We start from the raw sequence: 143,739 nt of genomic DNA on the forward strand, positions 1-143,739 counted from the left end.
CCTGAAGATATGCAAGAGGCAAAGAAATCTATGAAAGAAAAAGGTATTAAAGCTGAAGATGTTAAGAATTTACCTCCTATTGAAGAAATACATGGTCTTAATTTACTGTCTGTTGAAGAAACATATGATCTTAATCCATTACCTATTAAAGAAACTCATGGTCTTGATAACCCGACACAGGTAGTAAAGGTCAATTCTCTCTATAGATTTGATGAAGGTGATATACCTCACTATAAGTCTGCTAGACAATGCTTAGAAGAGTTTGATAGTTTTATTGTCAAACAAGAAAACTTCAATGCTTATTTTGGTTGACAATTGAAATACAATTCCGATACGCTTGAACACTTGAGTAATTACATGGCTAATGTTAAAGGTGAACTTAAACTCATTACTAAACATGCTTCTATGGTTACCACTCAAGTAGAACAAGTACTTCAAGCTCAAAATGATTTGCTCAATGAATTGAATAGTAAGAATAATGATTATGATGTTAGAGTGGCTACTAGAACTGGTAAAATGACTCAGGAACCTTTGTATCCTGAAGGCCATCCTAAGAGAATTGAGCAAGATTCTCAGAGAAATAATATAGATGCACCTAGTCCTTCTAAAAAGAAGAAAAAGAAAAATGATAGGAATTTGCATGCTTCTAGTGAACCTATTGCTGAACCACCTGAGAATCCAAATGATATTTCTATTTCTGATGCTGAAACACAATCTGGTAATGAACATGAACCTAGTGAAAATGTTAATGATATTGTTCATGATGATGCTCAACCTAGTAATGATAATGATGTAGAGATTGAACCTGCTGTTGATCTTGATAACCCACAATCAAAGAATCAATGTTATGATAAGAGAGACTTTGTTGCTAGGAAGCACGGTAAAGAAAGAGAACCTTGGGTTCAGAAACCCATGCCTTTTCCTCCTAAACCATCCAAGAAAAAGGATGATGAGGATTTTGAGCGCTTTGCTAAAATGATTAGACCTATCTTTTTGCGTATGCGATTAACTGATATGCTCAAAATGAATCCTTATGCTAAGTATATGAAAGAAATTGTTACTAATAAAAGAAAGATACCGGAAGCTGAAATTTCCACCATGCTTGCTAATTACACTTTTAAGGGTGGAATACCTAAGAAACTAGGAGATCCAGGAGTACCTACTATACCATGCTCCATTAAAAGAAACTATGTTAAAACTGCTTTATGTGATCTTGGAGCCGGTGTTAGTGTTATGCCTCTCTCTTTATATCGTAGACTTGATTTGAATAAGTTGACACCTACTGAAATATCTTTGCAAATGGCTGATAAATCAACTGCTATATCTGTCGGTATTTGTGAGGATGTGCCTGTTGTGGTTGCAAACGTTACTATTTTAACGGACTTTGTTATTCTTGATATTCCTGAGGACGATAGTATGTCTATTATTCTTGGAAGACCTTTTTTGAATACTGCAGGGGCTGTTATTGATTGCAACAAAGGCAATGTCACTTTTCATGTTCATGGTAATGAGAATACGGTACACTTTCCGAGGAAACAACCTCAAGTTCATAGTATCAATTCTATTGGAAAAATTCCATCGATTATTTTTGGAGGTTTTGAATTTCCTCTTCCTACTGTCAAGAAGAAAATGATATCCTTATTATTGGGGATGTGCATATCCCCGTTGAGGTAACATAGTGTCATTCGAAATTTCTCCGGTTCCATGTTATTCGGAATGAGTTTGTTAACAAGACTTGATCAACCTTGTTAGTGGATTCCTTTTGATGAGCATGAGATGGATGAAGTTAGAAAGCACAACCTTCTGTACCCTCTTTCTACTTTCTGTTATTTAGTTGAAATAAAGTGAAAATAGTATTTCTCTGTCTGTTTTCTGATTTATCCGTCAAATATAAAAATACCCCGAAAATAAAAGTTCTCCAAATGCCCTGAAAATGAAATATGATTTTTTCTGGAATATTTGAGAATATCTGGCACTGAGAAGACAGCAGGAGGGGCAAGCATCTGGCCATGAGGGTGGAGGGCACGCCCTACCCCCCTGGGCGCGCCCCTGCCTCGTGGGCCCATGATGCCCCCCCTCCACTTATTCCTGCACCCACACACTTCTTCTTCCTCCCAAAAAATCACCATCCAGCTCAAGCACGAGTTCTAGCTCATTTTGCTGCGATTTTCGATCTCCTTGCTCAAAGCACCTCTCACAAAACTGCTTGGGGAGATTGTTCGTTGGATGTGACTCCTCCATTGGTCCAATTAGTTTTTGTTCTAGTGTTTCATTCATTGCAAATTTGTGCTGCCTAGGTGACCATGTTCTTGAGCTTGCATGTCAAATTTATATGGTTCCAAGTAGTTCTAATGCTTGATATAGGCTCTAGGCACTTGTAGGAGTAGTTGCTATCAATTTTGGTGAGTTTGGTTCACTTTTATTTGAAGTTACTAAAAATTTCAGAAATTTTTCAGAGGAAGAAATATGCTTAGGAAAATGTTCCAAGGTGGTTCTTCAAGGAAGCAAGGACCCAGGCTTGCAATGCGTGATGCTGACGATGAGCCACCAAGGGACGCTCCAGTGCGGCCTTGTGAATGGCCTTCAGAGAACTTCATGGATCGAGCGGGAATCAAGGAAGAATTTAACGCATATTTGCGTAACGCTGATCTTGTGAGCTTCGAGGCAGAGAAGTGCCGTCAATACCACTATCTCACTAGTTCATTTGTGAGGAGGTTTGAATTTTTATCTTCACGTAACGCTGATCTTGTGAGGTTCGAGGCAGAGAAGTGCCGCCAATACCACTATCTCACTAGCTCCTAACCCCTGTTTTGACGCCGAAGGTCAGACAACCATTCTCATATGAAGGTCACTTCATATATAACCTAACTACAGACTAGTAGTTGCATGCCATAAAGGAGAGCACGTTCAGCCTTAGTAGAGCGCAATATTAAGTGAATGTGTCAGACAACCAAAACTAAGCAATAGCTCCCTTTAATGGTGTATCCTTCTGCATGCAGGCACACCCCATGGTGACGTCCAGGGAGAGGGGGATGATATGCCGGTGCCTGAACTACAAGAAGCTAACCCTGGAGGTGTGCAAGGACCTGTTGTTGCAGCGGCTGCCCGAGCTCCGACCCCCTCTTTCGTCGTCGAAGGTCAGACAACCATTTCTCATCTGAAGGTCACTTCATATATAACCTAGCTACAGACTAGTAGTTGCACAACATAAAAGAGAGTAAGCTTAGCCTTAGTTTAGTACTAGTTTGCAACATCAAGTGAAGCTGTCAGACAACCAAAAATTAGTAATAGCTCTATTTAATGATGTATCCTTGTGCAATGCAGCCACACCCCATGCTAATGTCCGGGCAGTGGGGGACGCTGTGCGGATGCCTGAACTACGAGAAGCTGGTCCTGGAGGTGTGACCTTGTGCAATGCAGGCAAGTACCAATGTGTATGCACATGACAGCTATTAGTTACCTGTACCATGATAGAATGCTGATACGTCTCCGTCGTATCTACTTTTCCAAACACTTTTGCCCTTGTTTTGGACTCTAACTTGCATGATTTGAATGGAACTAACCCGGACTGACGCTGTTTTCAGCAGACTTTCCATGGTGTTATTTATGTGCAGAAACAGAAGTTCTCGGAATGACCTGAAACTCCACGGAACATCTATTTGGAAAATAAGAAAAATACTGGAAGAAAAAACCACGTTAGGGGGCCCACACCCTGTCCACAAGAGTGGGGGCGCGCCCCCTACCTCGTGGGTCCCCTGACGCTCCACCGACCTCAACTCCAACTCCATATGTTCACTTTCGGGGAGAAAAAAATTAGAGAGAAGGATTCATCGTGTTTTACGATACGGAGCCGCCGCCAAGCCCTAAAACCTCTCGGGAGGGCTGATCTGGAGTCCGTTCGGGGCTCCGGAGAGGGGAATTCGTCGCCGTCGTCATCATCAACCATCCTCCATCACCAATTTAATGATGCTCACCGCCGTGCGTGAGTAATTCCATCGTAGGCTTGCTGGACGGTGATGGGTTGGATGAGATATATCATGTAATCGAGTTAGTTTTGTTAGGGTTTGATCCCTAGTATCCACTATGTTCTGAGATTGATGTTGCTATGACTTCGCTATGCTTAATGCTTGTCACTAGGGCCCGAGTGCCATGATTTCAGATCTGAACCTATTATGTTTTCATGAATATATGTGAGTTCTTTATCCTATCTTGCAAGTCTATAGTCACCTACTATGTGTTATCATCCGGCAACCCCGAAGTGACAATAATCGGGACCACTCCCGGTGATGACCGTAGTTTGAGGAGTTCATGTATTCACTATGTGCTAATGCTTTGCCCCGGTACTCTATTAAAAGGAGGCCTTAATATCCCTTAGTTTCCATTAGGACCCCGCTGCCACGGGAGGGTAGGACAAAAGATGTCATGCAAGTTCATTTCCATAAGCACGTATGACTATATTCGGAATACATGCCTACATTACATTGATGAATTGGAGCTAGTTGTGTGTCACCCTATGTTATGACTGTTACATGATGAACCGCATCCGGCATAATTCTCCATCACCGATCCAATGCCTACGAGCTTTTCACATATTGTTTTCCGCTTATTTACTTTTCCGTTGCTACTGTTACAATCACTACAAAACACCAAAAATATTACTTTTGCTACTGTTACCTTTGTTACCTTTACCACTACTATCATACTACTTTGCTACTAAATACTTTGTTGCAGATACTAAGTTATCCAGGTGTGGTTGAATTGACAACTCAACTGCTAATACTTGAGAATATTCTTTGGCTCCCGTTGTGTCGAATCAATAAATTTGGGTTGAATACTCTACCCTCGAAAACTGTTGCGATCCCCTATACTTGTGGGTTATCAAATGCCCACATATGTAGTCTATCCAAGTACTCCCCCCCCTGTCCCAAAATATAAGAGCATTTTGACACTACACTAGTGTAAAAAACGCTCTTATATTTTGGGATGGAGGGAGTAGGATTTATGCCTCCCATCTTGTTTCCCTTCCCAATCGGTGAGGAGCAATAATCATACGAAAGCAATGTACAGCACACCATTCCCATATCCCAATCATAAATCCTGATGCACCTTTTGGCAACAGCTTGTGTCTATTTCATGATGTATCCTTGTGCAATGCAGCCGCACCCCATGCTGATGTCCGGCAGCAAGCGGGGGACGCTGTGCGAGTGCCTGAATTACGAGAAGCTGGCCCTGAAGACGTGACCTTGTGCAATGCAGGCAAGTAGTAATGTTTATGCACATGGCAGCTGTTAGTTATCTGTACCATGATATGATGACCATATCGGTAGTCTTTCCAAGTAGGATTTATGCCTCCCATCTTGTTTCACTTCACAATCGATGAGGAGCAATAATCATACGCAAGCTATGTACAGCACACTTTTTCCGTAGTGAGATTTGGACCACAAGAAGAATCCTCAATGAAATGTCCCAGACACTCAGACTCTGGAGCAACCGTGCCAATAAGGAGATAGATAGAACCAAACTGATCACCTACGCAAACGTTTTCTCTCCTACCTCCTCTTCCTAAGTTGTTAGGCTTGGTGGCGGCCTACTGTACTTTAGTACAGCGTTAACACCACCTTCATGTAATTTGACTGTTGCCATTCGTTCCCTGCCCCGTTTTAAATGCCTAAGGTAGACAATGGTCTACCTTTTCTTTCAAAAAAAAGGATACAACACACCATTCCCATATCCCAATCACAAATACTAATGCACCTTTTGGGCCCCCCCAAAAAGGGAAGACCCCTATGTTAAGTGAAGATGTCAGAAAACTGAAATTAGTACTGTTGCAATGGAACCTAGGACTCTTCTTCCGGATTGTCATTGGTACTTTCTATGTGCATGTTTTTTTCCTCCTTTAATCATCTTCCTCTCCTTTATGTATGTGCTCCTCTTTTTAATTTCCCTCTCATCCACACCCTTCACTTGAAGCATGGAAACACACAAATTGATGATCACTACAAAATTGCCCTGGTTGCAGCATGATTGAGCTTGACTATGCTAATATCATTAACAAGAAATGTTCACAGAACTTTGTTGAATGTTGTGAGTACTTGATTGCTGGATTTGATATCGGGTTCTCTCTTCATAAGTTGCCTGCAACTTTCTTAATTCTCAATCACATTACTAAGCTTTTCAATCAACATCTAACCATTCTCATCTGAAGGCCACTTCATATCTAACCTAGCTACAGACTAATAGTTGTGCGCCATAAAAGAGAGTAAGTTCAGCTTTAGTAGTGTGCAGCATTGAAGTGAAAATTTCAGACAACCAAACAACAGCAATAGGTCCACTTAATGGTGTACCTTGTGCATGTAGGCACACGCCACGTCTGTGTTGATGCCCAGGGAGCAGGGGATGATGTGCTGGTGCCTAAACTGCAAGAAGCTGACCCTGGAGGTGTGCAAGGACCTGTTGTTGCAGCGGCTGCCCGAGCTCCGACCCCCTCTTTCGTCGTCGAAGGTCAGACAACCATTTCTCATCAGAAGGTCACTTCATATATAACCTAGCTACAGACTAGTAGTTGCACAATATAAAAGAGAGTAAGCTCAGCCTTAGTTTAGTACTAGTTTGCAACATCAAGTGAAGCCGTCAGACAACAAAAAATTAGCAATAGCTCTATTTAATGATGTATCCTCGTGTAATGCAGCCACACCCCATGCTAATGTCCGGGAAGTGGGGGACGCTGTGCGGATGCCTGAACTATGAGAAGCTGGTCCTGGAGGCATGCCCTTGTGCAATGCAGGCAAGTACCAATGTGTATGCACATGACAACTATTAGTTACCTGTACCATGATAGAATGCCCACATCTGTAGTCTATCCAAGTACTCCCCCTGTCCCAAAATATAAGAGCGTTTTGACACTACACTAGTGTAAAAAAACGCTCTTATATTTTGGAACGGAGGGAGTAGGATTTATGCCTCCGATCTTGTTTCCCTTCCCAATCGGTGAGGAGCAATAATCATACGAAAGCAATATACAGCACACCCTTCCCATATCCCCATCACAAATACTGATGCACCGTTTGGGCCCCCCCAAAAAGGAAGACCCCTATGTTAAGTGAAGATGTCAGAAAACAAAAAATTAGCAACAGCTTATGTTCATTCAATGGTGTGTCCTTTTGCAATGCAGGCACACCGCAAGGAGCGGGGGACACTGTGCCGGTACCTGAAGCACGAGAAGCTGGCCCTGGAGGCGTGCAAGGACCCGTCCCCGCATCCGCCGCCCAAGCCCCAAAACCCTTGTTCGACAACAGTGGTGCGGAGGCGGGTCGTGGTGGGGCGAGAAGGAGGCGCTGGGGCTGGGGCTGGGGCTGGACCTGCGGAGTCTGCAGGGGCCGGGTAGCCGAGGTGCAAGGAGACGAGGGACGGGAGTAGTAGTAATGCCAAGGCGTTCAGAATGTGGTAGGCTGCTAGCTAGATGGAGACATGGAGTGGCCTGACCCTTTTTGTAAAGCTTATTGCTTGATTTGTGCCATGATGGTGGCTGGGTACGAGCGAGGCACACGAGCAAGAGTGGCAGCTGGTCTGCTGGGATTGCAAAGCTTTCGCCGTTGCGGGATGACTGATCGCCAGTGCACTTTTTCTTCTGTCGGCAAACCCTGTATTACTTGGGAACAGGTACGACTACATTGTTGATTTTGTTGTGGTCTGTGGACAAGGCTGGACTTGGTGTTCGGAAGTAACTGACTGAAAAACGAACTTCATCTTCATAAACTGCAACAGCACTCCCAGGGCATGTTCTTCAGGCACTGGCGCGTGATCGTCGTAGCGCTCCGTGTTGCCCCTCCACGAGAAACGATCCTGCAGTAAGTTTCTTGGTCCAGTACTGAAAGTCTGAAACAACCATTACATAAAGATGTTTTTGCGCGACACCATGAGGTGATATCACCATGTACAAACGAAGCTATGATATGTAAACCTGATGATATCGCCATCACACCATGTGTAAACGAAGCTATGCTACGGTATGCAGACTGCTACTCACTCAAGAACCATGTTGTGCTACTAAAGAAAGAAAAAAGGAACTCCACTTCGGTTACAGTTTCCATCTTTGTTATGTGCAGCAACCAATCTGGAATCATTGTTTGGAAGATGATTTTGACAGCTTGGCATGGGAGTAGCACCTAGATAGAGGTCACAAGTTCTTTGTATCCTGGAGACATGCACATATGTAGAACTCTGATGTCCCGTTTAGAAGAGATTCATCTACCGAACCGGCCTGATAGAGTAATTATTCAGCTTAGTTGATGTATCGCTGCGACCTCCGAAATCACTAATTAAGAATTAAGGACTGCCCCTTTCAAAGGTCACTTACACCTCGTTTGGTTGCAACAAGTGTCACTCACACCTCCCCAAGAGTTTTCAAAATGTGTTATCTCTTGAACCTGGTCGACCATTGACTTTGAAAAAAAATCACTAGCTTCATTTATTTTGCTAACTTGAAAAAAGTTTACAGATTCGAAAAAAGCTTATGGATTTGGAAAAAGTCCACGAACTTGGAAAACAGTTCATGAATTTTAAAAAAGTTCAGGAATTTTGATAATATTCATGGATTTTGAAGTATTCATGAATTAAGAAATTTTTTGCGAATTTGAATCTTTTTTGTAATTTTTTTTAAATCCACGAAATTGAAAAATATAGATTCATGAAAATAAAAATGAAAAAAAACAAAATATTGAACAAAACCTATTTAAAAAACTAGAGAAAACAAAACCCCAATAACCAAAGAGAATCTTCTAGCATATTCCCAAAATCAATGAGGGAAAAATAAAAACATGGTCCGGCCAGTTAGGAGAAAGGAAGAGTTGTGCCGTTAGTGCTGCGTACGAAAACAGCTATAAATGGTGCTTAAGCGCCAAATAGTGTTTCATCGTATTCTTCGCCTTGTGCGTCATATTGACACTATAACGTGCACCGGGCCAGCCCAAATCAAGCTCCTCCCCCCTCCCCCTACCCCCGAACCGATGCTGAATTCCTTCCCTCCGCCGAGAAAATCATTTGTTGTAGTTCGCTCCCAAACAGAAAATTGGTTCGAAAAAACCCGGCAACACCATCCTTTCAAAAACCCGTTGTTTTGACAAATTTACATGTTTGTGAATCCAAAAATTGTCATGGGTATTAAAAATTGCTCATGGACTGATAAATGTTTGTGAATTAGAAAAGACCATGAATCTTAAGAAAATGTTCATGATTTTTTAACAGTTCATGAATTTGAAATGCTCGTGGATTTTAAGAAATGTTTACGTATTTAAGAAAAAATCTCATAAAATATTTTTTTAACTTCACGAACTCTAGAGTGGTCATGAATTTAGAAACCAGAAGAAAACCGTTGCAGGGAAAAACAGAAAAGAGAAAATGAAGAAAAAAGTATAAAAAACTTACAAAATTTGCTAAAAAAAACTAGATTCGGAAGTAGAAAATGAAATATAAATAAATAAGAAAGATAAAGAGACAACAAAAAGGAAGCGGGGAGAAGAAAGAAAATGGAAGAAACCATATGTGAATTGGAAGAAACCGGACGAACACGTACGTGATACACGAAGAAAAATGGACTGTGTATCTTGTACTGGCTAATATCCTTTGCTATAAGAAATAATTAGGACACTCCTTGTTGGTTAACTTACTTTTCAGGGGACAGCAGAACCTTTCTTACTGTATAGATTTTCCATGATCGCCTAGGGTTTCCTTTGCATCACCGTGTCGGTCCCCCTTTTGCCTCCAATTGAACGACGCCGAGGGAAGTGCGGATCCGTTCTTTCTTAGATTTTAGTTCTTATATGTCTTTGTTTTGAGGTAATATCACCGCTAGTCATAAAACTTGCATCGGATGTGCAGTCTAGTGCTAAAACTTTTTAAATACGATTTTCTGGTCATGTAACTTGTTTTTAGGTGCAAATACGATCACTCCGGCTGTCTACGCGTGTATCCGCCGCTGATGTGGCATGGCACGCATGCATGGGCCCACTACCAGTAACAGATGTCACTTCAAGGCGATACGCGAACACAATTTTTTTGCACAAAACCCCTCAAATTTATTTAATTACGAATAAAGGCCCTCAAATAAAATAAAATAAATGCTACGGCTGATGGTATCGAACCCACGACCACCTAATAATAATACACCAGCCCATGAGCTAAGCACTACATCAAGTACCTATTTGCGTTCATAAAGAGAAACACTGAGTTTTACATTTTTGCAATGACGACTACTCGTATCCAAATAATTTTTCTCGGACCGAATTTCCAGTAAGAGAAAAAATTGTTAGCGCCCAACTTTTTTTAATTTAAATGAGAGAAACTAGTCTAACAATACATGGACGTAACTTAAATCCTCATATAGACATAAAATATCAGACCTTCTTTTGGGAAATATTATTATTTTTGTTTATTCACGTTCATTTAAAAAATTATGTTATTTAAAATATTGTTCCTGGAGAAGCAACAATGAATTGGACTCCCGACTTTTATAAGAAAGAAGTCGGGCTGGCCACGGTACTTGAAGCACTTAATTAAGCTAATGTGTTAAACTAAATATATTTAGACACTAAAAAGTGAATTCAAAATTTCGGGCGAAAAAGACCCGGAATTGACGATATATTTCGAAAACCGGATTTTGCAGCCCCTTCCAAAAAAAAGCAGAATCGAAAAAATGCTTGCTCGTGAACAAGTTTATGTGTGTTTTGGGTTAAACATTATAGATTTTAACATGTTTTTTAATTCGAATTTCATTTGAAAATTTCCGGTGAAAAAGGATTTTTCGGAACCTATTTTTTTTGCCGAACCCGAGAAAGCGGAATCAAGGAAAAAATGCATTCAGTATAAATATAAATGCATCTCAACAAAGGCATGAAATTGTGCTTGGTGGAGTGATTCGTTAGTGCATGTGCGCATATGAAGTCGTCCGTTCAAACCCCGCTGGCGTTCTTTTTATTTCTCATTTCTTGCACCCACATCATGCTGACAAGTGGGACACATACGTGCTGCTGGGGGACTTCTGTGTGTTTAAATATAGAGCGAGGGGTGTTTTTGTGAAAAGACACACGAGCGTGTTGCACCAATTTGTTTCAGTCACTGACAGTGGATCATAGCCCCGCTGGCATGCCGCGTAAGCACGGGATATGGACGAAGTGATCATATTTACACGAGATGACAAGTTGTGTGACTACAATTCCGTATTTTACAAGTTTTGTAATCAAACTGGACATCGAACACAAGTTGTATGATTTCCGATGATATTACCTCTTTTTCCTCAGGGTTTGGTTCGCTAATGACATCATCAAGATGGTGCGCATGGTGTGTTGGAATAATGTCTTCTTGGCCTTTTCGTACCTCAACAACATCGATCCGACGCTGGTGAAGGCTCAGTGATGATAGATGCTACCAGATTTGTTAGCTCTTTTTTATTCGGGCAGTTAGTGTGTTTATCAGGGGATCAATTGTCTGCTTATCTGGATCTTAGTGCGGCGGTTTCTGTCCTTCTCTCGGTTTGTTCTGCAACAAGGTCTGGTTTTTCTAACTCTCTGCATTGGCGGTGAAGGGTTTGCAAGCATGTGTTGCTTGGGGTGTTTCCCGAGCTGATATTCCTTCAGCTGTTAGTAGATCTTGTTGTTCGCAACGAGTGGTTATGGCCGTCTTTAAAACCTTGTACAGTGATCGTGTTTGTATGTGCCAATTTCCCTTTATTACTTTTTGTTTTGTGCAAGTTTTATGCCATGACAAGTGGTGAACAATTGACTGAAGGAAACAATAATGTGATTTTGAATGTAATTTTGTTTATTTATTCTTTTTTACAGGCTGTTTTATGTCAACTAATGTGATTTTGAATGTAATTTACGCAGCCCCCGTGCCTATGTCCCCATCGCCGGCGCCCTGCTGCAGCTGTTGCTCGGGGTGGGCGCCGTCGTGGCGCTCGCCCTCGCCGAGCACGCGCGCGCTCGGTGCGGGTGTGCGTGATCTCGCGCGCGGCCTCCCTCGCCGCCTCCACCGCGCGCCACCTGCTCGCCGCCAGCCAGCTCGTGCTGCTTCTTCTCCGGCCTCGACGACATGGCTAGGTCGTGCATCTTCCATGTTGTGCGTCCTCGGGAGCAAGGCGGTGTATATAGATTGGCGCGAGATATGGAAGACGGACACGTCGGGTTCCTTTGCAGAGACACGTAGGAACTTTGATTGAGTCGCGGGACACTAGACACGTACATGTCTTTCTCGGCTCTACTTAGCCAGCGCAGCTCGTCACATTAGCTTATACAGTATGGAGCACGAAGAATGCTCAAGGCACACTAAGCTCTCACATCAAATACTTGAAATTAACACCAACAGTTTTCACATTTCTTTTCTTGAGCAATTAGAGGGAGGAGAGTGCCACGCGTCCGCTCGCTGATCTTCTCAAAAGATCGGCCGGGCCACGAGCCGCCCGATGGTATGACACGAGCCGTATGATTGCTCATCTTCATTTTCCCGCAACAAGAACCTTGTTGCAAACCTCCGTTGCAACACGATCTTTGTTGCAAAAGCATGCATTTTCAATAGAGGTGATGTCAAGCATCTGCGGCCTCCTTCTTTGTATTCCTGCAACAAAACCCTTGTCGCAAAACTTTTTTTTCAACAGAGGTGAGGTCATGAACAACGACACATCCCCACATCGCCTCTGTTGCGCTCGCAGTGAGGCATCTCCGTAGTACCGGTCGCAGCACAACACCGGCGACCCTCTGTTGCGCTCGCAGTGAGGCATCCCCGCAGCACCGATCGCAGCACAACACCGGCGACCCTCTGTTGCGCTCGCAGTGAGGCATCCCCGTAGCACCGGTTGCAGCACAACACCAACGACCTTCTGTTGTGCTCGCAGCGATGCATCCCCTCCATCGCCTCTGCCGTGGGGCTGCATTGCAACAGTCGGGTAGGAAGGGGATGGCGCTCAGGGAAAAAGAAAAAGAGGAATTCATGGGAGAAGTTGCCTCATCATCAAGCCTTTGTGGCGCCTCGACGACGCCCTTTAGCTGCATGGCGTGCTAGCCATCGGAGTAGGACGAGAAAAAAAGGGGAAGAGAGAGCTGATGGATAGAGACGAGTGGACATGAGAAAACGAGGTAAGAAGACAAAGTCTCGAGAAGCTATTATCTCTGTGCAATCTGCCCTTTACGTGGCCGTCCGATAAAAAACGATCCAACGACGCGTCGTGTGGCGGATGGAAGTACGCGATCCACCGGCTGAAATGAAGCGTTTTCGTAGCTCTGCTTAAAGCGAAATTGTAGAGTTTTAATTACAGATAGTCCGTTACAGGCTGTTCTATCTGCGCTTAAGATTGTTCTCTACTTCGACCTCAAAGATAAATAAATAATAAACTGTTGTGTACCAATGCGGTGGCTTTCTTTTGCGTGCTCTAGGGTAGAATGTACGTGTGTGCGTTTATAAAGATGAATGTATACGCGTATATGTGAGGCGCTTGCGTCTATACTATGTTAAAAAAAGATGTTTTTGTCGGCCCAAAAAATTTACTACCTATGGTGGTTAAGATCACACACATGCACAAATCAATATTGGACACACACACCCGAAATTCAAGTAGCAGAATCCATGAGTTCCTGTCCGGGCTCAACGTAGCCACACTCTGCACTAAAGAGAAAATCTAGAGTTCCAGTTGCATTGCACAAGATTGCCCGTGACAGACAGAATCGCGTCTCCCGTCCATTTAACCTGTTTATTAGTAGTACCTCTGTTTCTTACTGGGACAGAGGGAGTATCAGAAAAAAGAAGTTACAGGGATGAAAACAACTTCAGAGTGTTGGAAGTTTCCATCTGTCTCTGTTTTTGAGTTCTAAACAGAATGTTCAGTGGAGTTTCAGAGACAGATGTGGCGGCATGAAGTACGTAGCAGGACGCAGACCATGAAAGCCTACAGCAATTTGTATTATCTTTTTTTTTTTTACTCGAACGGCAGGTGCTCTGCCTTTTCATTGAAGATTAGGAATGTACATAAGAGTGAGCAGTCGTCCAGAGAACGTTGTCTGTACAAAAAAAAAGGAGAATTACAGCGCTACTCTCAGGAAATCTAAGTCAGCTTTTATCAGAGAAACCACGCCGTCCGCTGAGGTAGACTTGGCGTTGAAGACCCTCCTGTTCCTCTCATTCCACATGTGCCAAGCAAAATAAGCAACAGCAATGGCCTGCTTGTTGTTGCGCTGGGAGCAAACTCTCCACCAATGAGAGATGGACTGAATGCTAGCAGGCAGGGAAGGGTAGCGCAAGGGTCGTGCCAAGCATAGCTTGTTCCAAACATCCTTGGAAAAAAGGCATGTGTTGAAGAGGTGGAGTGCAGTTTCAGGGAGTTGGAGGCAGAGAGAACACGTCGCGTTATGATCGCTCCCATGGGCTCGCAGCCTGTCAGTGGTTGGGAGTCTGTTTTGAGCCAAAGTCCAGAGGAAAAACCTCACCTTTCTTTCAATCTTGAGCCTCCAGACCAGGTCAGACTCAGGCTTGGCAATCGAACCAATAAATTGACAGGAATATGCAGACTTGGCGGTGTATTTCTTGTCCTTCGTCCAGATCCAATCAATAGTATCTCTTGTTTCAGATAAGTTGACACTCTGAATCTTCTCCCATAGAAGCAGAAAGGAGTGCAGATCATCATGGGAGCTGATTCTTTCAAGCCCCTTCATCCACTTCCTGTCATGCATGGCTTGAGCCACAGTGTAGTTTTTCCTGCGCGCCAGCTTGAAGAGGGAGGGTGCAAGGTCACGTGGTGCGGCCCCATCCAACCACTTTGACTTCCAGAAACTCGCAGTTTGCCCATTTCCAAGGTGAATGTTGGTGGAGGCATGAAAGAGCTGCATATCCGCTTCAGAGCAGGGGAGTTTCATTCCAAACCAGGGCCTAGGTTGGCTTTGCCACGCGAACCAGGCCCACCGCAGCCGTAGAGCTCTGCTAAAAGAGGAGAGGTTTTTGATGCCCAGTCCACCGTACTTTTTTGGTGAGCAAACCAGCTGCCAGTTGACTGCACAAATCCCACCTTTGGCCTCCTCCTCACTGCCCTTCCAAAGAAAACTTCTCCTAAGCTTGTCGATCCTCTTGATCAGCCACTTGCTAGGAGCGAACAGGGTCAACAGGTAGGTGGTGATAGAGGTAAGGACTGAGTTGATCAACGTTAGCCTTCCCGCTTTGTTCAGGAGCTTGCCTTTCCATCCTGCGAGCTTCGCAGCTATCTTGTCAATCAGAATTTGGAGGTCGGCGCGCCTAAGGTTGTGGAGGCTAAGTGGTAGCCCGAGATATTTGCAAGGGAAAGAGTCAGTTGTTCCCGCGAACTCGGAGAGCACTTCATTAGTTGCCAGCTCATCACAACAGATAGGGAAAGCCGAGGACTTGTTGAAGTTGGTGTAGAGTCCAGAGATTCTCCCAAAGGCTTCCAGGATTGCTTGTGAGGCCATCATCTCAGACTTGCACGGGTTCAGAAAATAGGGCAGCATCGTCCGCATAAAGGCTGACTCTGATGGAGGCCAAATTGTGCGCAATAGGCTTCAGGATCCCGGCTTCGGTTGCAGACGCGAAGATACGCTGTAGTGGCTCTGTAGCAAGCAGGAACAAAAAAGGCGAGAGTGGGTCGCCTTGTCGCAAGCCACATCGATGGTAGAAAGGCAGCCCCGGATCACCATTGAGGATTACTCTGGAGGAGGTTGAGCAGAGCACGATTGCAATCAAATCACGGCATCTCTGTCCGAAGCCCATGTGGCAGAGCACCTCAAGCAGATAGTCCCATCTGATGGAATCAAATGCCTTCGCAATATCCAGCTTCAGGAAGATTGCCCCTTTCTTGGCTCTATGTAAACTCTGGACGAGATTTTGAACATACAGAAAATTGTCTTGGATCGATCTTCCTTTGAGGAAGGCACTTTGGCTCATAGATATTAGATGCTGCATAGTTGGCGCCAGTCTATTGGCAAGGAGTTTTCCCAGGATCTTAGCAACACTGTGGGAAAGACTTATTGGGCGATAATCAGCAGCGCGTAGAGCATTTTCTTTCTTCGGGATTAGGACAATGAATGCAGAGTTCAACAGGTTCCAGTTTCTAGCATCAAGGGCAGAGAGCTGGTTAAGGGCATTCAGCAAATCCACCTTAATCGTGTGCCAACATCTTTTGAAGAAAGCCCAATGAAACCGTCCGAGCCCGGTGCCTTCTCTGCTGCCATTTCTTTAATAGCTTTGCCCAGCTCATCCAAGTCAAATGGGTGATCCAGGTGTGTCAGGTCTGCAGATGGCAGATTAAGATTAGACCAGTTCATTCGCAGAGTGGCGCTTTCCGGTTGACCCAACAAGGAGATGAAGTGATTTTTGAGGACTGTTGCCTTGTCCTCATGGTCAGAAGCAACATGGCCACAATGATGAAGGAAGGGGATATGATTCTTCCTTCTTCTGCTGTTGGCGCGAAGGTGAAACAGCTTGGTGTTCGCGTCGCCAACTCTGATCCAAACTAATCTTGATCGTTGCCTCCATCTTATTTTTTGAATAGCAGCGAGGGCAAGTAGCCTCCCCTTTAGCAACGCACGCAAGTCAAGCTCCTGTTGTGTTAGTGACCGGTTCTCCATCGCAAGGTCAAGCTGCAATATGACCTCGGAGGCAACTGCAGAGCAGAATCTTCTCTCTTTGATCAGGTTTTTACTCCACTTTTTGAGGGCTTTGGCTGTTCTAGTAAGCTTGATGTGCAGCTTCCGAATGCAATCATTGGTATGCAGTTGCTTGGACCATGCCTGGGAGACAACCTCACTGAAGCCATCCTCGTTTGGCCACCAAGCCTCGAACCGGAATCCAGAGAAGTGACGCGCTTGAATCTTCTTCATGATCAGAGGGCAATGGTCAGAGATGTCAGTGGATCCCGGCAGTAGCTGGAAGTCAGGGTATGTTGATTCCCACTCCTCAGTGAACAACACTTTGTCTATCTTGGTTAGGGTAGAATTCAGCCTTTCATTTGACCAGGTGAAGCGGCGTCCGATCAGCGGCAACTCCTTTAAATGCAGATCATCAATGGCGGCACGAAAGGCACGGATCATACGAAGGTTGATATTGCTGTTGCTCTTCTCGGATGCACGGCTAATAAGGTTAAAGTCTCCAAGTACAACCCATTCAGACGGAGCCAAGGCTTTGATGTGTCTGATCTCATTCAAGAAGTTGAGTTTGTCCTCGTCAGATTGTGGGCCGTAGACCCCTGTCAATAGCCAAGGCGAGTTGCAGCAGAGGTCGGTGATCAACGCGGACACTGAGAAAGTCCCCTGTAGCAGCGGTTGCGGAGTAACTTTGATGTGATCAGAGGAGGCGGCAATGAGGATGCCCCCTCTGGTGCCAATAGCAGGAAGGAAAACAAAGTTGTCCATGAAGGAGGGATCCAAAGTTTCGGCGATGATGCTGTTAGAGATAGAATCCAGCTTTGTCTCTTGCAGACAGACAAGCTTACAGTGGTGATCTCGAACAACGCCAGCAACAACTCGGCGTCTCACGGGATTGTTTAGGCCTCTTACATTCCAGCTTAAGATCGCACTATCCATAAGCAAACCAAAACACAACTGGGCAGGACCGGACAGAAGCACATGCAGACTTGGAGCCATAGTAGGTAACAGCAGCAGGTACAGACTTAAAGAGACAAGCAGTAGGCGAAGTGAAGAGGTTGCAAGGCAGCAGGTTGGCCGAGACCGCTCGTCTCGACATGAAGCAGTGGCGTACAATCATTGGGAACCTGGGAGCAGCCACCGTGGCCGGCAGCAACCGAGCTACTGCACGACCGCCGTGGTCGGCAGACTTGTGGAGGCGGAGGCCGAGGTACATCTTCCCTTCTTCGTTGTGGCGGCGGTCAAATCGGTGACCGCGTCGATGAAGTGGGGTGGGAGGGGCCTCTGGTAGATGTCCTTGTAGCGCTGAATATCGTCAGGGGCCGGCGGCTCGGCCGTCGTCTGGCCGTGCTTCTTGAGAAGGACGAGCTGGACCTTGGCCATGGTGGAGAGGCCGTGGCTCGGCAGTGAAGCAAGGCGACCACTACGCCGCTGGTCGAAGGTGCGAGCAGAGTCTGGGCGAGGGGGCGGGGGGGGTGAGCATCGGCGGCGGTGGGGGGAGCAGGGGAGATGGCGCTGGGGAGCAGAAAGATGCAATGAAGCGGTCGATCTGTCTCTGTGGGCTAATAGGAGGAGTGGTGGCTTGGGCCGGCCCAAAAGAGATCAGGTCCGGAAGCGTGCCGTTTGCTACAGGGCCCACCTCGGTAAGGATTCCGAGCTGGCCCGGGCCAATACCGCTCAGCCCAGCATGCAACCTAGCTGGCACAACCACGGATTCACCGTCGCACTCTGGCAGTTGCATGTCCATGCATGCAATGGCCTCCACAGCCAAGCACGGGAGTGATCCGGGGAGGCCAGGTCGCGCCTGGTCCACCGGCAGCAACAGAGTGTTGGCAGCTGCGACAGCAATAGCAGGCACGCCTCCCAGCTCGGCAGAGGGTTCAGTAAACATGAACATGGGATCTGTCTCCTGCACCGGGTCGGAAAGGTGGTGGCCAGCTTCTTCTCTTGGGTGGTCGCATGCGACCAGCGCTGGGGTGGGGCGTCGTGCTTGTCTCCAGTGGCGTGGCCGTCAGGCGGCATGGCAGTGTCGGCGCCCGTCCCAGCCTGGTTAGCAGTGGCTATGCCAGGATAGTTGACGCCGTCACTGCCGAGAGCGCCGTCATTACGCACAGGAGTATCCACGGCCAGCGCGCCGTTAGGGCCAGCACCGTCCACCTGACGTTGATGCCGGCCGTGATGGCGGCCCTGCGCGCCATGCTTCGAGTGGCTGCCGGAGCCAGGGCCATGAGAGGACGGCCAAGGGTTGGAGCCGCCTCCTGCAGCTCCTAGGTCGGCACCGGAGGTCGCGCCACCGCCTGGGCCTTCCTGGTCGTCGCGGCCAGCGAAGTTGAGGCGCGAGTGCACGGGTCCCCGCTGCTACCGAGGAGGGAAGGTCCCGTCCTTGAAGTGCAGATTCCACCGGTAGTGCCACTTGGCTGAGTCGTCGCGAGGAGGCGAGTCGAGGTCGTCGGAGGTCGTCCACCAGCAATTTGTATTATCAATCACTCATCTCTGGTTCGAATCGCATAACTTGAAATTTCGCACCAGTGAATCATAACGAGACGTTTATTTATTCATATAGTATTTATGTTGGCGCAACAGTAATAATACTGGAAAACATCGGAAGTGAACATGGACAAAGAAAAACATCCACCCATGTCACCACACGGTCACCGTTCATGATGATGGCGCTGGAGCTGGAGCAGTACCACCGCCTGTGACGACGAAGACGATGGGGCTCCGCACCACATGCTTCTTCGATACCCAGCTCAAGCTTCCCTCCACGTGCACTCCTTCTTTGTCCAAGCCATGGCCGCTCACAGACACGCCCAAGGCCTTCTTCTCTTTGCCCACGCTGTGGCCGCTCACCGACACACTGAAGGTCTTCTTCTCTCCGGTTTTGGAGAACGACAACGTCTCCGGGACGACACGCACTGTCAGAGACCTCGGCACATCCACTTTGGCCTTGAACTTCGAATCCGCTGGCCCGACGTTCGTCACAGTCCGGTTCACAGTGAACTGCATCGATGTCAACGGCACGGTTATCGTCGGGTAGTTAAGCTGCACCTCCTGGACCTTGGCCAGCTTCGCGCAGGTCAAGCTCGAGTTGCGCACAATGGTTGCTAGGCCGCTTTCACCAAGGAGCCAGCAGATGTAGCCAGCGTAGTCAACGGAGTTGAGGTCATACACCAAGCCAGGGTCGGCGGCTCTCGCCGGGTTCACATGGCCGGCGCCTCTGTCGTACACGTCGGCCTTTCTATATTGCTCGTCCAAGATTGAGCCACCGGTACTGTTGACGATGTCCGACGTCGTCAGGATGGCAGACTTGATGGCGGTCGGCGACCAGTCGGGATGGATGGCTTTGATGAGCGCCGCGACACCACTTACGTGTGGCGTCGCCATGGATGTGCCTGATATGACGTTGAAAGGGCCCTGTCCAGAGCTCGTGCTTGGCGGCCAAGCAGCGAGGATGTTGAGGCCCGGTGCCAGTATGTCCGGTTTTAGGATGCCCGGGGCACGTTTGCTTGGACCCCGGGAAGAGAACCAGGCCACGACGGGGGCTGGGCGGACGCCATACTGTGTGCCGTTGTATGCGAGAGACGCCGGGGAGCTGCTCTGCGTCGACGCGGCGTAAGCTATGAGGGCGTTGCCGTCGGCCGCGTTCACCTGTACAATACTGGAGTTGGAAGCCTGAAGAAAGGCGGAGTAGCCGCAGATTCGGTTGTTGAACAACACCACGCCTACCACGCCAGAGCTCATTATGTTGCGGATTTTGGACTGTTGAACCTTGGAGAAATTGTCCTCGCAAAGCAGGATCTTCCCAGCGATGCTACTATCACCATCGTAATTGCAGTACCGACGTTCCTCGGAGTAGAGGAGAGCGTGCAACTTTGAGCTTGTACTTGCTTTCTTTTTGACGTGAATGGCAGGAGCTCTGCCTTTGCATTATAGTAGAAAAGAGTTGTTACATATTACACATTACATCCCTGACCAACTGGCCATATCATCTCCGCAAATAAGATCATCAGGCTAGTGTCACTCTAGCGTCTCTCTGAGTGCTGTCCCCTACTCATGGCTAACTTGACCATGTTTACCTCATCAGTAATCGACGCGGCCAACTCTAGCGGACCCATTTCTTTGTGCTCGAAAACCCTTCTGTTCCTCTCCTTCCATAAGTTCCACACTATGTAAGCTGCCAGCGTCATTTCCTCTTTGTTTCGGTCCTTCGAGCCTCTGCCACGTCCGGTGTGCTCCCACCATTCAGATATGGACGTCGCCGTGGCAGCCGCACTGCATAGATCATCTGTTGATCTCCGGAACAAGTCCCAGATCACCTTGGCAAAGGAGCAGTGCAAGGAGAGATGATTCGTTGTTTCCAACTCCTGATCACATAGGCTGCAAAGCGCGTCGTGCGGCCACCCCCGCGCCTGCAATCTGTCAGCCGTCCAATTCCGGTTTTGCAACAGCAGCCATAGGTAGAATCTTACTTTCCCCTCCACCATTCCTCTCCATACTCGTGATAGCTCTGGTTTATGAATCCGAGTGAAGAATTGTGCCTCATAGGCAGAGGTACACGAATATACTCCGTTTGCCGTCAGGTTCCATACAACTTTGTCCTTCCTCGGCTCCAGTGTGACCACCTGCACCTTGTCCCATATCTGAAAGAATTTTGTCAACTGCTCCTCACTGTTCATGCTATGCAGCCCTGTCATCCATTTGTTGTTATGCAACCCCTGTTTGACCGTCAGTTTTTTAAACCTTGCCAACTTGAAGAGCTCAGGGGTAGAGACAGAGAATGCCTCGCCATTAAGCCATCTGTCTGTCCAAAAGAATGCCGTGTTTCCATCCCCCAGCTGAATTCTGGTGTAGCTGGCAAAGAGTTGCTTATCCGTGGAATTGCAAGGCGTGTCCGAGCCCTTCCACGGCCTGTCCTCCTCTCCCCATCTAAACCACTCCCAGCGAAGCCTCAATGCCCGGCCAAAGCACTCGATGTTCTTCACCCCAAGGCCACCATATCGCTTTGGTGTGCAAACTTGTCTCCAGTTAACCAAGCTTTTTCCCCCAATGTTTCCATCGTCCGCATCCCAAAGGAAATTCTTCCTAAGTTTGTCCACTTTCTAGATCAGCCACTTGTCCGGAGCCGTTAGGTAATATGTAGCCGTGGCTGTGACCACCGAGTTAATGTACACCAGCCTTCCCATACGGTTCATCATCCTCCCCCTTCTGTTAGATAGTCTTCCAGCAATCTTATCAATCAATGGCTGCAGCTCAACCCTCCTTGGCTTCCGGGTCCCGAGTGGGAGTCCTAGGTACTGACATGGGAAGGCTCCTGGCTCCCCTCCAAAAATGACGAACAATGGCTGCATATCTATGTTTGCACAAGCTATTGGGTAGGCCACTGATTTGGTCACGTTTGTTCTTAATCCAGAGGCATCCCCAAATAGGGTGAGAATGGCATGTACAGCGTTAAAGTCATCTGCCACCGGGTTGATGAACAAAGCTGCGTCATCGGCGTAGAAACTAGATCGGAAGCGCGCTACCCTAGGTCGTAGCCGTGACAGAATGTTTCTCTCTGTTGCCAACTGAAGCAATCTCTGCAGCGGCTCCATTGCCAAAATGAACAACAATGGTGACAAAGAATCCCCTTGCCTTAAACCACACCAATGATGAAACGGCACTCCAGGCACTCCGTTGAGCAGCACACGTGAAGAGGACGATGAGAGCATCAGTGATATCATATCACGCCACCTCTGTCCAAAGCCCATTGCTTCCATCACCTCCAGAAGAAAAACCCACCACACCGAATCAAAGGCTTTCGCTATATCCAATTTCAGGAACACCATGGGAGATTTGGCAGTGTGTGCGGCCTTGATCACATTCCGAACGTAGAGGAAATTATCCTGGATGGATCGACCTCGGATGAAGGCGCTCTGGTTGTGCGTCACTAGTTTGTGGATCACTGGTGCTAATCTGGACGCAAGCATCTTGCTCACCAATTTTGGGATGCTATGTATCAAACAAATGGGTCTGAAGTCAGCCACCTCCTGTGCCCCATCTCTCTTCGGGAGCAGCACCACATTAGCCGTATTCAAAATATTCCAATTCTGCCCTCTCAGACTTTGCACACAATTAACCGCAGCTAGTATATCCCCCTTGATAGTGGACCAGCAGTGTTTGAAAAAAGCTCCCGTAAATCCATCCGGGCCGGGTGCCTTTTCCCCATGCAAATCATTGATCGCTACGTGCAGTTCTTGTTCAGTGAAAGCAACCTCCAACTGCTCCAGACTGTCTCTTGGCAACCCAGTTCCTCCCAATTCAGCCCCGCCGATCGCCCATGAGGGGATCCCATGAGCTCCCGAAATCTGTCGAACAGCAGCTTCGCCTTGCTTGCATGATCAGATACCAGCCCGTCACGCCCCTTTAAAGTTGGAATGTAATTCTTGCGCCTTCTTCCACTAGCTCTGAGATGGAAAAAGCGCGTGCTGGCATCCCCCTCCTTGATCTCTGTCAATTGCGATTTCTGCCTCCACCGCGCTCTGTCGACCGCCGCAAAACCCAACAATTTTGCCTTTAGCATAGCCCGTACATTCCTCTCCCCCTCTGAAAGCTCTCTTTCCTCCTGCGCCAAGTCCAGCATGAAAATGACCTCGTTTGCCACCCCCGAGAGGAAGACCATGTCCCTCTTTTTATGCTTGTTCCACCCTTTCAGCGCTCTAGCAGTCCTATATAGCTTCGTGTGCAGCACCCTGATCGGATCACCAGATTTGACTTCTTTAGACCAAGCTTGGGTTACAATACCGTCAAACTCCGGGCATTTCAGCCAGTGATTCTCAAAATGAAAGGCCTTGTAGTGTGCTGCCTCCATTTTCTTGAGGATCAAGGGGCAATGATCAGAAACATTTGTAGAGGCAGGGGACAACTGATAATGTGGGAAAGCGGCTTCCCAATCATTGGTAACCAACACCCTGTCTATTTTGGTAAGGGTGATGTTCTGTCGTTCATTGGACCATGTAAACCTTCTTCCCAACAGCGGAAAATCGATCAACTCGAGATCCTCAATCATGGCTCTGAACCTGCCCATCAGCCTCAAGTTAATGTTGTTATTGGTCTTCTCACTTGCTTTGTAAATCATGTTGAAATCCCCCAGGAGCATCCATCTTGACATCGTGTGTTGCTTAATCCTTCGTAACTCTTCCATGAACAACACCTTGTCTCCCTCAGCCTGCGGTCCGTAAACTCCTGTAATCGACCACGTGGCTCCATCAGCTCTGCTCGTAATGGTGCCCGAAACAGAGTAGTCCCCCGCCGCCAAATTATTTTCAGAAATCTCCAATCCTTCCAAGCACGCTAACAAAATGCCACCTCTGGAGCCTTGAGTCGGCATCTCCAGGAAATTATCAGCAAATCGTGGCCCCAAGGTCTCCATCACCAAAGGCCTGGTCATGGCCTCAATCTTGGTCTCTTGTAGACACACGATGTTGCACTTGGTCTCAGCCACAAACATCTGTACCGCCCGCCGTTTCGCAGGGTTGTTCAAACCTCTAACATTCCAGCTTAAGATTGAGCAATCCATAAACAAACATAGAACCCTTCGCACAGCAACGCACGCAGTGACGATGATGCCACAAACAGTCGTCCAATCTCACAACAGACTCTGACAACACAACACTACCCCGGCCAGCCGCCTCAAACATCCTCGCAACAGCAAGGCCAACCCAGCAGAAACAGAAGAACACTATCATAGAAACTACTGAAACACACATCTGAATCTAGAGGATAGCAACCTTATCTATCAGGCACAAGCAGCCCGACCCAGCCTGTCGGAGCACATGTGTTGTCCGTTGACCCCAATCAGCTCCTCCACCGCCGAGATGAAGCTGTCCGGCAGCGGCTTCTTGTAGATATCTCTGTACCTCTGCATGTCCTCAGCTGATGCGGCGACGGACGGCCCCGCACCGTCCCAAATCTCGCTTTTCTTCAGCAGCACCATCCCGACCTTATCCATCGTGGATAGGCCCGCCGTAGGCTTCGCGGCAAGGCGGCCACTGCTCCTTTTAGCCAGCGCACCGGCCGGCTCGGCCACCAGGTCGCCGCTGGCCGCCGGGGCTGGAAGCAGAGCAGCGGGTGTGGGGGAGGAGCAGGAGATGAGGAAGGCCTGGAGTGGATCTGGCGCATCCTGGCCCTCCTCGCTCCTAGCAGCCCCCGCTTCCCCGCACTGGGCCTCGAGAGTTGACACGCCCCAGGCCTGGCCCATGCCTCCTGGGCTGCTCCTTGGCGAATGCGGCCCAAAACTGAGCTCCTTCCCCTGAGATGCACATTGCTCGTCCCCCGTCAGGTCCACCGACGCGTCTGGCCCCATCACGCCACCATCCTCCAATCCCGCCTCCATGCACTTATCATCTGGCCCCTCAGACGGTCTGGGTAAGTGCTTCTCCATGGAGCCGGCCTAGATGCTCTTGCATTCCCCGTGGATGCTCTTGCCGTTGGCGAGATGGATGCTCTTGCCGTTGTACAATGTACTTGCTTTCTGGGTAAGTGCTTCTCCGTGGATGCTCTTGCCGTTGGCGAGATGGATGCTGACGCCGAAGCTTCGGTCCATGGAGCCGGCGGCGACCGTGAGCAACCACGGCGCATCGTTGCCGATGAAGCCCCGATAGCGATGCGGACCGCTGTTGCCGGCGGCGCACACCACGAGGATGCCCTTGGAAATGGCACTAAACGTGCCGATAGCGATGGGGTCGTGATCGAAGCTGGCAATGGTTTCCCTGCCAAGAGAGAGCGAAAGCACGTCCACCCCATCCTTGATGGCCTCTTCTAGGCCGGCCAGTACGGCAGATTGCTTGCAGCGACGAGCAACACATACCTTGTACATGGCGATGTGAGCACCCGGAGCAATTCCGGCCGCGGTGCCCGTGCCCACGCCATGGTATGACGCATCGGCTACGAAATTCCCGGCAGCTATGGAAGAGGTGTGCGTACCATGCCCATCTCCATCAGCAGAGTCATCACCCGCAATGAGCCGCCTCGCACGAGCCCTTCCACCTTGCTGGGGGTGGCGGAACTCCATGGTGATTGAAGGAAGGGTGTGCCGCATAGATGCCGCTGTCGAGCAGTCCAATGATGACTCCCTTACCATAGCCAGCCTGGCTCCAGAACCCGGTGCCGTTCCTTAGCCCAAGAAACTCCGGTGTGTGGGTGGTCATTAGCTGCAGCGTCCGATCGGGGAATGCACGCACGAACCCTGGCTTCTTGGCCATAGTGTCGAGCTCGGCGTTGGTGAGCCTCGCGGCGAAGCCACTGAACACCTCGGTGTAGGAATGGAGAAGGCGTGACTCGTTGGACTCACCCGTCAACGAACTCGGCAAGAAAGACTTGTGCCACTGGCGATGGGCGTCTTCGTCGGCATTCGAGTGCGGTGGCTCGACGAGCACGATGTAAGCACGATAAGCAGTGGGTTTTGTGGTATTTTGGTGTACGCTTGTGGCAACTGGATTGATATAGCATAGTGTGAGCGTAGGAAAGAGGATCGCGAGCAAGAGAAGTGGTACTGACAGCTTTGTGAACGACACCATTCCTCGAAGCTCAAGCCACACAACTACCGGCGATGAAGATGATGGCAATGCCGGAATAGGATCAATCACCGAGTAATATGTATATACTACACGAATGATTAGTGTGTTGTGTCTTAATTTTGACATATGTTAATTGGTCGATAAATCCAACGCATCTGGTAACACATAAATGACTTTAATTTCTGCTAAATCTGGAAGATATGATAAGGTTACGTGGGATGGTAGTAAAGTGGGTGATGTACCTACCCGGGTTTATGGTGCGGGATGTCGGCAAAGTTTCAGATCGCGGGCGAAAACAGCGCGATCGCGGCGCTATCGCCTGCTGGAAGCCTTCCCGCGAGGCAATCCCGTAAAAAACGCGATCTGCCGCTAACCGCGCGATCGCGCGCGAAACGACGCTATCTGATTTCACCGTCGCTGCAAAATCGCGGGCATGGGCCGAAAGACTGAAACACAAGGGCCCAAAGGCCCCAAACATACCAGAAACGGCCCAAATTTAGCGATGGTCCATAATACCTCCTCCAGAAAACCTAGCTCGTGTTCCCCCATTCCCTTCTCTCCCTCCCACCAAAAAGTTTGCGGCGGCTGCGCTGTTCTTCCCAGCAGCGCCGACTGCTGCTTTCGTTGGAAGCCAGATTCGGTTGCGGGGGAGATGGAAAGGCGTCCTGCGACGAGGGGCCTCTGCACGCCGCCGCCTTTGCGACCACCATGACATCTCAGTCTCACTCTCACACGGTTCCAGCAGCCGGGGCAAGCACATCGCCAGGAGGTAGAGGAGTCCTCTGATTCCATAGCTCATTGGTAGAATATTCAGACTTGTTTGTTGATTCAGATTGTAGGCTTTGGGATTCAGAATTATTTGTTGATTCCGATTCTATAGCTCATTGGTACTCCCTCCATTCCTAAATATAAGTCTTTGAAGAGATTTCATTATGGACCACATACGGAGTAAAATGAGTGAACCTATACTCTAAAATGCATCTACATACATCCGTATTTGGTCCATAGTGAAATCTCTACAAAGACTTATATTTAGGAACGGAGGGAGTAGAATATTCCATAGCTTATTTGTTTGTTGATTCAACAGAAGCTCGCATGCTGGACCAGGAACTTCTGCTATTAATCCACTTAAAAGGAAGAGGGGTGTCTATGGTAAGAAGAAGAAGATGATCCCTGTTACTCCTCAAGAAGATCTGCTCTTTGCTTCCTCTGCTTCAGAAAGTGACGACGACGAGGACACCGACATGAGTTCTGGTTCTGACATGTGAGCTTGTCGGTTTCTCTATGAAGTTCGTTTTGGCGCTCATGATTCTATCCTTTCCTGTGTGCTTTTGACAAATGAATTGTGAAGACTTTGTGATGCATGTAATGGACTATGGACATGTTGCTGTTGTTACTGAACTTAAGTGCCGAACTGCTGATGTTATGCTTGATGCAGTCTTGAATTTATATTTCTATTTATCTGTTGAACTGCTGCAGATTGTTATGTTCGAATTTATATTGAGAATCCTCTGTTTTCTACTGAAAATACCCTGTTTTCTGAGAAAAACATGCACATGTATTAGTATGGATGTGTGATATACATGCACAAGTACTGTAGCCGCGAAATGGGTTAGCGGCCGCTATAGCCGGCGATAGCGGCTGTAGCGTTGGCACAGAGCCAGCCGCTAAATGCCTTAGCCCGCGATCTGAAACTTTGGATGTCGGTGAAAACACATATAGGATCTCTTTCGATTTTCTGAATGATCTTGAATACATATACTGCATTTAAAAAGAGAATACCTATACTGCATTATAGGTAAAATTGGAGGATAATTAATGATTCCAAATTAACAGCTGGGGTACATATATGATGTGTTATCATCTCATGAAGGTGTAGTATCAAGTATCAACAGATTCTCGAACAAAAATATTGGAGTAAATGACAATATCGAAGTCATGAAATCAGGTGAGGTTGAACATGTTATTTTCCTTTGTGCTCAAATCCGAGTTCTATCAACAGACTTCTGAACGAAAGTTAGCAGGATCTGCATTAAGAAATGGCAGGGACATGGCTAATGTGTGTAGCAGGTTTTAGGGCCTCTGTGATTCAAAGGAAAAATGATATATATCACGATATATGAAAGACTTGAATTAAACATGATATAGATCAGTGCCCATGTCATAAATGTCAATGTAGTAGTAGTGATAGAAATGAGATCAGGTGAGATCGAACTGATCACCAAATTGAAACGGCTATTTCCAGTGCCTCTTCTTGGTGTGACAGTGCTAAAGATTTAATCTGTTTAACTAATGATCGAGTGGCATTTTACTGCCTATTGGAGTATTAGTTGTAAAGTGGTTGGATGTTCAATTTCTACTACTTGTTGTCTTCTTAACACAAATGCTATTTGTGCAGTCCTGTTGTGTGTGGTTCAGAAATGTAGATGTGTCATCTACGTTGAAGGCCCTTTAGTCAATCAGCTACCGTGAAATCTTTAAGATTCAATCAGCTCCTTTTTTTTGAGGGCTAATGGCAGGTGCTCTGCCTTTTCAATATAGATTAGGAATTTACAAGGGAGAGGTTTGAAGCCCAAAGGCAGCAAAAAGAAAGAGAAACAACAGATTTACAAAGCTAAGGCCTCACATTGGCCATGTCCAAGTATGCTAAGTCAGACCTGGTTAAGCAAGCCACCATATCAACAGTTTTTTTTTTGAACCGGGCTAATCCCCTTTCCATTATAGAAATAACACCATATCAGCAGTTGAAGATAGGTTTTGGAAGATTCTTCGGTTTCACTCATTCCAAATATTCCAGGCAAAGTATAGCGCAGCTGCTGCCCGTAGGCAAAACTTCTCCACCAGCTCCTCTTTCTTTGATGAGTGGTATCTAATAACCACTACGCAGGACTTGTCCTGAACCCTATTTGTGTTCAAAATACAAGAGCAGAAACTTGTCCTGGCCAATAGCTTTAGTCCATTCTATCCGCTCAAACATTCAAGCCGTCCGAATACCGGTTTTGCTGACATGGATCCAAATCAGCATGTCATTTTGCCATGTGACAAGCCACTGAGCAGATTTTGCCACATTAGCCCATCTCTCTCCCCATCAAATGTTTCGGCCAAAGCACAAGTTCAGAAAATCAGTCGAAAGTTGATTTAAAATTTTAAATCAAATCTGAAAGTCGGAAAGGTGTCAAATCGGAAGTTTTTGTTTCAGTTTGAAAATTCAAGAACCTACAGGGTGATGCTTGTGCCTCATTCCCCCTTCACATCTCTTTTCTTGAAGAATTACAAGGAGCTCCGCATTCAAGAGGAAGTTGGGAGTTTAACAACAGATTGCCTGTGCTCTGACACAACTGAGTCTATATTTCACTTGTTTCTACTGTTCCTTATCCGACAAGAGATTATCAGGATTAAACAACAACAGAATTTCACAAGTTTCTGCAGTTCTTAATAAAACTCTTATTAGAAAAACAAACACAGACGACACAATCACACAAATCTTACTCCATTGCCATGTTTGATCTGACAAAAAAAAACACTAAGCCTGAAATCTCAGGGCACGGATATTGTTCATGGTGATGGAGCGGGAGCAGGACCTCCTGCTCCACGGATAGCCACAATGGGACTGCGCACAACATTCTTCTTTGACACCCAGCTCAAGCTTCCCTCCACAAAGATTTCCGATGCACCCACGCCTTGGCAGCTCACCGTCACGCTGAACGTCTTCTTTCCTCCAGCTTTGGAGAACACCAGTGTCTCTGGGGAGACATGCACTTTCATAGAGCTTGGTGAGTCTACCTTGGCGGCGTAAGTAGAATCTGCCGGCCCAACGTTCGTCACCGTCCGGGTCACGGTGAACGGCGTTGATGCTAGCGGCACAGTTAGAGTAGGGTAGTTGAGCTGAACGTCCTTGACCTTGGGCAGCTTCGCGCAGGTCAAGCTCGAGTTGCGTACGATGGTCACCAAGCCTTCGTCGCCGAGGAGCCAGCAGATGTAGCCTGCATAGTCGGTTACACCGAGGTCGTACACCAGACCAGGATCGGCGGCTCTCGCCGGGTTCACATGGCCGGCGCCTCTATCATACGCACTGGCTTTATCATGCCTCTCGTTCAAGATGGAGCCGCTGATATTATCCGTGGTGTCCGAGGTTGTCAGGATGGCCGACTTGATGGCAGCCGGTGACCAGTCAGGATGCAAGCTTTTGATAAGCGCCGCAGCACCACTGACATGTGGCGTTGCCATGGACGTGCCCGATATGATTTTGAAAGGGGGACTTGGCCACGCCGCAAGGATGTTGAGCCCGGGCGCAAGAATGTCCGGCTTGAGCACACCGGGAGCGACGGAGCTTGGACCCCGGGAAGAGAATGATGCCACGACCGGGTTCGGACGAACACCCAACACTGTGTTGTTATATGTGAAAGTGGCAACGGCGTTGTTCAATGATGTCTTCGTGTAAGTTGCGAGGGCGATGCCGTCGGCGAAGGTCACCTGCACCACTCTCGCTTCGTCGAAATCCTGAAGAATAATGGTGTAGCCAGTGGCTTTGTCATTGAAAAGAACCACGCCAGCCGCACCATGACCCATTAGCTTCGAAATGTCAGAATAGCGAGCCATGGGTGTTGTGGACTGACAAACAATTATTTTCCCGGCAACTGAACCGTAAGACGCATTCTGGCAGAAACGATGCTCCTCGGAGTAGAGGAGAGGGTATGGCTTTGAGGTTGGCTTTATAGCCGGGGTAAATGCTTCTCCGTCCATGCGCTTGCCGTTGCCGAGATGCACGCCAGCGTCGAATCTCCGGTCCACTGAGCCAGCGGCAACCGTGAGCAACCACGGTGCACTGTTGGAGACCGACTGTGGAGCAAGGAAAAAAATAGCGCGCTACAGCAAAATAGCGGCGACCTCAAAATATGCTATTAGCGTGCTATATCGCGCTATAGCGTGCTATTAGCGAGACATTGTACACCGATATATTTAGCGAGGCAATTCTCAATACGCTATAGCGTGCTATTAGCGACGCTATAGCGCGCTATTTTTTCCAGTGCCGTGGAGTGGGACCTTTGTTGCCAGCCGCACACACCACAATGATGCCCTTGGATATAGCACTGAACGCGCCGATGGCGATGGGGTCCTTATTGAAGCTGACACCGGTGAGGCTACTGAGAGATAGCGAGAGCACGTCCACCCCATCCTTGATGGCCGCATCCAGGCCGGCCACTACGGCGGATTCTTCGCAGCCCTCGGCGGTGCACACCTTGTACATGGCGATGTGGGCACCTGGAGCAATTCCGGAAGCAGTGCCCGTGCCCACGCCATGGTCTGACGCATCGGTGACGAAGTTGCCGGCGGCAGTGGATGAGGTGTGTGTTCCGTGCCCCACGTAATCGTACGAGTCGTTATCTCCAGTAAATGAGTTGGCACCGATGAGCTTGTTGTTGCACCTGACCGCCTTGCACGAGCTCTTCCACCTTGTCGGGGGTGATTGGACACCATGATCGTCGAACGAAGGATGTGTTGCATAGATCCCGGTGTCGAGCAGCCCGATGACCACTCCCTTCCCGTAGCCTGCGTCGCTCCAAAATCCGGTGCCATTCCTCAGCCCGAGGAACTCCGGCGTGTGCGTGGTCATGAGCTGCAGCGTCCGATCTGGGAACGCGCGCACGAACCCCGGCTTCTTGGTGACCGCGTCGAGCTCAGCCTCTGTGAGCCTCGCCGCGAAGCCGCTGAACACCTCGATGTAGGAGTGGAGGAGACGTGGCTCCCCAGATTCGCCGATGTGTGAGCTCGGCAAGAAAGTCTCATACCACCGACGATGCCCCTCTTCGTTGGTACCTGAGGGAGGTGGCTTGACGAGCACAATGTAAGTGCGGTAGGCAGATGTTTGTGTAGCACCCTCATGTACCCCTGCAGCAGATGGACTGACATAGCACAGTGATGGTGTAGGAGAGAAGGTGGCGAGCAAGAGAAGTGGTAGTACTATAAGATTTGTCAAGGACGCCATTGCTGAAGCTAGGCACACATACACAACTGAGGAGGACGATGGCGATGGAGTGTCTGTCAGGCCAGCACCCAGTGTTCTTCATTTATACATCACGAATGATCAATGTGCTGCAACTTTCATGATGCAGATGTTAATCCCTTGAATATCTTGCGGTAGTAAAGCATACCGTAGCTTTAATATGTGCATGGTGATACACAAATATACGAAATCAATGCACTACTATCGTTTTTCTATCTCCTGCATGAATTATATATATTACAATATAAGCAGATATTTCAGAAAATCAATGACTCAAATTTAATATCGTATAATAGATTACCGCATGTTTATGATCAGTACTAGTAGTGTATCTACGGAGAGTTTATTCTGTGGGATATGTGGGGGGAAATACATGATCTTTTTTTTATTTTCGGCATGATCTTGAAGATTATTTCGCGTGGACGCATTTTGGACTATTGGTTTAAATTGGAAGATAATTCAGGATTCGAAACCAACAGCTGGTGGTTTGTCATGATGTGTTATATATTGTCTGATAAATGATAATATCGAAGTGAAGGTGATGTGTTATATATCATCTCATAAATGACAATATCAAAGTGATGAGAGATCAGGCGATATGTTGTATATCGCCTCATAAATGACAATATCGCTACAGATTTAATCTGCTTAACTAGTACTCCCTCGGTTTCTAAATACTCAAGAATTTTGGGACGGAGGGAGTATTTGTCTTTTTAGAGATTTCAAATGGACTACCACATACGGATGTATATAGAAATATTTTAGAGTATAGATTCACTCATTTTGCTCCGTATGCAGTCACTTGTTGAAATCTCTAGAAAGACAAATATTTAGGAACAGAGGGAGTATGATCAAGTGGCATTGTACACTCGGTATTAAGGACCCTTCACTCAATCCATCATAATAACGATCCATAATCTGTTTATGTTTCGGGATTCAAATTGTTTACCCTCTAATAGACTGTGTTACTACTGTGAATTATTTAAGATTCAATCAGCTCCTCTTCTTTCGAGGAGCATAGCTGATCCTGAACTCTTTATTCATGTCGAAAATGCAGAAACATAAACTTGTCCTTGCCAATGGCCTTGGCCATGAGGCCAGAAGATGAGCTTACCAATTACCATAACGTGGTTCCTGACATAAACAGACACTACCAGACATTCACCATCTCCGTCTGATCGAAGTAAGCCGTCACCGAAAGATGCTTGTGGAGATTCGTACACATTCAGAGTTGGAGCCGTCACCATAAGATACGCACAGGTTGGTTGGGCATGGAACTCTTGATGGGGTTAGCCCACTATATATAAGCTCTTCTTCTTTACAGATCACTTGACAAGGGCAAACAATGTGTCTCAGTTAGTTGCTAAACAGCAAATCTGGATATGCTCCACAATAACATCAGCCAGTTTTTCAGCCCCGAAATTATTCAAAGTTAGATTGATACTGCGAAAACAAGATACAAAAGAGCAGCAGGAGTATATAGCAAATTAACGTCCCAATCAGCCAGTTTTGTTTGCACTGTTCCTTATTCGACAAAAGGTCACAAGAATTGAACAACTCTAGAGAGGTTACAAATTTCTGCAGTTCTTAGTAAAACTTACATAAAAAAACATACTGAGACGACACATATCTTGTTCCATTACCACTGCTTTATCTGACAAAAACATCCATCAGTAATGGAGCAGGGCAGGACCTCCTGCTCCACGGATGGCGACAATGAGTGCGCACAACATGCTTCTTCGACACCCAGCTCAAGCTTCCCTCCACAAAGATTTCTGGTGCACCCACGCCTTGGAAGTTCACAGGCACCCTGAACGTCTTCTTTTCTCCAGCCTTGGCGAGGCGGACCGGCGGCGGCGCCAACAGGAGGCAGGGGAACCCTAATCGCCTGTGCGCGCGAGTCGTACAAGAGGCGCTTAAGATTGTCCTCTCTGCTAATACCCATGTGGGAGAGCAGACATGTGCATGCTGATACGCAATGATCTGGCCTGGAACGATAAGGAAATATCGATCCACTGAGATCGCTTTTCTATGAAAGACTCAAATTTAACATGATATAGATCAATGCCCGTGATATATAGTATAGGTATCATGTCATAAATGTCAATATAGTAGTAGTGATAGAAATGAGATCAGGTGAAGTCCAACTGATCACCAAATTGAAACGGCTATTTTCAGCACCTTTTCTTGGTGTGACTGTGCTAAAGACTTAATGATCTATTAGTGTATTAGTACTGATGATCGAGTGGCATTTTACTGGCCTTATTAGTGGATTAGTTGTAAAGTGGATGGATGTTCAGTTTCTACCACTTGCTGTCATCTTAACACATATATTTGTGCAGTCCTGTTGTGTGTGGTTCAGCAATGTAGAGGTGTGTGTCATCTACGTTGAATGCCCTTTAGTCAATTCAAACCAGTTACTGTGAAATCTTTAAGATTCAGTCAGCTCCTCTTTCTTTGATGAGTGGTATCTAACCACTATGCAGGAGTTGTCCTGAACCCTATTTGTGTCCAACATACAAGGACAGAATGGGCAATAGATTTAGTCCATTCTATCCGCTCAAACATTCAAGCGGTCCGAATACTGGTTTTGCTGACATGGATCCAAATCAGCATGTCATTTTGGGATGTGACAAGCCACTGGAGAAAATGTTGCCGCATTAGCCCATCTTTTTCCCTGTCAAATGTTTGGGTTGAAGCACAAGTTCAGTAAATCGGTAGAAACTTGACTTTAATCAAAGCTGAAAGTCGGGAAGGTGTCAAATAGGAAGTTTTTGGTTCAGTTTGAAAATTCAAGAGCCTACAGGGTGATTGTTGTGCCTCAGCAGTCTTGAGAGTCTATATTTCACTTGTTTGTACTGTTCCTTATCCGACAAGAGGTTATAAGGATTAAACAACAAAAAAATGTCACAAGATTCTGCAGTTCTTAGTAAAACGTTTATTAGAAAAACAAACTGAGACGACACAATCACACAAATCTTATTCCATTGCCATGTTTGATATGACACAAAAAAGAACAGTAAGCCTGAAATCTCAGGGCATGGACAACGTTCATGGTGATGGAGCGGGAGCATGACCTCCCACTCCGCGGATGGCGACAATGGGACTACGCACAACATGCTTCTTCGACACCCAGCTCAAGCTTCCCTCCACAAAGATTTCTGATGCACCCACGCGTTGGCAGCTCACTGTCACGTTGAATGTCTTCTTCTCTCCAACCTTGGAGAACACCAGTGTCTGTGGGGAGACACGCACTGTCATAGAGCTTGGCGAGTCTACCTTGGCGGCGTAAGTAGAATCTGCCGGCCCGACGTTCGTCACCGTCCGGGTCACGGTGAACGGCGTTGATGCTAGCGGCACAGTTAGAGTAGGGTAGTTGAGCTGAACGTCCTTGACCTTGGGCAGCTTCGCGCAGGTCAAGCTCGAGTTGCGTACGATGGTCACCAAGCCTTTGTCGCCGAAGAGCCAGCAGATGAAGCCCGCATAGTCAGTCGTGCTGAGGTCGTACACTAGACCAGGGTCGGCGGCTCTCGCGGGGTTCACATGGCCGGCGCCTCTATCGTAGGCACTGGCTTTACCATGCCTCTCATTCAAGATCGAGTCGCCCATGTTGTTCGTGGTGTCCGAGGTTGTCAAGATGGCCGACTTGATGGCAGCCGGTGACCAGTCGGGATGCAAGCTTTTGATAAGAGCTGCAACACCGCTGACATGTGGCGTTGCCATGGACGTACCTGATATGATTTTGAAAGAAGGTCCTGGCCATGCCGCAAGGATGTTGAGCCCGGGTGCAAGAATGTCTGGCTTGAGCACGCCGGGGGCGATATAGCCTGGACCCCTCGAAGAGAACGACGCCACGACCGGGCTCGGACGAACACCCAACACTGTGTTGTTGTATGTGAAAGTTGCCACGGCGCCGTTCGTTGCTGACTTCGCGTAAGCTGCAATGGTGATGCCATCGGTAGAGGTCAGCTGCACCACCCCCGCCTTGTAGTCATGAAGAGCAATGGTGTAGCCGGCGGCTTCATTATTGAAAAGCACCACGCCAGCCGCACCGGCAGCCATTAGCCTCGCAATGTCGGAATACTGATTCGCTGGTGTCGTGGCCTGGCAAACAATTACTTTCCCAGCAACGAAACCATGATCCTCATTCTGGCAGAAACGATGTTCCTCGGAGTAGAGGAGAGGGTACGGGTTTGAGGTTGGCTTTGTCACCTTGGTAAGTGCTTCCCCGTCGATGCGCTTGCCGTTGCCGAGATGCACGCCAGCATCGAATCTCCGGTCCACCGAGCCGGCAGCAACCGTGAGCAACCACGGTGCATCGTTTGTGATCGATCGTGGAGTGGGACCTCCGTTGCCAGCCGCACACACCACAATGATGCCCTTCGATATTGCGCTGAATGCACCGATGGCGATGGGGTCATTTCTGAAGCTGACACTGGTTCTGCTACCAAGAGACAGCGAGAGCACGTCCACCCCATCCTTGATGGCCGCATCCATGCCGGCCATTATGACGGATACTTTGCAGCCCCTATTGGTGCACACCTTGTACATCGCGATGTGGGCACCTGGAGCAATTCCAGAAGCAGTGCCTGTGCCCACTCCATGGTCCGACGCACCGGTGATGAAGTTCCCAGCGGCAGTGGATGAGGTGTGTGTTCCGTGCCCGTCATAATCGTACGAGCCAGCATCTCCAACAAGTGATTTGGCACCGATGAGCTTGTTGTTGCACCTGACCGCCTTGCATGAGCCCTTCCACTTCATCGGGGGTGGTGGGACACCATGATCGTCGAACGAAGGGTGTGATGCATAGATCCCGGTGTCGAGTAGCCCGATAATCACTCCCTTCCCGTAGCATGCATCGCTCCAAAACCCGGTGCCATTCTTCAGCCCGAGGAACTCCGGTGTGTGTGTGGTCATGAGTTGCAGCGTTCGGTCTGGGAACGCGCGCACAAACCTGGGATTCTTGGCGACCGCGTCGAGCTCAGCCTCTGTGAGCTTCGCCGTGAAGCCACTAAACACCTCGGTGTAGGAGTGGAGGAGACGTGGCTCCCCGGATTCACCGATGTGTGAGCTCGGCAAGAAAGTTTCGTACCACCGACGATGGCCCTCTTCATCGGCACCTGGGGGAGGTGGCTCAACGAGCACAATGTAAGTGTGGTAAGCAGATGTTTGTGTAGCACTCTGCTGTACCCTTGCAGCATATGGACTAACATAGCACAGTGAAGGTGTAGGAGAGAAGGTGGCGAGCAAGAGAAGTGGCAGTAGTATGAGATTTGTCAAGAATGCCATTGCTGAAGCTAGGCACACCTACACGACCGAGGAAGAAGATGGCGATGGAGGGTCTGTCCAGCCAGTACCTAGTGGTCTTCATTTATATAGCACGAATGATCAATGTGATGCAACTTTAATGCTGCAAAAGTTAATCCCATGGATATCTAGAGCATGCAAGAGCATACAACAGCTTTACTTTGTGTGATAAATGCAGTACTATTAAAGCATACAACATCCTTAATACGCGTGTGCTGAGACGCAAATATACGATAACAATGAGGAAAAATCAATGCAGCACGATCCTTTTTCTATCTCCAGCATGAATCATATACTACAATATGAGCGGACATGAAAGGAAATCAATGAATCAAATATAATATAATATATATATATAAATGTTATATATATATATATATATATACACACACACATACACTAGTACCCACATTTATTATGATCAGTATAGTGTATCTCCAGAGTTATGATGTGGGATATGTGGGGGAAATACACAATCTTTTCTAGTGTTTTTTTCGAAAAGGGGGGACTCCCCGGCCTCTGCATCAGAACGATGCATACGGCCACATTTATAAATAGAAAAGGTTAAACAAGGTCTTAAAGTCATGAAACAAAATAAAGGCTAGCTCACAGAGAGCCTCAACGCCAAAAAAGAAAAGAAAAAAAGGCCATAGAGCCACAACCGGCTGGCAAAATAAAGATAGGAAAACTAATCGCCTATCCTATTACATGACCGCCATCCAAACCGGTTGAAGATATCCCGCGCTACCATCTCCCACCGGACAGATCCAGTAACCAAACGCTCCCTGGCCTCCGTCGGAGTGAGTAAGGACCACATACGGATCAACGCCGTAGCTTGGAATAAAACCTGCAAAAAATGAATAGTTGTTGTTCTGTTAAAAACCAAATCATTTCTGCAATTCCAAATTGCCCATAACAACGCACATACTCCTACACGAATGTGTCTAGCTGTATCGGACTCTATCCCATCAAGCCACGTTCCAAATAACGTACCGACCGAACTCGGAGGAGTAATGTTAAAGCAATTTGCACGGTGCGCCACAAAATTCTCACCAACGGGCATTCAAAGAAGAGGTGCTTAATGGTCTCATCCCGATCACAGAAACTACACCTAGTAGATCCTGTCCAATTGCGCTTAACCAAGTTGTCCTTTGTTAAAATGACTTGTTTATGTACAAACCACATAAACACTTTAATTTTCAAAAGAACTTTTACTTTCCAAACATGTTTGGAACTAGGAATGACACTCGAGTTAATGACATCGATGTACATCGACTTAACCGTAAATTGTCCAGACCTAGTAAGTTTCCAACACAACTGATCGGGCTGATGAGCTAGCTGAACCTCCATCAGTCTACTCACCAAATGAAGCCATGCTTCCCATCTATCACCAACAAGCACCCTCCGAAACTGGATATTAAGGGGAATGGACTGCATAATCGTTGCAACTAACGCATCGCGTCGCTGAACAATACGATACAGGGACGGGTACTGGAGCGCCAATGGTGTATCACCAAGCCAAGTATCCTCCCAGAAACGGGTATTGTTGCCATCACCGATTATAAACTTTGTTCTATTAAAGAAGGCTGCCTTAACTCTCATAAGCCCCTTCCAAAACGGCGAATCAGTTGGTCTCACTGTCACCTATGACAAAGTCTTGGACTGCAGATACTTGTTATGGAGAATATGCGCCCATGTAGCGTCAGTCTCAACTGATAGCTTATACAGCCACTTACTGAGCAGGCATCTGTTCTTGACCTCAAGATTCTCAATACCCAGACCCCCTTGGTCCTTTGGTCTACAAATGATATCCCACTTGGCGAGTCGATACTTTCTCTTTAGCTCATCACTCTGCCAAAAAAATCTTGATCGGTAGAAGTCCAGCCTTCTCCTGACCCCAACCGGAACTTCAAAAAAAGATAGCAGGAACATCGGCATACTCGTGAGTACCGAATTAATAAGAATCAACCGGCCACCATAAGACATAAGTTTGCCCTTCCAGCAACTAAGCTTCTTCTCGAACCGATCTTCGATGCATTTCCACTCTCTGTTTGTTAGCTTACGATGGTAAATGGGTATACCTAGGTAAGTAAAAGGTAAAGCCCCTAATTCACATCCAAACAATTGCCTATAAGCCTCTTGTTCCTCCTTGGCTCTACCAAAGCAGAACAACTCGCTTTTATGAAAGTTAATCTTTAATCCGGTCAATTGTTCAAATAAGCATAACACCAGCTTCATATTTCTCGCTTTTGCCAAGTCATGCTCCATAAAGATGATTGTATCATCAGCGTACTGCAGAATGGACACACCCCCATCAACTAGGTGAGGCACCAAGCCACCCACCTGACCGGCCTCCTTTGCCCACTAGTAGAAAAGGGGGCTTTTGTCCCGGTTGGTAAGGGCCTTTAGTCCCGGTTTTTGAACCGGGACTAAAGGGTCGTTACTAATGCCTCCCCCCTTTAGTCCCGGTTCTTACACGAACCGGGACTAAAGGCCGTCCACGTGGACGCAGCCTGGTATTACCAACCGGGACTAAAGGAAATTTTATGATATTTTTCTTGCGAATTTTTTTAAATTTTTTTTATTTTCAAATTTCTGAATTATTTTAACCTCTAATCACCACCCCTCATCACTGCTCAATTTATCCTCTAATCTCTAATCATCCCTCATCATTCCAAATCATCTAACTTCCCGGACGGTCACCCATCATCTAACTTCCCGGACGGTCACCCATCCTCTCACTACTCCAGCCTGAGCACGCTTAACTTCCGGGTTCTATTCTCTCTCGTTTTCAAGTCTGCACTTGTTGTTTTCCTGACAATAGTAAGATGTCAATTCTATTAACCCTCAGGAATTTAGCTTGAGCATGAAGTGACACATTTCACTGTTTGAGTTTAAAACTATTGTTTTAAAAAACAATAATTATTTAGTAACACTAATATTTCTGGAATAATTAGTTTGACCATTGTTTGACCACAGTTTGACCAGATTTGACCAAAAATCAAAAAACTGAAATAATTATTTAGTAACACTAATATTCTAGAATAATTAGTTTGACCATTGTTTGACCACAATTTGAATTTTTTTTGCCTCTCCAGATCTTAAAAGCCCCGTATCTTTTTTTCTGTTAGGTTTTTGAGGATTTTGAAAATGTTTAACGGGGTGATTTTTCATATAAAAAACTTTTTCATCCGAGTTCGTATGCAAAAGTTATGCCCATTTTAAGAAATTCCAGAGAGATTTTGCAAATAAAGTCGAAATTCATATTTGTTAATTTTCCCAACAAGTAGACCACATATCACATGGGAAACTTATTTTATTTTATTTTTTGACATTTCCATCATTTTCTTTTGTTTTTTCGAAAACTGAAAGGGCGGTCGGGGGGGGGGGGGGGGGGGTAGAGTTTGAAAATGGGCCCTTTAGTACCGGTTTGTGCCATGAACCGGTACTAATGCCTCAAAGCCCATTAGTACCGGTTGGTGGCACCAACCGGTACTAAAGGTTAGACCTTTAGTCCCAGTTGGTGCCACCAACCGGTACTAATGGGCATCGCACCCTTTAGTCCCGGTTCGTGGCACTAACCGGGACTAAAGGGCCCAGGTGAACCGGGACTAATGCCTTAGCCGCACGAACCGGGACCAATGCTCATATTAGTCCCGGTTCGTGACTGAACCGGGACTAATGTGAATATTGCCCTGTGACGAAAGCCCTGTTTTGTACTAGTGGCCCTATCTATGAGAATTGCCAACATGTCAACCACAATGTTGAACAAAATAGGGGACATTGGATCACCTTGCCTCATGCCTTTGTGTGTCTGGAAATAATGACCTATATCGTCATTCACTTTAATTCCAACACTCCCTTTTTGCATGAAGGATTCTACCTGGTGTCGCCAAGCTTCATCAAAACCCTTCATGCGTAAGGCCTGTTGAAGGAAGGGCCATTTGACTTTGTCGTACGCTTTCTCGAAATCCACTTTGAAAACAACCCCATCCAGCTTTTTCGTGTGTATTTCATGGAGCGTTTCATGAAGGACCACAACCCCTTCAAGGATGTTCCTGTCCGGCATGAAAGCAGTTTGGGTAGGCTGCACCACAGCATGCGCGATCTGTGTGAGCCTATTAGTCCCGACCTTGGTGAAAATTTTCAAACTAACATTAAGAAGACAGATGGGCCTGAATTGCTCAATTCTCACCGCCTCTGTTTTCTTAAGAAGAAGGGTTATCGTTCCAAAATTTAGCTGAAAAAGCTGAAGCTGCCCAGAGAATAGATCATTGAACAAAGGCAACAGATCCCCTTTAATAATATGCCAGCACTTTTTATAAAACTCCGCTGGAAATCCATCGGGGCCCGGCGCCTTGTTATTTTTCATTTGCGAAATGGCGTCAAACACCTCTTTCTCAGAGAAAGGAGCCGCAAGAATATCATTCTCCACCGCTGTGAGTTGAGGAGCATCCTCAATCCTGGACTCATCGAGAGACACACAGTTCTCTTCTGGATGGCCAAACAGCTGCTTGTAATACTCAGTAATGTACAGTTTTAGGTTTTCATGTCCTAAAATTGTTCCTTCATCTTGCTCAAGCTGAAAAATCCTCTTCTTTCTATGTTTACCATTAGCGATCATGTGAAAGAATTGAGTGTTCGCATCCCCCTGGACTACTCGCCGGACCTTGGCCCGCAACGCCCACTTTGATTCCTCTTCTCGAAGAAGTTCTTTCAGCCTCATCTCCGCGTCAAGCTTGGCATGAAGCTCCGCGGCCGGCAGCACGGTTGTTTCTGCTTTTACATCTAGGGACTGAATAAGGGAAAGGAGCCTTTCCTTTTCGACCTTATAAATCCCGCTAAGATGCTTAGCCCACCCACGCAGGAAACTCCTCAAATGCCTAATCTTATTCTGCCAGCGCTGAAGCGCAGTCTTCCCTCCTGAATCCTTAGCCCACTCTCTGGCCACGAGATCAAGGAAGCCTTCTCGTTCAAACCAAGCCAGCTCAAAGGAGAACGCGTTTTTGTTTCCCAGGTGGGTGGCCTCACCAGAGTCCACAAATAACGACGTGTGGTCAGAAATTCCACGGGACAAAGCCTGGACTGTTACTAGCGGGAACTTCTGTTCCCAATCGACACTAGCCAACACTCGATCCAACTTCTCATACGTCGGATTTGGCAGCGCGTTAGCCCAGGTGAATTTTCTACCCAAGAGCTCAATTTCTCTCAGGTCCAGACTTTCAATGACCCTTCGCTCAAATCCATCATAATAAAGATCCAATAATCTGTTTATGTTTCGGACCATGGCCTTCCTTCCTTCGTGTAAAGCAGTTGGGGCCTGGTAAAACAAACCCATTTTTTCTGTTTCTTTTTGATTCAGATACAAGAGTTCCTCAAAACAAAAAATCAGATACAAGTCATGGCCCAGCCACACCCTACCTCTTCCACAAACCTCCTCTAAACTGGATAAGGTATATCTCAGTTCCCAGACTGAATTCTTGCCGCTGCTGGCTTTTGCCTAAGATGACAGCTTTCTGTAGACGGATCAACAACCTGTTCGCATATCGCAAATACACTATCGGCCGAGGCCGAGCACCACAACAGACACTGAGCACTGATGATCAAGTCTCTTCATCAGAGCAAAGTTTCTTTCTCGTTTCATGGTCGAGTTCGATGTTGCAGGAACTGGAGCCGGTGGCGCGGATCATCTCCGGCCTCCTTCTTCTAGATCGACGGCGAGAGACACACCTGCACCGCCATGTTCATATGGCGTTAGAAACCTGTACTTGGGAGGAAACGCCGAGCGAGATGTGAGAAGAAGAACATCAGCTAATCAAAACCAACTCTTATATATGTGCGTGCAGTCAGTCTCTTTGGGTTGCAAGTTCCTTTCTGGGTGCGCGTTGTTGCTGCAGCAGAGCATCTCTTTGGGTTGCAACTTCGTTTCTGCACTCTATCATAGAGCTTAGACTCATGCTTTTGGGCAAGAAATGAGAGACAAGGCCCATTATGATCCCTAAGCAAAGCTTAATTCACAGCACGGGAATAGGAAAAAGGCGGATTATGAAATGCTAGGGCCATTGGAATCTATTGAAATTTAAAACACAGGCATATGGAATCAAAGTTATTTGGCTGCATCATAGGAGAAATACGTGAATTTTCTCTGGGGGCCTCTTCAATTTGCAGGATTCTCAAAATGCCCGAATAGAAAAAACGCAGGAATTGGATGTCAAGACATGCCATTTTCTACAGAAATGCATGGGGACCACATGAATAAGCAATACAAATAGTTTGCTGTGGCATAGAAAAAACACATGATTTTTTGAAGGATTAGGTGCATATGCCATAATTAACATTAAAACAAAGGAAAACTTCCCAAGCACAAATCATAGGAAAACTTCCCAAGTACAAATCAAAGCATCATAGAGAAATAATTCTAAAGATTCTACTCCCCTAATATTTCTGTGAAATTACTTCGAATCAAATATCAAGAATTAGGTGTGTGCCATAGCAGCCAAAGAAAACATTTCCATGAGACAGGAGCCAGTGGAAGTTCGGTAACAGAATGCGGTGCATGAAATCCTTCAGTTAAAAAAATTAAAACAATGTTCAAGATCTCACATACTAAAGGAGAGATTGAGCGTCTCAGGGAAAACAGTTTTTTGGAATGAGATTCAGTTAGTCCTTCCGTTGTAAAACTAACCAAAAAAGAATGTCATTTTCTACTGAAAGACCATACAAGAATGCATTGTACTACTACAACCTGGATGTGGGTGCTTGATGGAAAGTGGCAACAGCAATGTTTGATAGCACTAGCATTAGTCAACACCTGGTGATGTGCATTCTAACTTTTCTTTAGCATATCAAGTGATCGGCATTTTGCATCTAGCATATATGCGCTCATAGTGAAGTATTCATATGTGAAGGCAAACACAACGACCTTGAGTAGCACAGCTCTCTAAAAATAGTCTTAAACTCAGGAACGCATATATGTCTCCAGGAAACCCACAAACTTACACATCCATACAACCCTACTGACGAGATTAACACCAACAATTTTCACATTCCTTTTGTTGAGCATTTAGAGGGAGATCTGCATCAAAGCGGAAATAATTTCAGTTGCAGATTGCCTGTGATGGACACGGCCATATCATTTATTTACTCTGTTTCCTATATCCGACAGAAGTTTACAGGGACGGATACAACTTCAGAGTTTCAGAAGTTTCCGTCCACCTTTCTTTTCTTGCTCTGAACAAAAAGGTAATGGAGTTTCAGAATTCAGACAGGCAGAGATGCCGCGGCATTAAGCAGCAGGACCAAGTATCAACCGCTCATCTCTGGTTCGAATCGCATAACTTAAAACTTTGCGCCAGTAAGTAAATCATAATGCAAGTTTTTCTTCCATTGCTACTGTTTATTATTATTATGTTGACGCAAAAGAAATGCTGAAGATGACTTAAACAGGAAGAAATAAAACATCTAGTGACCTCGCGGCACGTACATCATTCATGGTGATGAGGCCGGAAGAGCGACGATGGGGCTCCGCACGACATGCCTCTCCGATACCCAGCTCAAGCTTCCCTCCACATACAGTACTTCCTTGCCCAGGTCGCCGCTCACAGACATGCTGAAGGTCTTCTTCTCTCCGGCTTTGGAGAATGACAGCGTCTCCGGGGAGACACGCACCGTCAGAGGCCTCGGCACGTCCACCTTGGCCTTGAATGTCGAATCCGCTGGCCCAACGTTCGTCACAGTTCGGTTCACTGTGAACGGAGTCGATGAAACCAACACAGTTATCGTCGGGTAGTTAAGCTGCGCGTGCTGGACCTTGGGCAGCTTCCCGCAGGTCAAGCTCGAGTTGCGCACGATGGTTGCTAGGCCGCTGTCACCGAGGAACCAGCAGATGTAGCCGGCATACTCAGTGACGCTGAGGTCGTACACCAAGCCAGGGTCGGCGGCTCTCGCCGGGTTCACATGGCCGGCGCCTGTGTCGAACACCCTGGCCTTTCGATGCTGCTCGTCCAAGATTGAGCCGCCAGTGCTATTAACGATGTCCGACGTCGTCAGGATAGCAGACTTGATGGCGGCCGGCGACCAGTCGGGATGGATGCTTTTAATAAGCGCCGCAACACCACTCACGTGGGGCGTCGCCATGGATGTGCCTGATATGATGTTGAAAGGGCCCTGTCCGGAGGCCGTGCTTGGCGGCCATGCAGCGAGGATGTTGAGCCCCGGTGCCAATATGTCCGGCTTTAGGATGTTGAGGTTGGTGAAGCTTGGACCCCGGGAAGAGAAAAAAGGCACGACAGGGGCCGGGCGGACACCAAACAATGTGTTGTTGTACGTGAGAGAGGCCACAAAGCTGCTCTTCGACGACGCGGCGTAAGCTTTGAGGATGCCACCGTCGGATGCGGTCACCTGTACAACACTGGAGTTGTAATCCTGAACAATGGTGGTGTAGCCACTGATTTCGTCGTTGAACAACACCACGCCGGACGCACCAGCACCCACTATTCTACGGACGTTGGACTGTTGAGTCTCCGACTTCGTGTTCTCGCAGACCAGGATCTTACCGGTGATGCCACTGTCATCACTGTAATTGCAGTACCGCCGTTCCTCGGAGTAGACGAGAGGGTGTGACTTTGAGCTCGGACTCGCTTTCTGGGTAAGCGCTTCTCCATCGATGATCTTGCCATTGCCAAGATTCACACCGGCACCGAAGCTCCGGTCTACGGAGCCGGCGGCGACTGTGAGCAACCACGGGGCGACATTGGTGACCGAGAACAGATCCGGACCATCGTTACCTGCGGCACACACCATGAGGATGCCCTTGGACATAGCACTAAACGCGCCGATAGCGATGGGGTCTTGATCATAGATGGGACTCATGGTGCCACCAAGGGAGAACGAGAGCACGTCCACCCCATCCTTGATGGCCTCTTCTAGGCCGGCCAGTACGGCGGATTCCTCGCAGCCTCTACTGTCGCATACCTTGTACATGGCGATGTGTGCGCTAGGAGCAATTCCGGCTGCGGTGCCCTTTCCCACACCATGGTATGACGCGCCGGTGACGAAGTTCCCGGCTGCCGTGGACGAGGTATGCGTTCCGTGTCCCTCTTCGTCGCCAGAGTCAACACCCTTGATGAATGACTTGGCACCGATGAGCTTGTTGTTGCACCGGGCCGCCTTGCATGAGCCCTTCCACCTTGCTGGGGGTGGTGGAACTCCATGGTCATTGAAAGAAGGGTGTGTCGCATAGATGCCGGTGTCGAGCAGTCCAATGATGACTCCCTTCCCGTAGCCAGCCTGGCTCCAAAACCCGGTGTCGTTCCTTAGTCCAAGGAACTCTGGCGTGTGGGTGGTCATTAGCTGCAGGGTCCGGTCGGGGAATGCACGCACAAACCCTGGCTTCTTGGCCACCAAATCGAGCTCGGCGTCGGTGAGCCTCACGGCGAAGCCACTGAACACCTCGGTGTAGGAATGGAGAAGGCGCGACTCGTTGGACTCACCCGTCAACGAACTCGGCAAGAAAGACTTGTGCCACTGGCGATGGGCGTCTTCGCCGGCATTTGAGCGTGGTGGCTCGACGAGCACGATGTAAGCATGATAAGCAGAGGGTTTTGTGGCATTTTGGTGTACGCTTGTGGCAGCTGGATTGATATAGCATAGTGCGAGTGTAGGAAAGAGGATGGTGAGCAAGAGAAGTGCTACCGAGAGATTTGTGAATGACGCCATTCGTCGAGGCTCAAGCCACACAACTATACGATGAAGATGATGGCAATGCCAGAATAGGATCAATCACCGGGCAATCTTTATACAACACGGACAATTAATGTGTTGTGTCTTCTTTTTGGCATATATTAATCAGTTGATAAATTCAGCGCATCTGGTAACACATTAATGAGTTTAACTTCTGTTAAATCTGGAAGATATGATAAGATTATGTGGGATGGAGGAATGAATGTGGGTAATGTATCTACCCGGGTTTATGGTGCGGGGTGTAGGGGAAAAGATACATGGTATTTTTCGATTTTCTGGATGGTCTTTAACAAATATATTAAATATCTGTAAAATTGGAGGATAATTATCTTTTCAAAATTAACAGCTTCTGGTTCTGTATCCCCACCTATAATGTAGTGTTATCATCTCATAAATGAGTACTATCAACAGATTCCTGAAGAAAATATATTGGAGTAAATGACAATATCGAAGTCATGAAATTAGGTGAGGTTGGATGGGTCATTTTCTTTTACGCTCAAAACCTGAGTTCTATCAGAAAACTCTTGAACATATATTAGTAGGAGCTGGATGAAGAAATGGAAGAAACGTCTGGACTTGGCGTTCCAGTAGACCAATCTGCACAAACACTGAAACACTGAATACCTAAATGCTCTACAAGACCAAAATGAGCCACCAGTTGAGTTCTTCCTCTATAAAGTTGAGGGCCACCAGTTGATATTAGGGAGTAAAGTAAACACATTGCATCTGAAAAAGGACTTGTAAACTGATTTTCCTGAGAAAACGCCCTTCAGGCTCCCAAAACCACTTTCAAGAATCGCTCCTGTTGGGACTGAGTTGGATGTCAGATAATATTTCCCAGGGCCCAAGTATTTTGCATGATAACCCTAATTTAATTTGTTGCCTAATATCTTTTGACCCAACTGTTATGAACCAGAGCATCAGCAACTCTCCTCTTTGCTTGGCCTAATGGAACAGACAGAGGGGAAGATGTCAACAGCAATTTCTTCAACCATCTGTCGGTCCAATAGAAGGTTTTGCAGCATTGAGGATATGTCGTCCTCGACCATCAAGAGGAGTTGCAAGTAAGTTGCAGCTCGATCTTCAGACGTACGCAACCTCCAAGCCCATCAAATTTTCAGTGTTGAGTTCATGATTTCCAGAACGAGTATGCCGAGCCCACCAAGGATCTTCGGATGACAAACGTGTTTGCAACTGACCAGACAATGTCCTCCTTCGGCTGTTTCCGTCACTTTCCAGATGAGATCACACCGCTTTTTATCGATAGCCATGGACACCCATGGCGGTGGGTCGAGCGACGTAAGGTGGAAGAGAGAGGGATTGCGGAGAGCATGGATTGAACCAAGATGAGACGACTTTCTTGGAAAAGGAACATGATTCTCCATGCCAGAAGTCTATCTCTTCTCTGAGTTTATCAATCAAACCTGAATACTTGATATTGTTATTTACTCCAATATTGTGTTACTTAGAGGTAAGCCTGAATACTTGATAGGGAGACAAGAGACTTGGCAATTATTTTTTTATTTTTTTTGAATTGTTTGGATTGCTTACCACATGTGTCAACAGACTTGGCAATTAGGAATGTGAAATCTTTTAACAAGATATATCAATAACTGGGCTCTGGTTTTATTTTCTTGTGGCACCAACTCCTTTATTTCTCAACCAAGCATTCTCCTTAGAGACGATACATTTGATCTGATTAAACAGAGACAGATGAAAACATCCACTAACCTAACAGCACAAATGTCATTCATGGTGATCGCAGGGGAGTAGGACCGCCGACTCGAAGGGCGACGACGATCGGGCTCCTCACCACGTGTTTCTCGGACACCCAGCTCAGGCTTCCCTCCATGGATTCTTGTTCATCCATGTGGTGGCTGCTGACCGACACGCTAAATGTCTTCTTCTCCCGGGCCTTGGAGAACACCAGCGTCTCCGGAGAAACACGCACCATCATCGACTTGGGCGTGTCCACCTTCACCCTGTATGTCGATGTCGCTGGCCCAACGTTTGTCACTGTTCGGTTCACGATGAACGGCATTGATCTAAATGGCACAGTTATAGTTGGATAGTTGAGCTGGACGTCCTTGACCTTGGGCAGCTTCTCACAGGTCAAGCTCGAGTTGTGCACGATTGTCACCAAGCCTTTGTTGCCAAGGAGCCAGCAGATGTAGCCCGCGTAATCAGTTACGCCGAGATCGTACACCAGACCAGGATCGGCGGCTCTCGCCGGGTTCACATGGCCGGCGCCTCTATCGTACGCACCGGCTTTACCATGCCTCTCATTCAATATCGGGCCACCGATGTTGTTGAAGGTGTCCGACGTTGTCAGGATGGCCGACTTGATGGCAGCCGGTGACCAGTCGGGATGCAAGCTTTTGATGAGCGCCGCGACACCGCTGACATGTGGTGTTGCCATGGATGTACCTGATATGATATTGAAAGGCCTCGATGCAGATTTTGTTTCTTGCAGCCATGCGGCGAGGATGTTGAGCCCGGGAGCCAGAATGTCCGGCTTGAGCACGCCCGGGGAGATAGGGCTTGGACCCCGTGAAGAGAACGACGCCACGATCGGGTTTGGATGAACACCAATCATTGTGTTGTTGTATGTGAAAGTGGCCACGGCTTTGCTCGCTGCCGACTTCGCATAACCTGTGATAGCAATGCCATCAGCTGTGGCCACCTGCACCACTCTCGAGTAGTAATCCTGAAGAAGAATGGAGTAGCCATCGGCTTCATCATTGAACAGTACCACGCCGGCCGCTCCAGCATCCATTATGCTGCGAATGGTTGAATACTGAGGCATCGGTGTCATGGCTTGGCATACCACGATTTTCCCGGTGATGGGAACGTGATCCTCGTTCCCGCAGAAACGATTTTCCTCGGAGTAGAGGAGAGGATACGACTTTGAGGTTGGCATTTTCACCTGGGTAAGCGCTTCTCCATTTAAGCGCAACCCATTGCCGAGATGAACACCAGCGTCGAATCTCCGATCCACCGAGCCGGCAGCGACCGTGAGCAACCACGGTGCGTCGTTGATGACCGACCGTGGAGTGGGACCATGGTTGCCAGCCGCGCACACCACAATGATACCCTTGGATATCGCGCTGAACGCGCCGATGGCGATGGGATCCTTGTCGAAGCTCACACTGGTGGGACCGCCGAGGGACAGCGAGAGCACGTCCACCCCATCCTTGATGGCCGCGTCCAGGCCAGCCACTATGGCAGATTCTTCACAGCCAATCCCAGTGCACACTTTGTACATGGCGATGTGGGCACCTGGAGCAATTCCGGAAGCAGTGCCCATGCCTACGCCATGGTATGACGCATTGGTAACAAAGTTCCCAGCGGCAGTGGATGAGGTGTGTGTTCCGTGCCCCGCAAAATCAAATGGGCGGTCATCACCGGCAATGAATGATTTGGCACCGATGAGCTTGTTGTTGCACCTGACCTCCCTGCACGAGCCTTTCCACTTTGTCGGGGGTGGTGGGATGCCATGATCGTCGAACGAAGGGTGTGCTGCATAGATTCCGGAGTCGAGGAGCCCGACGATCACTCCCTTCCCGTAGCGTGTGTCGCTCCAAAACCCGGTGCCACTCCTCAGCCCGAGGAACTCCGGCGTGTGCGTGGTCATGAGTTGCAGCATCCGGTCTGGGAACGCGCGCACGAACCCTGGCTTCTTGGCCATCTCGTCGAGCTCGGCATCAGTGAGCCTCGCCGTGAAGCCGCTGAACACTTCGGTGTAGGTGTGGAGGAGACGCGGCTCTCCAGATTCGCCGATGTGAGAGCTCGGTAAGAAAGTCTCATACCACCGACGATGCCCGACTTCGCCGGCACTTGAGGGAGGTGGATCGACGAGCACGATGTAAGTGCGGTAATCAGAGGTTCCTGTAGAACCCTGTTGTACCCTTGTGGCAGCTGGACTGATATAGCACAGTGAAGGTGTAGGAGAGAGGGTGGCAAGGAAGAGAAGTGGTAGTAGTATGATGAGATTGGTCAAGGACGGCATTGCTGAAGCTAGGTAAACCTACACGACTGAGGAAGGCGATGGCGATGGAGTCTCTGTCCGGCCATCACCCGGTGTTCTTCATTTATACAGCATGAGTGATCAATGTGCTGCAACCTTTATGGTGCAGAAGTTAATCACTTGGAGATCTAGCGTATGAAGTAGCATACGATACAAGAGATCTATTTTGTGCCAAATAAATGCAGTACGACCGGGGAGGCCAGATACGTGCTTGCTGATACGCAATGATCAATGCACTATGATTGTTTTTCTATACCCTGCATGAATCATATCTCACAATATATGAGGGAAATGAATGACTCAAATTTAACATCATATAGATACTATTGATATTGTCATATCGTGTCATAAATGTAGTGATAGAAATGAGATCAGGTGAGGTCGAACTGATCACCAATTGGAACTTCTATTCTCGGCGCCTCTTCCGGGTGTGATAGTTACTCCCTCCGTCCCATAATGTAAGACGTTTTTTGACACTAGTGTAGCGTACTTAGTTAGTAGTGCTAAAGATTAAATCTGTTTAACTAGTGATCGAGGGGCATCGTTCTCTCAGTTTTACTGGGCTATTTGTTGTAAAGCGGTTTAGATGTTCAGTCTCTACTACTTGCTATCTTAACACAAATATTTGTGCAGTCCTGCTGTGCCCTTCATTCAACCCATCATAATAAAGGAACACAAATGTTTGTGTTTTGGGATTCAAACTGGTTACCTTCTAATACACTCTGTTACTGCGAATTGTTCAAGATTCAATCAGCTCCTCTTTTTTTGAGTAGCGGTACCTAACTACTATGAAGGTATAAATGTGGTGATAGAAATGAGATCAGGTGAGGTCTAACTGGTCACCAGTTGAAATTGTATTCTCAGTGCATTTTCTTGGTGTGACAGTGCTAAACATTTGATCTGTTTAATTAACTAGTGACTAGTGATTGAGTGGCATTGTACTCTCACATTTACTGCGCTATTAGCGGCAAAGTGGTTTGGATGTGCAGCTTCTACTACTTGCTATCTTAACACAAAATATTTGTGCAGTCCTGCTGTGTCTGGCTCAGCAACGTAGTAGTGATATCATAATAAAAGAAAACACTCTGTTTCTGTTTTGGGATTCAAACTGGTTACCTTCTACTCCCTCCGTTTCTAAATATAAGCCTTTTTAGAGATTTTAATACGGACAACATACGGATGTATATAGGCGTATTTTAGAGTGCAGATTCACTCATTTGGCTCCGTATGTAGTCCATATTGGAATCTCTAAAGGGGATTGTATTTAGGAACGGAGGAAGTAATAGACTGTGTTACTGTGAATTGTTTCAGATCCAATCAGCCCTTCCTTTTTGAGGAGTGGTATCTGACTACTATGCAGGACCATAGCTGGTCTTGAACTTTTTATTCATGTCGAAAATGCAAGAAGAGAAAACTGTCCTGGCCAATGGCCTCAGGCATGACGCAGAAAGATGAACTTACCATAACGTAGCTGCAGACAATCCAGTGAACAACCACTACCAAACATTCACCATCTCCGTCTGATCGAAGTAGCACCCGGTCGGCCCGTCCTGAGGGAGCAGGGACAGCATGACCGGGCCCCTCGCGCCCTGCTCCGGCGTCAGGGTCCCCAGGTTCCAGTTGATGTCGGTCCTGACGAAGCCAGGACGCACGCAGTTGACGCGCATCTCCGGGTGCCGCCTCGCCAGGATCCTCGTGTAGAGGTTGATCACCATCTTCGACACGCTGTAAGCCGGCAGCATCGCCGGCCACCCCGCCTCCTCCAGCCGTCCATTCTTCAGGTCATCCATGAAGGTGTTGAGCACCGCCTCGATCCGCGCCTCGTCCCAGATGTCGATGTTGCTCAGGTCCTTCCGTAGCTCCTCGTTCGGCATTCTCTGGGAGGCACCAAAGTTGAGCACATCAGACTAACTCACTGACTGTGGATCGGTCAGAAAGAATTTCAACTGACGGCGTACCTTCAGCTCTGACGCAAGGGAGGAGACATTGACAATCCTCGCTCCAAACTTTGATAGTTTCAGTAGAGGGAGGAGGGCTTCTGTAACCCGTTTGCATCCATAGTAATTGGTGTCGAGACAGTCCCGTGCCACCTCATAGGTATTCTGGAACACGTCTTTGAGCAGAGTGGCTGCTCTGCCAGATGTCTGAATCATAAACAAATTTAAAACTGAACACTGAACATTGGTGGTACTAAGTATGCATGTTACAGATGAAATTGTAGTTCTACAGATGACATAAAAATATGCTAAGTTGCAAAAGGTTAAGATTTAAAAAAAAGAATGAATCAGTACCCATGTCTCTGCATCAAGGTTCAGAGCTTTGAGGCCTTCCTCGTCTGCTGCAACTCCCACAACCGCTGCATTGTTAACCTGTACGTATATGTTACCCAACTCATCCTCATTCACATAAAAAAGATGCATAAGTGACGATCTAACAAAAGGGACTTCATTTTACCAAGATGTCAAGCTCTCCGTATCTGCTCTCGATGTGTCGCGCTAGAGCGGCGACGCTGCTGTCATCCCGGACGTCGAGCTGGTGGAAGACAACATTGGAGAGGTTGGATTCAAGGCAAATTGACTCGACGGCATCCTTCCCTCTCTTCTCGTCCCTGGCTGTGAGAATGACAGTCACACCTTGGACAGCAAGCTGCCGGCACACCTCCAGGCCGACTCCCTTGTTTCCACCAGTGACCACCGCAATCCTGATGAAAAGCAGGCAGAATATCAGCATCCCTGCCCATTTTTACTTTTATTCTTGGATTGGATGATCCGGCAAACACTAGTAGTAGTAGAAACTGACTACTAGGAGGAATGGGTAGAACCTGATTTATGAACAACAAAAATGCATTATACGTATTTTTTGAATGAATATATATTGATGATCATTTCGGGCTTTTCCGGGCTTCGGGTGGAAAAGTTGAGCCCGAGCTCGGCCCGGATGCCGGGTTTTCGGGCCAGGCTGCCCAAGAACAGGTCCAGTACTAAGCATACTACTAGAACGAGCAACCTATATAATCTGAGAAGACGCGAGATATGTATTCTACTACTAGTATACAAAGGTCAACTCAGGATGCAATCAGAAACCAGTAAGATTCACCAGCGAAGGTACCTGTGCGATGCCTGCTTCCCGTCGGCGGTGGCCACGTGCGACGCCTTCTCCATGGCTTGCGGAGTTGCAACGGGTTGCTAGGACGGCTGGGTGGGGGTCGGAGACGGCGGGGCGAGGCGAGAGGATGCTGGGGTGGGAGTGGGGGTTGGTGGCCAGATTAACCCTAGATCGTGGTGGTTGCTGGTTAGTAAAAGACCATGGAGTAGTATTTTACGAGTTGCCTTGGAGGGTTCGTCCCGCCGGCGGTACTCCATCGCCGACGATATGGCTGCGTGGCGGGACCCACGGCGCGGGGCAGGGGAGGAAGAGGGAGACTGCTTTGCTTGGACTTTTTTTTTGCGGGAAGAGGTGAGTGGTCATCCAGAGGCGTTGACTCCCTTGCTTTTGCGACGAAGCTGCACCAATCCGTCCCAACTGTTATTTCTACTGCAGAAACGAACCAAACGCGAAAATCCTCCCTTAATACAATCTTTTCTTCTTGAAAAAATGCTTGATCTATTCATCTTCAATCATGACAGTACAACGAATACTAGAAATAATAAAAATACCGCCTGGCGATGACTACAAGCACTGAAGCAATCAGAAGGCGCGTCATCGTCATCGCCCCTCCATCGCCGGAGTCGGGCACAACTTGTTGCAGTAGACAATCGGAAAGTCATCATGCTAAGGCCCCGTGGGAACAGTGCACAAGAACAGCAACCGCCGCAGATGAAGAATAACATAGATCAAAAGGATCCAACCCGAAGACACACGAACGTAGACGAATAACGACGAGATCCAAGCAAATCCACCAATGATAGATCTGCCGGAGACACACCTCCACACGCCCACCAACGGTGCTAGAGGCACCACTGAAACGGGGGCCAGGCGGGGAGACCTTTATTCCATCTTCAGGGAGCCGATGTCGTCTCGTCTTCCTAAGCAGGACACAAACCCAAGCAAAACTGAAAGAAACGACTAAAAATGGAGCCCTCCCGCCGGCCCTTGCCGAGATCCACCATGCCCCCATGGCCCTAAGGCCACGGAGAGGAGGCGGATCTACGGCGATACCGGCAGGAGGCAAAAACCATAGCTTTTTTTTGGAGGAGGCGGCGGCAGCTAGAGATGAGCTCGGGCCGCGGTCATCCCCTTAATGCAATTGCGGTGGTGTTAGGATACCAATTTCATTTCTATAGGGTGTATATACGCTCCTCATGATCATTGTCACATAGTGTTAGGCTGGAGAATAAATATGCATGCATAAATTTGCCGACACGGTAAATACACACATTAAATAGCCTCATTCACTTGTGATGAACTTTGGGAACAGTTTCAACTTGTTTATCTTAAGATTGACCAAGTTTATAAAAAAATACTTACAAGTATTCACAACAGTGAATATTAGTGATCTAAAATGCCTTATACTTGTTTACAGAGGGAGTATGAAAATACGTACTTTATTATGAATCTAATAAAACTAATTTGGTGTTTTAAATGTCTGGTCAGACCTAAAAAAAGTTTGACTTAGGACGAACCTGAAACTTCAAAAACTTTTGAGAGGACCGATTACTGCAAAAACGAACCAAACAGAGAAAATTCTCCCCTATTTTTGCAAACATTTTAGAGTGACAAGACAGCTTAAAATCATCATATCCACAATCACCAACATACAAAATTTCAGTAGACTGGTAGTAAGAAACTTGTGTGATAAAAGACTGCATTACAAAATCCCTAACCGGAAACATCTAAAGTGAGACTCTTTATTATTGCTGTCGCGTTCCACATTGCGGAGAATGATAATCATGTGTGTTGAACCATCATAGCTACTCCCTCCATCTAGGTGTATAAGTCATCTTAGGTTGTGCATCACGACCAAGGTGAAGGGGAAAACGAGAGAATTTAATGTTTTATTGCTAATTAATAGCATTGCATGCAATAAACTAACCATTGCACGCCGTGTTTGGTAGTCTAAAGTCATTGAAAGCATGCATGACCCACATCTCTTATTGATTGATATGTCACGAAACAAGAAACAGGGTGGGAGTTAATGTACCGCACCTAAGTGTTTTGAGATTATTTGGTTTTCGTAAGGTGACTTTATACACCTAGATGGAGGGAGTAAGAAACACCTAAACCGAAGCGTGCTCAAAACACATATTGCATAGAGTGGAAGAAAGAAGCAAACCTAGACAAGTGGCACCCGTCATGCAACTCCCCCTAAAAAAGTTTCTTCAGTAAGGGCACCGCCCCCTCAGGTTTGGCATGTAGCTTCGTTGGTGTTGTTGTGCTCTTATTTATTAAGCTATCACTAACAAACAAAAAGATCCGTGGGCCTTTCGAAACAATTGACGCAAAGCCACCACCAGGCCCATGCACCAGGCGGCGCGGCCGTGGTAACGGGCGGCTGCTTGATTGTGCCCCCATCGCTTCCGCCACCAAAGCAAGCATCTCAAAGATGCCGGCCATGACGAACATCATCACAATGGCCACGTCAACGAGAAGCGTGACGATCTCCAGAATGTCCTTCACGACAAGCTCAATTGCCTCCTTCCATGATCTGTTCTGCTTCGTTGCGTGGGCGTCGACCGCCGGGGTCGGCGTCTGGGGCGACGAGAAGGGAGGCAGCGTGGTGGACCGAGCCGAGGCAGCTGTAGGATGTGCTGGCGGAGCCCAGGACGACGACGGCGGTGCCAGAGTTGGCACCTTGCCATGCCTCGCCTTCTTGCGAAGGCTGGTGCCGGCGCCGGTGAAGAGGAGGCGCAGTTGCCGGCGGAGGCACCGCCGCCGCTCAAGAGGTCCATGCCCTTAGCCACTGGGCTCGTCGGCGTGGCCTGAGGTGGCTGGATGAATTTCGTCTGGCTTTTTGAAGCCTACTTTGAAATGTATGCGGGTAGGATCGGATGGCCAGCTCTCACGTTAGCGTTCATGGACTAGTCCTCTTGGCTCTTGTGGAGAGATACAGTGTCCGGTTTAGAGTTGAAAAATGCACGAAGTGTATCTTTTTAACTCGGCACCAATTTTAGTCCAGTGCTGTCTCATCGTTATCTTAGGTTCCTACGGTTCCCATAGCGTCTCTGCACAGAGCGGAAAAGCATGTCCAGACAGTCACTGAAGTTCTCTCATTATGCAATGCGCCCGCAAGCTGCAACCATCGTTCCATGCTTGCTCATGTGTCCGCTGCAATGTGCGCGGAGGCTCAGCTGGTTCTCAACCTTATCAGGCAGAAGCCTCCCACCAAGATGACGTGTGGGCTGACGCATCTCATTGCATTCAGCATCCACAGGCCACGGCACGCCGCCGCCTCGACAGTACCATGGCACATGTTGAGATAGGAACAGGTCACAAGAATCATTCAATCGGTCAGTCCCAGAGCCGCTCAGTGCACTGTGAAGCGATGCCTGTGGAGTGATTCAGTGGAGCCGATGGACCAGCGCGCTGCAGTGCCACGGCCACCTGGCTTTCGTTCGGCCGGCAGCGCGCTGCCGCCGTCGTCCTTGCCCACGACGTGGCGTGTTTATTCTGTCTGTCGGGGTCCAGACGGATGCACAGAGCTTTCAGTATCAGCAGCAATGGTATCTCCACACTGTTTTCTCTTGACATGCAAACTACGGCCAAAGTCAGAAGAAATTTCTGCTTGAAATTTCGGCAGCATAACACGTTGGTAGCCAAATATGTGAGAATCATAACAATTATGTATGGTATTATAACTGACATGTCATATACATATATGTGTGTGAGCAGAATGCTTTGCCTCCTCCTGCCATCATACCTACCAGGACTTTCATCTCTAAGAGCTAGCTAGCTACTTGCTACTCCAATGCATCATTCCTACCAAGAGCTATCACTTATTTGTCATTGTTCACAATTCTGAAAAAACAACTAACTAATCTTGTCGAACGACAACCAACGGGTCACCTCAGGCTTCACCACCCTTCTTTAGTGACACCACGAGCTAAGGAGAGCCAGCCACCATCATCAACTTCCCTGTCGCTGCTACCTGGACAGAGAGAGAAAAAACAAGATTATCAAACCCTAGCAAAACTGAAAAAAAAAAACGACTAAAAACGGAGCCCTCCCGCCGCCCCTTTCCGAGATCCACCACGCCTCCATGGCCCTAGGGCCACCTAAGAGAAGGTGGATCTGCGGTAGCGCCGACGAAAGGCAGAAACCCTAGCTTTTTTTTTTGAAGGAGGAGGAGGAGGCGACGGCTAGAGATGAGCCTGTGCCGCGGTCATCCCCTTAATGCAACTGCGGAGGTGTTAGAAAACCAATTTCATTTCTATAGCATGTATGTACGCTCCGCAGGATCATTGTCACATAGTGTTGGGCTGGAGAGTAAATATGCATGGCATAAATTCGCTGACACAGTAAATACACACACTAAATAGCCTCATTCACTTGTGATAAACTTTGGGAACAATTTCAACCAACAAGTAAGAGGGTGCTTGGATACTTTTAGTCTCATGACTAAAAGTAGTGGGACTAAAACTTGCTAGCCACACCCATGCTTGGATCTAAGTACTAAAAAGACTAAAATCAAGTTAATGAGCATTTATTATCCTCCAAACCCTTCAATCCAGAACTCGCCCGTGTTAAAGGAGAGGAGTTAAATGAGAAGAGAGAGGACTAATCCACATTTTAGTAAGGGTACCCTTGACTAAAAAAATTTAGTCTCAAGACTAGTTTTAGCCCCTCTTTAGTCAGGGGTGCTTGGAACTTTAGCCTCTTAAAGAGACTATTTTTAGTCAGACTAAAATAAGTCCCTTGGATCCAAGCACCCTCTAAGCAAGAAATAACACAAATAATATGGGCTTGTGACACATGATTTAACATGAAAAAACTTTCTCAACTTCAGAAGTAAAAAACTACGGTTGTGGACCGATCGATCCACACAACTGCACTATGAGAATGATGAGCACAAAGTCTTCTTTAAAACTTCTAGAGAGATTTACAACACACTCTTCACGTTGCCAACTGGCAACAGCGACAACAACCACTACAAAAGACAAGTTTTGAGCAAACCAGAGTTTACATAGCTTCCGTCCCCTTCAGTGTTTTGGAAACTGGTCTTAAAGCGCTGAACCAAACAAGACAAGTAGACGCACGAGTTCCTGGGATCCCCTCAAAATTTCAGCTCAATCGGACACCGTTTGACTACCCAAGCTGTTCGTCTCCTTAAACTACTCTGTTCCGAAATTGCAACAGTCCGAACTGACAGAACCACTCTTAAATCTGATGCTCCACTGGTCCAATCCTACTGTATGAATTTTGTCCGGTTTATTGAAGTCTGCTTTGAAATGTATGTGGATAGGGTCGGATGGCCATCTCTCACGTCAGTGTTCACGGACTGGTCCTACTCGCTCTTGCGAAGTGATACGGTGTCCGGTTTAGGGTTGTAAATGCACGAAGTGTATCTTTTCAACCTGGCACCAATTATCGTCTCTCATCGTTATCCTAGCTTCGTACAATTCTCTAGCGTCTCTACACACAGCGGAAAGTACAGTATGCCCAGGCAAGACAGTCACTGAAGTTCTCCCACCAAGATGACGTGTGCGCTGACGGATCTCATTGTATTCAGCATCCACAGGCCACGGCACGCAGCCGCCTCGACAGTACCATAGCATGTTGAGATAGGAACAGCACGAGAATCAATCAGTCAGTCGGTCCCAGAACAGTGTGAAGTGTGAGTACGCCGATGGAGTCGATGATCAGCCGCGTCGCCAATCGTAGGCAGGCGACGTGTGATTCAGTGGAGCGGATGGACCACCGCACTGCAGTACCACGGCGACCAGTAAATCTCCACGCCTGCTGCGTCGCTCGGGAGCCGTTGCTTTCATTTTGCCGGCAGCCCCTCGCCGCCGTCGTCCTTGCCCACGACGTGGCGTACTTATTCTGTCCGTCGTGTTCCGGACGGATGCACGGAGCTTTCAGTATGAGCAGTAGTGGTATCTCCACACTGTTTCTCTCGACACACAAACTAAGTACGGTCCATAAAAGATACTGTGTCCATTTGGAGATCGGCACCGTACCCAGAAAGAAGCACAAAATTGGCAAACCATCTCCACGGCAACAGCATATTTTGTAACAACTCACTAACGAATGCCCGTGTGTTCTGGAGCTTTTTTTTTTTGATAAACAGAGCTTTACCTATTCTGAACATTTGCTGATGAACAGCTGCTGTAGAAATGACCTGAAAGTTCTGCACATCACGGTCAAAGGTCTCAGACAGGCAACCAAAGCATATTAAGTTTGCTGATTAACAATGGCGAGTAAGAGAATACCGCGGATGCGCGAAAACAGAATACCTTGACCAACTGAATTGTTCTTCAGAGAAATTCAACGCTACTTCTGGTTAGTTTGTTCCTCCTTTTTGCACGTCACTAGAATCTTCAAACAAGCGTGTCTGCCAATTTCATTTTATTTATCTACTGCCTATCTAGTATAGTCTACTAGTTAAAACAGCCCATGTTATACGTTCCATCAGAAGCCAACTGATAAGAAAAGTACTAATAATTTAGGTTGCTTCATTATTTTAAGAGGAAGATTAGGTAGATCTCGACAAGGATTTGGAGCCGACAGGGCCCAGATTTGGTGACCTAAGTGTGCTTAGCTATTAGCTTAGAGACGACTCAAATGTCTAGGAGGCATCACCGATTACATGGTGCTCCCTGATCTGACCTTGTTCGTTTATGTTTGTCTCTACAAAGTGAGTGCCTACATACACAATCAATGAACACTGGAGCAGAAAGGGAGAGGAGCCCATGGTGGCCATGAAAGGGCAAGCTTTGCTCTTCTAGATTAGCAAAAGACACCTTTCACAAGGGAGAGGAAGAAGAGAAAAGGACCTAGTTTGGTATGCTTGCCAAAGATGTTAGAGCTGACTCACAGGAAATTTGAAGAACACTTGAATTTGTGATTTGTAAAAATTCCAGTGTTGTGAACATGGCCTAAATTTAACCGATCCTTGCAGGTTACAAGACGCCATGGACTGATCAAGGATGAAAATCTTGTGTGTTCTAATGGCCTAGAGCTACTCCCTCCGTCCCAAAATACTTGGAAGTTCTAGGTTTGTCCCAAATAAACCTTTTGTAAGTTTCAACAAATTAAGGAAAAATACACCAATATTTACAATACCAAATTAGCTTCATTACTTCAGCCATCTGTACATACATTATGCATGTGGTAGCAACATAAATAAACCCTGAGAACGATGGCAAGCCATTTCGCACTCCAAGCGCAAGTAGCAACAGAGATGTAGCAGGAGACTGTTTCCTCCTATCGCAGCACCAGGCGGGCGGGCATCCAGTTTTTGATCTTGCAACAACACTACGACCTTGACAGGACACCTTTGGAGCTGCGATCGGGTCGAGCAAGATACACTCAGGGTTGCCAGCCATTGTATGATAAATCACTAGAGACTAACCATATGTATGCCATTGTATGATACACTCAGTTGTGTATGCATCAATTTCTCCCAAAAACAACAGGGTTGTACCAATGGTGTCTTGGAACCTCTCCAACAAGCCCCATAAAAAACTCCCCCCAAAAGTGGTTTTACAGGGTGTCCATAAACATCTCCCCTAAAACCAATTTTTTCCTATGTCACTATAAACTAATAAACAAATGGCCTATGTAGGGCTGAAATCAGAGAGAATACGAGCGGAGGGTAGTGAAACCATGTCCGCGACAATATTTTTCTCGGATTCGGAGACAGAGCGGATAGCGCCCGGATACGAATACAGAATCGGAGCCTACGGGTATGAATACGGAGCAAATACCGGACGAATATGGTTCGGTCACGGACATTTTGTCGGATGTATGTCGCGTTGAAACAGACGGTAGGAAACCTTCATAATAATATAACATATCTTTACTAATTCATAATTTCATTCTTAGTCAGCAAAGCGGCTACAAAAATAAATTATTGATGATTTCATACAAGCCTTACCTAGAGGTCATTAAAATATATTTTTTTGCCAACGACTGCAAAATAAATTATTCATAAGCTGCTACTAAATTAATTTTGGCCGTGAACAACATCTTGGTGCCTATGACGGATGTGATTCACAAACGGGCTAGTGCCCCTATGAGCATCAGCTCAAGCTCGACCGTACTCGATCTTCATACGGACACTAACTCGTTTGTGCATATGCAGCTCGAGTTGATCCTCACAGGCGCACTGGCTCATTTGTGAATCACATCCATCATAGGAACCCAGATGTTTTTCACGGACAAAATTAATTTAAGGGATTTTGTATTAGGAGGTTCCATTTTGCCCCTCTTTGTACAAAGAAGTTATTACTATACTTAGAGGCCGTTCGTAATCTCTCCGCTCCTAACTCCGCTGCGGAGCAGAGTGCAATTTTTGCGAGCGGCCAGATGGGCGCTCCGCCCGCTCCGCTCCTTGGCAAAGGAGCAGACTATTGCCGAACAGAACCTTATTCAGCTAGATGCGAGAGATGTCACATTCTTGCTTCAAACAAACCCAAAGGTCAAAAAACAAAATACCTGTGCCACCACAAGCATATGCCGTCAATAAAGAAAACCTCAACCCACAACTATACAGACAAAAGGAGTAAACCATACTCACATCAAGCATGTGATCCAAGAACGGTATCCCTGTGCTGCAGTCTGCCAGGCCGGACATGCACATTCGTCTCCTTTGTTACCCTCTTGACCTCTTGACAAGCAAGGCAAGACTGAAGATTTCCAACGCAATAAGAAGACGCTAGTAGGGAAACTGAACGACACAAAGTAGATGATCATATACATGAAGCTGCAAATCAGACATGGTAGAAATCAAATCAATGGCACAGAAACCGCCTGTGGAGTCTTCAGGCGCCACCGGAGGGCCGTTCACGCCGACGCCGCCGGCAGACATGACAGCGTCCTCAGGCGAAGCAACGGCCCGTACGGCCGAGCGGGGAAGGAGACCCCGGCTCCTGTCCTCGCCGAGGATCTGGGGAACGGAGAGGCCCGCTCGGGGTGTAGTCGGGAGAGGGACGGGGAGACGAATGGCGCGGTGGTCATCAGCGAGAGCCCGAGCGAAATCCAGCGGGACTAGGCTGGGGTTGGAGCTAATGACTGGGCAATTCGGGCGAAGCTGCACTGAGCCTGAGCTCGAGCTCGGATCGAATACGCCCGGCAACAGCGCGGCGACGGGACGGAATCCGAAGCTGGGGAAGGCGAGGTGGGGCTGCCGAGAGAGGAGGGGCGGTGTCGAGCCCGGAGAACCTCGTCGGGGTCGGCGGCGGCGGAGTGTGCTCGCCGGAGGAGGAACAGGGGTCGTCAGCGGCAGCCAGGCCCGGCCCTGAATGGCAGGAGGGCCGGTCGTCCCGGGCCCCCAGCCTGGGTATTGACGTCGGACTGGCCCATTCGAGCGATTTCTTTCTTGTAAAGGGCCCATCCACGAGTTAGTAGCAGGCTAGCAGCGCATGCTCCCCTAGAAAAAAAAAAGACTAGCACCAAGCAACTTGCTAGCGGCTTTGGTTATGTGGAATATGTGTACATGTACGTAGGTCTGGGTTCTGTATGCATTACCTGTAGTATCTGTCTCCCTCTGTATGTACGTGTATCTTAGGAGACAAGATACCGGTCGCAACCCTTGTACCTATATATATGTGCCCAGTGCACGATCAATCAATTATCGATGTACTAAATCATTCTCTACATGGTATCTATCGCAAGTCGATCTTCCAGCTTCCGCTAACCCTAGCCGCCGCCTCGGGCCGCCGCCGCCGCCGCGACATCCCGCCGCCGCCACCACCCCTCCTCCCCGCACGCCACCTCCCCACCACGCGCCTCCACGCCGCGCCGCCTGCCTCCCGCCGCCGCGCCGCCTCTTCTTAGCCGCGCCGCCGCCTCCCTCCCCACGATCTCATCGCCATGTCTTCCAACGCCTCCACCTACTCCAACCCCTTCGCCGTCGACCTTGCCGAGATCCGCGACATCAACGTCCATGCACGCGTCCCCGTGACCCTCGACGCCTCCAACTCCACGTACTTCGCGTGGAAGACGTACTTCACGCTGCTCTTTCGCGAGAACAATCTCGTGGATCACGTGGATGGCACCGTGGACTCCCGCACCATGGTGGACGACGCCGAGTGGACCGCGATCGACGCCACGATCATCCGGTGGTTCTTCACCACCATCTCCAAGGACTTGTTCCACACGGTCGTGAGCGCCGGCGACGACGCCCGCGCCTTGTGGGTCAAGCTGAACGGCCTCTTCACCGACAACACGCTTCAGCGCCGCATTTTTTTGCAGCAGGAATTTTTTGACTGTCACCAGGATGAACAGTCCATTGATGACTACTGCCGCCGCCTGAAGACGTTGGCGGACGAGTTCCGTGACATTGGAGCCAAGGTGGACGACGACCTCCTCCTTAGCACGCTCACCGCCGGCCTCAACGAGGACTTCGGCAACGCCGCCTCTAACCTCACCTTGATGCCGGAGCCCTCCTTTCCCAAGTTTGTGGCGTACTTGAGGTTGGAGGAGCGCCGGATGAAGGGGGTCAAGAAGCGTGTGCAGCACCACGCCCTCGCCACAGGCACCTCCCGCGGCGCCCCTCCACCGACCGCCCCACCCGCGCCGCGCCAGCAGCCGCCGCCACCAGCCTCCGGGGTACTTCCCCCTCCCGCCCGCGCCTCCCGCCCCTCCCGCTACCCCCCAGCAGCCGGGTGGCGGGCGCCGCGGCAACCGCCGCGGGGGCGGCCGCAAGCAGCAACAGGCGCCGGGGGGGGGGGGCGTCAGCAGCAGCAGGTGACTTCCCCATGGACGTACGGCACCAACCCGTGAACCGGCGTCGTCCACGCCTACTCCATGCCGGTCCCTCGGGCTCCGGCTCCGGGCATCCTTGGGCCCCGCCCGGCGGGTCACCAGGCCCTCTTCGCCGGGCAGAACGCCGCTCCCTACAGCGGCTATGGTGCCGCCCCCCGCCGGCGCTCGCCTACGGGTCCGCGCCAGCCTATAGCGCCGCCACCGCGCCGGCCTATGGGACCGCGCCCTCCTACGGCGTCGCCGCCGCTCCGGCCTTCGGGGCTGCTCCCGCGCCGGCCTACGAAGGGTTCTACCCTTCTCAGGCGCCGCCGCCGTGGGACCCGGCCTTGCTCGCTACACTGCACTCCGCCCCGTCACCGAGCTCCTATGGTGGCGGCACTACTAGGAAAAGGGCTATAGATGAAATGGCCACTAATGGCGCACCAGACATGTGGTGGCCATTGCTATATAGCAATGGCGCACCATGTGCTGGTGCGCCATTAGTGTGAAAGACACTAATGGCGCACCAGACAAACGGTGCGCCATTAGTAACAAATTATTTTTTTATTTTGCCGGACATACTAATGGCGCACCAGCAACATAGTGCGCCACTAATTTTTTTTTTATTTTTTACTTTTTTGCAAAACTACTAATGGCGCACCTGGTGCAGTGCGCCATTACTAGTTTAAGCTAGTAATGGCGCACTGCTCCCCGTGCGTCATTAGTGTATATTTCATGGACACTTGATCTCGATCCCCCTCCATCTCGATCGCTATCCCACCTCGCCAGATCCGGTCCCCCTCGTCGCCGAGCACCCCCTGCACCCTCTACCCCGCTCCACCGGGCGCCGCCGCCGACCCCCCGCACCCTCCCCCGCTCCACCGCCGCCGACGACCCACCGCACCCTTCCCTGCTCCACCGCCGCCGCCGACGACCCACCGCACCCTCCCCCGCTCCACCGCCGCCGACGACCCACCGCACCCTAGCTCCCCTGCTCCACCGCCGCCGATGACCCACCGCACCCTCCCCGGCCCGCTCCACCGCCGCCGACGACCCCCTGCACCCTCTCCGGCCTGCTCCACCGTCACAAATGAATGCTATAGCTAATTCCTCCCTCTCCCTCGCCAGTTCCCCTTCGTCCATCTCCCCCGCGCCAGTTCCTCTCCGTCCGCTCCCAATCCGCGCCCCCGCCGCCTCCCTCTCCCCATCCTCCCCTCCGACCCCACCCCACTCTCGTCGGAGCAGCGCCGCAGGGCCGACACCAACCTCGCCCTCGCCCGCGCGCGCCGCAACCTCCGCCTCGCATTCAACAGCTACACATTCTACACCGAGGACAAGGACATGAAGAGCGATGGTTATCAGAACTCCGGGGTAACGATGGAATCCTACACCGGTAACGACAAGGACAGAGCACCCCCCGCAACCCCCGATGACCCACCGCACCCTCCCCCGCTCCACCGCCGCCGAGCACCCCCCGCACCCTGTTTTTATAAAAATTATTACTGTTTTTATAAAAAATATTACTGTTATGATTTAAACAAGTTTCAACATATTTAAACACAAATAAATATCAAACAGCATTTTAAATGCATTTTTTATAAAAATTATTACTGTTATGATTTAAACAAGTTTGAACATATTTAAACACAAATAAATATCAAACAGCATTTTAAATGCATAAAAAAAATTGGGGAGCCTGGGAATCGAACCCAGGACCTCCTAGTGTGTGTGCTGCGTGCTGACCAGTCAGGCTAGTGGGCGTGTTCTGATGGAGATAGGGTTAGGTGGGATATAACCTGACCAGTCGGGCTAGTAAGTAAGACAAAATTCTAATGGCGCACCAGGGGGAGGTGCGCCATTAGAATCGACGTACTTATGGCGCACCAGGGGGAGGTGCGCCATTAGAATTTTTATACTTGTTCCCCTCGAACTGTCGCCTCCCTCCCTCTCTCGCTCGCCAGATCCCCCACTCCTCGACCCCAACCGTACGCCGCCGCCCCCTTGCTCCGCCCCCTCCGTCCGCCGCGCCGGCGAGCGCGGCCCCGACGCGCCCATCCCGCCTGCCCCTGCCGTGCTCCGCCACCGGCCCCTGCTCTCCTTCGACCGCGGCGAGCGAGGACCCGGAAGAGCTCGGATCCCGACGGCGACCCCTTCGCCGACCCCGACCCCGACCCCTCCGGCGACTAGGTACCTCTCCTCCTTCCTCCTTCCTCCCTCTCTCCACCATTCCCCATTCCCTCCCACCTGTCCAGCGCCGACTCCATCACCATGGACTGACTCCCTCGCAGTCGAGATCCGCCCCGTCGACGTCTAGCAGCCCAGCTCGACCTCCAGCCACTCCACCTCCCTGGTGCGCCAAAAAGGTGGTAGCTCGTAGCCTCGTACATTGCTTTCAGTATGGGTGTAGAATCTCTAGCAGATAGTTCACTAGTATAACAACAATGGTCATTGTTTAGTATTTGGCACTTCTGTTTAGGTTAAAACAATGTTATTTTTTTGTTCTTTTGCAAAGATTAGAGTGCAACAGCCCTGTAGATTGTGATTAATTACTATATGATTCAGTTCTAAATATTTTGTTTTATGATCCCAGTGCAAAGGAATTCATATTTTAGTTTACATATGTCTATGTAGTGTGTTGTGAAGGCAAAGTTTGAGAAGTGGTGGTGTCGCAGAGCAATCCTCTCCCTTGACAGGTACAATGTCCACTCTTCCACATGTCTTAGTTTTTTTAATGCAATTGCTTCATTGCCATATTACATCATTAACTGTTATATATTCCAAATCATGCAAAACTTCAATAGGGCAAACCTTATGTGATGATACAGGTTGTTAGTTGCTACTAGAAAGTGTTGAGAGATATTAAAGCGGTGTAACAATTGCTGTCGGGTTTAGCAACTGATATCTTCTTCATCTCCTTTTGCACTGCTTACATGTAAGGTATTGTAGTTTAGGTGCTTCTTTCACCAGCTGCAAAACAATGCAGCTGGTGCTTGATGCATGTGTCAATGCTAGTAAGCTCCTGTTATGGGTCTCAAGCATGAATGTACCCCAAGATTTCTATTGGAACTGGACATGTGTTAATGCAATTAGGTGCTTCTTTCACCAGCTGCAAAACAATGCAATTTCATACGTTTTCACCAGCTGCAAAACATCATAAAAATACCATTAGGTACTTCCGTAAACACAAAAATAGAAACAATGCAAGACATGGCTTGTCTCTGATCCTCTGTTTTCTTTTTTCATTGGTTGCATTTTGATCCTAAATGTCAATCAATAAGTCTATTATTAGGAATCAGCAAAGTTGATTATCTATTCTACATAATTTCTAATCTGATGTTTGCATTTCCTAACTGTAGCATTTTTTTCTCAGACCAAGGCAAATGAAATCGACTAAAGAAAGAAATAGCATTTACCAATTACCACTAACCATGGCACTAATGTTTCACCTTAGATCATATGTTTGTTCTCTGATACACATGTGGGAAACCTTCTAAACAACAACCTATTAATGGTAGTTGTTCTTTGTATTGTGGAATACATCGCATGTTTTATAAATTGGGTCAGATGTATAATTAGTCGATGTATAATCCTGGTACTAATTGGTCTCTTCTGCTGCTTATCAGAGATGGGGGGAAGCAGCCACCGCCGCTCTGCCTCACCGGAGTACGAGTTGGATGCTTTCGAGTTCTTCAGTATCATACTTGGGACTTCAGTATCAGCCACGAGGCAGGTATATAAAACGAGAGATCTCCCCTTCACCCATCTCATTATGATAACTCTGTTGTTTGCTACATCACTCCTTGTCCCAAATTGCAGAGGCTGCCTGACACTTTTATGAACATGCTGGGTGAAGATCCGCCACATAATGTGAAGCTCCGGCAGGCCGGCAGCGGGGTTCGCAGGCTGTGGGACGTGGAGTTGGTGATCGAGGAGGGCCACATGTACCTGTGTCGTGGCTGGGAGAAGTTCTACAGTGCCTACGACCTACGGACCGGGTACTTTCTTCTCTTCAGGTACAACGGTGACGCCACAATGCTCATCGTGAAGGTTTTCAACACGACTATGTGTCGCATGCGCTACACTGACGACGAAGATGCCAGTGCGTTCTGCCTCTTCTTATTCCTCTACATTTGGCTTTGTCTCACATCGATTGTTAACGGCCATTGTTGCATTTGGACAGGCAATGGGAGCAGCAGCAGCGACACTGGCTACAGCCAAAGCAGCAGCGATTATGGTTGTAGCAAAAGCAACAGCGATTCTGGCTTTAGCGAAAGCAGCAGCGATTCTGGCAGCAGCAAAGACAGCAAGAAGGATGATCCGGACTGGAGTGGGGGAGAAGAGGAGCAGAGTGGGCCGCTGCAGGATGACGATGGGCATCAGGCTGAGGATGACCTAGCGCTGGTGGTGGCTGACCAAGGGCAAGAGATGGTGGTGGCTGACCATGGGCAAGAGATGGTGGTGGCTGACCATGGGCAAGAGATGGTGGTGGCTGACCATGGGCAAGAGATGGTGGTGGCTGAGGATGACCTAGCGATGGTCGTGCCCGTCCTGCCTGAAGGTGGCCTCGCGATGGTGGTGGTGCCTGACAATGACCACGCACCGGTGGTGGCACCGGCGATCCCACAGCTGGGCGACATGACCACGCCAATTGTGGTAGAAGACTACATCCCACAGCTGCCTCCACCGCCTCGCCGCTCTTGGCGCATCAGGCTGAGGAAGGAGAAGGAGAAGAACAATGAAAACTGAACTATGTGAAACTTTTGTAATATGGTGTTGGATGGATAACGATGTTGGATGAACAATGTGAAACTTTTGTAATATGTAACGATGGAACTATGTGTTGGCTATGTATGTATATATGATGAAACTTGTGTGTTGGATATGATTGTTATATGGATGCTTGTTGTATATATATGTGTTGGATATCTCATATGTGAAATAGTGACATGAGATTAAGAAAAAAACGATTTTTTTTAAAAAAATGCTACTAATGGCGCACTTCCATCTGGTGCGCCATTAGTATACCAGATACTAATGGCGTACCTGTGGGATACTAATGGCGCACCCGTGGTGCGCCATTAGTATACCAGATACTAATGGCGCATCTGTGGTGCGCCATTACTAAAATATTCTAGTGGCGTGGTGCTAGTGGCGCACCAGTAGTGCGCCATTAGTAGGCAAAACTGGTGTGCCACTAGTAAGCCTTTTTCTAGTAGTGCGGTGGTGATTGGTACATGGACTCGAGCGCCACTGCTCACATGACTGCTCATCCCGGTAACCTCACATCTGCCACTCCCGTTCATACTCCCACCCGTATCACCGTTGGTAACGGTTCCTCCCTACCCATTACTCACGTCGGTCATATGTCTTTTCCTTCTACTTCCACTCCTGTGCATATGTCTAATGTTCTTGTGTCTCCTGACTTAGTCACTAATCATGTTTCCGTTCGTCGCCTTGCTCGTGAGAATCCTATAACTGTTGAATTTGACGATATCGGTTTTTCTGTGAAGGACGCCCGTACACGGATGGTGCTCCACCGATGTGATAGCCCGGACGAGCTTTATCCAGTGCATCCCTCCGGCGCCACCACCACCCCTCGCCCCGCCGCCTTCGCCGCCAGTCTCGATCTTTGGCATGCCCGTCTCGGTCATCCCAACCCCACCGTTATGCGTCAGATTCTTCAAAGTTTTTCTTTCTCATGTAATAAAGTCGACGATCACTCTTGTGAGGCTTGCCGTCTTGGCAAGCACGTTCGTCTTCCCTTTAGCGCGTCTACAAACCTTTCCACCTTTCCGTTTCAGTTATTGCATAGTGATGTTTGGACGTCCCCGGTTGCTAGCAACACGGGCTATTTTATACTATCTGCTGATATTGGATGATTTTACTCATTATGTGTGGACCTTCCCTCTCCGTCGCAAGTCCGACGCTCTTGCCACACTCACAGCCTTTTATTCATATGTCACCACACAGTTCGGTCGTCCTATTCTCGCCTTGCAAACTGACAACGGCAAGGAGTTTGACAACGTCGCCGTCCGCAATTTACTTGCGTCCCACGGCACCATCTTTCGCCTCACCTGCCCCTACACATCTCAGCAGAATGGTCGCGCCGAGCGCGTCCTTCGCATGCTTAATGACTGTGTCCGCACGTTGCTCTTCCACTCCTACGTGCCTACTCGGTTCTGGCCGGACGCGCTCGCGACCGCCAGCCTCCTCATTAACATTTGCCCCTGTCGTTCCCGCTGGAACTACACCCCTCACCAGCTCCTCTTCGGTGCGGTTCCATCTTATGATGGTCTTCGCATTTTCGGGTGTCTCTGTTATCCTAGCACCGCGTCCACTGCTCCTCACAAACTCGCGCCCCGGTCCCTTCCTTGCATCTTCCTTGGCTATCCTCCCAACACCAAAGGTTACCGGTGCTATGATCCAGTCTCCCACCGCGTTTTCACTTCGCGGCATGTGTACTTTGATGAGCTCGTGTTCCCGTTTCAGCAGGTACCGTCACCTTCGGAGTCTCCTGCGGCGCGGTTCGTCCCTGCCTCCACCTCTGGCGGACCGCCCAGCCGCGCCCCGGGTCCGGCTCTGCCCGCGCTCCCTGCGCCGGAGGCCCCTGCCGCGGCCCCCGACGCAGCGGCCCCCGTCGCGGCCCCCGACGCCGTGGTCCCCTCGGCCGGCCCCGCTGCGGCCCCCGTCGTCGCGGCCCCCGCCGTGGCCCCCGTCGCCGTGGCTCCCTTGGCGGCTCCCGTCGCCACGGCCGCACCCCTCAACGGTGTGGTCACTCGGGCTCGGACTGGGACCCTGCGTCCCAGCACGCGCTACTCGTCGGACGAGTACGCATGCGCGGCTTCTACCTCGACGCCGTCACCGCTCCCCACCTCCGCTCGCGCAGCCCTTCGGGATCCGAACTGGCTCGCTGCGATGCGTGAGGAGTTTGACGCCCTGCAGCGCAACCGTACGTGGCAGCTTGTCCCGCGGCCACCCCGTGCCAATGTCATCACTGGCAAGTGGGTCTTCCGCCACAAGACTCGCCCCGACGGTTCTCTCGAGCGCTACAAGGCGCGTTGGGTGGTGCGCGGCTTTCGCCAGCGCGCCGGCGTGGACTTCACCGACACCTTCGCCCCGGTTGTTAAACCGGGCACGATTCGCGCTGTTCTCCAGCTTGCTGTTTCTCGCACTTGGCCTGTCCACCAGCTCGATGTGTCTAATGCTTTCTTGCATGGCCATCTCGATGAGCAGGTGTTCTGTCAGCAGCCGACCGGTTTCGTCGACACCGACTATCCGGACCACGTGTGCTTGCTCTCCCGTTCTCTCTACGGGTTGAAGCAGGCACCTCGGGCCTGGTACCAGCGGATCGCGGCCTTCCTCCAGCAACATGGGTTCCGGTCCACACGGTCCGATGCTTCCCTGTTTGTCTACCACTAGGGCCACGCCACCGCGTACCTCCTCCTGTACGTCGACGACATCATCCTGACTGCGTCCTTGCCAGCGCTTCTTCAGCAGATCACAGCTCGCCTCGGCACCGAGTTCGCCCTCAAGGACTTGGGGGCTCTCCACTACTTCCTCGGCATCGAGGTAGTGCGCCGGGCTACTGGCTTCTTTCTGCGCCAGCAGAAGTACGCCTACGAGCTTCTGGAGCGAGCGGGCATGCTTAATTGCAAGCCTGCTTCCACGCCTGTCGATACGAAGGCTAAGGTGTTCGCCGTTGAGGGCTCTCCGGCGTCTGACGCTCCCTTCTACCGCTCCATCGTCGGTGCACTTCAGTACCTCACACTGACGCGTCCGGACATTCTGTATGCTGTCCAGCAGGTGTGCCTTCACATGCATGCTCCTCGTGACACCCATTGGGCTCTCGTGAAACGTATACTTCGGTACATACGTGGCACCACAGCCATGGGTCTCACCCTGACGGCCTCGCCAGACACCAGCCTTGTCGCCTACTCCGACGCCGACTGGGCTGGGTGTCCCGACACTCGATGCTCCACTTCCGGCTACTGCGTCTACCTCGGGCCCTCTCTGATTTCGTGGTCGTCTAAACGACAACCCACGGTCTCACGATCGAGCGCCGAGGCCGAGTATCGGGCCGTGGCCAACGCCGTCGCGGAGTGTTCCTGGCTACGACAGCTACTCCAGGAGTTGCTATGTGAGGTCACCAAGGCGACGCTCGTCTACTGTGATAACGCTCCGCGGTGTACCTCGCTGCCAACCCTGTCCATCACCGACGGACGAAGCACATCGAGCTCGACATCCACTTCGTCCGGGAGCACGTCGCACTTGGTCGTGTTCGTGTTCTACATGTGCCCACCGATCAGCAGTTCGCCAATGTGATGACGAAGGGACTACCCACCTTGACTTTCGAGGGCTTTCGGTCCAGTCTTTGCGTCACCGGCGACGCTTCGACTGCGGGGGGGGGGGGGGGGTGTGTTGAACATGTGTACATGTACGTAGGTCTGGGTTCTATATGCAGTACCTGTAGTATCTGTTTCCCTCTATATGTACGTGTATCTTAGGAGACAAGATACCGGTCGCACCCCTTGTACCTATATATATGTGCCCAGTGCACGATCAATCAATTATCGATGCACCAAATCATTCTCTACCAGCGTGTTTGGTTCGGGGGAATTTGAGATGGGGAATGGGAGTTGAGGGGTGAGGAGATTAAAAGTCCACTGTTTGATTAGAGGGAATGGGAGTTTAAGTAGGAAGGGGAATGGGAGTTGAGGAAGCCAATTCCCACCTATTTCTTCCCAGGGGGTACCCTGTTAATTCGTGAGCAGAGTTTTATCCCACGCTAATTCCCATCATATACCAAACAAGGGAATGGGAGTAAAAATCTACTTCCCATGACTAATCCCTTCATAAACATCCTTGTGCAAACTCCCATTCCCCTGCCTAAGTGTTTACCAAACAGGCTGTACAGGTTCTAGCAGAGGATCTTAACTGCCTCAATTTTTTTTTTCTAAACTTACATAATAGTTTTTTTGAGCGAAAGAGCCCCCCCCTCCCCCCCTCAGATTTCATTTATAGAAATCAGCAACGAGAACAAACGCTGAGTTTACACCACTAAGGGGAACAGAAATCTCCATCTCCAGACGGCAAACAACCAAATAGTTTCAGCTATTGCAATGCAAATTTTAACAGGAACCCAAAAGAATAGTACTCCCTCTGTAAATTAATATAAGAGCGTTTAGATCACCATTTTAGTATTCTAAACGCTCTTACATTGATTTCTTTTAATGAAAATCGGAGAGAATGCTCTCTTTTGTCAAAAAGAAAAACGCTCTTACATTAGTTTACGGAGGGAGTATTATAATTGCATGTGATGCTGTTACGGTGGTCAAGAATAGGAAGTTAAGTGCACGTATAGCTCGGTTTTGTTGGAGATCAAAGAGTGTTTGCTTCAGTTGGATTCATACATAAGGGAAGGCATCAAATCATGAGGCACATAATTTTGCAAAGAGTGTGTTATCCCTCGATCTTGGTCGCTACCTTTGGCTACTCCAGGCTTTGGCTCATGTAGATTTTGGAAAAAAGATGTTGTGAACCGTGAACTCGATGGAAATTAGGTTTGAGCAGCCGCGGAAATTGCACATAACGGAAGCTGCTCATTTGTAGAATTCACGCTGAATAAAGGTCACGAGAGCAAAATCAAAGTGTTTTTTTTTATGAATTTCATTAAGAAGGACAGCAACACGGGGTGATGTGTGGACATTTGGTCCACACATGTTAGCCATGTTGCGTAGTATAGTTCCGATGCAAGTGTGAGAGATGGTTGGATCTTTTTTCCTTTGGTACAGAACTATGAATTACACTTACTATACAAAACATCAAATATTGACCGTAAAAAAAAGAGCTCTGCCATCGCTCAGTTGTGTTAAGTCGTAGCCACCAGATCACGCTCGGCGGGAGATCGCTCATGGTGGGTTCCATGGCTTGGCTGGCGAGTGTATCCTTTCGACTGGGCACCGATTATTGTCACTGCCCGTTTTCATTCTACCACGAGATGCGAAAATATGTTCTCATCTTATCACGAAGAACAGAACCAAGATGTCGTGTAGCCTGTCTCTCCATTTGTGTGGGCGCATCTCACGATCACATCGCAGGCCGCCGCTTGGACAGTACCACGGCATGTTCGAGATAGGAACAGCGCAAGAATCAATCCGCCTGCCCGTCAGTCAGTTCCAGATCGAACAGCTCGAGTGCACTGTGAAGCCGAAGCGATGCCGATGGGGTCGATGATCACCAGCCTCCTCGCCAATCGCAGGCAGGCGACGTGTGATTCACAGCTTCAGTGTAGCTTGATGGGCCACCGCACCGCCGTACCGCGTCGACGACCGGGCGCCGTCGCTTTCGTTCGTGGAGCCGGCCGGCAGCCCGCCGCTGGTCTCTGACACGGCATCCATCGTCCTCGCCCACGTTGCGGCGAATTTATTCAGTCTGTCTGTCGGGGTCCAGGTCCAGCCGGGGACTTCAGTGCCGAGCTGATCCACTGCTTCTCTCGACGTAGTTAGTTCCTCCCTTTTGCACGTCGCGGGAATCTTCAAACAGGCGTGTCTACTGATTTATCTATCACTAGTGGCATGTGTTTCATCAGAAACCAACTGAATCTTCAAACAGACGTGCTAACCAGGGGTGCTTTATTTTAAGGGTCGGATTAGGTGGATCTCGAGAATGATTTGGAGCCGGCAGGGCCCAGATTCGGTGGCCTAAGTCTGCTTAGCCATTTAGCTTAGAAACCACTCATCAAATGTCTACAGAGGCATCTCCAGCTACATGATGGCCCCTGAATCTGACGGTGTCCGTTTATGTTTGCCTGTACGACGTCAGATCCAACAGTCTAACTGGATCCCGGTAAAATCCTGCAAAAACTTAACCGAATTCAACTGAAATCCCCGCGAATTGCACAGAAACCATCCTTTCCTTCGCCGTGTTGATCCCGTCAAAGTCAGCAGCGTCTTCAACCGCGTGTCGCCGTGTGCGGTGCGGGTGCCCCCGTCTCCCGGCGCTGGCCTCCGCCTCAGGTAGCCAGTCGCTGTCATGGTGTCCCTGGCGAGCATGTGAGGGGTTCGCCGAGCGAGGTGACGGATGATGGATCGCCACCAACGCGCACACCATCAATGAACAGCGGAGCAGAAAGGGAGAGCGGGTGTAAAGCCGCCCCATGGCGGCCATGAAAGGCCACGCTTTGCTGAGTCTTCTAGATCAGCAAAAGGCGCCTCTCACGAGCGAGGAGATGAACGGGAAAGTTCGTCGGTGTTTTGGTTTGGATCCAAAGATTTTCGAAAGATTTTAAGGTGGATGAACGTAGGTATCCGAAGAATTTCGAAAGAGAAAACAACAGTTTGATTTCGGTGTGATTTGTGAAAAAATTCCAGTGTTCTCAACATGGCCTGGATTTGACCGATCCTTACAGGTTGCAAGACGCCATGGACTGATCGAGAATGGAAGCCTTATGAGTTCTAATGGCCTAGAGCTACATGCTAATCAGTAGTGGTTCCTTCTTGGTTGTTCAGTAGAACCAGTTGGGTCCAACGTGCTTCTGCGGCTGCGGCTGCTGCATGGCGCCGGCGTAGTCCGCCGCTGACAGGTCGAACCCTGGGTCGAACCTGCCCAGCTCCGGCGCCGCCATGCCGAACGGCGCGTCGTCGCCCATGAAGAACGCCGCGCTCTGCTGCTGCTGCTGCTGCTGCTGCATCACGTTGTTCGCGCCAGCAAGCGAGCGTGGCGCCAGAACGTTGCCGCCGCCGAGCTGCATGCCGGGAGCGTCGGCGTCGTTGGTTGCGCCCCTGTGCGCGGCCACGCCGGTCTCGTACATGCTCATCAGCCCGGAGAGGCATCTCTGGTCGGCCACGGGCAGGCCGAAGTCGAAGCCGCCGAGCGCCTGGCTCTGCGGGCTGTAGGGCGCACCAGGGAAGAAGGACGACGGCGGCTTGCTCTGGGCGGCGGCGACGGCGGGATTGTTGTACCTGCAGGTGTACTGGTGGGCGCTGCGCGCGTTGCGGTCGAGGAAGCCGAGCGCGTGGCCGGCGTGCGGGCACTGCACGTTCTCGCAGGTGTAGACGCGGGCGCTTCCGTTCAGCATCAGCTCCGGCTCGGCGTCGGCGGCGCTCCGCTTCTGGGCGTGGGTGAAGTCGACGTCGGTGGTTGTTTCTTCCTTCATCAGCGCAGGCGGCATGACCATGAACTCGTTGCTCGAGGAAGCGTCCATGGTAAGGTCGACGAACGGGGCTGCCTCGGAGCGCGCCTTGATCTGGTTCGCGGCCTCCTCGCCGAAGAAGTCGACATCGTACTCGCCGGAGCTGGCGTCGAACGACAGCGCGCCGGCGGAGGGCCGCGGTGGGAGGCAGGCGCCGGGATGCAGCTTGTGGCTGAGCTCCTCCTCCGCCTTGAGCACGGCGAGCCATGTGACGATCTCCCTGGCGGTCATCTTGTCCTGCAGGCACTTGGACTGCCGCACGAGGCGGCGGACCTTGTCGACGTCGGGCGACATGTGCTTGATGACGGCGGTGAGCACGGCGACCTTCCACGCCTTCTTGAGGTCGTGCGGCTTCTTGTACGGCGGCGGGCCGAGGTCGTCGGGCACGCCGGCCTCCGGCCACCACGCCTCGGACGGTCCCTGCGGCCACCACGGCGGCGGCACGCCCTTCTCGAGCGGGAACCGGCGCTGCGGCGGGTCGCAGTGCTGCATGAGCGACGAGAGCAGGGAGCCGAGCGTGGTGTCCTGCAGCTCGTGCAGGGAGCGCGGGCCGGCCGCCGCCCCCGCTCCGTCTTCCCCGCCGCAGAGCGGCGCGGCGTTGTCGGACCGGTGCTTGGCGATGGCCGCGGGGGCGTTGCGGTCGAAGCGGACCTTCTCCTTCCACCAGGCGCGGAGGTTGTCGGAGGCGCCGCCCACGGGCTTGCCGTTCTCGGGGACGATGCCGTAGACGAAGCCCTGCGCGCTGCACGCCTCCATCATCTTGAGCATGTACTTGAGGATCCCGTCCTGCGCGCGCGACATCTTCTTGCGCCGCGCCTGCTGGTCCTGCTGCGACGGCGGCCGCCTCGGCCGCCCCTTGCTCGCCGCCGCGCCGCCGTCGGGCCTCTGGCTCTGCCGCTGCTGCAGCTCCTTGAGGCGCTTGAGCCTCATGCGGTCGCGCCACATGCGGCGCTCCAGCTCCTCGATGCCGTCCACGTCGTCGTCGTCCTCCTCCTCCTCGCTCTCCTCCTCGTCGGGGAACCTGTCCCGCGCCCGCTGCTCCGGCGCGGGGTCCGCGAGGTCGCCCGCCCCCACGAAGCAGCCGGCTCCAAAGAACCCGAAGCCCTTCTCGACGTCGCCGTCGGCGGGGAACGCCATGCGCCGATCCATCATCGCCACCCCTCCTCCCATCATCTCCACCGCTCACCCCGCACACCGACGACCCCGAAGCAAGCAATCAAGCAACCCCTCCCTCACTCCTCAGCAAGGCTCGCAGCACCGAAGTCTATATAGCCACCTGCGCGCAAGCAACACGACGAAGAAGGGAACAAAAGTGAGCACGGACTCTAGAGCGGGAAGAACACGCGCCCATGCAGCAGCAGAGCAGAGCATCCAAGAAATGGAGGCGGACGCGGACACGGATCAGAGTTTGCGAGCCACAAATGGCCAAACTGATGGATCGGGAGGCCCCGTGACCGCAATCGACAAGCCGAAAGGCAAAACAAGCGGGATCTTGGTTGGATTTGTGTACGTGAAGAGGAGGCGAAAAGTGAAATTGATCTTACCTCTTATCTACAGTATGATCTATCGCTGCATCTCTGGTTGCTCTGCTTGTTTTCCCTTGGCGGATGAGGAGGATGAGGAGGGGGGAGGAGGCGAGGAGGAACACGTTTCGTTGGGGGCGGAAGGAAACAGGAGATGTGGAAAGAGCGGCGAGTGGGATGGCCATTATATAATGGCGGGCATCTGGATCTTTTTGACCGACGATTTTGGCGATGACCTGCCTGCAAGTTGAGCCATCCGGGTCTCCCGTCTCCCCCATCTCCATGGTGGGTGTTGCACACGTGGTGGATGCTCCGTGCGTGCCTAGTGATGGCGTGAGTGTGTGTGCTTTTTTGGTTTTGCTTTTGCTCAAGGGCGTGCACGACCGACTGAAAATTTACGGCGTTTCAGTAAACTCGTTGCGGCCTACTCTTAAAGTGCAAGCATAACACTAAGAAAGTTCTTAATAAAAAAAATAGTTTTCTTAATTGAGGAGCAGAGCTCCTAATTTCATTTACCATGGAATTGTCACTCTCTAGGGTCCTACCCCCTATAACGAAATCTTTTTAAAACCCCCAAAATACTCACCATGCCCTTAACCCCTCAGGGTGGGCAGCAGATAAATAAACTCGTGACCCAACACCCAAAACAGAACATCTCACCAACGTCACTGGCAAGAAACAAAACATCTCAGCCGGAAAGACTTAAGTTGTACTAAAAGTTTTGGCGTGTAATTTTGTATTCGTGCATTTTAAAACCTACAATTTTGTTTGTTTTAGAATGTACTTTTGAGTTTAAAAATACACAATTGGGTTGTCTATATATTTTAGAGCATATAGTTGCACATTTCTTACTTATTTTTTGCAATTTGGGACTTATAGTTGCAAATTTCTAAAACTTACTACTGCATAGTGTGGAAAGGTGTAGGATGCAACTCATTGTATTTCATGAAGTAGGTTACAATATATACACAGGATGTCTTGCGTGACAAGGAAACTAATCCTACCATATCTCTAGAAGTCAGCTATACAAGGCTAGAGAAGATAGGAATAGCAATACAAGATATGTCACGTTCAACACTCCCCCCCCCCCCCCCCCCAGTCGAAGCGTCGGCGTCTGCGATGCAAAGACTGGAACGGAACTCCTGGAATGCAGCGGTTGGAAGCCCCTTGGTCATAATGTCGGCAAACTGCTAGGTGGTCGGTACATGAAGAACACGAAGCTGACCCAACTGTACCTTCTTGCGGACGAAGTGAACATGAAGTTCAATATGCTTGGTGCGCTTGTGCTGCACTGGGTTGGTGATACGTCTCCGTCGTATCTATAATTTTTGATTGTTCCATGCCAATATTATTCAACTTTCATATACTTTTGGCAACTTTTTATACTATTTTTGGGACTAACATATTGATCCAGTGCCCAGTGCCAGTTCCCGTTTGTTGCATGTTTTATGTTTCGCAGAAACCCCATATCAAACGGAGTCCAAACGGGATAAAAACGGACGGAGAATATTTTTGGAATATTTGTGAAATATGAGAAGAAGAATCAACGCGAGACGGTGCCCGAGGGGGCCACGAGGCAGGGGCACGCCTGCCCCCCCCGGCATGCCCTTGACCCTTGTGGGCACCCCGTAAGGCGGTTACTGCTCTTCTTTGGCCGCAAGAAAGCTATTTTTCGAAGAAAAAGCTGGGCGAAGGTTTCAATCCAATTGGAGTTACGGATCTCCGGTTATAAAAGAAACGGTGAAAGGGCAGAAACCAGAACGCAGAAACAGAGAGACAGATCCAATCTCGGAGGGGCTCTCGCCCCTCCCATGCCATGGAGACCAAGGACCAGAGGGGAAACCCTTCTCCCATCTAGGGAGAAGGTCAAGGAAGAAGAAGAAGAAGGGGGGCCCTCTCCCCCTCTCTTCCGGTGGCGCCAGAACGCCGCCGGGGCCATCATCATCACCGCAATCTTCACCAACAACTTCACCGTCGTCATCACCAACTCTTCCCCCCTCTATGAAGCGGTGTAACCCCTCTTTTACCCACTGTAATCTCTACTTAAACATGGTGCTCAACGCTATATATTGTTTCCCAATGATGTATGGCTATCCTATGATGTTTGAGTAGATCCGTTTTGTCCTATGGGTTAATTGATGATCGTGATTGGTTTGAGTTGCATGTTTTATTATTGGTGTTGTCCTATGGTGCTCTCTGTGTCGCGCAAGCGTGAGAGATTCCCGCTGTAGGGTGTTGCAATACGTTCATGATTCTCTTATAGTGGGTTGCGTGAGTGACTGAAACACAAACCCGAGTAAGGGGGTTGTTGCGTATGGGATAAAGAGGACTTGATACTTTAATGCTATTGTTGGGTTTTACCTTAATGATCTTTAGTAGTTGCGGATGCTTGCTAGAGTTTCAATCATAAGTGCATATGATCCAAGTAGAGAAAGTATGTTAGCTTATGCCTCTCCCTCAAATAAAATTGCAATAATGATTACCGGTCTAGTTATCGATTGCCTAGGGACAAATAACTTTCTCGTGACAAAAAGCTCTTTACTAAAACTAATTTAGTTGTGTCTTTATCTAAACAGCCCCTACTTTTTATTTACGCGCTCTTTATATTCTTGCAAACCTATCCAAAACACCTACAAAGTACTTCTAGTTTCATACTTGTTCTAGGTAAAGCGAACGTTAAGTGTGCGTAGAGTTGTATCGGTGGTCGATAGAACTTGAGGGAATATTTGTTCTACCTTTAGCTCCTCGTTGGGTTCGACACTCTTACTTATCGAAAGAGGCTACAATTGATCCCCTGTACTTGTGGGTTATCAGTTGACCGCGAGATAGGTGGCCGAAACATTATCACAAAAAACCACCGTAGCTTTCGGGATTGGAACCCGAAGTTCACCAAGTAGCTGACGGAACCAACATGTCTCGGCAACAACATTGGCGACGACACGATACTCGGCCTCGGCACTCGAGCGGGAGATGGTGGGCTGCCGCTTTGAGGACCAAGAGATGAGAGAATCACCGAAGAAGACACAATATCCGGACGTGGAGCGTCGAGTGTCAGGACAACCGGCCCAATCCGCATCAGTGTAAGCAAGGAGCTTGGTGGAGGCGGAGGCGCGAAGACGAAGTCCGAAGGTCGGTGTGCCACGAATATACCGAAGAATGCGCTTGACCAGAGACCAGTGAACATCACGGGGCGAGTGCATATGCAAGCAAACTTGCTGCACCGCAAACTGAATGTCGGGTCTGGTGAGCGTGAGGTACTGAAGAGCACCAACAATACTGCGGTAGAGAGCGGCATCAGTGGCAGGTTGCCCAGCAGTAGCAGAAAGCTTCGGCTTGGCCTCGACAGGAGTGGCAGCAGGCTTGCAGTCCAGGAGATCAAGAGCATACTGTCCTTGATGAAGAAAGAATCCGGAGGCATCACGTCGCACATTAATGCCGAGGAAGAAGTGCAATGCGCCCAAGTCCTTCAGCCGAAACTCAGAACCAAGACGACCGATGATGTCGCGAAGTAGATCCGCGCAAGAGGCGGTGATGACAATATCGTCAACATACAAGAGAAGCATGGTGACATGATCAGCTCGGTGAAGCACAAATAGCGACGTGTCCGAGGTGGTGCTGTGAAACCCAAGAGCAGTGAGGAATGCTGCAATGCGTTGATACCAAGCACGAGGCGCCTGTTTCAGACCATTTAGAGACCGTGAGAGCAAGCAGACATCATCAGGCCGAGTGGGATCAACAAAACCAGTAGGCTGCTGACAGAGAACACACTCCTGGAGATGACCATGAAGAAAGGCATTGTTGATGTCGAGCTGATGAACAGGCCAATGATGAGATGCAGCGAGCTGAAGAACAACACGAATCGTGGCGGGTTTGACAACCGGAGAGAAGGTCTCCGAGAAATCAACGCCGACACGTTGTGCAAAGCCGCGAACAACCCAACGGGCCTTGTACCTGTCCAAAGAGCCATCCGGAAGAAACTTATGCCGAAATACCCACTTGCCGGTGATGATGTTAGCTCCAGGAGGACGAGGGACCAACGTCCAAGTCCGGTTGGCGACGAGGGCATCATACTCAGAGCGCATGGCTGCGAGCCAATGCAGATCACTCAACGCAGAGCGCACCAAGCGCGGTACGGGAGAGATGACCGTGACACTGAGATTATGATAACGAGGGTTCGGTTGCCGGATCCCGTCCTTGGCGTGTGTCACCATAGAATGATGAGGCGGCGGAGGCAGGGGCCGAGCCCGACATCGAGGAGGAGACGCAGCCTCGGGTGAAGGCGGGGCCGCAGTGACAGCAGAGGCGGTCGAGGCCGGAGACGAGACTGCCGATGACGACGGCGTGACCGCAGCCGAAGCCGCGGACGACGAAGGCGACGAGAAGGTCGCGAGTGACGGCGACGAAGCCACGGGCGAGGCGGCGGGTGGCAGCACCAGGAACGGCGACAGAGCCGCGGCTGAGGCCGCAGGTGGCGGGGAGGACGCCTCGGCGGGCGAGGCCGCAACTTGCATGGGCGGAGTCACGGCCGATGACCCAGCCGACGAGGCGAGGCCAGCAGATGCTGGTGCTGACGCCTGCCGAGGCGAGGCCGGCTCCTCAGCAATGGCGACGGCGACAGGGCCGCGGCCGAGGCCGCAGGTGGCGGGGAGGACGCAACTTGCATGGGCGGAGTCACGGCCGATGACCCAGCCGACGAGGCGAGGCCAGCAGATGCTGGTGCTGACGCCTGCCGAGGCGAGGCCGGCTCCTCCTGAGCCGGCGAGAGAGGCCCCGCCGAGAAACCCGAAGGGCCCGCCGAAGGAGGCGGGCGCGGCGAGGAAAGCGCAAGGGCTCCCCGAGGCCGCCGGGTGGGAGCGTCCGAGGACGGGTGATAACCCACAAGTATAGGGGATCAATTGTAGCCTCTTTCGATAAGTAAGAGTGTCGAACCCAACGAGGAGCTAAAGGTAGAACAAATATTCCCTCAAGTTCTATCGACCACCGATACAACTCTACGCACGCTTAACGTTCGCTTTACCTAAAACAAGTATGAAACTAGAAGTACTTTTTAGGTGTTTTTGGATAGGTTTGCAAGATAATAAAGAGCGCGTAAATAAAAACTACACTACAAAAAAAGAGACACTTCCGTGATGATACGTGTTTGTCACAGTAGGTCACGTTTTTTGTCATGCATGTACATCCATGACAAATTTATGACAGAATCAAGATAGTCATACCTGTGCTGTCGTAGAAGTGTTCCATGACATTACCAAAATTATCATCACGGAAGTGTCCACTTCCATGACGATAAATCGCGCGTCACAGAAGTGCTTTCGTCAAGGGTGACCGACACGTGGCATCCACCATAACGGGACGTCGTTAAGCTATCGGGTCGGGTTTTGGATCCGATAACCCGTTAACAGCCCCGACCAATGGGGATTTTCCACGTGTAAAATCATCATTGGCTGGAGGAAACATGTGTCGGCTCATCGCTGGGACAGATGTCATCCACTCATTGGACAGAAGGCACCTATGATACGTCGACATGTGGCACGGCCCAACAGAGGCCCATTCTTGTGAAAAGGCCGGCCCGTTTGACTTGGTCAAAAGGTGGCGGGCCGGCCCATGGAAAGCCTGTTAACGGCCAGTTCGCATATAGCCCATTTACAGCCCGCTAACCCAAGGCCCGTTACGCCCTATTCGAATTAGGCCCAGTAGCGTCATCTGGGTCATCCAATATGATTCCAGCCCGTTTCACTTCTGGCCCATGTATGGCCCAGGACGTCTTTCGGCCCATATGAGGCCCTATGTAACTCTTGGCCTATTAATGGCCTGTGGTGAAATGGCCCGTAATGAACAGTGTATCACTTTACACCCATTAACAGCCCGTGGTGAAACTGGCCCGTAAAGAACAGGGTATCACTTTATACCCATTACCGGCCCGTTATTCCGTTGGGCCATTTCCAGCCCATGTTATCTTTCGGCCTTCTCAGAGCCCATTTATTCTTGGGCTATTTTCCAGCATTTGTTTACTTACGGCCCGTTACTGTCATTTTCTGCTTGTGGGCCAAATTCAGCCCGTGGTTACAGTCGGCCCGTTTGTGGTCCGTTAATACGTTGGGCCGTTTTCATAGCGTCTCAAATACGGCCTATTAACGATGGCCCGTTATGGTCGGCCCATGAACGGACGATTCCAACTCTAGCCTGTTTACGGCCAGAATGCGGTCTGTTTGGCCCATGTTTGGCCAATCGATCATACGGCCCATATAAGGCCCATTGATGATACGGCCCGTAGAAGGCCCATTGTTTCTACGGCCCGAAGAAGGCCCACTGTTTCTACGACCCGTAGAAGGCCCATTGTTGATACGGCCCGTAAAAGGCCCACTGTTTCTACGGCCCGTAGGAGGCCCAGTGTCACTACAGTAAATATTAGCCCATGGTTATTGTGGCCTAGTTTTAAAAAATAGGTTATTGCAGCCACTAGCAAACCGCAGAAAAAGAACTGCACTGACTACAAGCAAACAAATAAACAAGACAACAAGGAAATAAATAAGCAAGCAACTTACACTAGGCTATCACGGCTATTACACATATTACATCCACTGGGCATCAAAGTTCGCCACCAGTGCAAATATAGGGAACACATCAGCATATAAACGCCGCAGCAAAAACAAGTCCAGAACTGAAACCACTTCAGAAGAGCTCAAGAAACAATATCCTGGGTACCCATAATGCTGGCAAGATGCTTAGCAAGCTTATTAACTTTCTCTTGTTTGGCGCTTAAGTCCTCCAGCGCTTGCTGTTGCACCAGAAAGTATGCATCTGAATTATGCAGGGACTTCCTCAGTCCTTCGGCTTCCTGTCGCATAACATCTGATCGATGTCTTTCAACTTGAAGTTGAGACTCAAGAAGCCGAACTGATTCAGGCAACGAGTTCGAAGAGCTGGTGCCAGCACTGGTAGCCAGTAACTCAAACACTACATCAAGACAGGACTTTGGGGTTGTCTCAGTGTCTTCAATATAGTTTTTATCAGCTTTCTTGGAGACCAACAGGGATGTCTCACTATCTTGAACCTTATCTGCATTACTTCCTTTACCATTGCATAACAGGGTACTCTTCTCCAATATTTTATCCGCGTTCTAAAAGAGAAACAAACAAACACATCTCAGGTTTACAATGTAGTATATAAAACTCATTTTGGTAAACCAGTTCAGTAGTAAGGTGGACAGGATAACAGCATGAAACAAACATATATCTATGTAGTATGGTCACTGTATGGTCTATATCATTCTAGTTTATGTTGCCAAATCAAGATAGATATAGTTCGAATCATATCTATTTAAGACAAAGCAGCATAGACAGAATATAAGTGTGGGAAACTACACAGCAGTAACAACACTTGTAATGTGCATGGCATGAGAACATAACTGTTTATTCAATTGAAACTGAAATCAACATAGAGCAAGTTACAACAGCAAACAGCCAAACACGTTGAAGAAACAGGTTTAAAACATACCTGTTGCGCCATTGGAGTTTCAATTGCATCCTTCAAATTTGAAATTAGTTGGTATCAGTAAATACAGTGATGCAAGAGCAAAGTAGTATGAACCATAGCTACGAAACCTAACCTGAGAACAATTCTTCTGCTTTAAGCGTTGACTTCGGGTTCGGAGTGGTGGTCCTAGTGATTTGGGCACTGCAGTTGCCTTACTAACTGCTCGTGTTTGGGTGCTCTGTGGTGGAGACGGTGTTGTGTCAACGGGAATTGGGTGTCTATCTGCTGGGGTTGGGGTTAGAAGGGGTGTAGTTGGTTCTCTGTCCAACTGGGTAGGGGTACAATCTGCATGAGTGTGGGTTATGTGTGGTGGGGCTGGTTCTTGGGCAAGTACAACCGTGGTTCTATCTGCATCGACAGGTAGCACGATCTTTTCTGAAGACTGTGTTTTTACTCCCACAGATACTGCCATCACTCCCTCCAATTGAAATGGCTGATAAACAAGAAAAGTAATTGAATGTACAGATTGTAAGATAGACAGGTGCAATGGATAGTAGGGAAGAAAACAGGGCATGAAATAATTCACATTTATGTTGTCTAAGCAAACAGAATAACATGACATAATTTCACATATATGATGGCTAATTAAACAGGATAGCATGACACAATTTCACATGTATGATGGCTAACTAAACAAGATAGAATGACATACTTCAAAATATGATGACCATGTAAACAGGATGACATGATATAACTATACGATGTGTCTATTAAAGTGGTTGGCATGCCATAAATCACAAACATGTCGTCGATGGAAACATGATGGCATGATATAATTCACGGATAGAATGACATAATTTAAAATATGATGACTATGTAAACAGGATGAGATGATATAACTATATTATGTCTTTAGATAATGGGTTGGCATGCCATAATTCAGATACATGCTGTCTATGTAAACATCATGGCATGAAATAATTCAAATATATGATTTATATACTAAGGAAGTGAGCAGAGGGCAATCGCATATATGATGTGTCAACTAAGGAGATGGCATTCCATATTGTGTATATGATGTAAAAACTAAGCATTGCAATACAACATATGCATTATATGAGTAATATAACCCTGCCAAGTTTGACCATACACCTCAGGGGGATAATAGGACTGGTCATCTGCCTCTGAATCCTCCTCTGAAGAGCTATCTGTAACCAGCAAGATATCTGCTTCAGCAGGTAGCATTGTCTGCTCTGAAGACCTTGTTTTCACTCCAGATTTCTCCATCACCAATTCAAATGGCTGATGCACAGGAAGAGCAGTTGAATATACAAACATTGTCGACAAAAGCAATGAGAAATACAAAAAAAGGACGGCATGATATAATTCACATATATGACGCTTGCCTAAACAGCATGGCATTGCATAATTCACATACATAATGCCTTGCAACAAGATAACATTGCATAATTCACATATATAATGTCTTGCAACAAGATGGCATTGCATAATTCACATATATGGTAATTAGACACTAAACAGGTGGCATTCACACAAAGCATGTCTAAACTAAGCAAATGACATAGCAATGCAAGATACCATATGCACGATATGAGCAACATAACCCTGCCAAGTTAGGCATGCACCTCGGGGGGGGGGGGAATATGACTGGTCATCTGTCTCTGAATCCTCCTCTGAGGAGCTATCGGTAACCAGCAAGACATGCGCTTCGTCAGATAGCATTGTCTGCTCTGAAGACCTTGTTTCCACTCCAGATTTTTCCATGACCGTGTCGAATGGCTGATGCACAGGAAGAGTAATTGAATGTACTAAAATTGTTGACCAATTTAACACGTAATAAATAAATGATGGCATGATATAATTCACATATAAGATGACTGGCTAACCAGGGTGGCATTGCAAAATTCACATATATGATGCCTGGCTAAACAAGATGGCATTGCATGATTCACATATATGATAAAGAAACTAAACAGGTGGCATTGACACAAAGCATGTCTAAACTAAGCAGATGACATCTTTAATGTATACAGTAAGCAATGCAAGGCACCATATGCATGATATTACCAACATCAGCATGCCAAGTTAGAGCGAAGACCTCATGGGGTAAATAGGAGTGGTCTTCTCCTTCTGAATCCCCCTCAGAACAGTTATCTTCCTCTTGATTACGATCCAAAATGGGTGGAGGGGGGCTGCCTTTGCGCCCACCATGGAATGACGTCTGCATGAAATTTTATTGCCACGCAAGGCTCGTCTCTTTTGCTCTACATGATCAGTTCCATTGTGTACAATAACTGGCATGCATAGGAATAAAACATAGTGAGATTATGTAAGGAGTGCATGCACAAATCCAGAGTGATGGTAGCAAACTGTGGATAGACCCAAAACCAATGATAGCAGGCAGATAATAGCTTTAGTTAAAAAATACAGATAATGGCTCCTTTAATGTTTGTTTGCACCCAACATGAAACTCATAGTAGACACCGGAGATTAACCAGATAGTAGACAGATTGTACTGATTGCTGCCCCAATATGTACCCCACAACCATTTAAAAACTCAAGTTTCAGCATTAGTTTGGACCTGACTCGGAGTCTAATAGGTGAACACGACGATAATGTAGCATGTCATCATATTAAGCGACGCATAACGTAAGCAGACACGGAAGAGTGCGACCTCTCTTGCGGACCCGTGTAGTCCTCAAGGTCATCTGCTCAGTTGATGATGGTAATGCAGTTGCCGTGGCTGCCGGCGGCGAGGAAGAAGATCTGAGGCGGCGAAAGACAGTCTGGAGAGTGGATCCCTGCTGTGGTGAACCCTTCCGTCGTTGGAGCAGCTGAGCTAGGGTGGAACACAGTGCCGCAGGAGCAGGACAAACCACACAAGGTTTTCTTTGACACATATCTGTAACAGAAGTAATTGAGTAAGGGCTTGTTTGAATTTGAGGATTCTAACAATGCAGGGATAGGAAATAGACAGGAATAGGATAGGAATGCACGTGCAAAACAGAGAATTTAAAAACACAGGATTTCTGCCAATCTGGGTGTTTGATTCACAACAATTGGAAGATCACAGGATGCAAAAAAGCATGGTGAGATTAAGTCAAACCACAAGAAAATGTACGGTTATAATGCTATTATGCTACTATCTCTTAGTCTTGTGCTTGATGAATAGGAATATGAAAAGGAGGAGAAGTGGAAATTAGAATTCCTATGGTTTTTCTTTCAAGGAGACACTAAAGGAGCAAATCCTACAGTTTTCCTTTGCTCCATTCCTTTGCACCAAATTCATGAAAAGTAGTACCATAGGAAACTTTCCAATTCCGATGTTTTTCATTCACTTTTCCTTTCAAGCACTGGCGATTCTAGTAGGCAGGCTTGAGCAAGGAAAATCCTACACTAAAAAAATGTTTTTGTGCTACTTCTATTACTTTGGACCCAGGCCACTGCCATACTAGCTCAACTCCCAGGCCCATCGACAAATGCATAGCTCAAACGCGCAGAGATAAATAATGATGGCGTTCAAGAGAGTCCATCACGGATAGCGAAGTTGCCTGGTACCTCACTGCTTGTCATATAGTAGGATAAAATAATCGTATTTCCCGTTACTATGAGTGCTCAGTGGACAATATATATAACATGTAGAGTAAAAAAGAGATGCAACAAGTGTACAACCTCTTTGGCGAAGCCATGTCGATCTCAGTGTGATTGGGTTGGCCGGTGAGGATGCTGCGGCTGACTTGGCTGTCGGAGGAGGGGAAGAAGATCTTAGGCGTCTGGAGATGGAGCCCGAGGTACTGCTCCGCTATGATGGAGGGTTTCGTCGTTGGAGCAGCTCCGGTGAGTTGTACGACGCCGAGGCTGAAGCAGGACAAGAGAGACAACGAACAGCGTTAACCTGAGTGGAATTCTAATAGCATCTCCAATACATGACGTAAAATACACAACCACAAAGTGCTAGATGTAAAATACATCAGCCGCTCATCTCTGAACTTAACTGTCGAAACTGAATTTAACTGTCGAAACTGAACTTAACTGTCGAAACTGAATTTTGTTGTCGAAACTGAATTTTGCTGTCGAAACTGAACGCACTAGCAAGGTGAGGCTACATGTCAGTCGACTGACTTTTTCATCTCTGGTCAGTCGATTTTGCAGCCGTTGGATATGAAATCAAGGGCCTGCGGTTCATCTTCAACCTCCACCCCCCTGAGCCGCCAGCCACCACCGGCCAAACAGCAGCCCCCGCCGCCCGCGGCCGGCGGTGCGCCGCCCCGGCCATCCCTCTAGGCCCCCCGTGCCGAGTTTTTTCTCTGGCGATCCCCACGCCACCGCCCCGCCAACGCCCCGCCACCGTCGGCGACCATCGCCCCCATCCTGAACCCTAAGATAGATAGTGGGTACCTCTCCGGCGAGCCCCCCTCCCCGCTGCGGCTGGTTCTTCCTTCACCCCGGCGAGCCCCCCCCTGAAAATCGACTGACCCAAAAGTCGATTCAGTCGACTGAAGTGTAGCTAAATCAGAGCAGCATCGCAAGCAAGAGCAAGAGCGAGAGCAGCAGCGCGAGCAAGAGCAATAGGAAGAGCAGACCAGGCAGGGGACCGAGAGCAAGAGCAGAGCAGCAACGCGAGCGAGAGCTAAAGCAGCTGCAGCTCCTACTGATGTGGACGTCGCCGCCGAGGGAGCGACGCCGTGGAGGAAGTGGCCGGCGACGCCGTCGTGGATGGAACCGCGCCGTGTCGTCTCGGGACCGAGCACCGGCAGCACCGTGAGATCGAATCAAGAAGAAAATGCGGCGATTAGTGTACAACCTCTTTGGTGGCGCCGATTAGGCCGCAGCTTCATCCGAGGAAATGGTGAGGATGATGCTCTTCCGGTGGTGCAGGTGAAGACGGCGGTGTGGGAATGGAGGTGGCGCGAAAGACGAGGGGAACATCGGGGCAGCTCCTTGGAGGTGGAGGACGGGGTGGCTGAACCGGCGGGACGATGAGATCGATGACGGATCCTCATCCGGTACGGTGGATGAGGGACGTCGAGGTGTTGCTGTGGACGACGTCGTCGGGGAAGAGGCTCCGGCTGGGTGGCGGACGGAGCAGGGTGTGTGGTTTCGTCGCGGGTTTTCGCGGCCTCGGTGTACGAATGGGTGGGAGGATGGGATGGCATTGGGGAACCATGTCTTAGAGACGCGCTTGTCCAAAATGTGGGGTAAGTTACGAAAGTACCCCCACCGATTTGAGGCGGTTCTTTCGGTTCAGGGGTACCACGGGCATTTCACGTGTCAGGATTTCACAGGAGGTGGGAGTTTTCGCGCGCGTTGTATTTTCGGAATAGCAAGGCGCGGGTTGAGATGGAGGGAGTTGTCGGAGCACAACGAGACAAAGATATATCTTAAATATTTCGGGCTAACAAGGCACGGGTTGAAGAGGCGGGAGTTCCGCAGCACGATAGACAGAGATGCTAGCTTGAATTTTCGGCATAACAAGGCGCGGCTTGAAATTTCGGAAGAACAAGCTTAACGTGTACCAAAAAAAGACAATTTGCACCTCAACACGCACAACACACACACAAACACCATTTAGACTAGAGTAAGGTACACGTGCATTGCACACATGAGATTTGGCAACCAAATTATGAATAAATACCACATTATAGCATGCAAGCTTTGAGTCATATATGCATGATGTAGATGTTCGTTTAATTCTTATAGTTCATTTCATTCAAAATCATCTAGTTTTTATAAGAAAGCTAATCTATTTTAAGATTCATGGAATTGTGCGTCGTAAGACATAAAGTAAAAACAAATAATGGCAAATCATGTAGAAAAACATTTGGGCAATTCTGATACGGAAGATTCTAGAACAAATAAGAAGTGCTTGTGTTTTGATGTTTGTGCATTATGCTTAAGTTCAACCATGGAGTCTTCTAGATTATACATGTGGCGAAATCTGGTGAAATCTAGATGATATCCAACGGCCAGTAGTGCTCAAATTTGCCATCTTTGGACCATCGGATTCGCCTCATCCAACGACCATCTTTCAAAGTTAAAGTTACCCACACACAATATAAAAAAAATATAAAATATAATATATATAGGGGTATATATATAGATATGTGATGCGAAAGCCGCCCATCATCTCCAATTAGAATAGTGTGTCCATGCATGGATGCGACGTGGCCAAATGATGTCTGCCATCGGTATCTCAAATTCAAATCAGTCTAACCTTGTTCAATGTGTATACATTACAACATGCTCGTTTCCAAACCACACCGCGCAGATCTCCGTTATATTCATGCATGCATGGGTTTCAAACATCAGGATCTCTTATTCAAATATTTGAATTCAACTTTACATTGATTATGACCACACCTATTATTTTACACCCACACAGTAGTCTTCTCTTTATAATTGTACCACTAACTTTCTCTCGTGCATGCATGCACACACACTACCAGTCGGCATTATCCATCGCACGCATGCAATCTTTTTCTTCAGGTCGGTCTCCCATGAAGGCACACACCCACACAGATCCCCCTCTCCATCATATCGGGCATTCTTTATCTCTCACGCGTGCATGCGCAACGATCGATGTTCCTCTATGTATGTGTGTATATAGCTAGGTCTTTCATAGTTTTCCGCACAAACCGATCAATCGATATATCTAGTGAGGTCTCACCCTCTTTCCCACGTCCACATCAATCAATCTATACCTCTCTATATAGGATTAACATATATAGCTAATACACCCACATTAATTATATATCCAACGTCCCCCTCTCATCATCCATGCCTTCCGCTTCATCTCTCAGACGCGTGCACAATGGCGAAGACAGGGGGCAGTAAGAGCCCTCCCCCCTCCCCCCTAACATCACTATATATCGAGGCTAATATGAATGTGATCATTAGACAATTGCTGCTAAAAATGGTTTAAGTTCATGAATTGACCCTCCTCGTAAAGGATCAGCAATGCTTGGCCCCCTAGCTCATTTATTTTTCATGGCTCCGCCACTGCGCAACAGCGCACGTGTTCGCCCCCCCTCTCTAAATATCGATCTCGCACTTGTGCATTCCTTCATAGTCTCCCTCCACTCGGCCCCTCGCACCATCTTCTAGCCCCCACCGGATTTTGCCACATGTACAATCTAGCAGACTCCATGGTTGAACTTAAGCATAATGCACAAACCTCAAAACAACAGTGGTTCTCTTTTGTTCTAGAATCTTCCGTATAATAACTGCCCAAACTTTTTTTTCTAGTTGAATTGCCATTATTTGTTTTTAATTTATGCTTTACAACGCACAATTCCATGAATCATAAAATAGATTAAGGGCTTCTTTGATTCAAAGGATTCTCAAAGGAATTTTGGAGGATTCTAATCATTAGGAATTTTTCCTATCTTGGTTGTTTGATTCGTAGGATTGTAAACCATAGGAATTTTTCCATATGATTCATTTGCACTAGATTTCATAGGAAACATCCCATCCACTCAAACCACTTTGAAAGAATTCTGCGTTTTTTCTATGCACAATCAAACACTCGTACAATCCTGTAGGATTCAAGACGACATTCCAGTATAATCCATGTTTTTCCTATTCCCGCATTCTTAGCTTTTTTATAAAAACTAATTGATTTTAAATGAGAATTAAACGAAGGGCTACATCAGGCATATATGACTCAGAGCTTACATGCTATAGTGTGGTATTTATTCATAATTTGGTTGCAAAATCTGATGCGTGCAATGCACGTGTACCTTACTAGTACTTCGAGTATGTGCAAAACACGTAAATTAGAATACCAATGGCACGCTACACAGTGTCTCTCTTACAGTTCATGAAGCCACGTGGCACATGTGGAGGCGTTGTCGTGACCTCCTTGCGTGGATTGATCACAGTGACGTGCTGCTGGTTCCAGAAGAATGTACTCGTCCTCCCTGAGCCATACTGGCGGTACATGCACGAAGCGAAGATGTGCACGCACGCCACGCACGCACTCATTCCCTGGCACGCACACGCGGGTACACGGGCGGACGCAATTTTGTACCAAGATCCACCCCATGTGATAATTTGACGCGTGTAAAGTCGTTCACTTCATTGATGGTCAATTAATACAGCGCATGCAAATTGAGTGGATGTGAGGGCGGAAGAAAGACATTATTACTCCACCGCGCGCATGCGAGTAGTTAAATCGTGGGTTGCTAGTAGTACTTCCATTGGTCTCCTTCGTATTTTGTGCCAATTTTTGACAGTAACATAATATTTACGCATTTGAGCAGTGTAGTACTTGAAATTTATGTTCCGCTAAACTCATCGGGAGCCGTTTCGGGCCTCGAAACCAAAACCATCAATTAATCTTTACCTTGTTCCCATCACATTCGAAAGCCTGCTCACACCTACTAGTAGGTACCAAACCTGAATGTGTTCCCACTATGCAGGTATTAGTACTAGTGCTAGTAGTTAGGTTATAAAAAGGGGAACTACCTAACCGAAAATTACTCTACCTTTCCTCCTCATAAGTGCTTCTTCTTCGTCCGTCGTTGCCATGGCCGGTGAGCAGAGCTCTAGGTCGATAACTACTCGTAACAAGGGAGCGGCAACCAAGGCTGCGGAAAAAAAAGAGGGCTCGCCGCCACGCAGAGACCTCGAAAGATCTCTCACGGGCAGGCGATGGCTCCCAGGGGCGCCCTAGCCGCGGAGGCGAACATGCCGAGCCGGCGGCGCTGGAGTCGTTATCCCTCGACAACATGCCCGATCAGCTCAATAAGCAAAAGGAGTTCATCCAAGGCTTGATGGAGTTGCTGAAGGAGAGCCTCGACGACATGCCCGCTGAGCTCAATCAGCAGGGGGAGTTGACCGCCGGCTTGGTGATGCTGCTGAAGAAGAGCATTGCCTCGGAGAAGAAGGCGGCCGGCGAAATCCTGCAACTTCAGGAGGACAAGGCGATGCTCTGCCACGAGATCGACCTGTTGAAGGAGAAGAACGCCGGCTGGAAGAAGCTGCATGAGAATAGTAGTTCCTCGATGAAGATGCTGCAGGCCCTCGTCATGGAACAGAAGGAGGAGTTGGCGAAGCTCCGCATCAAGCACCCGGCTGCTGTCAAGGTACGTAATGCGGCCATGGAACAGATGATGAAGGCTCGCGTCGAGAAATCCCGCGTCATGGACAGAATGAAGAAGATGGCGGAGGAGACGCGCAAGGAGATGGAGGTCGTGGAGGCGATGAAGAAGCAGTTACGACTCCGCGGCGCATTAGATCATTTGGGGTGATAATCTTCCTACTTCTTTTGCTCCTGTGTTTCATCTTTTGCTTCGGGTGTTTCGCCGCACGTGTCACGTTCTCTGCGAGGCATGAATAGAACAATGGTTTTTTTGAGGGAATGAATAGAACAATGCTAACAATGAGATGACTAGCAAATTAGATCATTTTTATCTCCATATGGCACTGGGCTGCCGTGTTTTGTGCTCCTCCGTCGCAGTACTACTCCAGTGGAAAACTTGAGTATACCGCACGGTTCTTTGCTCCTCCTCGATCAGGTCGTTGGCGCATTTATACGAGCAGTCAAATCACAAGGCCCCGCCTTCCAGCAGTAATGAGCCGTCAAATCACAAAGGCCCTCGCCTCTCGTGAAACCGACCAAGCTAGACTGCCCCGCTCTCTAGCCTTTTAAAAAATGTATACTTTTGCACAACAGTAGTATCGATGGATTGCGCCATGGAGCAAAACTTGAAATTAAAAAAAAGGTGGTACATATAGAGAGCGCTCGTCGCCAAATTATGCATATAGTACTATTAAAAAGGCTAGTCACAATAATGGTGTCCAGCACAACCCACCCCTCAAATAAAACTAAGAGGGTGCTTGGATACGTTTTAGTCCCATGACTAAAAGTAGTGGGACTAAAACATGCTAGCCTCACCCATGCTTGGATCCAAATACTAAAAAGGCTAAAATCAAGTTAATGAGCATTTATTATCCTCCAAACCCTCCAATACAGAACTCGCCTGTGTTAAAGGAGAGGAGTTAAATGAGTAGAGAGAGGACTAATCCACATTTTAGTAGGGGTACCCCTGACTAAAAAATTTTAGTCTCAAGACTAGTTTTAGCCCCTCTTTAGTCAGGGGTGCTTGGAACTTTAGCCTCTTAAAGAGACTATTTTTAGTCAGACTAAAATAAGTCCCTTGGATCCAAGCACCCTCTAAGCATCCTGGAATTCTTTGATAAAACTAAGCACCCTGAAATTCTTTGACAACTAAACTGCTGGCTATATGATGTTGGCCATATATATTGTACGTATATAATGTGAAGAAACGAGTGGTAGTACTATACCAACTAAAAGATGAAATGTAAGAAATACTAGTATGTACGTACTGAAGAGTTAAAGTAACGAGAAGAAACATAACATAGTTCTTCTGGGGGCTCAGCACAACACACCCCTCAAATTAAATTAAGCACACCTGAAATTAAACTTTGCAACTATTCCGGTAGACACTGCATTAGAACCACCATGAGCAACGACACTGCCAGCGTGCGAACGGCAGGGTAGTGGCTTTCCATTCTCCCATGATACGGGCTTCCGAGAGCCCTTGGATCTGAGATCGAACGGTTGCATGGCGTGATTCTAGACCTATGGGTGAATATCCTATCCTGGAGGGTTATTCTGCAAATTTTCAGCAACTTAGCATGCGACCGTTTGATCTCAGATCCAAGGGCTGCCAGCAGCCCATATCATGGTCGCGCCTACCACGACCGTCGCGTCGCTCGCGCGGTCGCGCCCTTGGAGAATTAACACGGTGCGTTAGGCTATCTGATGTTGGCATGTTATACATAGTCATCACTTAGTCACTCATACTACAACAAGGTTGGCTATAAGGTTGGCTATAAGTGTATTTTTTTACTCCTCTCTATCTCTTTCTTCGTACTCCCTCCGTCCCATAATATAAGAATGTTTTTGGCACTAGTGTAGTGCCAAAAATGTTCTTATATTATGGGACACAGGGAGTACTAGTATTTATTGCATTTGCCAAGGAGTGACCTCTTCCAATGAAATGGTGTTGCTAAGTTTGCTTCATTTAATTAGCTATAGACTCAAAATTGTCTTTTCACCTAGGTACACGCGCTTAGCACCGTTTCTTCCTTGGGTTACCAAACTAGTCTATCTCTTCTTGATTAACTTGCCACATCAGACTTTATGCCTATGTGGCAAGCTTAAGCACCTGTAGGAGCAAGTAAAAGTAAGTACAATAGTGCACTTTACATGGCATTTTTGCATATGTGGAGGAAAGAGAGGCAAGGAAAAATTGGAGAAGTGGGCTCTCATGCAAGAGCCAGCCTCTACTACATGGTGAAGCATTGGGAGAGGCACCTGTATGGAGGTGGTCAGGAATCGGGAGACTCACGCCGGTCGTAGCGCCGCAGTTAAAATGATAATGGCAAGTCAAATCACGGGGCCCCACCTGTCCAGCAGTAACTCGCTGTCAAATCACACAGCCCTACGTTTGCAGCAGCCTACTCCCTCGTCTTCTCGCGTCTCTGTCGAACCGACTAGGCGGAACTGCCCCGCCGCCTACCGCGCAGGAAAAGCCCCGCCCTCGACTTTTAAATAGTATACAGTATACTAATTTTGTATCCATGGATTGCGCCCGCGCCATGGAGCAAAGCGTCTAGAAAACGGTGGTACACATGTACGGAGTATATAGCACGCCCGTCGCGTTCGTGTCGCACCCCAGACGGTCGGTCGGTCTGGCACGCTGCTCTCCGAATGGAACGCGCGTCATATTGCGTTTGCACACACATGTGGGACGGCAATTGAGAACCGACAATAGGCACACTCCCCGGCCCCGCAAGTCGGGTGACTTAATAGAAGAGGGAGACGAGCGATAGTACTAGAGAAGTGTTGTAGTACGTTGGTGCCTGGACGATCCCTGCAAGACACGGAAGATCAGTTCGTCCATGCATGTGACCAGACTCCAGCAGACATGCCTGGATTGGATATCGTCTACATATCGTGCAGGCTGTGTTGTACATGGCTGTAGTTGTGGTGAGAAATCTAAAAAAAGGTTTCTTGTCATCTCGCAAAATTAGGTGTCATGTGCTTCGGATCACTGCGAGGGTTCAACAGCGACAACTGAGTTGGGCTAGTCATTGGGGGCACATGCACGAATAGTGACTACTCAGCTGCCATCTAGGTCAAGCCGGCTATGTTAATTAGGACATCTATCGACGGACCCCTTTTCTACGAGTTTATCTTTAATTTGAGCTTTGTTCCTCGTCTCCGTCGGGATTCATGTTGTCTCCTTTGGGCAGTGAGGTTATGATTTCTTGTCATGTGGCATTTTTCGTGTTATATGTTATAATCCGGCGCTTCAGATCAAAATGACGACAACTGCGCCTCGGGGCCACGTGCATGAAGACTTCTCGACAGTCATTGATGAGGTCAAGCCGGCTCCGGTAGACAAAAGAAAACTAGTACTACTCCACTATATAGGCAGGAGCCTCCGCGCTTGCTTGCTAGTGTTGCTCTCTTCACACTGTCTCGGCCTCTCCAGATCTAAACACGACAGCGGTGGCCACACACACTCTCTCTCTCTCTGCTCACCGCTGGTCACAGATCCAGCCGGATCCTCTCCGCCGGGGAAGGTGAGAAGGTGCAACGTTCACGCGGTCGTCCTCGGCGACGGCTCTTACCCACTGCTGGGCGCGTCCCGATCAGCCTGCCTTGCCGTTCTCTCCCAAGCACCGCTGGCGAGGGAGGGCCTCTGACCCCTTCTTCCTCGTTGCCGTAGTGTGGGCAGATCCGGCCTCCCGCCGCCCACCTAGCGACATCCCGGTGACCATCAGGTATAACTTCCTTCCAAACCGGCCTTACTCTACTTCCCGAGCTCCTGACATCGCTGCATTTGTATCTTTTACTATTTCTCAGGCCCCCTCGTAGATAGGATCGATCGGCTGTTCGAAAACCACCTAATTTTTTTACGTTTAAGAGGTAAAACTAGTTCATGCACTCGAATCTAGTACTACTTGGTTCAAACAAGGAAGAAAGGGGGTGGGGGTGGGGGAGGATTTGTTACCTGAATCTAGGACTTGGTCGAAAGAGGAAATAATGGGGGCGAAAAGTAGCAGAGACTGGCTATCCAACTGGTCTCTAGGTCTAATAGGGAAATAAAGGGAAACGCAGTACAAACTCAATATAAACCCAATCTATTGGTTGAAAAAGGAAAGAAAGTGGGGACTAGGGGACAAGTCAACAGAGTAAGTCCAGCACTAGATTTGCTAGCCTCACACAGTATAAGGTGGCTATACCGAACAAAAATGGGACCAACCCAGATATCCTGTTCTGATGTTTGTTGCTTGCCCCGAGCCACTCTTATGTAATGCCACTGGTAAAATGTAGCAGTCACACTGTTAAAAGTAAGGACACGTTAAACCAATGTTGTTTTCAATGTAATGCCTCCAGTAATATGAATCAATGGCACTTCTTTACATGTCCTGCTAAAATTTCCCATTGAGATAAGTTGGTTCTTTTTGTTAGAAATGCAACTGTCCTGGTCCGCCTACTCTCCCGTGCCCAAAGTAATGTCGTATTTAACGGTTGTCATAGTTAATCCTAATGCCCACACTAATATCTAGCAATGCCAGTGCTTTAGAAATTGCTACTGTCCTTGTAGGATTGCCATTCAGATAAGGAACATGCTTCTTTTCATTTGATGCATGTTTCATCACTAGTTAGTCACCCTCCTTTCCACCTTTTTTGTGCAAACAGAGATATACATTTCACGCTCGATCTTAGTTGAACTGCACAAATGATATCCAAATTATAGTTGAGCATTCCAGGAGCTTCACAACCAACCTTGATGTTGCTCAATTTTATTGCAACTAATGAAGAAGAAGCTCTGTGGGTTTCATTTTCTGATGGAAATGGAACCGGGGCTGGAGCCCTTTTCTTAAAAAAATTTGAAGAAGAAGCTGCTAGCTCACGGGACATTGCTTCATTTTAGGTGAACTGCACGAAAAGGTCCCATGAATTGAATCATCCATGTTGGTGACTGAAAGAGCCAGCTTCAGCATCCCAGTCTAAGCACCCCCGGCCTCCATCCTTGCGACGCACGGTACACCTTGTTTGCCACCTGCTCGACCCTAGTGTCACTGATAAAATGAAGTAATAATACAGTTAAAATAGAGCGAGTGTCATCTCTATCATTTCATTTCCAATGTAGATAAAGAAAGTGCTTCTCTTTGTTAATGTATGTTTCATCAACTAGTCCTATTGTTAATGTTTAAGCGTTTCTGCAAACTGGGGTGCTTAATTTTAGTTGATATGTACAAAAATAGAGATCTGAATGTCTCAAGGCGCCTCCTTGTACTACCGCTGTACACTGATGTTCATCACTGGCAGAAGGTGTATCTGGGAGACTTGGGACGATGTCCAGTATGAGGCGTACCGTATGAGGCGTCGCAGGGCCCATCTCGCCCTCGCAGCATGGCATACTATGATACTATCGCAATATTTTCTTCTATTTATTTTGTGTGTTTCATCAACTAGTGCCACTATAATGTAATCACGCTTTTTCATTATCTGTGCAAACAGGGTTATTCAGCTTCATTTTGGTGGAACTGCACAAATGTACGTATGGAACCGACATATATGCAGAGTGCGAGGTGTGCCAAGTAAAAATTACCGACACCAACCATGCTGCATGCACGCATTGGCATCCACCACCACTAGTGGGATGTGTGGCGCTCTCTGTGGACGGATCTTTCTCGGCAGCAAATCATCTAACCAAATACTAGTAGCTTATATTGGCAGTTTTCTAGGGAGTACTCTTTTCTGAAAGAAGCACCAATCTATTTTTCTTTATTTGTATACTGTGTCACAACTTTGACCCAAAGGTCCAGAGCTATTTTAGGGTGATTGGCGTAGTACTCGGAGACTGATTGTAAGCATGATTTTCATTAGCTGCCACACTGATTGTAAGCATGAGCAGGTGGAAGATTAGGTTAGTGCGAAGCTTACCTTAAACCCTACCGCCGCCGTTGAAACGAGGCGAGCATCGAGGGAACCGTGGAGAACGGCAGGGAAGCGACGTCGCGCCATCTGGCCTCCTCTTGCGGTGGGAGAACGAATACTCCTGTGGCTTCGGCTGGCTCTGCACCCTCACGAACAGCACACCATACTCGATCGATTCGTTATCCTCTGGGTGCTCGACCTTCGACCTATACGCCCACCACCTCCGCCTGACTGTCGCCTCGGGCGAATCTGTCTGCTCCATCACCCAGAGGAGATACTTGATGAACTCGGAGAACTGCGGCGTGACTGCCGCCGAGGAGTACATGTACATCGCCGTCCTCATCGCCACCGTCTCGCTCTTTCGCATACATTGCCACATGGCCCGCACCGTCCTCGAAATCTCCCACTCATTGTCAAACCAACTAAGGATCTCCTTCAACCTGGCTAACTTTGCCTGGTCGCCGCCGGCGATCTGCCTGATTCGCTGCTGCATCCTCTCCATAGATGTCCTTCTGAGTGGTCCGGTGCTAGCTTTGGAAGATGGGAGGAGAGACGGTGGTCTTGCAATAGAGAAGAGGGAGAGGCGAGACGGTGGTTTTGGAATGGAGATGATGGAGAGGAGAGGAGGTGGTTTTGCAATGGAGAAGATCAGAAGAGGGAGAGGCAGGACGGTGGTTTTGGAATGGAGATGATGGAGAGGAGAGGAGGTGGTTTTGCAATGGAGAAGATCAGAAGAGGGAGAGGCGAGACGGTGGTTTTGGAATGGAGATGATGGAGAGGAGAGGAGATGGTTTTGCAGTGGAGAAGAGGGAGAGGAGCGTGCGGCAGCGATTTAGGATTGGACGAGAGGGCCGGCGCGCTGTGACTGGATCAAAATCAAAATCAATTTACCCTTCAATTAAGAAAGCGACCCCACATTAACTAGTCTCCCTTTTATTCTGGGTCATAATTGACCATGATTTTCGCACATAAAATATATGTTATATGTTCCAAAAATAATATAATTTGAAAGTACATTCAGATACGAACCAAACGATACAATTTTTGGTGACATGCATTCACATTTTGCTTGTCAAATACAGTACGTGGTCAAACTTTGACCCAAAATACGCAAAACAACAAAAAAATACTTCCAAGACCAGCGCCGCTCTTCCGCTCTTCTCCTCTTAAACCACTGCCGCTCCTCTCCTGTTCCAATCTAAATGCAGCGCCGCTCCTCTCCTCTTCCATTTCAAAACCACCGCCCCTCCTCTCCTGTTCCAGTCCAAAACCAGCGTCGCTCCTCTCCCGTTCTAATCCAAAACCAGCGCTGCTCCTCTCCTCTTCCATTCACAAACCACCGCTGGCGAGTGAAGGTGCTGTGGAGAAGTAGATCGATGGAGGAGTACAACCGATACGTGAGGATCGCCGACGGCGACCCTGTGAAGCTAGCTAGGATGTTGGAGATACAGTCTTGGTTTGACAACAAGGACCAACTAGCGGCGACGGCGACATCCATGGCCAAATATCTGCAACAGAGCAAAAAGGCGGCGATACTCCCGGAGGGAGTCGCGCCGGAGTACATAGAGCTGCTCCTCTGGGCCATGGAGCAAACAGATTCACCGAATCCGATCGTGAGGGAGCGGTGGTGGGAGTATCGATCCCAGATGGAGCATCCACCAGAGATTGAAGGATCAAGCATCTACAGGGTGCCGTTTGTGAGGGTGTCCTGCCAGAGCAAGCCGGTGGAGTCTTCGTTGACCGAACCCAACTGCAAGAGGAGAAAAGTAGTTGGCCCGACGACGCTTCCCCGCCATCGTCTCCCTCGCCGTTCACATCGTCTCACGGGGCGGTTGTCTGCCGCCAAGGAATAGGAGGGGGCTGCCCCCCCAGCCCAATAGTCGGGCAGGTTGTGAATTGTCAGGAGGAGCTTAGGGTTGTCAGTATTTGCAGGTTGTGAATTGTGTTTTGTGTTGTGTATTTTGAGAGTACTTTCAGATATGAATGTCTTTTGAATTTCAGATCTGCAGTATTGAGCATATGAAGTATTTTATGAATTCTAGAGATCTATTTTTAGCACTTAAAAAATGTAGTTTCATAGGAGTATAAAAGTGCAGACAATGTGATTCTCAGAGAAGAAACTGCAAGTTTCAGTTTCAGATAAGAAACTGCATGTTCAGTTTCAGATAAAAACTGCAACTTTCAGAGGCAGAGCATTTATATTAACACGGCCTTTTCAAACAGGGTTAACATCATGTTGGAAGTTTTATTCATGGTAGAAAATGGAACTACCAGCCAGTTAACATCATGCTGATCAATATTCATGCATAGCACATCTTCATATGATGCACAGTCAAAATGCCCACACAATGTCGAGTGTGCGAAACACAGAGAAAACGAGGGACGAAGTTTTGGCAAGTGTTGCACGTGGTTTTGGGCTGCCCCGTCTAGGCTTTCATTTTTAACATGCGCAGCCCACGACCTCGGATGGGAGGTCCATAGGCCTGTTTGTATTTTCTTAGGGCCGTCATGTATCGACCGGCCTATGGACCTCCCATCCGAGGTTTTATTTTTGGCAGCCCAATTTATGTATTTTTTTTGAAGAAAACGTAGAGGTCTGTTCTATTTTTCTATATAAGAATAGGAACGCCAGGTCCAACTTATGTTTCCCTTCTAACTATATTATATATATTTAAATTATTTTATATGTTATTATATATTATTTTCATTGTCATCATATATTTAACAGATACTTACATATGTAAGAAAACAATATCCCACATCTTATTAACTTATAAAAATAATTTCTTAACAAATAAAATCCTGGATTGTTTTGGCATGAAAATCCTAGTGATTGTGTACAAAAGCTTGGTAAGATTTAAGGACGAATGTAATAATACCACTTATTATTTAAATATATTTATAACAAAATGCTCAGCCCCTTTTTATTTTTTGATAACATTGCTGGCCCAACCCAACATTATAATAGAATCAGCCCAGCAAAATCGTGTATTTCGAGAAACTGCAAATGGCCTTTAATTTTTTAGGAAATAAAATAAATGGGCCACATGGACGCTACATTATTTGTTCACCCAACCCAGCTAATGGCTGTAATTCAAAAAAGAAGATCAAATTGACTGTAAATTCTACCGCGCAAAAAAAGACTGTAAATTCTGAAAAAATGGGTTGAATACGTGCCACATTTTTGGAGGCTGAAATGTGGGCCAATAGGTCGAAGCCAACGCAAGTCGTTGTCAATTTAGTCAACAAATGATTCTGACATGTTAGCCATTGGATTTACATCCAACGACCGACATCCATCTTCGATCTCTCGTCTTCTTCCTCCAGCGCCGCCGGGACCACCTCCCGCCTCCTGCTGCTAGCAGCTCTGCTTAGCACGCTTCGCTATGAAGCGCTACTCCACCGTTGGCCAGGCCATCCCTCCACCCCTCCACAACTCCTGTTCTTCTCCACCGACTGCCGAACCACACCGCACTAGAACCAGTTAACCCTCGTACACCTCTCCGTCTGCGACTCTACTCCCGCGTCTTCCCATCTCCGGATCGTTGCTGTCCGGGGCCTTGACGTCGTCCACCACCTTGGATGCGCCCACCGGAAGGGCCTCTGTATTTCGCGAAAATAACGTGCCCCCCGCTGACATGTCGGACCCACCAGCTATCTTCGCACGCAAGGAAGTGCCTCCTTATTACGCACAAAAAAATGAATACTCCCCCTGCCAGCTGGAACCCAGCATAGTGGGAGGCTGACTTGTGGGCCTACCAAGTTGACGGGGACGGAGGGCTTTGTCAACTTAGTCAATATGAACGATTCTAGCTCCTGTTACCGTACGATGTTCATCCAACGGCCGTAGTGCTTCTTCAACCTCTGGTCTTCTTGCTCCAACCGCCCAAACCAGCGCCGGTCGTGCCGCATGCTCCTGCCTCCCATGGCCGGCTGTGATGCCGCGGAGGCCTCACCGCCCCTACTACTCCCACCGCTGGCCAGGCCATCCCTCTACTCACCCACACCCCCTGTTATTCTGCAGCGACAGCAGCCTCACACCGCAGCCGAACTAGTGAACCCTCGTACTCCTCTTCGCGTGGGCATCCACTGCTGCATCTTCCCCGGCTCCGAGTCGTCCCCTTCCTAGTCCTCGCCGTCGTCCACCGCCGTGGTGCTCTCGGCGCGGCGAGGTCAACGTGGTCAAGGAACGACTTCCATCGGACGTGGACTGTACGTGGAGAGGCTGACAGCTGGGTCCACGGCCGCAGCAAGGAAGTGCCTCCTTATTACGCGCAAAATAATGATTCCTCCACCTGACAGCGGGGACCCACCGGACGGGCCGCCGTATTTTGTGAAAAAAACGTTCCCCCTTGACTGCTGGGACCCACCAGCTACATCTTCGCACGCAAGGAAGTGCGTTCGGGCAAAAAAAAAACGATTCGCCCCCTTGACTGCTAGGACCCACCAGCTACATCTTCGCACGCAAGGAAGTGCGTCCAGGCAAAAAAAACGATTCGCCCCCCTGACTGCTGGGACCCACCAGCTACATCTTCGCACGCAAGGAAGTGCCTGACAGTCGGGACCCACCTGGTCGAAGCGTACGTAGCGTTGTCATTCTGGTCGCGAACGTGTATGTACATATATACTGGTGGATGTAGAGGCGCGCACGTGTCGTAGTAGAGGCGCGTACGTGTCGTAGTAGAGGCGCGCACGTAGCATGTACACGTACGTACAACAGCCAGGGTGCAAGAAAGAAAATACGGCCACGTATGTGTACATACGGGCGGGGTCTCGAACGCCTACTCGCGCATACGTATGGCCAGGGCTCGTGTACATGGCTGGGTCGGAACGGAGAAACAGCGTCGTCGTCATGTTCATGGGGAGGCAACGGAATGCGTCGTGTTCATGGGGAGGCAACAGAATGCGTCGTGTTCATCGGGAGGCAACGGAACGCGTGGGAGCCAACCGGCTGGGTCGGAACGTAATGCGTGGTCGTGTTTATCGGGAGGGCTTGGACGGAACAAGCGATGGAAACGAGGCCTGGCGTACCGCACAACGGAGGAAACGGACCTCCTACGTTCGGAACGGGGTCCTGTTGATCGGGAGGGGTCTGGCGTACCGCAAAACGGAGGAAACGGACCTCCTACGGTCGAAACGGGGGTCCTGTTGATCGCGAGGGCTGTGGCGTACCGCAAAACGGACGAAACGGACCTCCTACGGTCGAAACGGGGGTCCTGTTGATCGGGAGGGGTGTGGCGTACCGCAAAATGGACGAAACGAACCTCCTACGGTCGAAAGGGGGTCCTGTTCATCGAGAGGGGTGTGGCATACCGCAAAACGGGACTCCACGGGATACTGTTCATCTCCATCGTCGACCTCCTCCAGCCTCCACGGGCTACCGTCGACCTCCTCCAGCCTCCACGGGCTCCTGTTCATCCAGCCTCCACCGCGCGCTACTCCACCGGCTACTGTTCAACCACCCCTCCACGGGCACCCCTCCACCGTCTACTGTTCATCCAGCCCTCCACACCACGGGGTCCTGTTCAACCACCCCTCCACGGGCACCCCTCCATCGTCTACTGTTCATCCAGCCCTCCACACCATGGGGTCCTGTTCATCCAGAGGCAATGCCACCGCTCACTGTTCATCCAACCCTCCGCTCGCAACGCTCACTGTTCATCCAATCGATCGGCTTCAGTTAACAGCAGTAGCGAAGGAATCGCTCGATCGGGTTCAGTTAACAGCCATCGATCGATCGCTCGGGTTCAGTAACGCGTAGCCTGCAGTGCAATCGCTTGGGTTCAGTTAGAACCCAACGCCTCGCTCGGGTTCAGTTAGAGCCAACGCCTCGCACACACGCGCGTACATGTACAAGAAAAACGCGCATCGCTCGGCCCCCGACCTCCCACCGTAACCGGGAACTCCCCAAAAATTTCCTCGCCCTCGCTTCTACCACGGTTTTTTCGTCATGGACGACCCAAAAAATGTCATGCAGCTGCGTCTCCGGCCCGCCCAGGACGAAAAGCCCATTTTCTGTCATGATTTTTTGTCATAGAAGTAGGAGCCCACCACATCTATGATGATACCGGGTTTTGTCACAATTATCGTCATAGAAGTGTCATATGTATGACAGAAAAAAATTTCGTTCGGCCCAAAATGTCACGGATGTCTCTTTTTTTACTAGTGCTAGGGGTTGTTTAGGTAAAGACACAACTAAATTAGTTAGTATAGCGAGTGTGGAAAAGTGGTGGTAGGAGTTGCGAAATTGTCCCTCAACAATGGACTACTATACTAGACCGATAGCAAGTTTTATGTGGGAGAGGCCACTGCTAGCATGTCATCCCTGACTTGGAATTCTATGCACTTATGATCGGAACTATTAGCAAGCGTCCGCAACTACTAACGTTCATTAAGGTAAAACCCAACCATAGCATTAAGATATATTGGTCCCCCTTCAATCCCGTATGCATCAATTTCTATGCTAGGTTGAAGCTTCTGTCACTCTTGCCCTCCAATACATAGTCCTATCAACATACAACTAACCCTATGGTGTGATCCACGCGCGCGCTCATAACCACAAGCAAATTAAATCAACCATAGCAATTCATCAACTACCGATAGGACAACAAAAATCTACTCAGACATCATAGGATGGCAACACATCATTGGATAATAATATGAAGCATAAAGCACCATGTTCAAGTAGAGGGTACAGTGGTTTGCGGGAGAGTGGACCTCTGTAGATAGAGGGGGGAAGGTGATGGAGATGTTGGTGAAGATGGCGGAGGTGTTGGTGAAGATCGCGGTGATGATGATGGTGGCCACGGCAGTGTTCTGGCGCAACCGGAAGAGAGGGGGAGAGGGGCCCTCTCCGTTTGATATGGGGTTTCTGCGAAACAAAAATCATGCAACAAACAGGAACTGGCACTGGGCACTGGATCAATATGTTAGTCCCAAAAATAGTATAAAAAGTTGCCAAAAGCGTATGAAAGTTGAATAATATTGGCATGGAACAATCAAAAATTATAGATACGACGAAGACGTATCAGCATCCCCAAGCTTAATTCCTGCTCGTCCTCGAGTAGGTAATGAAAAAAAGATAATTTTTGATGTGGAATGCTACCTAGCATAATCTTGATCATGTATCTAATCATGGCATGAATATTAAGACACAAGTGATTCAAGGCAATAGTCTATCATTTGACATAAAAACAATAATACTTCAAGCCTACTAATAAAGCAATCATGTCTTTTCAAAATAACATGGCCAAAGAAAGTTATCCCTACAAAATCATATAGTCTGGCTATGCTCCATCTTCACCACACAAAATATTCACATCATGCACAACCCCGATGACAAGCCAAGCAATTGGTTCATACTTTTTAACGCGCTTCAGCTCTTTCAACCCTCACGCAATACATGAGCGCAAGCCATGGACATGGCACTAGAGGTGGAATAGAATAATATGATGGGGGTTATGTGGAGAAGACAAAAAAGGAGAAAGTCTCACATCGACGCGGCTAATCAACGGGCTATGGAGATGCCCATCAATTGATGTCAATGTGAGGAGTAGGGATTGCCATGCAACGGATGCACTAGAGCTATAAGTGTATGAAAGCTCAACCTAAAACTAAGTGGGTGTGCATCCAACTTGCTTTCTCATGAAGACCTCGGGCATTTGAGGAAGCCCATCATCGGAATATACAAGCCAAGTTCTATAATGAAAATTCCCACTAGTATATGAAAGTGATAACTCAAGAGACTCTCTATATGAAGAACATGGTGCTACTTTGAAGCACAAGTGTGGTAAAAGGATAGTAACATTGCCCCCTTTTTTTGCGGGCTTCTTTGGCCCCCCCTTTTTTTATTTAGGCTTCTTTGGCCTCTTTTTTTTCTTGGGGCAATGCTCTAATAATGATGATCATCACACTTTTATTTACTTGCAACTCAATATTACAACTCGATACTAGAACAAAGATATGACTCTATATGAATGCCTCCGGCGGTGTACCGGGATGTGCAATGATCTAGCGTAGCAATGATATCAAAAAACGGACAAGCCATGAAAACATCATGCTAGCTATCTTACGATCATGCAAAGCAATATGACAATAAATGCTCAAGTCATGTATATGACGATGATGGAAGTTGCATGGCAATATATCTCGGAATGGCTATGGAAATGCCATGATAGGTAGGTATGGTGGATGTTTTGAGGAAGATATAATGAGGCTTATGTGTGATAGAGCGTATCGTATCACGGGGTTTGGATGCACCGGCGAAGTTTGCACCAACTCTCGAGGTGAAAGGGCAATGCACGGTACCGAAGAGGCTAGCAATGATGGAAGGGTGAGAGTGCATGTAATCCATGGACTACATTAGTCATAAAGAACTCATATACTTATTGCAAAAGTTTATTAGCCCTCAAAGCAAAGTACTACTACGCATGCCCCTAGGGGGATAGATTGGTAGGAAAAGACCATCACTCGTCCCCGACCGCCACTCATAAGGAAGACAATCAATAAATACCTCATGCTCCGACTTCGTTACATAACGGTTCACCATACGTGCATGCTACGGGAATCACAAACCTCAACACAAGTATTTCTACAATCCACAACTACCCACTAGCATGACTCTAATATCACCATCTTTATATCGCAAAACTATTTCAAGGAATCAAACATATCATATTCAGTGATCTACAAGTTTTATGTAGGATTTTATGACTAACCATGTGAATGACCAATTCCTGTCATCTCTCTAAATAGATATAAGTGAAGCAAGAGAGTTTAATTCTTTCTACAAAAGATATGCCCACGCTCTAACAAATATAAGTGAAGCAAAAGAGCATTCTACAAATGGTGGTTTTCTATGTAAAGAGAAACAGGCAATCCAAACTTCAAATGATATAAGTAAAGCACATGAAGCATTCTATAAAGCCATACTCAAAAGATACAAGTGAAGTGCATAGAGCATTCTATAAATAAACCAAATACTATCTCATACCAGCATGGTGCATAAAAGAAAAGTGAAAACTAAATGCAAAAGACGCTCCAAGATTTGCACATATCGCATGAACGAAACGAATCCGAAAACATACCAGTACTTGTTGAAGAAAGATGGGATGCCTTCCGGGGCATCCCCAAGCTTAGACGCTTGAGTCTCCTTGAATATTTACTTGGGGTGCCTTGGGCATCCCCAAGCTTGAGCTCTTTCCTCCCTTCCTTCTTCTCACATCGAGACCTTCTCGATCATCGAACACTTCATCCACACAAAACTTCAACAGAAAACTCGGTAAGATCCATTAGTATAATAAAGCAAATCACTACTCTAAGTAATGTTGCAAACCAATTCATATTTTGTTTTTGCATTGTAGCTACTGTAATATAACTTTTCCATTGCTTAATCCACTGATAGAAATTGATAGTTTCATCAAAACAAGCAAACTATGCATCAAAAACAGAATCTGTCTAAAACAGAACAGTCTGTAATAATCTGAACATTCACCATACTTCTGGTACTTTAAAAATTCTGCCAAAATTAGGAAACAATAAACAAGTTGTATAGCAAGACAGTGCAAAAAGTTTCAGAACCGTTTGACGTTCCAGTAAAAAATGTAAAATCGCGCACTACAGCCAAAGTTTCTGTCCTGCACCACACAAACCAACAAGCATTGTAAACATCCTAAAGACAAACCTTGGCACATTATTTTTATAATACAACGGAATTGTACAAGGGGACAATTATTTTTGTTGAAAATTTTCTGTAATCAAGATTCACAAAGTTTCCGTGAGCATGAACAAAGTTCACGGACGTCCCCCACTTTCACAATGCTCGTCTATCTCACTTTCACTTTTCTTTTTGAAAAGTTTTGGGTTCCACTCTTTATTTTTTTTTGTTTTTAAACTATATGAAAGCACACAACAGAAATAAATGACTCTCTAAAACTTCCGGGTTGTCTCCCTGGCAGCGCTTTCTTTAAAGCCATTAAGCTAGGCATATAGTGCTCAAGTAATGAATCCACCCGGATCCCAAGGAATATCAAAGCCAATTTTAATTAGCAATGATTTGGCATTTAATAGTGAGCACAAAGCAACATATATTAAGCAATGACGAAGTCTAAATATCTTCCTATGCATCGGCATGTCATAAAAGAACAATTCATGCACACATAGTAAAGGCCAATGCATAGTATAAACAGTTTCTTGCAATTTTTTCGTGTTGGAAACATGGAGAGGCGGAGATGTAGCTCCTCTCTCATAATAATTACAAGTAGGAGCAGCAAGCACATGCATATTATATTCATCAAAATCATCATGTGCAACGGTAAAAGGCAACCATCAATATAATCCTTAATAAGTGCAAACTTCTCCGATATAGTGTAGTTTGGAGAATTCAGAAAGATAAGAGGACTATCATGTGTGGGTGCAATAGCAACAATTTCATATTTAACATAAGGAACTATAGCAAGTTCATCTCCATAAGCATCATTCATATTGGCATCATGGCCACAAGCATAGAAAGCATCATCAAAAAGGGATATTTCAAAAGAATCAACGGGATCATAACAATCATCATAGCAATCATCCTTCGGTAAGCACGAAGGGAAAATAAACAATGTATGAGTTGAAGAGTTACTCTCATTAGAAGGTGGGCACGAGTAGCTAATCCAGTCTTCTTCCTTTTGTTCTTCGCTCTCCTCATCATCTTTTTCATCCAATGAGCTCACAGTTTCATCAATTTCTTCTTCCATAGACTCCTGCAAAATATTAGTCTCTTCTTGGACAGCGGAGGAGTCCTCAATATATGGTATAACATAGGCATTAGAAGCGTAATTATCATAACAGTATTCAAGTATGGCAAAATTTTCAGACTTGTAAAGAGTAGCATCATACTTTTCAATCAAAGAAGCAATTTCATAAGCACCCTTAAAAGCAACAAATTCTTCAATTTGTTGAACATCATAGTAATTATAAACACCCTTAGCATAATAAAATACGATTCCATTGTCACTAAACAAACATTGGTAGGGAAGGTGTTTCTTAGGGTCTTCAGAACAACAAGTAATATCATATATTTCGCATAAATTCCAAGCATAGCATCGCAAACGATGAATTTGATCCAGTAAACGTTTCCCTTTTTCAGATATGCGGTGTCGCACATAACAAGCATGCTCATCTAAAGATTTGCCCTCAACTAAGCTAGTTGGGGTTTCAGCACGAGCACATAGGGATCGAAGATGATCCAAGTAATAAGCTTCAGGAGTGTGATAGATTTTGAGTGGTTCTTCAACCATTGGTTCAGTAGGTACAACTAATTTTTTTGGTATTTTGCGTTTCCTACCCATAACTAAAGATAGAAAACAGCTAAGAACAGCAAATAAAAATTACTTAGGGATAAAGCAAACAAGCACACACGAGATTATTCACCCCACGCTATAACTCCCCGGCAACGGCGCCAGAAAAAGGTCTTGATAACCCACAAGTATAGGGGATCAATTGTAGCCTCTTTCGATAAGTAAGAGTGTTGAACCCAACGAGGAGCTAAAGGTAGAACAAATATTCCCACAAGTTCTATCTACCACCGATACAACTCTACGCACGCTTAACGTTCGCTTTACCTAGAACAAGTATGAAACTAGAAGTACTTTGTAGGTATTTTTGGATAGGTTTGCAAGATAATAAAGAGCGCGTAAATAAAAACTAGGGGCTGTTTAGGTAAAGACACAACTAAATTATTTAGTATAGCGAGTGTGGAAAAGTGGTGGTAGGAGTTGCGAAATTGTCCCTAAGCAATTGACTACTTTACTAGACCGATGGCAAGTTTTATGTGGGAGAGGCCACTACTAGCATGTCACCCCTGACTTGGAATTCTATGCACTTATGATTGGAACTATTAGCAAGCGTCCGCAACTACTAACGTTCATTAAGGTAAAACCCAACCATAGCATTAAGATATATTGGTCCCCCTTCAATCCCGTATGCATCAATTTCTATGCTAGGTAGAAGCTTCTGTCACTCTTGCCCTCCAATACATAGTCCTATCAACATACAACTAACCCTATGGTGTGATCATATGAGCGCGCGCGTGGATCACACCATAGGGTTAGTTGTATGTTGATAGGACTATGTATTGGAGGGCAAGAGTGACAGAAGCTTCAACCTAGCATAGAAATTGATGCATACGGGATTGAAGGGGGACCAATATATCTTAATGCTATGGTTGGGTTTTACCTTAATGAACGTTAGTAGTTGCGGACGCTTGCTAATAGTTCCAATCATAAGTGCATAGAATTCCAAGTCAGGGATGACATGCTAGTAGTGGCCTCTCCCACATAAAACTTGCTATCAGTCTAGTAAAGTAGTCAATTGCTTAGGGACAATTTCGCAACTCCTACCACCACTTTTCCACACTCGCTATACTGACTAATTTAGTTGTGTCTTTACCTAAACAGCCCCTAGTTTTTATTTACGCGCTCTTTATTATCTTGCAAACCTATCCAAAAACACCTACAAAGTACTTCTAGTTTCATACTTGTTCTAGGTAAAGCGAACGTTAAGCGTGCGTAGAGTTGTATCGGTGGTCGATAGAACTTGAGGGAACATTTGTTCTACCTTTAGCTCCTTGTTGGGTTCGACACTCTTACTTATCGAAAGAGGCTACAATTGATCCCCTATACTTGTGGGTTATCAAGACCTTTTTCTGGCGTCGTTGCCGGGGAGTCATAGCGTGGGGTGAATATTCTCGTGTGTGCTTGCTTTATTTATCACTAAGTAATTTGTATTTTCTGTTCTTAGTTGTTCTTTATCTTTAGTTATGGATATGGAACACGAAATACCAAAAAATTTAGGTGTACTTACTACTCATGGAGATGGGGAACCTCCTAAAACCCTCGATGATCATTATGTGATAAATATTATGTACCACTTTGATAATCCTGAGAAAACCTCATTCAATTATGTAATGGGAGACACGTTGGACCAACGTGAATACTTTAGGGATTATCGCTTGACTCAAAAAGGGAAACTATTATGGGATAAAATTTATATGTTGAAGTGGTATGCTCGGCAAGTATGCTTGAGATATGATTATACTTGTTGCTCTAGGATGAAGGCTCCACACCTTCCCTTTTCATGCAAATTTAATGATAATGAAACCTTGGCTTCTTATGCTAGAGGTATATATGATTACTATGATGTGGAACAAATAGAAGAATTTGTTGCTTTTATGGGTGCTTATGAAATTGAATCTATGTTCAAAGAGTTTGAAAATCTTTATGATGTTGTTTATAGACCTGAAAATTTAGCTATCCTTAAATATTTTTATGCCATTTATGAATTCAATTCCGATATTGATGCATTTATTGAGAAAGTCTCCGCTGTCCAAGAAGAGACTAATATTTTGCAGGAATCTATGGAAGAAGAAATTGATGAAACTGTGAGCTCATTGGATGAAAAAGATGATGAGGAGAGCGAAGAACAAAAGGAGGAAGAGCAGATTAGCTGCCCGTGCCCACCTTCTAATGAGAGTAACTCTTCAACTCATACATTGTTTAACTTCCCTTCGTGCTTACCGAAGGATGATTGCTATGATGATTGTTATGATCCCGTTGATTCTTTTGAAATATCCCTTTTTGATGATGCTTGCTATGCTTGTGGCCAAGATGCCAATATGAATTATACTTATGGAGATGAACTTGCTATAGTTCCTTATGTTAAACATGAAATTGTTGCTATTGCACCCACGCATGATAGTCCTATTATCTTTTTGAATTATCCCGATTACACTATATCGGAGAAGTATTCCCTTATGAAGGATTATATTGATGGGTTGCCTTTTACCGTTGCACATGATGATTCTGATGAATATAATATGCATGTGCTTGCTGCTCCTACTTGCAATTATTATGAGAGAGGAACTATATCTCCACCTCTCTATGTTTCCAATACGATAAAATTGCAAGAAACTGTTTATACTATGCATTGGCCTTTACTAGGTGTTCATGAATTGTTCTTTTATGACATGCCGATGCATAGGAAGAGAGTTAGACTTCGTCATTACATGATACATGTTACTACGTGCTCACTACTAAATTACAAGTCATTGTTAATTAAAATTGGCTTTGATATACCTTGGGATCCGGGTGGATCCATTACTTGAGCACTATATGCCTAGCTTAATGGCTTTAAAGAAAGCGCTGCCAGGGAGACAACCCGGAAGTTTTAGAGAGTCATTTATTTCTGTTGAGTGCTTTCATATAGTTTAAAAACAAAAAAAATAAAGAGGGGAACCCAAAACTTTTCAAAAAGAAAAGTGAAAGTGAGATAGACGAGCATTGTGAAAGTGGGGGACGTCCGTGAACTTTGTTCATGCTCACGGAAACTTTGTGAATCTTGATTACAGAGACTTTTCAACAAAAATAATTTTCCCCTTGTACAATTCCATTGTATTATAAAAATAATGTGCCAAGGTTTGCCTTTAGGATGTTTACAATGCTTGTTGGCTTGTACGGTGCAGGACAGAAACTTTGGCTGTAGTGCGCGATTTTACATTTTTTACTGGAACGTAAAATGGTTCTGAAACTTTTTGCACTGTCTTTCTATACAAATTGTTTATTTTTCCTAATTTTGGCAGAATTTTTCAAGTATCAGAAGTATGGTGAATGTTCAGATTATTACAGACAGTTCTGTTTTAGACAGATTCTGTTTTTGATGCATAGTTTGCTTATTTTGATGAAACTATCGATTTATATCAGTGGATTAAGCCATGAAAAGGTTATATTACAGTAGCTATAATGCAAAAACAAAATATGAATTGGTTTGCAACAGTACTTAGAGTAGTGATTTGCTTTATTATACTAACGGATCTTACCGAGTTTTCTGTTGAAGTTTTGTGTGGATGAAGTGTTCGATGATCGAGAAGGTCTCGATATGAGGAAAAGGAGGAGAGGCAAGAGCTCAAGCTTGGGGATGCCCAAGGCACCCCAAGTAAATATTCAAGGAGACTCAAGCATCTAAGCTTGGGGATGCCCCGGAAGGCATCCCCTCTTTCTTCAACAAGTATCGGTATATTTTCGGATTCGTTTCGTTCATGCGATATGTGCAATCTTGGAGCGTCTTTTGCATTTAGTTTTCATTTTTATTTTATGCACCATGCTGGTATGAGATGGTCCTTGGTTGCTTTATAGAATGTTTCATGTGCTTCACTTATATTATTTGAAGTTTGGATTGCCTGTTTCTCTCCACATAGAAAACCGCCATTTGTAGAATGCTCTTTTGCTTCACTTATATTTGTTAGAGCGTGGGCATATCTTTTGTAGAAAGAATTAAACTCTCTTGATTCACTTATATCTATTTAGAGAGTTGACAGGAATTGGTCATTCACATGGTTAGTCATAAAATCCTACATAAAACTTGTAGATCACTGAATATGATATGTTTGATTCCTTGCAATAGTTTTGCGATATAAAGATGGTGATATTAGAGTCATGCTAGTGGGTAGTTGTAGATTAGTAGAAATACTTGTGTTGAGGTTTGTGATTCCCGTAGCATGCACGTGTGGTGAACCGTTATGTAACGAAGTCGGAGCATGAGGTATTTATTGATTGTCTTCCTTATGAGTGGCGGTCGGGGACGAGTGATGGTCTTTTCCTACCAATCTATCCCCCTAGGGGCATGCGTAGTAGTACTTTGCTTTGAGGGCTAATAAAATTTTGCAATAAGTATATGAGTTCTTTATGACTAATGTGAGTCCATGGATTATACGCACTCTCACCCTTCCATCATTGCTAGCCTCTTCGGTACCGTGCATTGCCCTTTCTCACCTCGAGAGTTGGTGCAAACTTCGCCGGTGCATCCAAACCCCGTGATACAATACGCTCTATCACACATAAGCCTTCTTTTATCTTCCTCAAAACAGCCACCATACCTACCTATCATGGCATTTCCATAGCCATTCCGAGATATATTGCCATGCAACCTCCATCATCATCATATACATGACTTGAGCATTTATTGTCATATTGCTTTGCATGATCGTAAGATAGCTAGCATGATATTTTCATGGCTTGTCCATTTTTTGATATCTTTGCTACGCTAGATCATTGCACATCTCGGTACACCGCCGAAGGCATTCATATAGAATCATACTTTGTTCTAGATATCGAGTTGTAAGTAAATAAAAGTGTGATGATCATCATTATTAGAACATTGTCCCATGTGAGTTTATCAAAATAAAAGATGCCAAAGAAGCCCAAATAAAAAAAGAGGCCAAAGAAGCCCACCAAAAAAAATATAAAAATATGAGAAAAATAAAAAAATGAGAGAAAAAGAGAGAAGGAGCAATGTTACTATCCTTTTACCACACTTGTGCTTCAGAGTAGCACCATGTTCTTCATATAGAGAGTCTCTTGAGTTATCACTTTCATATACTAGTGGGAATTTTCATTATAGAACTTGGCTTGTATATTCCGATGATGGGCTTCCTCAAATGCCCGAGGTCTTCATGAGCAAGCAAGTTGGATGCACACCCACTTAGTTTCAGTTTGAGCTTTCATACACTTATAGCTCTAGTGCATCCGTTGCATGGCAATCCCTACTCCTCACATTGACATCAATTGATGGGCATCTCCATAGCCCGTTTATTAGCCGCGTCGATGTGAGACTTTCTCCTTTTTTGTCTTCTCCACATAACCCCCATCATATTATTCTATTCCACCTATAGTGCTATGTCCATGGATTGCGCTCATGTATTGTGTGAGGGTTGAAAAAGCTGAAGCGCGTTAAAAAGTATGAACCAATTGCTCGGCTTGTCATTGGGGTTGTGCATGATTTGAATATTTTGTGTGGTGAAGATGGAGCATAGCCAGACTATATGATTTTGTAGGGATAACTTTCTTTGGACTTGTTATTTTGAAAAGACATGATTGCTTTATTAGTAGGCTTGAAGTATTATTGTGTTTATGTCAAATGATAGACTATTGCTTTGAATCACTCGTGTCTTGATATTCATGCCATGATTAGATTACATGATCAAGATTATGCTAGGTAGCATTCCACATCAAAAATTATCTTTTTATCATTTTCCTACTCGAGGGCGAGCAGGAATTAAGCTTGGGGATGCTGATACGTCTCCGTCGTATCTATAATTTTTGATTGTTCCATGCCAATATTCTACAACTTTCATATAATTTTGGCAACTTTTTATACTATTTTTGGGACTAACATATTGATCCAGTGCCCAGTGCCAGTTCCTGTTTGTTGCATGTTTTATGTTTCGTAGAAACCCCATATCAAACGGAATCCAAACGGGATAAAAACGGACGGAAAATATTTTTCGAATATTTGGAGAATATGGGAAGAAGAATCAACGCGAGACGGTGCCCGAGGGGGCCACGAGGCAGGGGGGCACGCCCCAGGGGGTCAGGCGCGCCCTGGACCCTCATGGCCACCCCGTAAGGCGGTTGGAGCCCTTTTTTCGCCGCAAGAAAGCTAATTTTCGGATAGAGACCGTGTCCAAAATTCAGCCCAATCGGAAATACGGATCTCCGGTTATAAAAGAAACGGTGAAAGGCCAGATCTGAGAACGCAGAAACAGAGAGAGACAGAGAGGCAGATCCAATCTCGGAGGGGCTCTCGCCCCTCCCATGCCATGGAGGCCAAGGACCAGAGGGGAAACCCTTCTCCCATATAGGGAGGAGGTCAAGGAAGAAGAAGAAGAAGGGGGCCCCTCTCCCCCTCTCTTCCGGTGGCGCCGGAACGCTGCCGTGGCCACCATCATCATCACCGCGATCTTCACCAACACCTCTGCCATCTTCACCAACATCTCCATCACCTTCCCCCCTCTATCTACAGCGGTCCACTCTCCCGCAACCCGTTGTACCCTCTACTTTAACATGGTGCTTTATGCTTCATATTATTATCCAATGATGTGTTGCCATCCTATGATGTCTGAGTAGATTTTCGTTGTCCTATCGGTGGTTGATGAATTGCTATGATTGATTTAATTTGCTTGTGGTTATGTTGTTGTCCTTTGGTGTGTTGGGGATCGTAGCAGAATTTTAAAATTTTCCTACGCTCACCAAGATCCATGTATGGAGTATACTAGCAACGAGGGGAAAGGAGTGCATCTACATACCCTTGTAGATCGCGAGCGGAAGCGTTCCAATGAACGTGGTTGATGGAGTCGTACTCGCCGTGATCCAAATCACCGATGACCGAGTGCCGAACGGACGGCACCTCCGCGTTCAACACACGTACGGTGCAGCGACGTCTCCTCCTTCTTGATCTAGCAAGGGGGAAGGAGAGGTTGATGGAGATCCAGCAACACGACGGCGTGGTGGTGGATGTAGCGGGATGTCGGCAGGGCTTCGCCGAGCTTCTGCGAGAGAGAGAGGTGTAGCAGGGGAGCAGGGAGGCACCCAAGGCTGTTGTATTGCTGCCCTCCCTCCCCCCTTTATATAGGCCCCCTGGGAGGGGGGGCGCCGGCCAAGACCCATCTAGATGGGGGGGGCGGTGGCCAAGGGGGGTAACTTACCCCCCAAGTCAAGTGGGGCGCCCCCCCACCCTAGGGTTTCCAACCCTAGGCGCAGGGGGGAGGCCCATGGGGGGCGCCCCAGCCCACTAAGGGCTGGTTCCCTTCCACTTCAGCCCATGGGGCCCTCCGGGATAGGTGACCCCACCCGGTGGACCCCCGGGACCCTTCCGGTGGTCCCGGTACAATACCGATAACCCCCGAAACTTTCCCGGTGGCTGAAACTGGACTTCCTATATATAATTCTTCACCTACGGACCATTCCGGAACTCCTCGTGACGTCCGGGATCTCATCCGGGACTTCGAACAACTTTCGGGTTTCCGCATACTCATATCTCTACAACCCTAGCGTCACCGAACCTTAAGCGTGTAGACCCTACGGGTTCGGGAGACATGCAGACATGACCGAGACGCCTCTCCGGTCAATAACCAACAGCGGGATCTGGATACCCATGTTGGCTCCCACATGTTCCACGATGATCTCATCGGATGAACCACGATGTCGAGGGTTCAATCAATCCCGTATACAACTCCCTTTGTCAATCGGTATGTTACTTGCCCGAGATTCGATCGTCGGTATCCCAATACCTTGTTCAATCTCGTTACCGGCAAGTCTCTTTACTCGTACCGCAATGCATGATCCCGTGACTAACACCTTAGTCACATTGAGCTCATTATGATGATGCATTACCGAGTGGGCCCAGAGATACCTCCCCGTCACACGGAGGGACAAATCCCAGTCTCGATCCGTGCCAACCCAACAGACACTTTCGGAGATACCCGTAATGCACCTTTATAGTCACCCAATTACGTTGTGACGTTTGGCACACCCAAAGTACTCCTACGGTATCCGGGAGTTGCACGATCTCATGGTCTAAGGAAAAGACACTTGACATTGGAAAAGCTCTAGCAAACGAACTACACGATCTTTGAGCTACGCTTAGGATTGGGACTTGTCCATCACATCATTCTCCTAATGATGTGATCCCGTTATCAATGACATCCAATGTCCATAGTCAGGAAACCATGACTATCTGTTGATCAACGAGCTAGTCAACTAGAGGCCTACTAGGGACACGTTGTGGTCTATGTATTCACACATGTATTACGATTTCCGGATAACACAATTATAGCATGAACAATAGACAATTACCATGAACAAAGAAATATAATAATAACCATTTATTATTGCCTCTAGGGCATATTTCCAACATGGTGCCCATCATATGAGCGCGCGCGTGGATCACACCATAGGGTTAGTTGTATGTTGATAGGACTATGTATTGGAGGGCAAGAGTGACAGAAGCTTCAACCTAGCATAGAAATTGATGCATACGGGATTGAAGGGGGACCAATATATCTTAATGCTATGGTTGGGTTTTACCTTAATGAAAGTTAGTAGTTGCGGACGCTTGCTAATAGTTCCAATCATAAGTGCATAGAATTCCAAGTCATGGATGACATGCTAGCAGTGGCCTCTCCCACATAAAACTTGCTATCGGTCTAGTAAAGTAGTCAATTGCTTAGGGACAATTTCGCAACTCCTACCAGCACTTTTCCACACTCGCTATACTAACTTTATTGCTTCTTTATCTAAACAGCCCCTACTTTTTATTTACGCGCTCTTTATTTTCTTGCAAACCTATCCAACAACACCTACAAAGTATTTCTAGTTTCATACTTGTTCTAGGTAAAGCGAACGTTAAGCGTGCGTAAAGTTGTATGAGTGGTCGATAGAACTTGAGGGAATATTTGTTCTACCTTTAGCTCCTCGTTGGGTTCAACACTCTTACTTATCGAAAGAGGCTACAATTGATCCCCTATACTTGTGGGTTATCAGGCACTGGATCAATATGTTAGTCCCAAAAATAGTATAAAAAGTTATCAAAAGCGTATGAAAGTTGAATAATATTGGCATGGAAAAATTAAAAATTATAGATACGACGGAGACGTATCAACGGGGTAGCCGTCGACAAAACCTGCTGAAAGGGAAAAACACCTTCATCAAAGTAAAGATGCCGTGCGATGAGCACACGACGAGAGACCGGGTCGAAGCAGCGAAAACCTTTGGTGTTGGGTTGATAGCCAAGAAAGACACAAGCGAGAGAGCGTGGTGCAAGTTTGTGTGGCGTGGTAGTGGTGATATTGGGATAACACAAGCAACCAAAGACTTGAAGATCGTCATAGGATGGAGGAGACCGGAACAGAAGATGATGAGGGGTATAGTTCCAGCGTGGTTTGCAAGGTCGGATGTTGAGAAGGAGAGTGGCGGTGGCGAGAGCATCGGGCCAAAAGCGAGGCAGCATGTGTGCATGAAAGAGCAAAGCACGGACACTCTCATTGAGGGTGCGGAGAACACGTTCGTTACGTCTGTTTCGTTGTGATGTGTATGGACAGGTTAAGCAAAATATGGTGCCATGAGTGGAAAGAAGATGTCGAATGGCGAGGTTATCAAATTCTTTTCCGTTATCGGTTTGAAGATGAGCAATGGTGCGATGAAAGTGGGTGTTGACGTAGGCATAAAAGGAGTGGAGAATGGAGGCGACGTCGGATTTGCGGCGTAACGGAAAAGTCCAAGTGAAGTGAGAAAATCATCTAAAATCACAAGATAATATGATAAACCCGAATTGCTAGGCACTGGAGATGTCCAAACATCACAATGAATAACATCAAAAGGAAAAGTAGCAATTGATGAAGATGAAGAAAACGGTAGAAGAACGTGTTTTCCTATGCGGCAAGCATGACAAGTGTGAGCCGCTGATTTATTACATGAAAAGGGAAAAGTGCTCAAAATTTTATGGAGAGTGTCGGCGCCGGGATGACCGAGACGAGCGTGCCAAAGCGAAACATCTGCATGAAGTGCAACCGGGCCGCCGCGTGTAGAAGCACCGCATGGATAGAGATCATCGGGAGAGTCACATCGGTGCAGAACCCTCCGGGAGCGAGCATCCTTAACAGAAAAACCGAGAGCGTCAAACTCAACAGTGACATGATTTTCACGAGTAAGAGTACGAATAGAACAGAGGTTTTTAATTAAGGATGGTGAAACAAGCACATTATTGAGAGTTAAAGAAGAAGAGGGTAACGGAAGGGAGGATGAACCACGATGAGTGATGAGAAGAGAGCTCCCATCACCAACCATGATGCGCGAGGAGAAGGGATAGGGGGAGGCACGAGATAAGATACCAGGGTTAGAGGCCATGTGAGCAGCGGCGCCGGTGTCCATGTACCAATCGCCGCCTCCGTTGTAGGTGCTCGGCGAGGGGGCAGCATGGAGAGCGGAGAGGAGCGCCGGGTCGTAGACCGGAGGAGCGCCGCCATATGCACCATAGCCCGGAGGGCCGCCGTACGCCGAGGGACCACCGTAGGCCGATGGGCCACCATAGGCCGCAGCGGCGCCGTACGCGGCGGGAACCGGCGTGGTCAACAGCGCTTGGGGAGGAGTCGGCCGTGGTCCGAGAATACCTGGAGCCGGTGGGCGGGGAACGGGCATAGAGTAGGCATGCACGTCACCCGTCCATGGGTTATACCCCGAGAGCCAAGGCGGAGGAGGAGGAGCCGCGGCGGGTGCGGGAGGGCGCAGCGTCGTGTTGGAGTTGCGGCCCCGGCCCCCGCGACCCTTCTGCTTGCGGCCGCCGGAGGGCGCGGGCACGGGTGGCGGGGCAGGAGCAGAAGCGCGCGGCCCCGGCTGAGTTGGGGAAGCACCGTGGCGGGCGGCGACGCCAACGTGAAGGGCAGCGTGGTTGGCCTGCCGGGTAGAGTGGCGGAGGCGCTTCTCCTCCATACGAAGGTACGTGACCGCCTTCGCGTACGTCGGCGTGACGAGGGAGAGGTTGGCGGCGGACTGGCTGAGGTCGGGGTGGAGGCCCCAAAGGAGGATGGTGAGGAGGACGGAGTCGTCGATGTTCATGCCGATGTCGCGCAGCTCGCCGGCGAGAACCTTCAGCTACGTGCAGTACTCATCGATCGAAAGATCGTTTTGGTGCATAGTGAAGAATTCACCTTGGAGGAAGACACGGCGTTGGAGCTGATTGTCGAGGAAGAGATCGCACAGCCGTGTCCACATGGCGTACGCCGAGGGGTCACGGGAGTTCATCATGTTGAAGAGGCCTGGAGGGATGGTGAGGAAGAGCCACTTGATGATGCAGGCGTCCACGGCAAGCCACTCGTCGTCGTCCTTCATGTCACGGAAGTCGACGCTCTCAATAACGTGCTCGATGAGACGGTAGGAGCGGAACAAAAGCGCGAAGTAGGTGCGCCATGCGTTGTAGGACGGCGAGTCGAGGTCGAGGATGACGGGCACATGATCCTTGATGTGGAGCTCATTGAGACGATCCGAGGTGAACATGGCACCGGCAAAGGAGCCGGCGTCAGATGGGTCGGCCTTGGAGCGAGACATGGTGGAGGAGGAGGGTGGTGCGGTTAGGGTTTTGGAAGGTGGTGGTGGGAGAAGATGGCAGCCGCAGAAAGCAGCGGCTGCGTGGGAAGGGAAGGGAGGGTGGCGGCTGCGAGGAGAGACAGCGGTGGGTGTAGGGTTTGGGAGAGGAAGGGAGGTTGGTGGCTGTGAGGAGAGGCAGCGGTGGGTTTAGGGTTTTGGAATGGGTGCGGCGGCTGCTACGGGAGAGAAGCGGTGGCGGCGGGGTTGGGTGAGTTGCGGTGGCTGCGGCTGCAGGACATGCGGCGGCGGCCTAGGGTTGAGGTGGCGCGGCGGCGGCGGCTACAGGGAGATGCGGCCACAGTGGCGGCGCAGGGCGGAAGCGATGAAGATCGTAGGGTAAACTGATACCATGTGGAAAGGTGTAGGATGCAACTCATTGTATTCCATGGAGTAGGTTACAATATATACACAGGATGTCTTACGTGACAAGGAAACTAATCCTACCATATCACTAGAAGTCAGCTATATAAGGCTAGAGAAGATAGAAATAGCAATACAAGATATGGCACGTTCAACACATAGAAATTTTGTACATTATTCTTATTTAGTCTCCATTAGTTTCGTCGCATGTGTATTTAAATTTTGTCCACATTGGATAAATTAAGTTTGGAGGTCTTGAAAGAAAAAAAATTAATTGAGGAGCAGAGCTCCTAATTTAATTCGCTCCATGGGAGTCCAAATCCCCCAAACAAAAGCTTTTTAAAACACCCACAACACTCACCACTCTCTCGACCCCTCAGGGTGGGCAGCGGATAAATAAACTCGTGACCCAACGCCCAAAACAGAACATCTCACCAACGTTCACTAGCAAGAAACAAAACAAAACAAAACATCTCAGCCAGAAAGACTTAAGTTATACTAAAAAATTTGGCGTATAATTTTGTATTCGTGCATTTTAAAACCTACAATTTTGTTTGTTTTAGAATGTACTTTAGAGTTTAAAAATACACAATTGGGTTGTCTATATATTTTAGAGCATATAGTTGCACATTTCTTACTTATTTTTTGCAATTTGGGATTTATAGTTGCAAATTTCTAAAACTTACTACTGCATAGAAATTCTGTACATTATTCCTATTTAGTCCCCATTAGTTTCGTCGCATGTGTATTTAAATTTTGTCCACATTGGATAAATGAAGTTTGGAGGCCTTGAAAGAAAAAATAATAATTGAGGAGTAGAGCTCCTAATTTAACTCGCTCCATGGGAGTCCAAATCCCCCAAACAAAAGCTTTTTAAAACACCCACAACACTCACCGCACTCTCGACCCCTTAGGGTGGGCAGCAGATAAATAAACTGGGCCGAAAGTTCGCAAGCATGGTCTCAATATCCGAGTGGTCCGAATCGGAGAGCAAGAACTTCTCGCACGGGCTCAACTCCATCTACATGCGCACCGGCGCGTCAAATTAACTATACCGCTCGCAAAAATCACAACAAAACGCACTAACCGGTGGCGGACGCGGCGGGTGATCCCGGCCGGCGACGAAGAGGCGGGCCTGACGGTGGTCGATCCCCGGCCGCGGCAGCGACGAGGGCGGCTCTTCTCGCCGGATCCGGGGGGGGGGGGGGGTCGGTGCAGCGTCTCGGCGCGGGAGGGTGTGGGGCGGCCCCGCGGACCGATTCCGCCCGCAGATTTGGCCGGAATCGCCGGCGGCGGGCGGGCGGAAGCAAGGGTGGTCGGCGGCGGAAGGAGGAGGGAAAGCACGCGGGCTGAAATGTCCCTCCTGCCAACTGCTTCTCTGTGATGTAGGGCACCGCATCCGCGAGGGGGAACCCGCGTATTCCCGTGTTGGGGTCGGGATTTTGCCGCGCCCCTCAAAAAACTTGCGTAAGCGTCCACACACAACTGTCCCCCCCCCCCCCCCCCCCCCCCCCCTCCCCCCCATCATTTAACTTGACATGTCTACGAAGTTTTTAAAAAAGAAAAGTGACAAGTACTTGCAATTGTTGCCAGAAACATACTGGCGATACAATGTTTCTATTTGATGCTGGTTTAGTAGTACTAGGGGTTGACCTGAGGGGGAAAGCAGAATGAACCGGGGCCAGGACAAGAAATTAGAGGGTTGCCGTACGCATAGGCAGTCCTTTGCCTTTTTTCACATGTTAATTTCCATACCAACATGACTATTGGCTGGTCCTACCCACATGTTGCAGTCCTGCAACAACTGTTGGGGAGGCCAGTCTTGAGGCAGGCAGGCCACACATTAACTTATCCAGATCGACCTCGCTGCCATTACCAGGCTGGTTTTGAGCTCGATGGATCGCGCGAACACACATATCTCTCGCAGGCCCCACGTAGGCGCGTACCATTTCGCCATGTGGATATCTTTTTTTAGGTGTCGGCAGGTTGGCCAGGTCAGCAGCCGCCTCCACAGATGCACACTGGCAAAACCAACAAAAATTAACAACGACGGCTGCCCTTTCTGATTTCCTAGTGGATCACTGCCTCTTCAACCTCAATGCCCAACCACATCCGCTCGGACTTTGGAGTGGCACAGCTGGAACATACATACGGAATATAATTGAGTAAATGAATAAATGATCCACAGGATCAGACTTTAGAAGTGAGAAAAGGACCGCACAAGTGTGCAGCTATGTTTATGGCCGGGACGTTGATGGTTGGATTAAGAACGGGGGCAAGTCAACTAGCGCCAGCAACTTGCAGGTCAGGGGTGCGTATCATACCCATGTCTCCGGCAGCAACAGCAATGGATAATTAAGCCAAAGTAATCTCACGATAGCTGCGCTTCAGTTCCCTAATAGTGCTGTCAATCAATACATAATTTGAGTTGACATACGGCCTTTCCTCCAGCCTCTGCCAAGGTCAGTGTAGGCACGAACTCACGAGGTGATCGCACGCGCTTGCTGTAACCAAGACGATCTTGCGCTGAACAACGGACGCTTCTTCCAGGGGACACGAGCAGGCCCGATGCTCGAAGAGCGCGTCCAGCCAGTGTGCCAAGCGCCGGGCACGTGCCATCTTCTCTGCCCTTCTTCTTCCGAGCGTACAGGTTCTCTGAACAACGAACTGGTAGTGGTAGGATAATGCCAATGGGATATCTCCCAGACCCAGACTGAGACTGCAGCGAGCAGAGTTACCAATCGCCAGCAACAAATGGCGCGCCTGCTCCCTTCTGGTCAGGCAGCATCTCTCTGGATTTCGTCGAATCTTAGGTAGATCGGTTGTCTCCCTGTAAGTCGCGTTCGATTCAGTTCGCTGCACAGGGACGGCATTGGAGGTCTGAATTTCTTTTTTTCTTTTTCGGGGAGGTCTGAATTTGTTGCTTGTGCTTGGATCGTGTGCAATCATGAACCTTCTGTCCACGTTCAGTTAACTTCTGGGGAATCTGGGCATGGATGCCAATGGCTTGCTAGTACTAAGATACTAACATACCTTTTTTTTTTACAATGATGACATGAAGATGATTTTTATTAAGAGTTTTGCTTTGGTAAACCCCTTTTAAAAATTTGCACGAATTTCAAAGTTACTTAAAAAGACTATCACCATATTAGCCTGTAGATCAAACATATTACATGGATTGATTTGGATACAAAAGATCATATTATCCTTTTTGATTGAAGAGATACCCTCTACTCTATGTTTTAATTTGCATTGAGATCCGTAAACTTTTCTAGACGGTGTACCAACACAAAGTTCTTATTTTAAGATAACTTCGGACTTCAGATAGCTTGTGAGCACGGGAGCTATTTCTCGCTTATTGTGAGATGCAACTCCGGCATGCCTCTGGTGCGGCGCTACTGGGTCGACCCACTACTGTAGCTCCAGCACAAGTTTTCTCTCTGTGGTTTTCTTATCGATTTTTCCATGTTTACAGCGGTTGTCTTTGTTTTTCTTTTTCTTTTTTTCTTTGGCTTTCATCAATTATCTTAGGTTTTTCAGTATCTTTTATTTCAACACATGTCTACATTTTTCATATACATCAGAAACATTTTTATACACTTTTAACATATTTCCTTTTTTGGTCTTTTTTTAACACATGTCTACATTAGTGTGATACGGCTCCTCTCTCACGTCCCTCTCGCTTGTCCACTTGTTTTTTTATGTTTTTTTCAACTTCATTTTCCTACATCGGTTTTTTTGGATAATGACGAATTCAGAAAGATCAGGAATTTAAAAAAAATGCAAAAATGAATACATATATTCGAAAACTTTGTTTTTTTAAACCCCTTTATTTTGAAAATGTTAAAGCTGTGTAAAAAATTGTTAGCACAGTTTGAAAAATGTATGTGACATTTAAAAAAATGTTAATAATGTATTTATAAATCTATCACACATGTATAGAAACATGTTCTTGATGTATATGAAAAATGTGAAATATGTATGAAAAAGTAGATATTAAAAAAAATATTGGAAAAAACATAATAAGGTATTTAAAAAAATGCCAATCTTGTACTCCCCCCGTCCCAAAATAAGTAACTCAACTTTGTACTAACTTTGTACTAAAGTTATTACAAATTTGAGTCACTTATTTTGGGACGAAGGGTTATTTTCCTGATGTATACAAAAAATCATAAAAAATTAGACATCAAAACATATATTTAAGTTTTTGTTAATTATGTACTGAAAAAATTAAACATGCATAAAAAATGTTCCTGATGTATAGAAAAAATGTACAACACACATGAAAAAAATCAGACACTAAAACATATATTTTAAGAAATTTCAATTATTCATTTCAAAAATTAAACATGTATAAAAGATGTTTCTAGTGCATACGAAAGATGTACATTGTGTGTGAAAAAATATATTTAAAAAAATTAATTATGTATTATCTCTGTATAGAAATATAAGAGCGTTCAGATCACTAAAGTAGTAATCTATACACTCTTATATATATTTTACGGACTTAAGAAATATTAGACATGTACTTGAAAAAGTTTTTTGATGTATACGAAAAATGTACTCCCTCTGTAAACTAATATAAGAGCATTTAGATCACTAAAGTAGTGATCTAAACGCTCTTATATTAGTTTACGGATGGAGTACAATGTTTTTGATGGGCCTAAAAGCCTTGTTATCTCGGCCCCTTCGTTTCCTTTCGACAACGTGGGCACCTTCACTTTCCCCACTCGCTCAGCTCGTTGACCCATCTAGATGAGCCACCACCTCGCCGCCACCACCGCTGCCGCTAGCTCGTCTCCCAGCTGCCGGCCGAGCTTAACCTCACTCCCGTCGCCGCTCCACCGACCAAGCATGTTGTTCCAGTAGATTAACTTCATTGCCACTCGCACAGAGAAGAAGCCCGCACCTTCAGTGGCTGCCGCAGCGGCGTCGCCAGTGTCACCCCTACACAGGTATTCTAAAAAATGTTAATCAGGTATTCTAAAAAATGTTTAAGTGTGTATAAATTTGTTTTTCTTATATATACGAAAAATGTACAACTTTTATGAAAAAAGTATATAACAAAACATATATTTTAGAAAATGTTATCTATTTATTTATAAAATATTAAATGTGCATAAAAATATTCTTGATGTATACAAAAAATGTACAACATGAAAAAAGTAGACATCAAATAATATATTTTAAAAATGTTAATTATAGATTTAAAAATAATTAAACATGTGTGTATAAAAAAAGTTTCTGATGTATATGAAAAATGTACTCCCTCTAATCCAAATTAATTGACGCAACTTTGTTTTTGAGGATCCACTAATTGACGCAACTTAGTACAAGTTTAGTACAATGTTTTGTATGGGCCTAAAAGCCTTGTTCTTTCGGCCCCTTCGTTTCCTTTCGAGAACGTGGGCGCCTTCACTTTCCCCACTCGCTCAGCTCGTTGACCCATCCAGATGAGCCATCACCTCGCCTCCACCACCGCCGCCGCTAGCTCGTCTCCCAGCCGCCGGCCGAGCTTAACCTCATTCCCGTCGCCGCTCCACCGACCAAGCGCGCTGTTCCAGCAGACTAACTTCGTTGCCACTCGTACAGAGAGGAAGCCCGCACCTTCAGTGGCCGCCGCAGCGGCGTCGCCGGTATCACCCCTGCACAGGTCAGGCCCCCCCTTTTTTTACCTGCAGTAAACGGTAGCAAGCAAACTGTACACGTTCGTCGGGATATAGTCGTGTAGCAGCAGATCAGGCGCAGGAAGCTGTACTGAATGTAACAACACCATCTTCGTCAGATTAGCATCTCAGATGATTCGGTCGTACCAAGTAGTTCAATAATTTGTTAAAAAAAAGTAGTTCAATGATTGGGGAAAATGCACGCACATTTTTGCATCTTTATATCAAGACCCACACATAGCATCACCACTTTTCCAGCACAACTTACTGAATTACTAGCTGCCTCTACTCCGTGAACTAACTGACGAAATAAAACATGCTTTGATGGTTCCATAGGCTCGAGGAAATGAGTGACCATGAGGCAATCCCCGAAAGGTGATAAGCATCATCTCCGAAACTCGCATTGTTTTCCTCTGACGACGACGAGCAAGGACGCTAAACTTTTCCCTGTGTGATTCAGGCTCGCTGTGGTTACTGGTGGAAACAGAGGGATCGGCATAGAGGTGTGCCGCCAGCTTGCTCTCCAAGGTGTGACGGTCATTCTCACAGCAAGGGATGAGGAAAGAGGAAAGGCTGCGGTTGAGTCCCTTTGCCGTGAATCTAACCTCTCCAACATAATCTTCCATCAGCTCGATATACTGGATGCTGGTAGTCGTGCCTCATTAGCGCGACATATCGAGACCAGATATGGGAAGCTCGACATTTTGGTAAAATCTTTGTTTCTTCTGTAGTGAATGTCTTGCCGTTTGTACTTCTATGAGACCATATGATGAAGATAGCATGGGCAGTGCAGGTGAACAATGCAGGTGTTGGAGGGGTGGCAGTAGACCAGGAAGGCCTGAGAGCTCTCAACATTGATCCTAAGATGTGGGTATGTATTTCTCAGAAAAGAGAAAAAAAATGTGGGTGTGTAGACTTGAGAATGATTTCAATACCGTCCATGAGAAAGGGGAATCAGACAGAACCATCACCCTGTAGGCTTTTGAATTTCCAAATTGAACTAAAAACTTTCTATTTGACACCTTTCCGACTTTCAGCTTTGATTTAAAATCAACTTTCAACTGATTTTCTGAACTTGTGCTTCAACCCAAATATCGGAGGGATACAGATGGGCTGATGTGGCAAAATCCGCTGATGTGGCTTCTTACATGGGAAAATGAAATGCTGATTTGGATCCATGTTAGCAAAACCAGTCTTCAAACTGCTTGAATGTTCGCTAAAATGGACATATTCCTCCCTCGTATGCCACACACTGTCTCATGGACATATGGGCTGGAACCACCTCGTTAGTGACATAATGAGGGGTTCCACAAATGTTGAGTGGCATACAATACAAGTGTGTTTAGTAATACCACTACCTTACTAAGCATTGACGCTGTTACAAAACTGATTTATCTGTTTTTATCTCAAAAGGCACATTGAATTTGAAGTGATTTTTTTGACTGATACACTACAAAATAGGTTCCTGTCCCTACTTAGTAGCATGTCTTTTAGTGATTTCTTGTAACTTGTCGACTTGCTTTGGATGGAACTTGCAAATCTTGCACAAAAGCACACATTGCATCTGTATGCCTCCTACAACTGTAGTCAGAATATTCATGCCTGATTTTGGTACAATGTGCTGATGGGAGATTTTGAATTATGTGTTTAATTACAATATCGTTTCTGATATGCCTTTCTGGTTCAGCTATCGGGGAAAGCAGCCCATCTGGTCGAATCGGTGATTATACAAACATATGACGAGGCAGTAAAATGTCTTAACACCAACTACTATGGACTGAAATGGGCAACAGAAGCTCTCCTTCCGCTACTGAAGAAATCCACATCAGGAGCAAGGATCATCAACACCTCCTCCCTTCGTTCAGAGCTGCAGGTTTATCGCTTGCTGCAACAACAACTGTAGTAAAAAATGTAAATGGCAGCTTTAGTCACTCGGCCTAACCGCACCTGTACTGTGTCCACCAGAGAATGCCGAATGAGAAGCTGCGGGAGTCCCTGCGTGACGCCGACAGCTGGGACGAGGCGCGGATTGAGGCCATGCTGAGCGAGTTCCTGGAGGACATGAAGAACGGGCGGCTGGAGGCGGCCGGGTGGCCGATGATGCTGCCGGCCTACAGCATGTCCAAGATGGTGGTGAACCTCTACACCCGTATCCTGGCGAGGCGGCACCCAGAGATGCGCATCAACTGCGTGCACCCTGGGTTCGTCAAGACGGAGATCAACTGGAACACGGGGGTCCTCCCGCCGGAGGAAGGCGCGAGGGGCGCGGTGATGCTGGCGCTGGCGCCCGGCGACGGGCCCACTGGCTGCTACTTCGATCAGACGAAGATGGGGGAGGCTTGGTGATCGATGGTTACACGAAGGGTGCCACTTTGTTTAGGTTTGCTTTTTTCCACGCTTCAGACCTTCAGTTTAGATGTTTCTTAGCTAGGCTGGTCCAGCAAACATGATTATCATTCGCCGCATTGTGAAACGCGGCTGCAATAATAAGAGGTCTCAGCTTAGATGTTTCCTGTCAAGGATTTAGTAATGCAATGTTATTACTCAGTTTCTTACGACCAGTCTATTGATGTTTGTCTGATGATATATGGGTGCCTGATCAAGGTCTGTGTTTTCATTGTAAGCCAAGCCGCGTTAGCAAGTTGTGATCCCCATTGGATCACCTTGTTCCCATACGAGACACCTCCCTCTCTTTGAGGGGTGTTGTCGGGTGGCAAGTAACTAGGGGGCCAAAGCTCAAGGCGCCCGCCTCGCTTGGTTAGATGAAAATCCTCCTGCGTTTGGTTGATCCTTCGAGATCTCTGAAGCCAAAGCCAAGCTCCTTGTAGCGTGTTTGTGTTTGTTGTATGTTGTCGTCTCATCTCCCCCCTGGAGAATCTGAGTTGTTGTTGTGCTCCTCGTGAGCTTTGTAAACTGCTCTCCCCTTCTTAATCACTGGACTGCGACGCTGTTGCTTTTCGTCAAACAAACAAAAAAAAAGTCTGTTGCTGTTAATGAAGGCGATGATGCTGTTGAGTGACTCCAGTTCAAGACCCGAATCACAACTTATCTTTCTCAGTGTTTCTCCTCTGTACATGCTGCCACAGGTGTTGGGATCATCGTCTTCTGGCAAGGTGATGGCAATGCCGGTCTTGGCGACGGGGCCTAAGAAACAGAATCCGGTGCCATGTCCCATACCCTCTCGAGCTTCTTCGCCAAAGCAAAAGGTACAGCTTTCTTCCCCGGCACTAGGAATGGCCGTCGCGGGTTCCTTTTCCAAGGTGGTCGTCTCATCTTGGTTCAATCCTTATCTTGTGTTTCTGCCTGTTTGTAGACTATAATCTGATTCGCGGAGCACCAGAAGGTTGGTCCACTGGAACGCCAAGGGCAGACCTTCCATGCACCCACTCTGTCAGTGTCATTTTCTCCCATTTCTTAGTGCAGCTCCTGCTAATTTTCGTTTAAAAATCTGTTGATAGAACTCGTTTTGAGCGCAATAGAAAATGACCCGTTCAACCTCACCTGATTTCATGACTAAGATATTGTCATTTACTACGATATTTTTGTTCAAGGATCTGTTGACATATAGTACGTACTCATTTATGAGATGATAGCAGATCATATCTGGGGATACAGAACCAGCAGGTATTAACTTCGAAAAATTAATTGTCCTCCAATTTTGCAGATACTTCAGTAGGAGTATATTTATTCAATATCATCAAGAGAATGGAAAATATCTTTCCCGGTATCCCCTATCCCGCACCATAAAACCGGGTAGATGCATTACCCACGTTCCTGCCATCCCAGTAAACCTTATCATATCTTCCAGATTTAGCGCAAATTAAAGTCATTAATGTGTTGCCAAAGATGCGCTGGATTTATCAACTGATGATTAATACATGCCAAAACTAAGGCAACGCATTAATCATTCGTGCTGTATAAAGATTACCCGGTGATTAATACATGCCAAAAATAAGACAACGCATTAATCATTCGTGCTGTATAAAGATTACCCGGTGATTGATCCTATTCCAGCATTGCCATCATCTTCCTCGTGTAGCTGTTCGTGGCTTGAGGAATGGCGTCGTTTAGGAACCTCTCCGTGCCACTTCTCTTGCTCACCATCCTTTTTCCTATGCTCGCACTCTGCTATATCAATCCAGCTGCCACAAGCGTACACCAAAATGCCACAAAGTCCTCTGCTTCTCGTGCTTACATCGTGCTCGTAGAGCCACCGCGCTCGAATGCCGGCGAAGACGCCCACCGCCAGTGGCACGAGTCTTTCTTGCCGACCTCGTTGGCGGATGAGTCCAGCGAGTCGCGCCTTCTCCACTCCTACACAGAGGTGTTCAGCGGCTTTGCCGTGAGGCTCACTGACGCTGAGCTCGACACTATGGCCAAGAAGCCAGGGTTCGTGCGTGCATTCCCGGACCGAACGCTGCAGCTCATGACCACCCACACGCCGGAGTTCCTCGGCCTAAAGAACGGCACCGGGTTCTGGAGCCGGGCTGGCTACGGGAAGGGAGTCATCATTGGACTACTCGACACCGGTCTCTATGCGACGCACCCTTCCTTTGACGACCATGGAGTTTCGCCACCCCCAACAAGGTGGAAGGGCTCGTGCAAGGCGGCCCGGTGCAACAACAAGCTCATCGGTGCCAAGTCACTCATTCAGGGTGATGAATTTGGCGACGAAGAGGGGCACGGAACGCACACCTCGTCCACTGCCGCCGGGAACTTCGTCACCGGCGCATCATACCATGGTGCGGGCGTGGGCAAGGGCACCGCGGCCGGAATTGCTCCTGGCGCTCACATCGCCATGTACAAGGTATGCGCCAATAGACGCTGTAAGCAATCTGCCGTACTGGCAGGCCTAGAAGAGGCCATCAAGGATGGTGTGGACGTGCTCTCCCTCTCCCTTGGCGGTGACACGATTGCCAGCTTCGATGAGGACCCCATTGCTATTGGTGCATTCAGTGCTGTGTCCAAGGGCATCCTCGTGGTGTGCGCCGCCGGCAATAGCGGTCCGAGGCCGGGCTCGATCACCAACGAGGCGCCGTGGTTGCTCACGGTCGCCGCCGGCTCCCTGGATCGGAGCTTTGCTGCCAGCCTGCATCTCGGCAATGGCAAGAGCATCGACGGAGAAGCACTTACCCAGAAAGTGAGTCCGAGTTCAAAGTCACACCCTCTCCTCTACTCCGAGGAACGACGGTACTGCAATTACAAGAGTGGCAGTGGCATCACCGGTAAGATCTTGGTCTGCGAAGGCACTAGGTCGAAGACTCAACAGTCCAACATCCACAGAATAGTGGGTGCTGGTGCGGCTGGTGTGGTGCTGTTCAACGATGAAATCAGCGGCTACAGCACCATGGTTCAGGATTACAACTCCAGTGTTGTACAGGTGAGCGCGGCCGACGGCGATGTCCTCATAGCTTATGCCGCGTCATCAGAGAGCAGCTCCGTGGCCTCTCTCATCTACAACAACACACTGTTTGGTGTCCGTCCGGCCCCCGTCGTGCCCTTTTTCTCTTCCCGTGGTCCAAGCATCATCGCGGTCGGCATCCTAAAGCCGGATATATTGGCACCAGGCCTCAACATCCTCGCCGCGTGGCCGCCAAGCACGGGCTCTGGAAGGGGCACTTTCAACATCATATCAGGAACATCCATGGCGACGCCACACGTCAGTGGTGTCGCTGCGCTTATCAAAAGCATCCATCCTGACTGGTCGCCAGCCGCCATCAAATCTGCCATCCTAACGACGTCGGACATCGTTAATAGCACTGGTGGCTCAATCTTGGACGAGCAACATAGGAAGGCCGGCGTGTATGACACAGGCGCCGGCCATGTGAACCCGACCAGAGCCGCAGATCCTGGCTTGGTGTACGACCTCAGCGTCACCGACTACGCCGGCTACATCTGCTGGCTCCTCGGTGACAGCGGCCTAGCAACCATCGTGCGCAACTCAAGCTTGACCTGTGCGAAGCTGCCCAAGGTCCATGCTGTGCAGCTTAACTACCCGACGATAACCGTGTCAGCGACATCGACGCCATTCACAGTGAAGCGGACTGTGACGAACGTTGGGCCAGCAAACTCGACGTTCACGGCGAAGGTGGACGCGCCAAGATCACTGACAGTGCGTGTCTCCCCGGAGACGCTGGCATTCTCCAAAACCGGAGAGAAGAAGACCTTCAGCGTGTCCGTGAGCAGCCACGGCTTGGGCGAGGAACTGCACTTGGAGGGAAGCTTGAGCTGGGTATCGGAGAAGCATGTCGTGCGGAGCCCCATCGTTGCTGTCTCCCCAAGAGGCGATACTGCTCCGGACCCATCACCATGAATGATGTACGTGCCGTGAAATCAGTAAATGTTTACTTTGTCAACATAATAATAAATAAACAGTATTAATGGAAATTTGTATTATGAATTACTGGTGCAAAATTTTAGGTATGCCATTCAAACTAGAGATCAGTAATTGATATTGCATCCTGCTGCTTAATGCCTGTTTGAAACTCCACCGACCTTTTTGTTCAGAACAGGAAACTTATGAAACTCTGGAGTTGCATTCGTCTCTGTAAACTTTTGTCAGATAAGAAACAGAGAAAATGGGTGAAAAGAGAGGCGATTGTGTCCATCACAGGCCATCTGCAATTGAAAGTCTTTTCGCTTTAATTCAGATGCCCCTCTAAGTGCTCAACAAAAGAAATGTGAAAATTGTTGGTGTAAATCTCGTTACAAGTCTGCATGTTTCGTACAGTTGTATGAATGTGCAAGTTTGTGGGTTTCCTGCAGACATATGAATACTCAATATAAACACATACTATATGCTAGACTCAAAATTCATGTTTATAGTGCTTTTGTTCCATGCGTGATATAAGCGCATATATGCTAGACCAAGTATCACCATCACTTGGTATGGCAAAGAAAGTTAGAATGCATTCCATCAAGCACCAACATCCAGGATTCCAGGTCGTGGTAGTACAATGCATTATTTGGTCTTTCACTAGAAATTGACATTCTTTTTGTTTAGTTTTACAACAAAAGGACTTGAACGTTGTTACATTAATCTGCTTCCTCAGGGGTGAGATCTTGAACATTGTTCTAATTGCAGGATTGTGCCACATAGAGAAAATTCATGCACCGCATTCTATTACCGAGTTTCCATTGGCTCCTGTCTCATGGAAATGTTTCTTTGGCTACTATGGCACACAACTAATTCTTGATCTTTGATTCAGAATAATTTCACAGAAAGATTATGGGAATATAATCTTTATAATTATTTTTCATGACGCTTTGATTTGTATTTGGGAAGTTTTCATATGGTCCACTATGCTCTCAATTGAAAAAAAGGGGAAAATTTCATGATCAAACCTATTGAAAGTTTTCCATTGTTTAAATGTCAATTGTGTCTTATGCACCTAATCCTTCAAAAAGTCATGTGGTTTCTCTGTGCCACAGCAAACTATCTGTACTTGCTTATTCATGTGGTTCCTATTTATGTAGAAAATGGCATGTCATGACATCCAATTCATGTGTTGTAGTAACATAATCATAGGCATGATACTCATCATTCATAGATAAAAGAGGGTAGTCCCCGAGTGTTCCTCGGGGGACCCGTTGTCTCGTACTCAATACAAAAGGTAGCATGGTACATACTGCATTTTAACTGTAAAATCTTCGGAGGAGATTGGCGTTCCATGGTCGTTCCGACTCCTTGCCGGAATCATCTCTCTTGCGTGCCTTCGGCTTCTGCGCGTCGATCAGGTAGTAGGAGTCGTTGCCTAAGGTTCTGCTGATGACGAAGGGGCCTTCCCAGGGGGCCGAGAGCTTGTGCTGGCCGGCTGTTTGCTGGATCAGCCGGAGCACAAGATCACCCTCTTGGAAGGATCTTGGCTTGACCTTCCGGTTGTGGTAGCGGCGTAAACCCTGCTGGTAGATGGCGGACCGGCTGAGGGCTAACAGCCGGCTTTCTTCCAGCAGGTCGACGCCGTCTTCTCTTGCTTCCTTGGCCTCCGCCTCCGTGTACATGGTGACCCGAGGTGAGTCGAACTCAATGTCAGTTGGGATGACAACCTTGGCACCATATACAAGGAAGAAAGGGGTGAAGCCGGTTGACTTGTTCGGGGTAGTGCGCAGACTCCAAAGGACGGCCGGCAGCTCGTCGAGCCAACAGCCGGCCGAACGCTCTAGTGGCACGACCAATCGGGACTTGATGCCGGAGAGGATGAGGCCGTTTGCTCGCTCGACTTGGCCGTTTGACTGCGGCTGGGCAACGGACGCTAGGTCCAGTCAGATGCCCTGTGTCGCGCAGAAACGTGCCAGTGCTCCCTTGGCAAAATTCGTGCCGTTGTCGGTGATGATGCTGTGTGGTACGCCATACCGGGTTGTAATATCTGCGATGAATGTTACGGTAGTCGGCCCATTCAGTTTCTTGATCGGCTTCGCTTCAATCCACTTGGTAAATTTGTCCACGGCGACAAGCAGATGTGTCATGCCGCCACGCGCCGTCTTAAATGGGCCCACCATGTCCAGTCCCCAGACGGCAAAAGGCCAGGTGAGGGGAATGGTCTTGAGTGCAGAAGCCGGCAGGTGTTGCTTGGAGCTGAAGACTTGGCACCCTTTGCAGTGTTTGACTAATTCCTTGGCGTCATCCAAAGCAGTCGGCCAGAAGAACCCATGGCGGAAAGCTTTGGCGACGAGTGATCTTGAGGCCGCGTGGTGGCCGCATTCGCCTTGGTGGATGTCCTTGAGGATTGCTATGCCCTTCTCTGGCTTGACGCAGCACTGGAAGACTCCAGTAACGCTGCGCCTAACGAGCTCTCGGTTCACTATTGTGTACGCTCCGGCTCGGCGTTGGACTTGCCTTGCCGAGATCTCGTCAGTCGGCAGCTCTCTGTTTACCAGGAAGTTGAGGATGGGCTGGGCCCATGATGGAGCTGTGACTTCTTCTATTGCCATTACGGCGACTGCGACCAGGGCGGGTGGGCTGGGTGGTGAAGAGTTGGAGTCGGCCACCGCCTGTTGTGTCGATGCAGTCCCCGGGCCGACTACCGTAGTCCCCGGGCCGGGTTCTGAAGTCCCCGGGCCGGGTGCGACTATGGCAGCCCCCGAGCCGCCTGTCGAAGTCCCCGAGCCGCCTGCTCGGTTCCCTAAGTCAGATCCGACTGCGTCGGGGTCAGGCGGTACGAAGATGGAATCAGATTCTGGAGATGGCTTGACAGATGGCTTGAGGAGGCGTTGGAGAGAGACGCCGGTTGGTATAGCTTGTCGGGTGGAGCCTATTCGTGCCAGGGCATCTGCTTGCTCGTTGTCGGCCCGTGGCACGTGAAGGAACTCGCACCCTTCAAAATATCCACTGATTTGCTGAACAAGGAAGCGGTAGCTCGCCATGTTTGCATCCTTGGCGTCCCAGTCGCCAGATGATTGCTGGACTACCAAGTCCGAGTCACCATAGCACAGGATCCGGCGTATGCCGAGTTCTTTGGCTAGCCGGAGCCCGTGTATGAGCGCCTCGTACTCGGCCACGTTGTTGGAGGCGGCAAAATGAATTTGCAATGTGTATCTGAGCTTGTCGCCCTTGGGAGAGGTGAGGACGATGCCGGCTCCCAAGCCGGTGCGCATCTTGGATCCATCGAAGTGCATCCGCCAATGAGTGGAGTCGGGGGCCGGTGGCAGGTACTGGGTCTCGGCCCAGTCGACAAGGAAGTCGGCCAATGCCTGGGACTTGATGGCGGTGCGAGGCTGGTAGAAGATTGTGTAAGGAGCCAGCGCAATGGCCCATTTTGCCACCCGGCCGGATGCATCCCGGCTGCCTATGATCTCGGCGAGCGGGGCAATACATACGACCGTGATGGGGTGCTCTTGAAAGTAGGGCTTGAGCTTCTTGGCGGCGAAGTACACACCATAGCACATCTTCTGGTAGTGCGGGTAGTTCTGCTTCGAGGTGGACAGTACTTCGCTCAAATAATACACCGGCCTCTGGACTGGCTGAGCTCGGCCTTCTTCCGGGCGCTGAACCACGATAATGGTGCTGACCACCCGGCTAGTGGCAGCAATGTAAAGGAGCATGGGCTCTTTCTCAGTCGGTGCCGCCAAGACAGGCGGCGTGGCCAGCATCTTCTTTAGCTCGTGGAAAGCTTGGTCTGCTTGATCGTTCCACTCGAAATGAGTGGACTTCTTCATGAGCCGGTAGAGGGGGAGGGCTTTCTCTCCTAGCCGGCTAATGAAGCGGTTTAGGGAGGCCAGACATCCGGTAAACTTTTGGACGTCTCGTAGCTTGGTAGGAATCTCCATTCCCTCTATGGCCTTGATCTTCACTGGGTTGCATTCGATGCCGCGCTCGGAGACCAGGAAGCCTAGAAGCTGGCCGGCTGGTACTCCGAACACGCATTTCTCGGGGTTGAGCTTGATCTGAAACCGGCGCAAGTTTTCAAATGTCTCCCTGAGGTCTTCCAGCAAGGTGCCACGCTTCTCTGTCTTCACCACAATATCGTCTACATAGACGTGGGCATTTCTGCCGAGCTGCTTGAGGAGGCATTTCTGCATGCAACGCTGAAAAGTGGCACCGGCATTTCTCAAGCCGAATGTCATAGTCAGGTAGCAGAAAGCTTCGAATGGCGTGATGAAGGCGGTCTTCAGGCGATCAGCCGGATCCAGCTTTATCTGGTGGTAGCCTGAGTAGGCATCCAAGAAGCTCAACAGCTCGCATCCGGCTGTGGAGTCTATCACTTGATCAATCCTTGGCAGGGCGAAGGGATCTTTGGGGCAGGCTTTGTTGAGGCTGGTGTAGTCTATACACATGCGCCACTTGTTATTCTTCTTCAGCATGAGGACCGGGTTGGCAAGCCACTCTGGAAAGAACACTTCCATAATGAAGCCGGCTGCCAGAAGCCGGGCTATCTCTTCTCCTACAATCCTTCTCTTCTCCTCCGATAGTCGGCGCAGGGGCTGTTTGACTGGTTTTGCGTCGGCTCAGATGTGCAACTTGTGCTCGGCGAAATCCTTCGGAACACCCGGCATGTCCTTGGGTGACCATGCGAAGATGTCCCGATTCTCATGGAGGAAATCGACGAGCTCGCCTTCCTATTTGCTGTCCAGATTTGCCCCAATGACGGCAAACCTTTCTGGGTTCTCCGGGTCCAGAGGTATCTTCTTTGTTTCTTTGGCCGGTTGGAAGGAACCTTGGGCATCATACTCCTTGGAGTCAGGGGACAGAGTTGTAGGATCTTGAAGTATGTCTAGAGGGGGGTGATTAGACTACTTGACCAATTAAAAACTTAACCTTTTCCCAATTTTAGTCTTTGGCAGATTTTAACTATCTTAGCACAAGTCAAGCAATCTTCACACAATTCAAGCAAGCATGCAAAGAGTATATGGGCAGCAGAAAGTAAAGCATGCAACTTGCAAGAATGTAAAGGGAAGGGTTTGGAGGATTCAAACACAATTGGAGACACAGATGTTTTTGTCGTGGTTCCGATAGGTGGTGCTATCGTACATCCACGTTGATGGAGACTTCAACCCACGAAGGGTAACGGCTGCGCGAGTCCACGGAGGGCTCCACCCACGAAGGGTCCACGAAGAAGCAACCTTGTCTATCCCACCATGGCCGTCGCCCACGAAGGACTTGCCTCACTAGCGGTAGATCTTCACGAAGTAGGCGATCTCCTTGCCCTTACAAACTCCTTGGTTCAACTCCACAATCTTGTCGGAGGCTCCCAAGTGACACCTAGCCAATCTAGGAGACACCACTCTCCAAGAAGTAACAAATGGTGTGTTGATGATGAACTCCTTGCTCTTGTGCTTCAAATGATAGTCTCCCCAACACTCAACTCTCTCTCACAGGATTTGGATATGGTGGAAAGAAGATTTGAGTGGAAAGCAACTTGGGGAAGGCTAGAGATCAAGATTCATATGGTAGGAATGGAATATCTTGGCCTCAACACATGAGTAGGTGGTTCTCTCTTAGAAATGGTAAGTTGGAAGTGTAGGTTTGTTCTGATGGCTCTCTCCACGAATGAAGAGGAGGTGGAGGGGTATATATAGCCTCCACACAAAATCTAACCGTTACACACAATTTACCAATCTCGGTGGGACCGAATCAACAAACTCGGTCGGACCGATTTAGTAAACCTAGTGACCGTTAGGATTTTCGGTGGGACCGACATGCAACTCGGTAGGACCGATATGGTTAGGGTTAGGGCATAACGTAATCTCGGTGAGACCGATTACACAAACTCGGTAAGACCGATTTTGGTAATAAGCTAACCAGAGAGTTGGTCAGGTAAACTCGGTGGGACCGGTTCACTCATTTCGGTGGGACCAAAATGTTACGAAAGGGAAACAGAGAGTTTACATTGCAATCTCGGTGGGACCGATCGCTCACTTCGGTTAGACCGAAACGTTACGAAGGGAAACAGAGAGATTACAATCCCATCTCGGTGAGACCGAGATCCCTATCGGTGAGACCGATTTGCCTAGGGTTTGTGGCAGTGGCTATGACATCTGAACTCGGTGGCGCCGGATAGAAAGAATCGGTGGGGCTGAGTTTGACTTTGGGTTTGGGTCATATGTGGATGTGATAAAGTAGTTGAGGGTTTTTGGAGCATATCACTAAGCATCATGGAGCAAGAAACTCATTAAGCAACACCTCATCCCTTCTTGATAGTATTGGCTTTTCCTATAGACTCAATGTGATCTTGGATCACTAAAATATAAAATGAAGAGTCTTGAGCTTTTGAGCTTGAGCCAATCCTTTTATCCTTAGTATTTTGAGGGATCCACTTTCCTCATCCATGCCATGCCATTCATTGAGCTTTCCTGAAATATTGGTCTTGGAATAGTATTAGCCCAATGAGCTATATGTTGTTAGGAATTACCAAAACCACCTAGGGATAGTTGCACTTTCAATCTCCCCCTTTTTGGTAATTGATGACAACATATAGATCAAAGCTTCGACAAATGATAATAAGATTTAAAAACATCGTCGCTTTGAGAAGTATGTGATAAGCAAGAGCTCCCCCTAAATTTGTGCATAGTTTTAAGATTTGCTTTGGACTGCAAATGCACAAGGAATTAGGCTCATGGGTTACTCTTCCATGTCACATACATCTTGGTGGAGCGCTCAAAATAATAAAGATTGAATACATGCACTCATCACCAAGAAAAGTGAATGATCATATAGAGATAAGTGAGATAATGTTAGCCAACAAGCATAAGTGTAGCTTATGATCAAACACATGATCATCAATGTCTCACACAGGCAGAAACGTAGTATCTCAAGCAAGCAAAAGCAAATAAGTTCAACCACCAAAACAAGAGAGAACAAAAGCAAACTCTCTCTCTCTCTCGAAGCCTATGATCTATACATTTTTCTCCCCCTTTGGCAACAAGTTACCAAAAAGTTCATAGAAAATGCATAGTGCTAGATCGACTCTCAGGCTTGGTCTTTAGGTGGTGGTGTAGAGATGGCTCCTTGGACGAAGAC

General features: G+C 47.9%; 9 protein-coding genes, 1 long non-coding RNA gene and 1 pseudogene across 12 annotated transcripts; 3 read left to right on the forward strand and 8 right to left on the reverse strand.

The window, feature by feature from the left end:
• Positions 1-16,130: 16,130 nt before the first annotated feature.
• LOC141040728 (uncharacterized) lies at positions 16,131-17,396 on the reverse strand. Its single transcript, XM_073506846.1, has one exon. It carries the CDS (start codon positions 17,394-17,396, stop codon positions 16,131-16,133), a length of 1,266 nt encoding a protein of 421 aa, XP_073362947.1.
• A 1,890-nt stretch (positions 17,397-19,286) lies between these two features.
• Positions 19,287-26,182, reverse strand: LOC109769481 (subtilisin-like protease 4; annotated as a pseudogene).
• Positions 26,183-26,719: 537 nt separating this feature from the next.
• Positions 26,720-27,652, forward strand: LOC109769489 (uncharacterized). The gene is made up of 2 exons (XR_002234340.4): positions 26,720-26,951; positions 27,270-27,652. It is a non-coding gene; the product is annotated as an uncharacterized lncRNA (long non-coding RNA).
• A 699-nt stretch (positions 27,653-28,351) lies between these two features.
• Positions 28,352-32,346, reverse strand: LOC109769488 (subtilisin-like protease 4). Its single transcript, XM_073507957.1, has 2 exons — positions 31,248-32,346; positions 28,352-31,021 (listed from the first exon to the last, which is right to left on the reverse strand). Exons 1-2 carry the CDS (start codon positions 32,166-32,168, stop codon positions 29,738-29,740), a joined length of 2,205 nt encoding a protein of 734 aa, XP_073364058.1. The 5' UTR covers positions 32,169-32,346; the 3' UTR covers positions 28,352-29,737.
• Positions 32,347-35,154: 2,808 nt separating this feature from the next.
• LOC109769487 (subtilisin-like protease 4) lies at positions 35,155-37,536 on the reverse strand. Its single transcript, XM_020328221.4, has one exon. The coding sequence runs from the start codon at positions 37,473-37,475 to the stop codon at positions 35,238-35,240; it is 2,238 nt and encodes a 745-aa protein (XP_020183810.1). The 5' UTR covers positions 37,476-37,536; the 3' UTR covers positions 35,155-35,237.
• A 5,311-nt stretch (positions 37,537-42,847) lies between these two features.
• LOC109769478 (short-chain dehydrogenase/reductase 2b-like) lies at positions 42,848-54,910 on the reverse strand. 3 transcript variants are annotated; one of them, XM_073507960.1, is made up of 6 exons: positions 54,370-54,755; positions 53,716-53,962; positions 53,553-53,630; positions 53,220-53,405; positions 52,723-53,138; positions 42,848-43,223 (listed from the first exon to the last, which is right to left on the reverse strand). In XM_073507960.1, exons 1-5 carry the CDS (start codon positions 54,420-54,422, stop codon positions 52,758-52,760), a joined length of 945 nt encoding a protein of 314 aa, XP_073364061.1. In that variant the 5' UTR covers positions 54,423-54,755; the 3' UTR covers positions 42,848-43,223; positions 52,723-52,757. The 3 variants fall into 3 exon arrangements, with proteins under 3 accessions (XP_073364061.1, XP_073364059.1, XP_073364060.1); XM_073507958.1 differs by lacking the exon at positions 42,848-43,223 and having other exon boundaries at positions 48,859-53,138; positions 54,370-54,910; XM_073507959.1 differs by lacking the exon at positions 42,848-43,223 and having other exon boundaries at positions 48,859-53,138.
• On the reverse strand, positions 44,853-48,672 carry LOC109769476 (subtilisin-like protease). The gene has a single exon (XM_020328216.2). It carries the CDS (start codon positions 47,208-47,210, stop codon positions 44,982-44,984), a length of 2,229 nt encoding a protein of 742 aa, XP_020183805.1. The 5' UTR covers positions 47,211-48,672; the 3' UTR covers positions 44,853-44,981.
• A 21,547-nt stretch (positions 54,911-76,457) lies between the features above and the next one.
• On the reverse strand, positions 76,458-79,019 carry LOC109739260 (protein ETHYLENE-INSENSITIVE 3-like 2). Its single transcript, XM_020298348.3, has 2 exons — positions 78,841-79,019; positions 76,458-78,572 (listed from the first exon to the last, which is right to left on the reverse strand). The coding sequence occupies exon 2, from the start codon at positions 78,467-78,469 to the stop codon at positions 76,610-76,612; it is 1,860 nt and encodes a 619-aa protein (XP_020153937.1). The 5' UTR covers positions 78,470-78,572; positions 78,841-79,019; the 3' UTR covers positions 76,458-76,609.
• A 44,746-nt stretch (positions 79,020-123,765) lies between these two features.
• On the reverse strand, positions 123,766-124,218 carry LOC109782696 (uncharacterized). Its single transcript, XM_020341313.1, has one exon. It carries the CDS (start codon positions 124,216-124,218, stop codon positions 123,766-123,768), a length of 453 nt encoding a protein of 150 aa, XP_020196902.1.
• A 5,790-nt stretch (positions 124,219-130,008) lies between these two features.
• On the forward strand, positions 130,009-132,838 carry LOC109782698 ((+)-neomenthol dehydrogenase). Its single transcript, XM_020341315.3, has 6 exons — positions 130,009-130,270; positions 130,620-130,658; positions 130,744-130,990; positions 131,077-131,154; positions 131,971-132,156; positions 132,249-132,838. The coding sequence occupies exons 1-6, from the start codon at positions 130,071-130,073 to the stop codon at positions 132,627-132,629; spliced, it is 1,131 nt and encodes a 376-aa protein (XP_020196904.1). The 5' UTR covers positions 130,009-130,070; the 3' UTR covers positions 132,630-132,838.
• Positions 132,839-134,290: 1,452 nt separating this feature from the next.
• Positions 134,291-136,670, forward strand: LOC109782693 (subtilisin-like protease). The gene has a single exon (XM_020341311.4). It carries the CDS (start codon positions 134,341-134,343, stop codon positions 136,594-136,596), a length of 2,256 nt encoding a protein of 751 aa, XP_020196900.1. The 5' UTR covers positions 134,291-134,340; the 3' UTR covers positions 136,597-136,670.
• The last annotated feature ends 7,069 nt before the right edge of the window (positions 136,671-143,739 follow it).

Source organism: Aegilops tauschii, chromosome 2 (genome assembly GCF_002575655.3).
Source record: "Aegilops tauschii subsp. strangulata cultivar AL8/78 chromosome 2, Aet v6.0, whole genome shotgun sequence".
Lineage (NCBI taxonomy): Eukaryota > Viridiplantae > Streptophyta > Magnoliopsida > Poales > Poaceae > Aegilops > Aegilops tauschii.

Coding starts and splice junctions, on each gene's coding strand:
- LOC141040728 (XM_073506846.1), bottom strand. CDS start 17,396: ATGGACAACTTTGTTTTCCTTCCTGCTATTGGCACCAGAGGGGGCATC.
- LOC109769488 (XM_073507957.1), bottom strand. CDS start 32,168: ATGGCGTCCTTGACAAATCTTATAGTACTACCACTTCTCTTGCTCGCC. Junction 31,022..31,247: donor TATCCAAGGGCATCATTGTG/GTGTGTGCGGCT, acceptor CTTGCTCCACAG/TCGGTCTCCAACAGTGCACC.
- LOC109769487 (XM_020328221.4), bottom strand. CDS start 37,475: ATGGCATTCTTGACAAATCTCATACTACTGCCACTTCTCTTGCTCGCC.
- LOC109769476 (XM_020328216.2), bottom strand. CDS start 47,210: ATGGCGTCATTCACAAATCTCTCGGTAGCACTTCTCTTGCTCACCATC.
- LOC109769478 (XM_073507958.1), bottom strand. CDS start 51,243: ATGCCGTCCTTGACCAATCTCATCATACTACTACCACTTCTCTTCCTT.
- LOC109739260 (XM_020298348.3), bottom strand. CDS start 78,469: ATGATGGGAGGAGGGGTGGCGATGATGGATCGGCGCATGGCGTTCCCC.
- LOC109782696 (XM_020341313.1), bottom strand. CDS start 124,218: ATGTCTCGCTCCAAGGCCGACCCATCTGACGCCGGCTCCTTTGCCGGT.
- LOC109782698 (XM_020341315.3), top strand. CDS start 130,071: ATGAGCCATCACCTCGCCTCCACCACCGCCGCCGCTAGCTCGTCTCCC. Junction 130,271..130,619: donor CCGGTATCACCCCTGCACAG/GTCAGGCCCCCC, acceptor ATGGTTCCATAG/GCTCGAGGAAATGAGTGACC. Junction 130,991..131,076: donor ATGGGAAGCTCGACATTTTG/GTAAAATCTTTG, acceptor TGGGCAGTGCAG/GTGAACAATGCAGGTGTTGG.
- LOC109782693 (XM_020341311.4), top strand. CDS start 134,341: ATGGCGTCGTTTAGGAACCTCTCCGTGCCACTTCTCTTGCTCACCATC.